Raw genomic sequence first — 117,378 nt, 5'->3', positions numbered from 1 at the left:
AAGGAACAAACAAAACAGGAGAACAATAAAACACCGCTCCACACTGCTCCTGTCTGTCACCAGAGGGCGCCATAGTCTCACAATGAAGTGCACTTATGACAAGAGTTTTTAACATTTACAGTAATAGCTAGACTGGATATGTATTGCAGATATCTATAATGTAATTCTTCCTAGTCAAAAAGCACTTTTCATATATCAACAACATCATTCTATGTATGATAGTATTTCATCTGGTTGTGTGGTTATTGTTTTAGCCAGAGGTGGATTAATGCACAGGCTGGCCTCGGCTGCAGCCTTGGGGCCCCTGCTGTGCCAGACTGTTTGATTTTTTTTATTTACTACACTGGGGGGAAAAAAACTTGCCTCCTATTGGGGCCCTTAGAAATATTTAAAAGATGAAAAATTAGATAGAAATGGGACAAATTTACCCAATCAGCTGCCATCATGTGGCCGTGTTCATAAGGTCAGTTTTGTTGTCAACTGGTGCTTCACTCACTGTAACTACACAGTACAGCGGCAAAATGTCAGGAAGTAAATGTGATTGTGGAGCAGGAAAATGAAAAGCATAACAACTGAAAGAGCAGCAGAACCGAGATCTACGAAAGAATTGACAGGATTTTTCAAGGTTGCGGACTCTTCTTCTGTTCTAGTGTTTCTTTTCTGATAAAGCATGATTAATAATGTGCGGGCCCAGACAAACAGGAGCCTAGGGGCCCATGACCACCTTAATCTGCCACTGGTTGTAGCTGTAATGTCTAACCCATGGTGGTGGGTAAGAATGTTTGCTTGGCTATATGTATGTCTTAAGGAGTCTGTCAATTGATGACATGCTCTACTGTTCTTATCTGTTCTTGTGTGTATTTTTTAGTATCTTTTTATTCTGTTAGTCTTTTGTGGTCATTTTAACATCTTGCCAAAGGATTGCAGTTGAAAATTAGCCTTCTGGCTAACACTGGCACATTCACAGAAATGTTGATCAATGTGCAATGTCCTTTAAATAAATAAATGAAATGAAAATTAAATTACATTCTTACTGGTAGAAATTATGTCACTTTTGCCATTAATGTGTATTGGGCTTCAAATTATATAGGATATACCCTCAATTACATTTAAGATATGTCCAGGGTGTACCCCGCCTCACGCCCGATGTCAGCTGGGATCGGCTCCAGCACTCCCCGGGATAAGCGGTTGAAGATGAATGTATGAATATCTAGAATGGACACTTGGATATTTGTTATGTAATTTATACTAGGAAAAACTCCCATTTCAGATATCTACAATCCAACTGTTACTAGTCATAATTTTAATTTCAGATATTCCAAATGAAAAACCATTCCAAATATCCATAATGTAATTTTGACTTTCCAAAAAACATTCTGACTAGTAAAAATATCATTACGGAAATGTACAACTGCAATTTTACTAGTGAGAATTACATTACAGATATCCAGAACGTTAGAAAGCTAAAGTGTAATTGTGTATATCTATATTCAAAAGCCTAATACACATGAATGGCAAAGTGACGTAATTTGTACTTGTAAGAGTGATGTTGTGGATATCTGAAATTATCATTATCACCAGTAAGAATTCAATTTTGATTATTAGAAATGGTATTGCGGATATTTAAAATGTAAAGTGTGAATCTATTAAATGTTAAAACACCTTGCCATATGCACTTTAAAGATCAAGTGGCACTTTCACTCGTTATAAAAAGCGTTGTACGTTGTCGTTACAAATGCCATTATTATAAAAACCTAATTATCTCCATTAGGTACAAAACAAAAATGCTTTAAAAACTTTCCACGTTATGGACCTCTCTACATATCTTTCCATAATATAGACATACCCCTGGCAATGCTATTGTTATCTGTGGTTTTTGTATAATGATATATTTTTATATGACAATTAAAATGTTTCTGTACACTTTGTGCTTTTTCTTTTGCAATAAAGATTATTTTCTTAAAACAATGAATGCCATTGTTAATGATTAATGGTGAGCAATCATTACTAATCATTTTTGGGTCAATTTAAAGTAATAATTAACATTAACATATACTTATACTTATACTTACACTTGCAATTAAAGATATAATGATTCAAACCCTTGATGACTTGTGAACATTTATAACTGCAGTTTGGTTGTCTTATTAGAAAGTGTGCACATTTATTAATAGATTACCAACATTTGTATCTGCTTTAATAATACATTGGATGAGTAAATATCTGCCAAAGTTATTTTAACAAGCTGCTGACCCAAAATTAGTTCTTAAAAATGTCTGACAACTGATAGAGCATTACTAAATTCTTTATTAACCATAATAAACACATTATGGTTATAACTTATTAACTATTTATAAATGATGCCTTAATAGAAAGTGGTAAAAGCAGTATAATGGATGATTCATAATCATTTTTATGTCTGACGTGTGTAAATCTCTGATATTGCTGTATAGTTTATACATTTGCATACTAATTGTCCGATCTTTTAGGAAAATGAGTCACATGACTGCATCAACTACTACAGGACATCTGTGTGTGCCGTCAGCGCCGTCCTGTGTCTTGAGTGAGAAATGCAGCTGCAGCTGTAATGAGAGGGGATTTCTATTGGACCAGAGATGTGTCTTGATATAAAGGACATTACAAACAAATATACATGCTGTAGAGAAAAAACAAACATGAAAAGACAGATACGTTAAATTGTGTTCTGAACCAGGTCCATACAGGAATGGCAGCATTATCAGATGTTTATCAAAGTCCGGAGTCATGAGGGCTCAAACTTCTCATATAAAGACAAAGCTATCCTATTTATTACATTTTGATTCTAGTAGATTAAAAGTGCGTGTCATATTGCTTGTGACAGATGTGTGATGCACTGTAGTACTTTTGTTTCTTAAGCAGCGCGTAAGATGATTTGTTGACCCCCCCAAAAGATAAAATATACAGAATATATATAAAAAATAAATAAAATAAAAATCGAAATAAATCGAGAGGTTGTCATACTGTGTCATGCCTGCATACATGCATACACTCTCAATCACACAGCTGTAACACCTTAAACTTAAAAACAATCAGCTGTCAGGTTTTGTAATTTAATCATTACCCCAATTCATGGTCATTTGATCTTGTAAAAGTTAAAAAAAATCCAGCATTGGTTTAAGGAACTAACCAAACAACACAGTTCAAATTAAATGAACGTCAACGTCCCTGCACCAGCTCAGGCTGCTGCTTTAATGAAAGTTTCGTCTCCAGCGTTGAGGATGAGGCAGAGCTGTGGTCTATGTCCTCCCCACATTCCTGAGGGCAGAGAGCCTCCTCCCCGCTTCACGCTCCAGCCCACCGCATGAAAGAGCCGTCCTCCACACACACAGCTGTGCACAGGACCAGGAGGAGTGGAGCACGACCAAACACCTGCATGTCTTATAGTGTGGGAAATATGATTATCTATAGCAATAAACACCAGTGCTGTAAGTTGAGTTTCATCCTGAACTCAAACTGAAGTTAAACTTTAATAAACTGATTCATTCCAACACACCTTTTTCTGTAAGGTCCAAACACAGTTGAGTGTCTGTTTTTGTTGGTTGATTAGAAGTTTGGGTGACTGACTTACTTTATATGTCAACTTTATGTCAACTGAAGCTGCAGTTAATCGGCATGGATTCAATTCAATTCAATTCAATTCAATTGTATTTATAGTGCCAAATCATAACAAAAGTAATCTCAGGACAGTTTACAAACTAGGTAAAGACCTCTGACTTATTTATGATTTACATAGACCCAACAATTCCCCCGTAGAGTACGGTGGCAACGAAAACCTTCCCTATTACAGGCAGGAACGTCAGACAGACCCAGCTCTGTGGAGGACGGCCATCTGTCTTGACCGGTTGGGGAGGAAGAAAAGGAGAGAGAAAGAGAGAAAAGACGGACTGATGGACGGAGAGAGACAAAGACAGACACAAAGACAGTGACAGACACAATTCCAGTAACTATAATAATATCTAACATATCATATCATAGATGAATCGGGAAGCAAGAAAAGTTATGCATGATTGAAATGAATTGTCATAATAAGTTTTGACTGGTCAGGAGGTTGACTTTCTAAAGTCAAGCTAAAGTCTTTCACAAATCAAAATTATTAGATACTACTGTATCACTGCTGTATCTCATCATTTTGACCTAGGTATTAGATCCAAATAGTGACTTACTTCATTTAAAGCAGGGAGAGGCTATACGTCATTAATCCAAGGGGAAATAACCTTTTTCCTTCTGTTATTATATATTCACACACTCACAAGCCCAAATACACACTTTCACAAACAGAACCTCTAAACATGCATTATGTATGGAGAGATGTCAGAGCGAGGGGGAAGCCCATTGACAGGTTCTGAGCCTTGCTCAAGGGCATCTCTCCAGCACCTCTCCAGCTACCAGTCCACAATGTTTACTTGGGAACCTATGGCCGTCCATACCAATCAAGCCGCACATAACTGTTGAATTGTTGATTGTCTGATTTGATTTCACTGTGGTTCCAAAATGTTTTTTATACTAACACTGATTTTTTTAGGTGCCTAAAATACATTTAGCTGCTGTCCCTGTCCACAGCACTACATTTCTTAGCTTCCATTCATGTCCTCCTGCCTGCTTCTCCATAACTAAGGCGTGCTGACTGCCATCTACTGTAGGAAATACACTGACTATGGAGAAATACATCATACAACCCCACTACCAAAGATCCAAACTATTTCTTTAAGTTGCTGTGTCTCCAGAAAGTCTCTGAGAGTTTACTGATGGGATGAACGTCATTCTTCCAAAATATATTCTGTGATTTGGTGTTTTGCTGGTGAAGGATTGGAGTGTTTTTTGAAAGAGATGTTCCAAAAACGTATTTTATGTTGTGGTGACTGTGAAGGCCTTCTCATATTATTCGAACATGTCAATCCTCATCAAACCATTCGGTGACCCCTTGTGTTTATCTTTATTTTGTCTTTGAATATGGATTTGATCACCAAAAATCCTTTTTAAGACTACATGTTAATTTTAGATTCTTGTATGTAACTGTGATGAGCTGAGTTGAGGTTTCTGCTGATTCAGTGTCACTCTAAAGAGACTCACTCTTGACTCCTTTCTGCACTGAATTGTTGTTTATGCAGCTTGTCCAGTATATACTTAAAAACTGTCCTCAGGGTGTATCCTGGCCTAGTCTCCAGTTGAATAATACTGAGTCAGCACATGAATTGCCAAAGTGCACAAGACAGTGATTGGTCTCCTGGCTGAAGAGAGCACTAATGACTAGATCTCTCTTTGTATTATTCTGCGACCTGTCATTCACTCCCTGTTTCTTTACCACCTACCCCCTCCACCCTTCACTGTCCCTCCCCCTCTCTCTCTGTCCCTCTTTCTCTATCTCTATCTCACTCTCCGATGGCCCCACTGTGCACTACTTAAACAAATTACTCTCTATCTCTGCAAGCGCACTCTGCATAGTGAAGTTGTGTCGGTGCGTAGAAGCCTTTGGGACGTACTGCTTCGACATGAGAAAGGAGAGCAGGTTAATCTGGTGGATCGGGCGGATTGTGGTTGTGACAGCTTTGTTGTTGCTGGGCTTCATCATAGGTGAGAGAATATTAACACTACACTAACTCATACTGTAATAATCTAATCTATTATGCTATACATAGGTTTTTTTTAACAATGGACATGAGATAGTTGACCCTGACACGTGTAGAAATGGAAGTTAAGGGAATATGAATATATTGAAACTTTGTTTGTTTTTTAATTAATTTCTTAAAAATCTTCTCACAAACTATCAAATCTACTCAGTGCACTTTAAATTGAATCATGAAGGTGTGTTAATACGTGTGTGTGTGTGTGTGTGTGTGTGTGTGTGTGTGTGTGTGTGTGTGTGTGTGTGTGTGTGTGTGTGTGTGTGTGTGTGTGTGTGTGTGTGTGTGTGTGTGTGTGTGTGTGTGTGTGTGTGTGTGTGTGTGTGTGAGCTTTAGTTTGTCACTACTCTGACACATTTCACGTTGGCCTGCTCACTGCGGGTTAACACATGCTGCCCATAACAACAGCTTACGGTAGTGACAGTCTTCTTAAGAAAAGATACACCGTTGTTGAACCGTGTGTGTGTGTGTGTGTGTGTGTGTGTGTGTTGTGTGTGTGTGTGTGTGTGTGTGTGTGTGTGTGTGTGTGTGTGTGTGTGTGTGTGTGTGTGTGTGTGTGTGTGTGTGTGTGTGTGTGTGTGTGTGTGTGTGTGTGTGTGTGTGTGTGTGTGTGTGTGTGTGTGTGTTGTAGGCTGGTTTACAAAGCCCTCACATCCAAATACTGCAGACAAAAGTGCGTCCAACAAGTATCTAAGGGAGTTTCTGAATGAAATGCAGCCAGACCAGATCAAAGAGCATCTCAGGTAACACACTCAACCCTTCCTGTGCGTCAGTAATCCAAGCAATCCAATTGACAGTATAGAATGGTCTTCTTTCAAAGACGTTACAGCAAGGAAAAACTATTTCAGAATCAGAAATACAGAAATACTTTAATAATTGTTTTTGTTTCAAACTCCAGCTATACAAACAACATATTTAACAACAACAGAAATATAAAACAGTATATGCCGTATATACAACTATATATATATAAAATATAAAAATTACAATGGTAATGTATATACAGATCAAAAGTACTGTAATAACGTAAAAAAGTATTGTACAAATTTCCAAAGAACAGATTGTTCATGATTGAGTCCATATTACAGAGAGGGGGTGACAGACTCTCCAAGCGATGCGTTGTATAGTTTAATGACCAGAGGCAGGAAAGATTTCCTGTGGCACTCTTTGGTGCATCTGGGTGCGAGGAGTCTTCTGCTGAAGGTGCTCCTCTGCTGGGCCAGTGTGTCGAAGAGAGGGTGGGAGACATTGTTCAGGACAGATCGGAGCCTGGACAGCATCTTCCTCTCTGCCACGGTCTTCAGGATGTCCAGTTCCTCCCCCACGACATCACCGGCCCTCCTGATCACTTTGTTCAGTCTGTTGGTGTCTGCGACCTTCATCCCACTGCCTCAGCATGTGACAGCGAAGAAGATCTCACTGGCCACAACAGACTCATAAAATATCATAACATCGTCCAGCAGATGTTAAAGAACCTCAGCCTCCTCAGGAACAAGAGTCGACTTTTGCCCTTTTCGTAGACAGCCTTGGCGTTTCTAGTCCAGTTCAACCTATTATGGAAGTACACACTACGTACTTATACTCCTCTACAGTGTCCACAGGGATCCCCTGGATGGAGACAGGGGTCACAGGTGTTTTCACTCTCTTCAGATCCACTACGAGCTCCTTTGTTTTAGTCACGTTGAGAAGCAGATGATTCAGCTCACTTCAAGTGACAACGTTGCCCACAACAGTTCTGTATTCAATTTCATCCCCCTTTCCAATGCAGCCAACTATTGCTGAGTCATCAGAAAACTTCTGAAGGTGTCAGTGAAATAGTTGAAGACTGAGGTGAAGAGGGTGAAGAGAAAGGGAGAGAGGACAGTCCCCTGTGGGGCCCCAAGTGTTGCTGACCACCCTGTCAGACACACAGTTCTGTAGGCCTCCATCTGCCCATCAGGTAACCAACAATCCAGGACACGATGGGGGCCTCCACCTGCATCGCAGCCATCTTCTCACCCAGTAGAGCCGGACAAATGGTGTTGAATGCACTGGAGAAGTCAAAGAGCATGACTTTCACAGTGCTCGCAGGCTTGTCCAGATGAATGTAGACTCTGTTCAGCAGTTAGGTGATGCAGTCCTCAACTCCCAGGAGGGGCTGGTAGGCGAACTGTAGCAGATCAGTTCATCCATTTTGTTGTACAGAGACCGTACATTTCAAATAACAACAGAGGGGAGACACGGCTTAAATCTTCTCCTCTCCATAAGCCCATCCCGTCTCGACCCTCCTCTATTGCCCCAACGTTGTTTCCCACCTCTGCATCCCCGATGTGTTTTTCTCCAGAGTTCGGGTGGAATATCAGCTGGTCTGGCCGCTATGCAAGCCGGCATTAGCGCGATCAGCTGTTCTCCGGAGTAAACAAAGGCAGCATTGAAGTTTAAAGGCTTATCATAGTGTCAACAGCATGGAAGCGGCATTGATAAAAACTGCACAAAAACTAGCGAAAGTAATTGTTGAGGGCAGAACTTCACAGAAGTTATGGTGAAGAAACAGAACGAACAAAAGAGGATAGAAGTTAAGAAAGGCTGGAGTAGAAACAGGCAGCATGCAACTTTTAGCGCACTTTCAAATCTCATGGGGGAGTTCCTTGGAAAAGAAGAAAATTCAAGGAGCAAACAATCTGAATGTTCACCTCTTTGGTTCTATCGGACTAATATAACTACTCCAACAAGGATAGATTCTAAAGATCCTCAAATTTTTCAGGTGTCAACTTCACCAACCAGCCAAACGTCACAAGTTCACTGAGGCTGTCGGACTGAACATGCGTGCTGGCTCACTGCCACGACTCACTGGGACGCACAGAGCCATTGAACACCAGTTACTACTACAAGTCAAAATGTTTGTTGTGAAAAGGCTTTTTTACTTTTAGGATTGGGCTGTGTTCAAGTGCACTTAAAATTACAAAAACAACTAAACAAAACAACTTTGCGTGCATATAAACGTCTTCGTTGACATTTAATTAAAAACCAAAAGTGGAGACACACGCTTTCCCAGGACATTCTGCACATTCAAACTGATTGCTCTCTGCCCAAAAAACAACATGTTCATTTTTGAAGCGACCGCTTGTCCTGTGACTGACTGTTTACATCCTCTCCACAGGAAATTTACAAGACTCCCCCACCTGGCCGGTACAGAGCAGAATCTGAGATATGCAGAGCAGATCAGGAAAGAGTGGCTGGAGTTTGGACTGGACTCAGTGGAGATGGTGCCCTATGATGTCCTGTTGTCCTACCCTAACAAATCGCAGCCGAATTACATCTCCATAGTCGATAGGCTTGGCAGTGAGGTAGAGTACATGGATACATCCAGTCAAATGCACTCACATTAAACTTTTATTTTTTTACCAGAAAACACAAAAATGCTGTCCACTCTATAAAATACATGTTTTGCAAAAACCTGGTTTCTGGTGCATTATTATTTTTGGCTCCTGTATAGGGGATGGCAGTCAGAGCCAGTTTGTTGCACAATACTCTCTTATTTAAATGACCATTTCCAAGCCTTGTGTCCATTTTAATGTATGCTTTTGTTTAATGCCAAACTTTTTGTGATGCAAACTCATTTTACCATCTCAAGCGCTCTGTTTAAATACACCATTCTCCACACTCACTGGTGATTACAATTTCAAAGGGATTGTGACTTTCTCACATACATTAACAACAACAGTAGCTCAGTACAAGCCCCCTGACTCCATTTCAGTCTGTTTGGGGAGATAACAAAGTTGCAGCATGCATATGGTGATCATTAAGATACATTGAACATAAACAGCCACATAGCTCCGGGTGTCCTCTCTATCTCGGTATAACACTACAAGACAGCTTATTCGAGTCCAAGGTCCTTTTATGGCCTTGTGGCAAGATAAACCTCTAAATGAGTCTTATGAGAAGAGTTAATGATACAACAAAGATACTAACAAGAGAAAACAGACCAGGGTTTACTCGCGGCCATCTTGCAGCATGTTGCAAAGATGCATTCAGGAACTTAAATGTTTGATAACCATTCACTGAACAGCACACAGATCCAGAGGTGATCAGTTCAGTGTACTGAAAGTCCATCTTCCAGCTGCCAGCAGATAAGGATCAACTGTTTTTTTGTTTTTTTCAAATAACGTAATCCCCACTATTCATTTTGTTGAAAAGTATAAATAATGTGAAATGTAACCATTTACAACCTGATCTGATATCTTATTTTTGTGGTGGAAGGAAACCAGAACACTCAACCCATGAAAACACAAACTTGTACAGAAATGCCCACATGACACCCTCACATTGCTTGTGTTGTCCAACTATTGGACAAAATTAATGAATTAATTGATTAAAATTAATTATTCATTCATCTTGAACCGCTTGTCCCTGTCAGGGTCGCAGGGCTGGAGCCCATCCCAGTGGATAAATAAATAAATATGTATATATATATATATATATATATATATATATATGTATATATATATATATACATATCATTTCAATTACATTTTTTAACCAATTGATTTTATTTTTGGTATTATTGCATGCATATTACTTTTAAATGATCAAGATATGAATCATAAAATGTAGTGGAATAGAAGTATACAGTAATATGAGAATATGATGCTGAAGTTAAGTACAAAAACCTTAAACTTGTCCTTAGGAGTTCGATGTGAACACATTAATTCCAAAGCTTTTACTACAGAGAATAAAGGACGATCTCATCAATATTTCATCTATTTTAGACTGCGCTCATCTTTGTTTCACAGGTCTTTAACACTTCCTTGGCTGAGCCAGTACCAGAGGGTTATGAAGACGTTTCAAATATTGTGCCTCCATATAGTGCCTTCTCTGCCAAAGGACAACCTGAGGTACACACACGCACACACTAATCATACTGAGAAGATAGTGATGTTTAGATACTTTTTTATTGCAGTTTTAAAAGTTAAGTTAGCATGGATTAAACATTACATATCCTCATTCTGTCTCTCTCTGCAGGGCGACTTGGTGTATGTGAACTATGGTCGAACAGAAGACTTTTCCCAGTTACAGAGGGAGATGAACATCAGTGTTACTGGGAAGATTGTCATCGTCAGATATGGGAAAATATTCAGAGGCAATAAGGTAGGGAAGGTCTTGTTCATAACTCATGAAACCTCCCTGAAAGGATTTTCTGTGAGTATCGTTATTAAAAGGTTTTTTGCACATGTTTTAATATTCAGTGCAATTCATCCATGTCAAACCAATCTCCATTATGCTATCCACATGGACAAAATTTCACATTTTGTATATACCACCAGAATGACTCACTTCTCTCTGTTTTGAACCACCAGGTGAAAAACGCCATGTTAGCCGGAGCAAAAGGGATCATTATGTTCTCAGACCCAGCAGATTACTGGGCTGCTGGAGTCCAGGTAGAGTAATCTGCTTCATTTTTAACCCCAGTGTGTGTACTGTTAATGCATTAGAGTTTAAATATGTTTTGAACAATATTCACACTATGATAAGCCTTTAAACAAGCCTTGAGTGGCAGAGTCTACAAATAGCAACTATAAATCCATGATCAGGATCAGGATTGGAAACAGTAAAAGACTCTACGAAAGAGCCCTCATTAATGATTATAATCTCTGTAAATATTGGTATCCAGGACACAAATACAATCTGTATACAGATTTAAAAACACATATTAAATGTGTATGTGTATTTGCAGCCCTACCCTGACGGCTGGAATTTACCCGGTGGAGGAGCTCAGAGAGGAAACGTTCTCAATCTGAATGGCGCAGGAGACCCACTCACACCAGGGTACCCCGCTAAAGGTATGTGTGCTTATACATGTGTTAGAGCCTGCATGAGTGAATACATGTGTGTGAGTTTATCTCTGCTCTTTTACAGAATATACCTACAGATTCAGCCTTGAGGAAGGAGTGGGTCTTCCTAAGATTCCTGTGCATCCAATTGGCTTCCATGATGCAATTCACCTGCTCAAGTAAAAATATTTTACTTTCTTTCCCACCATTCAAATGATTCAAATCAGTAATATTTGAAAACGTCTACAGCCACACAAGCAGCTCTGTAAATGAAGATCACGTCAACTTCCTAACATGCACACAATGACAGCTGAAGCTGATGGGAATGTCAAAAGGGTTTGCAGGTATATGGTCATATGTGAATTTATGGTGGATGGATGGATCAAACTCACACAGGAATTTCACCCAGGAGGACACTGTTCATGTCCCGTGAGAAACCAAATGTCAATGTTGAGTTTTTTACGTTGACTACTTAACTTAGGTACATAATTTACATAAACCTATTTTAACCCAAACCATGATCTTTTCTAAAACTCTTAAATGCATTGACATGACATGTAATATGTCCATAAAGGTGTTGTGCAATTTATACGCCTTCCCATGAGAGCATGTTGTAATTTGAACTTAGAGCAACAAACTAAGTGTTTTATTAGGATCTTTAAATAAGTTGAGCAGCTGATTTGTATTACTGCCTGAATATGTGAATATTTACCATTCAACAGGAACATGGGAGGACAGATTCCACCCAACAACTGGAAAGGATCCTTGAATGTCTCTTACAGGATTGGTCCAGGCTTTACAGATGATTTCAAGAGCCAGTAAGTGCTTACATTTAATTCAACTTTTATGGCCAGAGTCAGCAATCACTTTACCCTGTGATAATGTGATTCTCCCTTCCAGTAACTTGTTTCACAATAAAACTCTTCCCTCACCGGTTGATGGTCTCTGCTGCTTCAGTGCTGCCCTCACTCTTTAGAGGTTTTAGTGTTTGAATCGTCTCTACCCTTTTGTTGCTCTTTTTCTCTTGCTCAGTTTTAATGACTCGGTGGCAAGTAGCCAACTGATGTACAATGGGGACCCTTGTGCCCCCTGTGTGTGTGTGTGTGACAGAGACATACATCTACACACAAACAAGCTGCACAAATAAAGCATGTACAACAGTAACTGGGTCTTTTTGTGCTTTTGAACTGTGGAAAACATTTTGTGGGTTTCTGGAGCAACAAATTGATCAACTATGTGTTATTCTCTTACTTTGTCTTCATTAGGTTTCTGTAAAACTGAGTTTTGAGGAGCAAAACACTGCATAAAAGACTTATATGCTGCTCTTTGAGGGAATCGTATCTATATTCCCTGTCTTCCTCTGTATTTTGGGATAAACGCAATGGACAGGCAAGCGAGGCTGCTGTGCATTGTTTCTTTTGTTTAACTCTGTTTATCATTACCCCACCCTTAATCTGTCTGTCTCAGGAAGGTGCGTATGAACATCCACACTAACAACCAGGTAACAAGAATCTACAATGTCATTGGCAGGATTAGAGGAGCTCTGGAGCCAGGTACAGTACGACTACCCAACCCGCACTAATCCTTCATTAACGCTTTCAGCAACAGTGTACACACAACCAACACATGCAAGTCAAATGCCAATGTGAAACATATTACAAATATAATCATAATAACAGGTTAGAATAAGGAGGATGGACCAATTTAAATGCATATCGGTCAGAACAATGTTGTTAATTATTTTTTCAAGAAACATTCAGAAAGGCAAAAGTCAGTGGCTTCACTCTACTTTAAACACTTTTTTTTGAGTCTCAAGAGTAAACGCATTTGTTCATTAGTTAGAGCACATTGTGTATACAATACAAGCACAAAAACTGTGAAATTAGGATATAGATAATAATAATTATGAATCTGCCTGTGTGTGTAGACAGGTATGTGATTCTGGGAGGTCATCGGGATGCCTGGGTGTTTGGAGGAATTGATCCCATGTCTGGTGCTGCAGTGGTCCACGAAACTGTCAGGAGCGCTGGCAGGCTGCTCAGTAAAGGTACATCTCTGCAAGTGTGTGAATAAGAGAATAACGGTATCAGTATTCACTGTGTTTGTGCTGTGTGTGTGTATGTGTATGTGTATATATATAGGCTGGAGGCCGAGGAGGACATTAATATTTGCCAGCTGGGATGCAGAGGAGTTTGGATTGCAGGGATCTACAGAATGGGCAGAGGTACACATGCACCGACCAGTACGCCCTAACGCACTCAAACTTTCACAAGCAAACACACACACATTGATTATATTACAACCTTCTCAACAGGATAACGCCAAGCTCCTGCAGGAGAGAGCTGTGGCTTACATCAACGCCGACTCTGCCATAGAGGGTGAGTGTGTTTTTGTGCACAACTCAATATTCTCATGAACTATAAACAAAGTTGAGACTGAATTAGTTTTGATGTGGCTCATGTGTGTATGGATGTATCTATTTGAATTCCAGGCATGTACACACTGAGGGTTGACTGCACTCCATCTCTACACACTTTGGTGTACGACCTCACTAAGCAGGTGAGCAGATGTATGCACGCGCACACACACACACACACACACGAGGAATGGCACATCTGAAATTGATCTGAGTAAATGCTCACTCTTGTGCTGTATTCCTGTCTTTCTCTCTGGCTCGTCTCTTTCTCTCTCTCTGTATGTACAGATAGCCAGTCCAGAAGAAGGAGAGGAGGGAGTTTCTCTGTACGAGAGTTGGCACAAGAGGGACAACTGGACAAATGACCGCGATGGACCCAGGTACAGTATAATGCTCCACAAACTCACTAAAATACACAAACAAAACAAAACTTCAGCAGCAACGACAGTAACGCTTCAACCACAAGCAACTGTTAGACAAATGTTGCGGTTTGGATGCTCTATGCAAAGATGTAAACAATCGTAAAGCCTTAATGCTACTATCTCATGTCTCTATGTGGCCATGTGTTGGGTTTTAAACAAGTTGCATATTTAGAATGTGTTAACAAATCAATAAAACAATCAAGAAATGTGTGAAACAAATCAGTCTGTCCTCCACTCTGATGTACTGTAGGATCAGTAAACTCGGGTCAGGCAGTGATTTCGAGGCCTATTTTATTCGTCTGGGAATCGCGGCAGGCAGAGCCAGATACACCAAGAACAAGGTGAGACATGCTGCACTTACAGATGTATCTAGACATTACTCACTGTTATAAATATTAAGGTACTGAATATCGCTCTGTGTTTGTATTGTGAGCATACTGTCCATGTAGTGCATATCCATTCCACCTTAAAGTGCAAGTCTGGCAAAAATTTACCCCACGGTCTCTCTCAAATAAGCCGTTGAGATAGTTTTTTTTAGTTGATCAACCATGTATAGAGAATCCCCAGAGAGACATTAGCCCAAAGGGCTAACACTGATTAGCTCGGGGCGGTGCGCTGAATGCATCCAAAGCGGCATTTTTTAACCACTAATATTGCTCAAAATAGCACCAAATCTCTGCAGTAGCACGATTAGTGCCCCTATATAAAATGAAGCACCAATTACTAAGTTACGGAACCCAGAGTTTAATAAAAAAGACTGTTTTAAAAGACTAACCAACTGCCCAACTACCAGCTATGTTTATACTAAAGGGAGCTTCAGTGGTGTCAGTGTAACTAAAATGTCCTCTGTGCTTTTCAGAAAACAGAGCGGTACAGCAGCTATCCGGTCTATCACAGTGTGTATGAAACCTTCGAGGTAGTGGAGAAGTTTTACGACCCCTCCTTCAAGAGGCTTCGGGCGGTCGCCCAGGTAAGAGGAGGGCTCCTCTTCCAATTGGCCGATTCCCAGGTCCTCCCTCTTGATGCCGACCAGTACGCCGACTCACTGAGGAAGTACGCACAGAGCATCGCACAGCTGGCACAGAGGCACCCAGAGGAGATGAAGATATATGAGGTTTCGTTTGGTGAGTTAATTTTAGTCACTGTGTATTCAGACTGATATTAAGATATTAGATATTAAGGTTTAAGTGTAGTTAAACTATTTAAATGAGTCAGACAACCCGTTGACCTTTCCGAGACTTTCTCTGCATTTGAAAAATCTTTTCAGACTCTTTGTTTTCTGCTGTGGAGAACTTCACTGTTGCAGCCAGGGACTTCCATGTGCGCCTGCAGACTCTTAACAAAGCAGAGTAAGATTGCGTTCAACAGTTTCAGGGGCCCAAACACTGGAATGTGTTTAGTTTGTACAGGCTTTGAAATGCTTAACTACATATGTACACCTACACAATCTATTACAATCAAAGCTAATAATAGTTCTGCCAATTCATTTTACCATTAGGAGTTTTATCATATCTAGTTTTTGTGCTGTTGTCCTGAATTACACTATAGACAGAGGTGCTTCAAATGTGTTGTCCTTTGCTGTGTAATACATGAGGGGAGCAGAATATTAGAAACACCTCTGACCACAGTGCAGTCAGTTTTTTTTTTATTTCATTCATGTATTGGTTCATTTAACAGAGATAAACATTGCTGTAAATATGCCAGAGTTACCCTAGAAAAATGTTACGTCCTAAAAATTATAATTAAGAATAAAATGGCGAAGAACAACACATAAAAATAGACTTTATGGCAGAACAGCTGTTCTGGATTTTTTGTGTATGTGTAATAACATAAAAAGTGGCCACAAAGTTAAGTCTAGTCAAATCATGTGTATGTGTGCATCAGTCCTCTGCAGGTCCGAATCATGAATGATCAGCTCATGTATCTGGAGAGAGCCTTCATAGACCCCCTGGGATTACCTGGCAGACCCTTCTACAGGTTACGCTCTCTTACACACACACACACACACACATTTTACATGCTTTTACACAATCAACCCGTCATGCACTTGAGCACAATGACCACAAAATAGCACTGGGCTGTGTATGTGACTTTGAATGGTGTTTACATATACAGCTCTGCAATATTCTCACAGTTAATGTTGATTCACACACAGACATACTTATCTCTTACTTTACCTGATAACCAGTCTGTTTCTCATGACTTGTTCTTTGCACACTACTGCATTTTGATTGTCACTAGAAGTTATTAATCCTCAGCACCTCATGTCTTTTTCTTTATTTTATTGTATTTGAATGCAGCCGTTGTTCTTGCATGTATTATATTGGGCAGCTATCTATCTATCTTTCTATATATCTACATATCTATCTGTCTGTTTATTTTATAAGCGGATGCACTGCAATTATATCTTAAGTAGCGATGATTATTACTCTGAATATTATTATGCTAAACTGCAGCTGCAAATCAAAGTTGAATTTGAAGGTTTTGATCCAGACAGCTTTGAGTCCAGAAGAACCATCTTGCATAACTGATACTGCATTGTTTGTTGGTGCTGCCTACATGACTGTTTGCAGGTTTTATTCAAAAACATACAACAATAGGGAACAATTGTTTAAAAAAGAATCCAGTACATTCCTTGCTGTAACAGCCCTCTCGTCTCTGTTTCAGGCATGTGATTTTTGCTCCCAGCAGCCATAATAAATATGCAGGGGAGTCTTTCCCTGGGATCTATGATGCCTTGTTTGATATCAAGAACTCTGCTGACCCGGAGAAGGCCTGGGAAGAAGTCAAGCGTCAAATCAGCATTGCAGCATTCACGGTTCATGCCGCTGCCATGACACTAACACCACCTGCTTGAAGCAGGCACAAACTGTCTAAAGCCATGTGACTGAGCTATCTGTTGAAGTATGCACTGCTTGCGACACACACACACACACAAATGGACAATCCCTGTTTTCTCTAAGATCCATTACCAGAATATAACTTTCCGATATATTGTTTTGTTGTTTTTGTAATAATAGTCTCTCTCTGCAAAGGAGCCAAATAAAATCAGTTTATCCTTTGCATGTGTACAAAAAACACATCATATCCTGTCCATGTTGGTCTGTGAAGAAAATGTTACATCCATGTTTAAATTTTTCAATAAATGACTTTCCTTAAAGGAACACGGTACTTTTTTGCACCTCAGAAATACTAAAGGCAACTCAATTTAATGATAAACCTACAGGAAACCAGATTTCCGTTCTTCACCTGCCAACTGTTAGACCACAACTTGACCATCACCAGGAAAATAAGCTCAATTGGATCTTGTTATTGCACTGTGTAATCTTGTAATCCCACTCTTTTTTTCTTTTTCCTGTAGTGTGTGAGCGTATTGTATATGTGTCGTGTGTTTGGTGCAACCATTCTGAATTGTTGTGCTGCCGTCTTGGCCAGGTCTCTCTTGGAAAATAGGTTTTAAATCTCAATGAGTTTTTTACCTGGTTAAATAAAGAATATTGATTGCATACAGGCTGAAACATATGTCTCCTTCACTCCCTCCTCCTCCATCTCCATACACCAAACAACTCTGCAGCAGTTCTGTTCGTCGACTTCAGCTCAGCATTCACCACAATCCAGCGGCACTAGTTCATCAAGAAGCTCCAACACCTGGACATTACTCCGCTCCACATTCACTGGATACACAATTTCCTCAGCAACAGACAGTGAAAGTAGGCACAGCAACATCATCACCCCTCATCACCGACACTGGAGCCTCTCAAGGCTGCGTTCTGAGTCCATTTCTGTGCACCACATACTACAAATATGCAGACGACACAGCCATAGTAGGTCTACTTAGTGACAACAATTCCATCATGGCATAGCAGCAGTCAATAACACAGTTTTCACAGTGGTGTGTAAACAACTATTTCTAGTTAAACATTGACAAAACAAAGGAAATGGTCATACACAAAACCAAAACAGCCCCCGCACTCAATCACATAGTCACCAGGAGGACAACCCAGTTGAAAAGGTCAATAGTTTCAAATACATAGGGCTCACTATAGACAACAAACTCGTCACCGAACATGTCATTACCGCAAGCAAAATGTGCACATCATTTCATGATTTCACTCTACTCCTATCTGGCTGCTGATATAGAGAGTTAGACTGGAGGAAAAGCCAATTTTAAAAGTTTTGTCCCCTCAGCCATCACTGCACTAAAAGAAAATCTGTAGATCATATATTTCAACTCTGTACAATGTCGGTTTCATGTCTATTCCTGTCCACAGGTCTTTCTGTATCTGTTATGTGGGGGGTTATGGATGGATGAAACAGATTTCTGTTTTGCCTCCAGAATCCAACGTGTCCAACGTACCGCTGCTGCCCTCTAATGACTGCTGAGTGTTCTGTGCTTACACCGTCTCCATATGCACTAATGTCCACATTTCCATGGATAGTGCCCACACCTGTAACAGGCCCTTAATGGGACTGGACTTCGACATGATAACCCTGAGATACAACAAACAACAGGTGGAACATGAGTCTGAAGCTACTTTGAACACATTTCAACTCTATAACAACAGGCTGGTGGGTTGTTTAATTGAACTTGAACAAGTTTTAGGTGGGAACTGTTTAAGCTGCAATTTATTATGATGTAAAGCAACAAAGGCTATTGTTATAGAGGAACACTAATATACTTTTGAAGCCATACTTCCCCTTCATATATATAAGTCCAACTTAAATCTGCTTAATTCTCAGTCTCAGCATTAAAGCAGCTAAATAATTCAGACATGCCTTATTTGGTTTTGTAGCTACTTTGGTAGCTGAACGAACTGACAAATTAAATATCACAAACTATTCTAGTTTCACAATCAACTATCACGTATTTGCAATAATAATAATATTGTAGTAACATGTAACATATAAGTATGCTTTTATATGTATTTTCTGCAATAAGGTGCAGACAGTTGCCCTTCTCTGTCTGCACCTTGCAGATATCAAACTTTCCGTATTAGATCAACCGGGAAATTGCTGTGTGTGTTTTTTTAACAAAGCACCAACAACCAAAAAACTGTCTTGATGTCTTATGTGATGTATGGAAGTGCCGAAAAAGACCATGGGATGAATTTGCGCTTTAAAGACTTACTTACACTTTAAACTGAACAATTGCACAATGTCAACAGTCAAACTCTTGACATGAAAAATTATCATTTAAATCCACAACAACATATTTCTAAATCAGGGCATATAACGACTGGGGCCAGCAAATAATTAAATCATCTGCATTGAGATCCCATTCATTTTTTTACGATCTCATAGGTCCCACTGAGGTCTGACGGAAGGGGCGGGACTCCACTCTGCAAACAGAACCACCAAACCAACAACAGTTTGTTTCCATCCAGAGGAGTAGAAGGGAAACAACTCATCTCCTGTTTTGTGGAGATTATTGTGATTCTACCATGGATAAGTAAAATGCTGTGAGCACGGTGTATTTTATTTTGTTTTATTTTTTAATTAATCCCATGGTTTATTTTGCTTTTGTGCTCAACTTCCTGTCCCGCAGAATCTTTTTTTTTTTATGGTTTATTTGTCATATGATCTTTCAACAATGCAGTACTGTAAATGAAATAGAATACTGGGCATGAAATAATTAATAATCAATGAAAATATATAATAATAATTATTATAATAATAATAATAATAATAATAATAATAATAATAACTGTAAATGAAATAGAATACTGGGCATGAAATAATTAATAATAAATAAGAAAATATATAATAATAATTATTATAATAATAATAATAATAATAATAATAACTGTAAATGAAATAGAATACTGGGCATGAAATAATTAATAATAAATAAGAAAATATAATAATAATAATAATAATAATAATAATAATAATAACTCTGAAATTAAATAGAATACTGGGCATGAAATGATAAGAATAACTTAAAAATATAATAATCATAGCAACTGTATATGAAATAGAATACTGGACATGAAATATACAAATGTGAAATAAGAATATGTGTGTATGCAAATGAGTTATGAAGTCATGCACATTATAATAATGAATGCACAAAGTGAACACAAACACACACACACACACACACACACACACACACACACTGTGTTGAAGTTAAAGTATATATTTTATCAGGATTAGTTCCTACTGCAAAAGTCTAATTTTATATTACCCTCACATACAGTTGGTCCTCTGTTATTGGAATAATTGTGTGTGTTTAAAAACATGTTTTCACTGTGAACCTACATGGCTTTGTTTTATTTTCTGTGATAAAGACATTTTTTTAATTTGTTGCTAAGTTTTCTATCACTTCACCATGACCAGATCAACATGTTAGAGGGCCTCCCTCATACCTCCCTGTCTTTCTGTGCTGGATTCTGGGATTATGTGGGAAGAATTGGGTTTTTTTTTTGTTATTTGTGGGGAGAGGGTGTGTTATCTGTGTTATCTGTATAGGATGTCCATGTGTTGTGCTTTTTTAAATGTATGCTGCCATGAAATTAACTGAACAGTGTGAAAACCATTATTGCCATGGGGACATTAAAGAACCTAATTAACATCATCCCCCTCTTCTTCAGAGGAAGAGGGTAATGACGTGAGACATATACATGTTATGCATCCTATGACCTCAGCAGTTTTCCTGTACAAGTAGCACCCTCAACAAAAGATCCATTTTCTCATGTAAGCTGCTTGTACTGTATAACCCAACACATTTGCATGCTCTCCATAAGAATTGATAAGCATCATACAGAGGGAAGATATTTGCATTGTGTATGAATTAACAAACCCATCTCACTGTTGTGCTTCTGACCTTGGATTTGCATGAGTTTCACTGGAAATAAGCAGTTGCTGTCCACGGGGTTGATCCTGTAGCGGACATGAAATGCAGAGGGAGAAAAGTGTTTCCAAAGACAGAAACAACTTAGAGACAAACCAAAAGAATAACATGGGTGGCTATAATGTTGATTTGAGTGCATCCAAGGCTTCAATAAATATTGTACCTTTTCTCAAATTTTAAGCTGATTTTTCTTCACGCAGCAGATAAACAGGAAGAAACACTAACCATTGTCAACGTCCAGCACGGCACTACATTTAGTTTAATAGGGGGGGAAATGTGAGACAGAAAAACGTATTCTGTACGCTAAAACATATGTGTGCAGGATTTATTAGCCATATGTAGGTTAACACAGTGTGTAATGTATTTAACGAGGGAACAGGTCGGATCAGAAATAAAAGCACTTACTCGTATAAAAAGCAAAATAAGATAAAATGGCAATAACGGGTAAAAGCAAGAAATGATTGATGAACCTGAAAAGTTGTCCAGGAGGAAATTGAATTAAGTATAAATATAGAACTGCTCTATGAAATCAGGCATGGTGCCTGAGAAGTTTAAGGCCTACAATAAGATGTAAGTTAATATGGGATGACAGACAGTAAAATGTAGCACTATCTGCATATATGAAAGTGAGGATTGTGTGTAAAAGAAAATGACACTTGATGCATGAATATATTGAGAAAAAGGAGTGATATAAATAGAATAAAGATCCATGTTGCACTGTGAACAAACGTGAAAAAGAGGAAGAGTGTGTGGCTTTTGTCAACAGTGTTTGGGTTTGCATGTTTTTGGAAAAACAGCTGTTTTACATTGATTCAGGATGGGCTGTCGGTTTCCTTTGGTGTATCTGATGTAAGTATATATTTACCATCCTATTACATTTGATGTTACCTTCTTAATAATCAATTGACAGACAAGCATACTGAATTTTAAGTTGCACTGTATACACATGGGCCTTCAGGTGTAATATAAAAACAAATGAGCTAACCAATGTGGGTGTGTTTCTTTGGTCAAAGGCAGGTAAACAGCTCTATAAAGTGATGCACTAAGAAGACTCCTGTTCACTTTTCCATACCGTTCTTTTGACACACTTTGGAAAGCAACAAGTCCTCATTTATTGGGTGAGTTTTAAAGAATTCAGACCGCAATAACACAAGATGGTGCATTTTGGTATTTAAATAATGCAGAACTACTTAATACAAGTAAATGTATTTAAATACTTTGTTGATTTGATTTTAAAAGTTGTTCATGAACAGAATAGTTTAATAAGTGTGTTATATACAGTTTTTTTCACATCAGGTGTAAAATGAAAGGTGTCACATTCAAACTTGAATCATTTTACTTCAACATGTTGTATATTACGTCATCAACTACTGTATTGCTGCATGTGTAAATATGACAATTGAAAATCCTTATGTATAGGTGAAATTAGTTATCTGCATCTAAGGTGTGTTGTGTACTTTTCTCCTCAATTTGTAAACTTTTAGAGGCCATGGCACACTTCATCCATCTATCACTGCTGCTGTGTATTTACATCCATATGGGTAATTATTTGTCTTTATGTTACATCACTGTTAATATTGCTCATTGTTTTATTGTTGTTATGAATAAATACATGTATTAATGTATACATTGCAGCTGGGTTTAAAATATGCTGTGCCTAACACTAAACTTTTTTAATAGAAAATAGCAAAAAAATCTAATTTAAAAAATAGTAGTGAGTCATTGACAATGTAAATAATTAAGATTTCTGCCAAAACTAGACACTCATAAAGCATCTACTTACCCAAGGTTGATTTCATTATATTGATCCAAATTCTATATTTGGCTCTTCGGGTCTACTACTTTACTACTCTACTTTCGAGCTGTTGTAGGGTGTGTGGAAGACTAAAAGGAACTGAGAAACAGAAGTTGTGGGGATGTGCAGTGCATTTTGTTAAGAATATTCTGCCAGTCGGTATAATAATATCACTCCGGTGCTTTGATTTCACTTAAATGCATTCCATAGATCAACATTATCCACTTAAAATATTCTTAGTCATTACATTTTGTTTAATAAGCTGAATTGCAATCAATAACCAGTTCTGCCTTCATCATGCATGTGCAACTACAGCGCAACAATCATCAGACTCCCAAAGTTCTAGCCAGGAAACTGTAGAAGGTGAGTAGTATAACTGGTTTTACTTATTGTGGGTTTCTTTTGTTAAGTCTTTGGGTTTGCATGTTTTTGGAAAAACTGCTGTTTTACAATAAAGCTGTTTTACTGCAATCAATAACCAGTTCTGCCTTCATCATGCATGTGCAACTACAGCGCAACAATCATCAGACTCCCAAAGTTCTAGCCAGGAAACTGTAGAAGGTGAGTAGTATACCTGGTTTTACTTATTGTGGGTTTCTTTTGTTAAGTCTTTGGGTTTGCATGTTTTTGGAAAAACGGCTGTTTTACAATAAAGCTGTTTTACTGTAATCAATAACCAGTTCTGCCTTCATCATGTATGTGAAACTACAGCACAACAATCATCAGACTCCCAAAGTTCTAGCCAACAAACTGAAGAAGGTGAGTAGTATACCTGTTTTTACTGATTGTGGGTTTCTTTTGTTAACAGTCTTTGGGTTTGCATGTTTTTGGAAAAACTGCTGTTTTACAATAAAGCTGTTTTACTGCAATCAATAACCAGTTCTGCCTTCATCATGTATGTGAAACTACAGCACAACAATCATCAGACTCCCAAAGTTCTAGCCAACAAACTGAAGAAGGTGAGTAGTATACCTGGTTTTACTGATTGTGGGTTTCTTTTGTTAAGTCTTTGGGTTTGCATGTTTTTGGAAAAACGGCTGTTTTACAATAAAGCTGTTTTACTGCAATCAATAACCAGTTCTGCCTTCATCATGTATGTGAAACTACAGCACAACAATCATCAGACTCCCAAAGTTCTAGCCAACAAACTGTAGAAGGTGAGTAGTATACCTGGTTTTACTGATTGTGGGTTTCTTTTGTTAAGTCTTTGGGTTTGCATGTTTTCTGAAAAACGGCTGTTTTACAATAAAGCTGTTTTACTGTTATCAATAACCAGTTCTGCCTTCATCATGTATGTGAAACTACAGCGCAACAATCATCAGACTCCCAAAGTTCTAGCCAACAAACTGAAGAAGGTGAGTAGTATACCTGGTTTTACTGATTGTGGGTTTCTTTTGTTAAGTCTTTGGGTTTGCATGTTTTTGGAAAAACGGCTGTTTTACAATAAAGCTGTTTTACTGTTATCAATAACCAGTTCTGCCTTCATCATGTATGTGAAACTACAGCGCAACAATCATCAGACTCCCAAAGTTCTAGCCAACAAACTGAAGAAGGTGAGTAGTATACCTGGTTTTACTTATTGTGGGTTTCTTTTGTTAAGTCTTTGGGTTTGCATGTTTTTGGAAAAACGGCTGTTTTACAATAAAGCTGTTTTACTGTTATCAATAACCAGTTCTGCCTTCATCATGTATATGCAACTACAGCACAACAATCATCAGACTCCCCAAGTTCTAGCCAGGAAACTGTAGAAGGTGAGTAGTATACCTGGTTTTACTGATTGTGGGTTGCTTTTGTTAACAGTCTTTGGGTTTGCATGTTTTTGGAAAAACGGCTGTTTTACAATAAAGCTGTTTTACTGTAATCAATAACCAGTTCTGCCTTCATCATGCAGGTGCAACTACAGTACAACAATCATCAGACTCCCCAAGTTCTAGCCAACAAACTGAAGAAGGTGAGCAGTATACCTGGTTTTACTGATTGTGGGTTGCTTTTGTTAACAGTCTTTGGGTTTGCATGTTTTTGGAAAAACAGCTGTTTTACAATAAAGCTGTTTTACTGTTATCAATAACCAGTTCTGCCGTCATCATGCAGGTGCAACTACAGCGCAAAAATCATTAGACTCCAAATGTTCTAGCCAAAACCCAGCCGAAGAAGGTAAGCAGACGCACGCACACACATACACATGTGTGTGTGTATATATATATATATATATATATATATATATATATATATATAATATATGTACATACATACATATACATTTATAAAAAGTATACCATGTACACAATTATAGTATGAGTATACATAAGTACAAGGTCTGCTCAGTGTTCTAAGTCAGTCATTGTATGCTACAGACAACAGTCTACTCCATCACAGGAGATTTTAGTGTTAGCTGTATGCTGGGTACTACAAAGATATTTATTTGGGGTCCTCTAATGGGTTTTGCAGGTGTGGTTTGTTACAGTGCAGCCCACATGAGTGATCTATGGGGGCCCTAGATTATATTCCTCCTTGGGGTCCAAAATCTCTGACGGCAGCCCTGGTTTTGACATGCACAAACTCTCGCATCTCATTTTTGCATGAAGATGCAGGACTCCAGTTCCACAAGGAAAAGAAAAGTTGGATTGATGCCCTGCAGTACTGCCGCAAAAAAAAATACGACTTGGTTGAAATCACCAACGACACAGTGCAGGATGCAGTGACCTCTCTACTGCAAAATAAGACCGGCTTGCAGGATGGAGTGTGGATCGGCCTGGAACGGTCCATCTTTGGCATAAACGTCCCCTGGCTGTGGGTTTCGGGGAAAGAAGTTGGAAGCGAAACTCGGTGGAACAGCACTTTTGTCGACCCCTTAAACCACCACTGTGGAAAGATCATCCCGGTTAGAAAAGAATTCAAGTGGCTGGACGCCGACTGCCATGATGAGCTACCTTTCATCTGCAGAGGTTAACCTGATGTTTTGTTCAATGTCCATTCATGTCGCATGAGATTTACATAAAAAAATGTATTTCCTAGTTTGAATGAAAGGCCTTGCCATAATTGTGTCACTACTGCAGACACAGGTGTATCACCTGAAAACTGTTTGAAATCAACTTTCAGTTTGAAATGAACTGTCTCTTTTATGACCTGCAGATTCAAAGAGGCAGCTATGTTAGACGACCAAGTCAACAACAACCGTATGAGAATGGGGGTCCCCATGTCGGCCGCGAGACCGCATGCATCCGCTTAGTTCGAGTCAGCTCCAGATGCAAGACTACATGGGGTCCTAGAAACTACAGGAGTCATTCCTCTATTCCTCTTGATATTAATTTGCATTGAATATTGGTTTTGGGGTACTGATTTTTTTGCATTCACTTTTTATTACACATGTATCCTCTTTCTAATAAATGACTGATTTACTTTCCTTCCCTGTAAATCCAATATTTTGAGTAATGTAATGCAGGTTCTTGTTCATTAATAGTTATCCAATAAAAACATGTATTCTCTCACCCATTTCACTTCGTATTTTGGTTTATACATGTTTAATAATCATGGTAGCAACAACTTCAACACCCAATAAAAATCCAGTGTCGAGGATGACTGATGATTAGAAAACATCTTGTTTCACCTTCACAGTGTATTGTATCTACCTGGAATTATAAAGCCTTCAGATAAATCAGTTCAGTGTCTCAGTGAAAATCCAAGTTGCTCGAGTTTACCTTTTCCACAGTCCCTCAGTATAAGGTGGTGACAGGAAAACCTAATTGATAAACAAATGTACACATAAATGCTAAAAGATCCAGCATCAGAAAATCTATTTTGTATTGATAAAATGTCGCAGAGGTAAACAAAAGAACCCATTACTCACTCGCGTACTCACACTGTCCTTCCGTACCGCGACCCGGGCTTTAGGGTACTTGTTCCCCCTCCCTCTCCCCCCGCGCCCCAGCCCGCAGTTATGCGCGGAACGGGTGCACTCACACTGCTTAAAGGTACTAGGCTTTAGCTGAAAAAACGGTTTTGGCCCCGGCCAGAAGGACAGTGTGAGTAATTAATTAAAAGCACATGGTCATGAAAGCTGGGTCATGACAGAAAGAACGAGGTTGCGGGTACAAACGGCCGAAATGGGTTTTCTCAGGAGGGTGGCTGGAGTCTCCTATAGAGATAGGGTGAGAAGTTCAGCCATCCGTGAGGAACTCTGAGTAGAGCCGCTGCTCCTTAGCGTTGAAAGGAGCCAGTTGAGGTGGTTCGGGCATCTAGTAAGGATGCCCCCTGGGCGCCTCCCTAGGGAGGTGTTCCAGGCACGTCCAGCTGGGAGGAGGCCTCGGGGAAGACCCAGGACTAGGGGGAGAGATTATATATCCACACTGGCCTGGGAACGCCTCGGGATCCCCCAGTTAGAGCTGGTTAATGTGGCCCCTGAAAGGGAAGTTTGGGGTCCCCTGCTAGAGCTGCTGCCCCCGCGACCCGACCCCGGATAAGCGGATGAAGATGAGATGAGATGAGATAAAAGCACATATGCGGCCAAAGACATTGTCTCCTACAATCTAGTAGAACGGTGTGTTTTGTTTTTACCTGGATATATACGCACAGGACATGCCAGACATTATGTAGTATTGCATAAACTCCACTGCACTGGAATGCATTGAACATTTTCATTTGTCATTAGTGACACAAACTCTTTGATTTTGCTAATCAAACCCACAACTATTGTAAGAAATACACAAAGCTAAACTGACCCAGACTTGTCACTTTAAGTTCTGGTGTGTTTTCAGTGTATTGAAAACACACTTCAATCACTCTTGAATTTTATGACGAAATTTAACTTATCAAATATTCATCGTCCATCATGTCCATATAAAGCGATGCAATCTAACCCCAACTCACTCGTCCTTCTGGGTCATTTCTCTAAGGCACTCCTTTAAGTTTTCCACCCGATCGATGTTGTTTTCTTCAGCAGCCTGTATCGCCTGCTCCAGCCGCCGCTGCGCCTCATCCAGCCCACCCACCTTCGGTGTGTTATGGCTGAAGAGAAACCCGCGCAGCTGATTGTCGTGGCAGTCCGGGGAAAGCAGGCCACACAGAAAGCGAAGGAACAAGTCGTAGTGGCCTAGCGGGAAGTCGAGGGTTTGTGCGACGGCGCACTGGACCAGGCCTGCTGCTGATTTGGTCGGATCCTTGGATGAGAAGATCTTGCGCTTCTGCGGCAACGCAGACTCCAGAACGTTCTTGGTTTCTGTGTGAAACATCGTGAAGACGTACAAAGCAGCCATGAACTCCTGGAGGAGAGAAGACGTGGGGTGATTTTTATGGTGAATCCTTCAGATACCCTGGTGGCCAGGAAGCCTAAGGGCATGTCTCTGCTTGTTGGATTTCAAACTGTCAGTTCTTTAAAATTGAGGCTGAAGGCTTTTCTGTTTGATGCTGCCTTTTATTAAAGTGGAAACGGACAGAATTTCTTACACTGGACTTTTACTAACATATTTTATATCTGTCTTAATGTATTTTAGCTTGTTTTTATTTTTCTATTCTCTTTAAATGAGCTGTACTCAACATTCAGATCATTAATATAGCGGCAAACTAATTTTTTTTTTCTGTTGTTTCTTTTATAGTCGCTCCGTCTGGTATTTCACATTTTGGTGAACAGTCTGTGAGAGCTGTGTGGAGGCAATCCTAGTCCCCTTTTTTCAGTATGTTGAGTGAAGCTTCTTTGATGACTGTTACACATTGTTGGTAATTTCTCTTTAATGTTTTATGCAAAGCACTTTGAATTGCCCACTTGCTAAAATGTGCTACTATATGTAAATGAACTTGCCTTGGTATTTCAAAATTTAGCTCTTTTATTTTATTGATCGGAAGTTGAAATATGTTTTATATTACTCATCTTGGTGTATACATACATTAATCTAATCAATTATAATTTGGGACAACTTTTAAACATTATATAAAACCTCCCTTGACGTTAGCGTGTGAGTTGACTGCCTTGAAAAACACAAAGTAAAATGATAACTGAAACGTAAATGGTTTTCAGCATATTATAATTACAGTACAGCAGTGTGAAAAAATGTTTCCCGGAATATTGAGAGGCAAGAACTGTGAGATAGAAAGAGTTTTACCTGCAAGCTGAAGTGTACAAAGCAGAACGTCCTCTTCCCATCGGAGGCTGCAGAGGGGAGCTCAGTGCAGAGGCCGGAAAACACCACCACCTCCTTCAACTTCAGACCGTACTCCTTCACGTCCTCTTCGAGGAACAGGCTGGTATTCTTCTCCAGCATCTTAAAGGCCATCTTCCCCATCTTTGTCAGCAGGGTCTTTTCATCACTGGACCATTTCTGAGTGGACAGGGGACATCAGAGTGACAAATTATGATGCTGAAGCTGTTTATTAGCTTTTCTTGAAAAATGTCTCTCTTGTCTTTTTGAACAATTAGATCAGTTAAGCTCCATTTTTGGGGTTTTGTAAAATGTTGCAATGTAAAGGGGGACACAATATCACATGCAGTTTCACAAATATAGAAAACTATTAATATCAGATCAGTTTTATCAGATGGTGTTCATGATATTGTATCTCCCAAATTAATATTAAACTATACATTAGGAAATATCTGCTTGGGAAAAATGCATTTAAGTACTAAATAAAATAATAAATTATAGTTAAGGAAAGGTTGTTGCAAAAAATGTGTGGCTCCACAGCCTTTTAGTGTACTTACTAGTGTAAAGAAACTTGCGTGGCGATCAAGAATTAAGTTGCTGGGAAATATGACATACTTAAACAATACAAGACGCAGACAAACAAACGCACCAGGTCATTGTCCTGCTTTCCATAGTAGAACTGCAGCCTGCGGTTGGTCTGGACAATCATGATGTTGATGTAGAACGGCGTCAGCCTGGGGGGGTGCACCCCGTAGCCCTGATAACGGTAGCAGCGCTCAAACACTGTGGCCGCCATCCAGCTAACAAAAGGTTGCCGAGCAAGAATACGGAGTGACGGTAGGCGCTTTGAATGTGCCAGGATCTTCGCTGCTTGCTCTGCATTGCTATAGCGTATGGTCATGAATTGATCTTTCATCCCATCACTGGAAAAAAAAAGGAGGGGGGCTTAAAATGAATATAACTTATTCAATTCTGCTGGTATGACTACATAAGCGTATTTACAGGATGACATTTACACTTAGTAGACACACAATGCTAAAACGGCAGAAAATACAGTAAAACAATTCACTGATGCACGCAAAACAGACACACAGTACATTTAAACACACCTAAAGCCTTGTATTTCTGTGACAACATCTATGAATTCAGAGGGTATCTGTGAGACTGCCGCCCGTCTCCCCAGGATCCAGACGCGGGCACCACGAAGCACAGTACCTCGGATGATATTTACAATCAGTACGTCAGGATGTGCTTGGGTGTAATTGTCATTTATTACTGGAGCATTCTGAAGAGATAAAAAAAAAAAAAATAGATGAATAAACAAATATATCCATTTTTGGCCATTTGTAGGTTCAAAACTGACAATTCCTGTAGAGATTTTTTTTTTAATTGTTGCTGTCTGCCATAAGGTATACCTCCCAGTCCAGTGGTGCTTGGTAACAATCAAATGAGTCCATTATGATGAGAAATTTACAGTCCTCTTCCTCCAGGTATGTCATGCCTTTGCAGTCATGATGATAATATTCGATGATTTCCATGATGGACATTGTTTTTGAAAGAGGGTCTTTTTTGGTTCGTAGGTACCAGAAAGTTCGGAATGAAAGGGTGAAGATAAACTGCAGATCCTGAGCAAACATGGACAGGAAAATGGTGTCAGTCACGAAAAACAAGTCAAAAATCAAAAACTTTTCAAAGTTTTTATTTGTTGGTTTACCTTATTTGCTTTGAGTTCTGCCCAATCCAGAGAAAACTTCCCCACAGAGACAGACATGCCGATTCCCGGAATTCCAGTGGTCAACACCGTCCTCACCAGTTCGCCATTATCCTTCCGTTGTCGGAACAGATTGTTCACGCCAACGAAGGTGTCAGCACCGGGGACCTGGAGAGGTGACGGTGGGTGGGCTCGGAACTCATGCGTGGGGTCAATTCCTCCGTAACCGCAGGTGGAAATCTGGGGCTCAACGTAGACATGCTCTAGAAGATTCTGCTTTCCGGCTCGAACGACCCCCTCACGGATGACTTGGTATTTTCTGATCATGTCAAGCTGCAGATGAAAACGCATCAATGCTGGTGGTGGAGAAAAATAAAGAGGAAAGTAAGAAAACAACATGAGGTTTGCGATTATTAAAGCAAGAAACAATTGGTAAGCGTTAAACGTTGTCAAAGAGGAACTGTGTACAATCAAATAAAAAAAAAGGTAAAGTATTATATGAATTTAAAACAGCAGTCTACAGTATGTTCGGTTAACCCCTTTTTTTTAAGAGAGTTGGGGTTGGGGGACAGGTGAAGTTCAGGGGATAGGGGAGATAGATTAACAGTAGATGCCACATAGAAGTGGTGTACATCATCTGAAAGCTGGGACCCTGAAGATTAATTTGAGATGCAGCTTGCACAGCATGTCAAGGTTTTCTCGCCATAAGTCATAGATAAAAAATAATTAATGACTCAAGTAACCTGTAAAAGTGCCTCAAAAGGCGTAGAATATTAAAATAGGGATGTACAGTATGATGGCCATTCACTTGCTCACTCATGTCTAATAAGTTGTTGCAGTAATTCTTCGGTTTATACCATTTGTCACACAAATTTGATGCACAGTTTAAGCATTTGTTAACACTCGAAAATGTATTTTAAAATGGTGAAAAATCCCTCCAAAATACTACATTAAAGGCACCAGACATTGAGGAACAGCCATAGAAAATTCAGGCTGTGATTTATATTTTAAAAAACTCTCGATATTTGGGGATTTCTGCAAGAACAACATTTTTTGGGGAAAACATTTACCTTGCCCAGCAGCCAATTACTCGTGATAACACGAGATCACAGGAAAATGACGTTCAAATGTCACACAAAAATCCATCTTGTCAGGCTCTAAGTGGCCAATTAGCGTGTGAGGAGCTGCTAACAGTTGAGGGAGGAGTGGGGGGACGACAAGAGGTTAGCATAGATGCCGCAATAGCATCAATTTCAGTAGAACTGGGGAGTTTTTCTTTATTGAGAGATGAGAAAGGCACAGAAGGCTTTTCTCGACAGATGTTTTCTCTCTTCTGCTGATTGAATTCAGTGAGTTTGAGAGACAGATGGTTCATCCAATCACCTGCTAGATAGGTTTTGAAAGTGTCCTTTTTCCTGATCAGTTTGTAATGACGGCTTCTCAGATGGTTCTGTGTAACAAGCCATCTGACGAGTGATTTATGCAATTCTTAGACTGTTTAGGGACTCACGGGCCCCCATAGCACCCATTTTCATTAAGAGGTCGGAGGTCAAGGGACCCCTTTGAAAATGGCCATGCCTGTTTTCCCTTCGCCAAAATTAAGCCTAACTTTTGGAGCATTTTAGCCCCTTTCCTAGCAAGCTAAACCACAACATCTGTCACAACATTCAGATTCACTTAAAATATCTCGGAACAAACAAATTTCACCCGTATTTTTACTTGCCTCTCTTGCACTTATTCCGTAGTTCATCTGCCTCTGCTTTCTTGTTGACATTTTCAAGGGTACTTATTGTATGCAGTAGGGCACGCTTCTGTCCTGCAAAAAAAAGGAAGCAATCACTTACAGTATGTCGGTCACTATGTACTCACATGGCTGTATCATTACTAAATTCCAGCTGCTAGATTTCAAATCGGGGCACCCGGTGGCTCAGAGGTTGTAGCAGGCGCCCCATATACAGAGGCTAAAAGTCCTCGCCGCAGCGGCAAGTTGCCCCCTCTCTCTCTCTTTCTCTCTCTCGCTCACTTCCTATCAAATCTCCAGCTACATTCTCTTCAAAAAGCTGCCATCAAAACAGTCAACATGTGTTTCACTTTGAGGTATAATTGTACCATTCACAATGCATTTACTCTAGCTGTGTTTTCTTACCAAGTATCTCCAGGATCCTATCCACAAAATCAAGAAGGTCTCCCTCCATCACCTGTTGCAGGGTTATGCTTGATTCCCACTGGTTAAACCAAGTCTTATATTTTAATAGCTCTTCCCACGTGAAATCTGTAAGAGCACTCTGGATACTCTGCAGAAAAAGAGAAAGGTATAAAAAACAAAAGTTAACGTTGTCCCGCAGGAATGAGGTGGAAACCCTTGGGCCATTTTAAAGGGAATGGGGATTAACTTCCTTTTTAACGAATACAGCCAGACATCAATAGAGAAATGTACCTTATTGGTATGTATCACAATCAAACAAACATCATAAGGTCAAACAAAGTCCTGAGACAAAAACAACAACTTTTGTTAAGAAAGCAAAATATCTTATCTAATATAATAGTTATATAAATATTTATAATAGGCACTGTAGACCCACTGTGATACACCAACCTTGAATATATGGGGCAGGTCCTGCTCTGGGTGTAGTCTCCCCTCATCAGTCTGCATTGCATCCTCTGGTTCAATAGGCTCAGGTGGCTCTGGGGAATCAGCGACCAAAACTTCATCTGCATCTTCTACATCTTCTTCTGAAAAATCCCCCAGATCAGAAGACCTGGGAGACAACAGGAAGAAAGGTAAGAAAAAGCACTGCAAATATCATCCAAGGGTCACCATGATGTGTTGTTGCACTGTGACTTGCTTCACATTGTCAAGTTTTATAGTTTAATTATATGTATGCATGTATGTGTGTGTGTGTGTGTGTGTGTGTGTGTGTGTGTGTGTGTGTGTGTGTGTGTGTGTGTGTGTGTGTGTGTGTGTGTGTGTGTGTGTGTGTGTGTGTGTGTGTGTTTGTGTGTGTGTGTGTCCACCTGGTTTCAATGACGAGCCCTCCCGGTGGTCTGGTCTGCTGCGTGGTCATGGTGTAGAGGGTCGATGGAGACTCTGACTGCATCATCTGCAATCTGGCAGAAAATTAGGGACAACATCCACCAGGTGAGACCAGGTTGACTATAGATAATTTCTTAGTCACTGAAAGCAATCTCTCCCATCAAAATATGACCCGGTGGAGCACAAATAAAAGGACCAAACCTCTGTTTCCCCAAGAAGCATCTGGGGCTGGAAAAAGAAGCCAACGCAGAAGTGCTAAGTCTTTATAGTTAGTTTTGCTATGTTTATATTAAGGTTTAAAGGAGCTGGACTTGATATTGAGAACAAAAATATAGCAGCAAACAAATAATTGCTATGTAAAGAGATAGTGGAGTTATTGGAGCATTGAGCAGGGAAAGATATGTAAAATTAAGGGGTGGCCGCTTTTGGATTGGCCAGGAGTTAAGCAGTGTCAGGTAGGGTAAGATGGTGACGGACAGAGCCTCTGGGAGCTTCCCACTTCATTTTGGCTTTTCATAAACCTATGGGTGCTGTCAAAATGACTATTTTAATAATGTATACAGTCTATGGCTTTTACAAAAAAATAGTCATCGTACAATATTGGCATCAGTTTGTGATGCTGCCTGATTTGACACTGTATTTCACAGTAGTGAAACCTGAAAAACCCTGATATACTGAATATGAACTGTCTTCACATTTTCATTAGCAGACAACGGGGGTCTGGGCACAACGAAAAGACCCTGGCAGCTAAGCAACTCTACTAGATCAGTGCATACGGGTAATGTTGGGTGCTAATATTTCACTGTTCAGTAAAAGTAGCTGATAATAGTATATCTTTGATTAAGTAAAGAAACCCCCAGTACCATGTTTCAGCTGTTGAGTAAAACTTTTCCAGGGTACAGATGACAGCAAAAGTAAAGTAGGCAGTTATGTGAAGTCAGCTGTGGCCAAAACACGGAAACATTGGCATAATGCCTGCATATAAAACCAAGACACAGTACCCTGTCTCCACATTAGCCTTTGATTCAGGTAGTACCACAGGGAACGGAGGAGGGAAGGCTTCTGCACCATCTACTTCATTTCCCTCCTCCTCCATCACATCACTGTCACTCTTCATGGAACCATAGCTGGAGGGTGGCCTCTTCCACTTCTTCTTCTCCTCCTCACTGTCACTGTCATTCTCCTGCCTAAAGACTCTGAGGAAATGAAAGGAGGGTGTAAGTATACAAGTGGATATGATGCTGTTTAAAATTAGTCCAATATGTTATTAATGGGATGTAATATTGTAATAGGATACAATACGATAAGTCAGTGAGATAATAAATTACATAGACATTTTGCCCATGAATGAGTTGACTAACTATGCATAGGCAAGAGGTCTTCACCACTTTTTAGGCAAAAGACCCCTTAGCTGCAAGAGAGACGAAGCAGGGACCCCCTACTACAAATATTGTAATAAATCCAGTTGCATATTAAACAGGGCCTAACCGCTAGTGTGTCCTAAAGCCTCTATACACAGCTTTCTATGGTGCAGACTATACTAACATATTACAATGATCGTCATTAACATATTCATATATTTAATCATATATTTATGTTAAACGTAACGTCATCATCATTCAACTCAATTGTATGTGCATGACTACCTTAGTGACTATATGCCAATCAGCCTATGACCAAGGTTGTGTAAATGTATGTATTTTATTTTCACAAAATTATCTTTGCTAATAATACGTTGTATTCATCTTAATGAATATTTTCAGACGTATTTTTTGAAGGAAAAAAAAACGATGAGAAGGTTATCAAACAATTTGGTGGACCCCCTGCAGGAACCGAGCCCCCCCTGTTGAAGGTCTCTGGTGTAGGCTACATGGATGTGATAAAGGAGCAGTTACACAGTTACACATACTTAAACATACCTACACCCGTGGTTAGTTAATATGGCTCCTGAAGCAAATTTTAATAAATACATTATGTAAATTAATAAACAATTTGGGGAAAAAAATATGAATCATTTAGCAGAGGGTTTAAAAAGTACAGTTACGTGTGTAAAATGTGTAAAAGTGACTAAAGGATTAAAGATGGCAGGTGAACTCATTTCAGTTACCGAAAAGCTACAGCGACAACACCCACCTTTCAACTTCAGTGTCCGGGTCCATGTTTCTAACACCGGCCTCACACTTCAGCTGTGGAGTGAATGTAACTAACGTCAGCTTGTGTACACGAAGTCCTCCTTATGACGATAACTTTTACATTACCGTGCAGGAATATGTAAACACCTTTTAAGCGTTTCTGTAGATGACGTTAATGAGCCTCAGCCGTTAGTGTCACGCTACAACATTAACGTAAAACTGAAGGTAACATGGTTTGTTTATTAATGCGTGAACGCGTTAGTAAACAACGTCTCGTAGCGATTAAAATAAACTATAAACCATTAGGTCGTATCATCCATTTAAACTTGTTTCCTCTTCGTTCTAACTTTCGTTTTCGCCGGATGTTGATTCGTCATCAGCAGACGAACGACTTCCGGAACACTTCGAAATAAAAGCCTAATCTTTAAATAATTGTCAAACATTCACAACTGATAAACATCTATAAGCAGTCGGAACAAGAATGCACGAATGATACATCGAAATACTCCTGACACCAGCAGTGGAGATGAAGTACTGTCACACTGCAGAAATAGTCTGTTACAAGTCAAAGTGCAAAAGTACTAGCATCAAAATGTAAAGTACAAAAAGTAAAAGTATTCATTATGCAGAATATTATATTATCAGATTATAATTACTAGTAGAGGCATGTACATATCACTTTAATGTTGCAGCTGGTAAAGGTGGGGATAATTTAATTGATATACTGCTGTTCAGCTTATATTTAATTATGTATCCTATTTGCTGTGTATCTTAATCTGAATCTGTGAAGAAATGAATGTAGTGGAGTAAAAAGTACTATATTTCCTGTGACATCTGGATAATACTTTTAGGCCTACTCTGAGTCTCTTTTTTTTCTTATATAGCTATAGATTAAATAAAAGTATGCAGAAAGAGTTTAGATCAGGGTATGCAGACAGTTTGTTAATTTGGATTGGATGCACCAATTTATCACCTTAACATTGGTTCCGACTGATATTAGCCTTGTTTATTGGAAATTACACATTACTCGATTGCAGTGGTTGATCTTCATGTGCTGTTCCAGTTGAACTGTTTTGAAAAAAGTTGAAATGGTTTTGAAGCAGTTGCTTATTTATTTGTAAGAGGGTGATGTTAAAGGTTGTTTGTATGATTGTGCTACTTCAAAGATAGTTTGAGTAATGAAGGGCGGGATGATTTTAAAACAGCTCCGATATTTTTTTAATGAATATTGCTTTGTTTCCTTAGCACAAAGGGGGAAATAACACAAACAAAATAAACAACAAAACACTCAGACGTTAGCATTCAGCATATTGTCATGTTTAACAGTGACAATATCACCCCAGAATATTACAATCAGTGCATCCCTATAATGTACACGATTAAAACTTACACACAGAAATTCAAATCTAAATGATTCATACGGGTCGGTGTTCCGTGTTTTCATTTACCATGTATAATGATGAAATAGGCGTAAAAACAAAAGATTGAAATATTTGGATAGTCTGAAGGGTTTGAAGTGTAGTAATTAGTTTGAGTCACGGCAAATGGAAGAAGGCTGGGACACAAACAAAAAATGTCTGAGCTTTTGGGTAAAACACATGCGCAGTGGAGCTGGAGCTTCGCCTTTGACTGCGCAAGAAATAGTGATGTTTTGGGTTTTTTAACTGCTGAAAAACAACACTATTCTACAAACTGCATGTTCACAGTTACAAGAACTCAAAGTGTGAAATATTGATTCATTTGGACCGACACATTCTTGGAAACACACTGGGCTTCTTCAATCAACCGCCTTCCCACACAGTCATTTCAATCTTTTTATTGACAAACATAAAAATATAATACAAAAGAGATAAAAGGTAAATTAAGATAGGATTTTTTTTAAAATTTGAAGGAAAACCTTAAAAGTGATTTTAAAAAAGAAAAGAAAAAGTATGATCAAGTAGAACTGTCGACCATTGAAACTCCAATATGGGAACCAGTCCTCACACCTTCATCCTGCTCATCATCTGTGGGATCAAAAGAACAAATCTATTAAACCAAAGCTCACAGAGAAACTTATTTCAATACTACATTTAAAAAAAGCTTAAGTCACATGCTGTTAGGGTTAAATGTTGTGTGACAGATGCATGTGGAGACCCCTTTGGTCGGAATATGACAAACACACCGTGAGTCCTGACAAAACCTCAAAACTAACAACCCAAACCAATCAGTGTAAAGAAAAAGAAACCCATAACCTAAAATAAAATCACTTATTGACCTTTTATGACTTCCAGCAAGAATTTCTTCGTTTACAGATGCACGGTTCTGAAAACAGTTACAGGCATGTGAAGACTGGACACAATTCAAGCAAGTTTTCTTTCATAATCGTGTAGCTTTACTTCATTAATGAGATCTCTAATGAGGGACACATACAGCATCTCCAGTAGGCCTATGTCCACAGAACTGTCAGTGTTGGAGTACGGTCTGGCTGCACAAGTCAACATTATTGTATGGGGGGAGAAAACACTGGTTTAGAAATACAAACAAACCAGTCATAATCGTCTTGGGCTGCGTTAAGCCTGACCGAGGAAATAGCAAAAGGGGAGGAATATGCCTCACATGCCAGTGGTCAGGCTTTATATCCGCACTGTACATCCGGTAGCTAACTAACCACTATGCAAAGTTACTAGTAAATGAGGCCCACTTGTATGACTGCAAACAGCAGAGGTAGAGATGGCTCAATTGATATGGATATTTTTGAAGCAGATAGCGATACCGATTTTACAGAGTAAAAATTCACTAATAGACAATATTATGTCGTATATAGAGGCTCTGACCTTTTCCATGGTCAAATTCAAGGGCTTTACAAACACCCCTTTAAAGTCCATTTCAAGCTTTTCCAACACCTTACAGCTTTGGTAAAATAACATATTTCTACAAATACATACATACATACTGAAAATTATTATTTCACGTTTTTCATTTCAGGCTCTGACTTATTGTGTATCTACTCGATAGTCGTATGTTGTGAAAGAAATGTAGATATTTCAAGCACTTCATCCAAAACCACTTTTCAAACCTTGAAAACACAACATTAAAATTCCAGCATTTTCAAGGATTTCAAGCACCCGTACAAACACTGTATATAGTAATTTTTTTAGCAGGAATGATAATAGACCTTTTCTTTATGAATTGTGCACTAATATGACTGCAAAACATAAAAGCCGCTAACGGTAGATATGTCCACAGTATTTCAATATTGCTGCTGCTGCTTTTTGAATATCAGCTGAATCAAGTCATACCTGCCTCCTCATATGCTGTGTGAAGTCCATTAAAGCAAACGTATTGCTTGCCACTACACACGAGTGGTATGCTAACAGTGTGATAAACCACTGAGTACCTTAAAAAAAGAATTAGTGTATCTTGTTAAACCCGGAATGGATTTTTCTGAGTGTGTTTACCTTGCGAGCACTAGCCGTCAGTCCAGGAGACTTTGCAGACCTGCTGGTGGTCCTCTGTCCTTTAGTTGCTACCTGGGGTGACTTAGAGCTGCCAATTCTCCCGGCTCGTACCACTCCAGACCGGGGGTTTCCTAAAGGCATGTTTTCCTGGCACTTGCGCACAGATGACTGTGCGGGCGACTTTTTTGAACTTTTGGCTGGGGATTTCCGCGTGGAGCTGCGCAGTTTGTTCAGCCCTTTCTTTAGGTAGTTGCTATTTTTAGGGGTGTTTTCAATAGAGAACATCATAGATTGTCTCCGATCAGCCTGAGAGGATAAGACAAGTCAAACTGTTAGAGAAGCCTGCAAAAATAAATGTAGGATTATGTTCTATGAAACCAAGAATAAAACAAGTTAGAACAATTTTTATTATTTTACATGTATACTCACTGGACTGAGGGCAGGACGAATCTGAGAGCTGGAGGGTCCACTGATCACGTTCTTGCTTTTGGGAGTGAGTGGACGGGGAAAGCAGCTGGCCTTTACCTTTTTCTGTGAGATGGAGAAATGGACAGACAAGTTACACTCGATTATCAAAGATGGTGATAAGTATCGGAAAAATAGTCCATTTTAAAACTTCACAAGTAATTCATTAGAAATAAATTAATGTATAAATTAAAGAAATCTCAGGGGGAAAAAAAAGATGTAAAACTGTAGCCAGTAAAACATTTTACAACTGCACTTACGTTGTGGCTCAAACATTAAGTAACAAAAGATGTGTGAAAATATTTCGGTGCATACTGATCTGACCAACCTCAGGGGAAGTTTGATGTACAGACAACGTAGATGCAGACCGCTTTGCTCCTTTCGGACTTCTTAGTTGGGAGGAGCTAACAGTTTTTGACGACAGCTGGCCTGGCATCAAAGAATGACGATGAGAAAGAGTGCCAGCAGCGGCAAATGAGAGACGATGCGAGGCCAGAGATTCTTGCAGCTGGCCAGGCATCATGGACACCCGACGCATTGTGTCAGATGGGTCACCCGTACGGAGTTCTTCGTCGGTGAAAGGGAATGTAGTACCACGTCCAGTCTACGAGAACAAAGAGATGGAATTCATCAAATTAGTTAATAAACAACTTTTTAAAGCTGTTCTGATAAAAGCGTGGGCAATAGAGGACCAGTCGTGTATAATATGGTTTTCAGCCAGTCCAGTATAATCCCATTTGAATTATATGTCCATATTTATCATGGTGTTGACTACTAATTTGGTGTATCTTTAATGTGTATGTGCCACTGCATGCCTGTGGTGTTCAGTGTGCATACTACTGCTGACCTCAGACTCCACAGGGTAGCTGCTCTTTAGATGAGGAAGGCAGGCCTTGTTCCTGGCCTGGAGCTCAGCAATCCTCATCCAATCATCAGGTGCACCATCTGGCTCATTCTCTGCCCCCCCACAGAATGTACTAGCAGCTGAAGACAACACATGTACAAGTTACCTACACACTCTTGAAAAATCTGTTGTTGATCACTGCAACTAAAACACCAATATGTGATCAATCACCATTAATCAGTAGCTAATCAGTGCTGGCCCCTACATGTTGATGTTTGCAATCATTAGTCAAGAAGGGTCAAATCTCATTTTTCTGAATGTCGTATTTTAGCTGCATCATTTTACAGCATGGTAGACTGATAACATTTACTTGTCTTGTCTCTAAGGATTAAAACACAAGATAGTTGGCAGATTAATAAATAATGGAAAAAATTGCTAGTTAAAAGTTACTCACAGGAAGTCGAAAAAGATTTTAAAAAATCTTTGTTTTCGCTTGCGGGTACAAGCTCTGCATGCCGTTTCATTTTTAAAGCCTGATGTCTCACAATTTGTCACCCCTCAGTTAAACCTCCTGCGAGTAAGTCAAGCATCTACTCACTCTGTGAGTGGACTGTGCTCCGTCTGTATCCTGGAAGACCGATGAGCTGGTCGCTGGCAGAGCCGGTCAATTTGCCTGGTGTGGGAAACACCTCAATAGACACGGGTCGTGCAGAGTGGGCACTGGAGAGGTTTGGTTGGGAGCGAGCTGAGGCCAGACTGTAGAAAGTCTCATCGTGTTCACCACCCCCTGGGGTTTTCTACGGATAAGAGTTCAACAATCACTTTATGGCTACAATAATGCTGCAGTGGGAGTGTGGGGATGTTTGGTTTAAAAAAAATGATGATGGTTAAAAACTAATACGACAATATTAAAGATAAGTATTATTGAACAAATAAAAGTCCCAGCTGAATCCTATGTTTTTTTATCACAATGCTACATTTGGGAAACCGTGAAACAGACACCGTTAATTGTACAGTGATTATTCAAATGTAGCTTTTTCAACAGCTTATGTTATTGTGATCATGCATAACATGCAATAAGTGTGTAAGTGAGTTTCCTCCACCTTGGTCATGGTGATATTAATAACCTGTGTGGTCCTGCGTCGTTTGACAGATGAAGTTGGATTTTTCAGGACTGAATCCAGTTCTGTTGTATGTTCTGCACTGGTCCTAGGTAATTGAAAAAGAAAACAAGGATCTCAATAGAAAAGCATGGAGAAAGAAACCGTGATGTTGGTTACACTAAAATCAGGAAATTGTCTGATTAGAGAAGGGAGATTACCAATGTTTTTTTATAGAAATATAACATTAAAAGCAGATAAGTTACAGGATTTTTAAATACCAACAAATAATGAGCTTTAGATGTGCTGCATCTTTAGTAACTCAGTATTAGTTGCTGCATATTAATCCTGGAGTCAGGATATTTACTGCATTACTCACATTTTATTTGGATGAGCTATATTAAAAAAAACAACAACTTTACAACACCCATCTCTCTCACATACTTAGAATTAACAGAAACAGCTCCTAAAGGCTGCTTTTGTGTGAAATATTAAGCTTGTCACAACTGTGCGACATACCTGTTGATCTGTCTGTTGCTTATGGGTGTAAAGTACAGGGTTTCCAGGGACACGGCCTGCAGACCTCTGCGTTTGGCTGCCAAGCGCTCCGAACTGCGAACAAGTGGTGTGCTTGATTCGTCAGGAGCTGAAAATTTCCTGTAAATATAATCAACAGAGTATTGAAAAAAAATGTATTTAAAACTTATAACAAACTGCGTAACATATCTTGCAGTAACATAAATACTGGATGCTGTTGCTGTTACAGGTCCTGTGTGCAGCATTTTTTTTAGTTGACATACCCAAAGAACAAACAAATGATCAGATAATAATCCACATATAATGTGATATCTTAAAGCTTGAAAGATATCATTCGTTGTTTCTGACTTTACCTTGTGGTGTTGAGCGAGTCTTCCAGAGAGCTCTTGTCTAGGCTGTCGGAGCTCACGGTTCTCTTCACCTGTGCTCTGGTGTGAACGCGCGAGTATGCACTGGGAATATCCAAGTATCCCGACTCTGTTGCACTTCCTTCATTAACATGAATCTTATTCTGTTCCCGCAGGTTACGGTCTGCAAAAGCAAGCTAAAAAGTAAAAAGATGTAGTGTTAATGAGCAGCAAAAATGTGCAATCAAAGACCTTTAACTCAAGAGGTCTCCTTGTTTTCTTTTGTTGTTTTTATAACAGTAAATTAAGAGATAGTGTTTTAGTTCCCATGCCTCGAAATACAATACCAACCTGTGCCTCCAAACTGGCCACCCTGTTCAAAAGTGCCTTCTCATTGGTTTGGGCCTTATCCAAATCCAGTTGGAGAAGCTTGTTTTCCATGGTAGTAGCCTTTACTTCACGCTCTTTAATTTCCAAGGAATGCTTGAGTTCAACCACGACCTCTTGGCTTTCCTGGAGAAGCTGTTTCTTGCCATTGTAATGACTCATTGCCTTCTCCATCTGTGGCATTGAGATAATAAAACAAATCTCTTACCATGAATTTCAGACCACCTCTCTGCCCCAATTAAATAAACAATAAAAATATGCAAATTAAACTGCAGTAAAATCAAGTAACCTTTTTGACTCTACACAAGTTTGATGTACAGAGACAAGTAGTGAAACTGAATGGCATTGTGTTCTTTGAACTTTGAATTGAGATGTTCCAACTTTGTATTGTGATGTTTTAACTTCCCCAAAAACAACCTTTGACCTAACCCTATGTATGAAACATGCTTCATAAATAAAACTGCCTTGCTTATGTTCTATAGCTGAAATGTTTGCGATTAAACCAACCTGTGCCTTGTAGTGTTCTGCAACCTCTGATTTAGCGGAGAGCTGTTCCTGCAGGTCTCTCTTTAGCACCTCCATTTCCTCAGCTTTTTCTTTCTCTTTCAAGAGTTTTGCTTTCTCCAGTTTCAATATTTCCAACTCCTGCTGGAGCAGAGATTCCAGTTTATGAGAGGCCACATTCTCTCTCTCTATAGCCTGCATGGCTTGAGAAAGTCTCTCCTTGTCACACACCATGGTTTCAAGTTGCTTCTCCAGAGCTTTCTGGTTATTTTCTGCCTGTAGTATCCTGGCCACGAGTACCTCCCTTTCCTGAACAAGAGCCTCCTTTTCCCTAAAATTGGCAACCTGTGCAGCCTCTTTCAGTTTGAGGTCTGCAGCTTGTGTTGCTTTGCATTGGTTCATCTCTACATTTACTGAGACAAGCTGCTGCTTGAGGAGGTCTATCTGCTCAGCAGACTCCCGCTGAGTTTCAAGTAACACCTGCTCTTTATTCAAAAGATTCTGAGAAATAGTCTCTACTTTTGCTTTCAGATCATGGATCTCATGTTGAAGAGTATCTGTGTGGTTGGAGCTCACCTCCTTCACCTCAGCCAGTATTTTCTCACTGGCTTCAGCTTCCTCTTTTGCTTTTTGAACCAAGTTAGCTTGGGCAGCGGCCTCCTCTCTGAGTGTGTTCAGATTTTGGTCTTTATCAGTTATGAGTGTGTTGACTGCAAACAACTCTGTCTGGAGGATCTGAAGCTTCTCCTCAGCCTTAAGAAGGAGAGTTTCTTTCTCACTCTGAGATTCTTTTAGCCTTTGAATCTCTTCTTCATGTGAAGAAATCTGTTTATGCAGAATCTCCACTTGTTTGGATTTCTCCTGTAGGCTTTGGATTGCCTCCCTCTGTTGAGTATTTTCTTGAACTTGTTGAGCCAACAGAGCTCCCTTGGTTTGCATATCCTCCTCAGCCTTTCTCAATGAGGAGCCAAGAGTCTCCGACTGCGTCTTTAAATTTTGGATCTCTTGATGCAGCAAATCTGTCTGCGCTGAGCTGTCAGAATTCAGCAATATCATCTGTTCTTCTTTAGTTTGGATCTCTTCTTTCATCTTCCTCACTTCTTCCTCAGAAGCTGACAGTTGCTGCTGCAGAAGCTCCTTCTGATGAGCACTTTCCTGTTCCTGTTTGGTGAGCATGATGACTTGCGTCTGAATATTCTCCTCAGCCTTTGTGAGAGAGTCACTTATATCACCAAGTTGGTTCTTTAAACATTTGATCTCTTGTTGTAGCATAGCAGAATATTTGCCACCTTCTTTTTCTAGTGTGACCAGTTGTTCCTCTTTAGCCTGGATCTGCTCCTTAAGCCCTTTTATCTCCTCTTCAGAGGTTGTCATCATGTTTTGAAATGCATCTTTTTCCTGAGAAATCTCCATTTCCTTCTGACTCAGAAGATTTTCTTTAGCCTGAACCTGCTCTGTTGTAGTCTTCAGGGATTCGTTCAAACTTTGGACTTGGTGCCTAAGATTTTGGATCTCATTCTGTTGCACCTCTGCCTCCTTGCAGCTCTCAACCTTTAACATTTGTACCTCACCCTCTTTAGATTGGATTTCCTCCTTCAACCGATTAATCTCCTCTTGTAGGACATCACTTTGCTTTCCAAGTGCCTCAATGTGAAAATTGCTCTCCTGTTCCCGTTTGGCCATTAAATCTTCTTTGGCCTGGACCTGGTCCTTGGCAATCTCAAGAGAATTCATCACAGTTTTTATTTGTTTGTTCAGACTTTCAATCTCTTCCTGTAGCAGTTTAGAATCTGTAGAGGTCTCAGTCGTCAGCAAAATTAATTGCTCCTCTTTAGCATGAATCTCGGAATTTAGCCTTTTCACCTCATTTTGAGATGCAACCTGGAGTGCATCCATATCCTGAGTGCTTTGTAGTTGTTGCTCAGCAAACATATTTTCCTTGGTTTGCAAATGTTCCTCTGCATTCTTCAGCGAGGAACTAAGACACTCAACTTGTTTCTTTAAACTGTGGATCTCTTTATGTTGCAAATCTGACTGCATTGAGCTTTCATTCTTCAGTAGCAGCATCTGGTCTTCTTTAGCTTGGATCTCCTCTTTCATCTTCCTCACCTCTTCCCCAGAGGCTGACATTTGCTGCTGGAGAAGCTGCTGTTGATGAGCACTTTCCTGTTCCTGTTTGGTGAGCATGACTACCTGAGTCTGAACCTTCTCCTCAGCCTTTGAGAGAGAGTCACCCATGTTAGCAAGTTGTTTTTTTAGACATTCAATCTCTTGCTGTAGCATGGCAGCATGTATGCCACCTTCTTTTTCTAGTGTGACCAGTTGTTCCTCTTTAGCCTGGATCTGCTCCCTAAGCCCTTGTATCTCCTCTTGAGAGGTTGTCATCATGTTTTGAAATGTATTTTTTTCTTGAGAAATCTCCATTTCCTTCTGAGTCAGTAGGTCTTCTTTAGCCTGAACCTGCTCTATTGTAGTCTTCAGGGATTCGTTCAAACTTTGGACTTGGTCCCTAAGGGTTTGGATCTCATTCTGTAGCACTTCTGACTCCTTGCAGCCCTCAGCCTTTAAGAGGTCTAACTCCCCCTCTTTAATTCGGATTTCCTCCTTCAAACGATTTACCTCCTCCTCAATAGCTGCACTATGTTTTCCAAGTGCCTCAATCTTCAAAGTGCTCTCCTGTTCCTGCTTGGACATCAAATCTTCTTTGGCCTGGACCTGGTCCATGGCAATCTCAAGAGAATTGCTCATAGTATTTACTTGTTTATTTAGACTTCCAATCTCTTGCTGTAGCAATTCCGAATTTGTTGAGGTCTCAGTCTTTAGTCGAATGAATCGTTCCTCTTTAGCATGGATCTCTGCAGTTAGCCTCATCACCTCATCTTGAGATACTGCCATTTGCACCTGGAGTGCCTCCATATCCCGAGTGCTCTGAAGTTGCTGCTCAGCAAACAGATTTTCCTTGGATTGTATATTTTCTTCTGCGGTATTCAGCGAGGAACTAAGACTCTCAACATGCTTCTTTAAAACTTGGATCTCTTGATGCAGTAGTCCTGACTCCTCTGAAGTTTGATTTCTCAACATGTTCATCTGTTCCTCTTTAGTGTGGATCTCCTCCTTCATGCTCCTTACCCTATCTTCAGAAGCAGACAGTTGTTGCTGCAGGACCTCTGTCTGATGAGCATTTTGCTGCTCCTGCTTTGTAAGCAGAACCTCTTGAGCCTGAACTTGTTTCTCCGCCTTTCTGAGTGAGTCATTCAGACTTTCTAGTTGGTCTTTCAGATCTGTAATATCTTGCTCCAGCGATTTAGACAGATGAGAGCTGTCATTCTTTAGAATAAGAAGCTGCTCATTTTTTAACTGTATCTCTTTGTTTAACTTCTGAACCTCCTCTTCACATGTCATAATCTGCTGATTGAGAACATCCCTTTGTTGGACATTCTCTTGTTGGACCGTAGTCAGTAGTTCTTGGTGTACTTTACTTTCCTTCTCAGTCTGTTTGAGAGATAAGCTAAGGTCTTCCACTTGGACTGTTAAGGTCTTGATTTTATTATGAAAAATGTCTTGCTCATTAGACTTCTCCAGAAGAAATTTGGCAAGCATTTCCTCTTTGGCTTGAATTTTATTTTTGTCGCTTTTGGTTTCATCTGTGAGAATGTCAACTTCTTCTCTGAGACTGTTAATTTGTTGGTCTTTGTCAGCCAAGAGAGACGTGGCAGCAGATAACTTTGCTTCAAGATCTTTCAAATTTTTTTCAGTTTGATGCAGAAGGCATTCTTTCTCTTTCATAATTTCCTTTAGTTTCTCAATTTCTTGTTGACAAGCAGCAATATGTTGTTGCAGTCCAGAAATCTGCACAGCTTTCTGCTGCTCTACTTGCTTAAGTTGAATCTTGAGATCCTCGATCTCTTGTTGAAGGACAGCTCTCTCCTCAGTGATCCCCTTTTGCAATTTGTCTAAAAGTTCATTCTTGGCTTGAATGATCTCTTCGGTTTGGGACTCCTGTTGCTTCATGAGCTCCTTCTGTTGATTAATTTCTTGTTGATACTCTGCCAGCTGCTGTGTTTTGGCATGAATTTCCACCTCAGCCTTTTTCAGGGAGCAAAGTGTGCTCTCCAGCTCATTCTTCAAATCATTGATTTCAGTGTCCAACATTTCTCTCTAGAAATAAGAAGAGTGAACCATTAGTAACCAGCAAATCCACGATAGATTATAAAAGGAGTGAGAAAATGTACACTTTATTTGATAATAAAACATTTCTAAACTCAGCAAAAAAAATTAATGTACCTCCATTACAGGCCCCATATTCTCTCCTACTTCTTCCTTAGTGGCCCTGCTTATTTCATCTTCCAAACAGGAAATTTTCCCCTGAAGGATGTTGATTTGTTCAGCCAGGGACTCCTGAGAATCAAAGAGGAGCAAAGTACACTAAAAACCCATTTGGATACAACCCAGAATGTATTTAATCAGAGTGATCAACAGTAGAATAATTGACTCCAGTAAACAAAAAAACTTGTATAAACGTTTTAACAATTTTAGCTATACTGGGTGCAACCTGAAACATTTAAAAGACACCACACCAGCTGGGACACCAAATCGGGCCGGGGCATAAGGTGTGGTGATGTTTCACGACTGCAAATTGCATGGTTGTGACGCTAACACAGTTACAAAATCAACGCAATTTCTACCTTTTGTGTGGTAGCTTGGTTAAGTTCAGACTGTAGGTGCTTGATTTTGCTTCTACCCTCCTCCTGAGCAGATGCTTTGGTTTCCATCAGCCTGCCAACCTCTGACTCAAAGATGGCCAACTGTGAACACACAGTCCTAAGCTGCAAAAATATTAAAAGAAAGAGAATGACATGAAGAAGGTGTGGGAATGTATGAAGCCAATGAGTGGATGTGTAGACAAAAGGAAGCCGGAGAGACACCAACTAAATGGCTCCATAGAATACACAAATGATTTAAATAGCTTTTAAAATTGATCTAATAAAATTGACTTTTCAAATGAAAGAGCTAGTCTTTGAGAACAGTTACTCAGCACCTTAGATGAGATTATTATACCCTACAAACTAATGAACGTTAGGTACAGTATATAATGTGTTTAGAAAGCTGAAGGCCACAAAAGCTGCAGGTCCCGATGGGCTTACACTTAAGGTGCTGCAAAGCTGTGCTTTTTAGTTAGCCAGCAACATCACAGCTATGTTTAATTATTGTTATTCTTTTAATGGTTCGCCAGATTCGTGGAAGGACTCATGGACCATACCAGTACCTAAAAAGCAGGCAGTGGAGTGTATGAAGGACCTGAGACCGGTGGCCATCACCTCAGTCATCATAAAAGTTCTAAATAACTTAAAGCCACAGGCGAAGAAATACTTGGATCCCTGCCAGTTTGCACACCAGAATGAAGGGGGGCCGAAGATGCTATTGTTTTTAAACTAGACCGTATTTATACACATCTGGACACCAGTGGGCGTTGAGTCAAAATTTTACATATTTTTTTTATTTTTAATACTATTAAATCACTTATTATAGTTAAAAAGTTCATAAACATGAATGTACCAGGGGTGTTCAGTAATATATTATATGTTGTTTATTTTAAATTTCTCAGAGAACAGAATCCAATTTGTTAAATTAAATTCAAGCACAACATCAGAAGTAATCACCACAAATACTGGTTCCCCCAAGGCACAATCTTATCACCATTCTTATTTACAATTTACACCACGTACATTTTACCGCACTGCTAGGTCTAATTGAACAGGATGATGATAGCCACTACAGAAAAGAGATACAATCCTTTGTTGAGTATTGTGACAGTCATTTTCTGGAGCTTAACGTCAAGAAACAAAAGAACTAGTGATTGACTTTTGCAACCTTTTAATGTAAATTCTGAGGTAATGAAAATGTTTGCTATGTCTGTGATATGTAGTGTGTGGAGCTACTGGGTTGTGGGATAGGGAGGGAATGCGGCAGTCACTGAGAAGAATAGGATTGATAAATTGAACAAAGGGGCAGGAAAATGGCTGGGCTGACAATTACGCTCGATACTTTGACCGTTTGGAGAAAATGACAAGTAAGATTATACTCGACTCTGGTCACCGTCTCCATACTTGTCTGGGAAACAAGGTTATGGTATGCAGTGGTCGGCTAAGACCACCGCTGACACACACTGAGCAGTATGCTCTCTCTATTATACCACAAGCTGTTAAGGCAGCACAATGAGCACTTTAAACGTACTTTTGTAGAACTTATCTAGGTGTATAGGTGTGTGTTTCGTTTAAATTTTAACTTATTGTCCTGTAATGTTGATCTATGTTAAGTTATATCAGTGCCTGTAACTATAGGCGCAGATGCATACGTTTTATTTTATCTACCTCCAATTGAGGTTCTTATAATGTGGGCATGACGGTGGGCAAACTTCACTTTGAATGCCTTTACGATCTCCATAAAGTGAAAGTTTTGGTTTTAACATTGACATATGTGACACCATGTAAAGTCAAAGGGTTACTTATCGTCCTGACCCTACTGAGACTTGCATATTCACCATATGCACAAGCACGGTTCATGAGAAGTCTATTCATGTTGAATCATCCATGGACGTACAAATTACACATGACTGTTTATGATTAACAATCCCCTCATAAGTGAGACAAAGACATTCCATTTAACAGAGAGAAATTTTGCATGCGTCATTACCTGGGATGAAAGAACACCATTTTCATCTGACAGCTCATCCACTTTGCGCTCCATAAGTGAGGAGTTACTCTTGAGGTCTTTATTTTGCTTAAACATCTCATTAAGACGCACTTGTAACCTAAGACAGAAACAAAAGTTAGCTCAGCAGTTTCACCAATCACACAAAAATGAAATAAACCCAAAATCAACATTTTCGACAGGTTTAACTATGAAATATTATCAACGCCAGCTTTTTGTTTATTCACAGAGGTAATAACAGAGCCAAATCCACATCCGTCTGTTTTGCTTCCTGAACGCTGACGTGCCAACTTAAAATCACACATTGGGGCAGAATAATGTTTGGTTCTGTTCAGAAAAGCAAAGCTGGCGTAATAGCAGATGTTCTTTACAGCAGTATTTCAGTGTAAAATGGGCTTATGGCTATAATCTTGCTGTAGACTGAACAGAATAACATTTTGTAACATACAGGCTACTATCTTAGTCTTTTCTGGTTACATTTTAAAAGGATATGGGTGGTCTGTGATCAAAAATAAGCAGGGGAAGTGTCACAGCCAGTAGAAGTGAACACGAATCTTGATGTAAAAGGTTTTATTAGCTATGACGCGTTAATAAATAGGCGATGCCTACAGTGAAAAACCTCTGTCGTTGGGTACTTACGTGTCATTCTTGGTTTCAAGCTCATTGATTTGTTCCTTGATATCATTCTCTTGATCATTTTGGCCTTCCTTTAGCTTATCCAGGTGGTACTGCAACTGGTTAATATGGGACTCTAAAAAAACAACACAAAAGTATGATCAGAACAGAATTTCAACATAGAGAAACAACATAAATTCATAGAAAAACAAAATTGTTATGCTCACTTTCAGTGGCATTTTGACAGAACATTCAAGTTTGTTTTAAAAAAAAGATCACTTGTAAAAGAAAGGGCAAAACAAAAGCACAAAAGTGGACTCTTATCAACTTCGCTGATGATGTTATTATCCAAACAAAAACACTTAAATGTGGTACCTCTCTGTGCAATGAGTGCAAGTTTGCTGGCCAGCTCTCTCTCCAGTGAGTCTCTGTAGTCTCTCTCCTTGATCATCTGTCTTTGCATCTTCCTCATCTGAAATTTAGGTGTGTTCATGATATCCTGCAGAGGAGACTTGCTGTGGGAATAAAAGCAGATCAGGCAAGCTAAAAAATTAGACACATCATGATAACGTCCCATGGACTTGCATACATAGTTAGAAATGTGTATAGTGTGAAAACAAGTGTATAAAAGCATGGAAGATTTGACTGCTTCTATGGTCATAAAACCCAACAAAAGAATACAAGCAAAGCTGATTTCACTTATTCTTCTGTCAGGTTGAAGGTTTTTCAGTGGAGCTGAGCAACTGAAATATCCTAGTAAAGGAGTTCAATATTGTAATACCCAAACAAAAGTTTAAATTAAAGTTGCCTGTAAATTTGCCTAATTCACATTTGAAGAATATGATAAGCACTGTGCCATATTAATTCATATCCATACTGGTACCTGACTGAGGAGGAAGCCACCGTATGCATTTCCACAAATGTTATTTTCTGTTTGCGGTTGAAAACAGGGGACTCGTCATCAGAGAACGAGGAGACAGTCGAAACACTGGAGGTAGAAGGGGTTGATGATCCCTCAAATATTTCACGGCTGACAGGCAAATCTAAAAATTAATGGAGAAATATATTTGACAAATTGTACAACATGCATGTTAAATCCAAAGCAGAAAGCTAGTGTTATGCAGCAACAAATTGTATGTGGCACTAATGTTTCTTAGTATGGCATATGAAGAAATGATGATTTAACATATTTGTGACTTACGTCTCCTTGCCAAATAGGCATCAAGTCCTTTGCTCAGATAAACACAGCCGTCACTCTCCATCACAAAGGAACTAGTAAGGTTTGCTATCTCTTGCTAACAGACAAAAGTGGGGATATATTTATAAATTGGCACATTATTAAAATGGTAGAGCAGCACAGCACAACACATGATGAATGACATGTGATGTATCTACGTGGCGGACACATGACAGAAATCGAAAAGAAAAAAAAACTTACCTCCACGTCACATTCCAACATGTTCAGAGTGCCGCGGTCATTCATTATGTCATGATATACAAGCAACAAAAGCACCTGGTGGCAACAAAAATAATAGATAAGAATGGACCTTTATTGAGTCCGTCTTTATTTATTTATTATTATTTGTCTTATACCTTGGCAATTTCAATTGGTAGGTTGATGCCATGTCTTATGTTGCCCCAAGATAATGAAGTGCCTTTGGCTGCACTGAATCTGCAATCTCCTAATAAAAGAAACAGACACAAATGGGTTGATTCTCAAAGGAAAATATTCAATATACATTAAAGAGCAACTTAATAAATGAAAAATATAGCACTCAGTGTGAGTTCTTTACACCCTGAAATCCCTGTCTGGCATGTCTCCAGGTGCAACAGGCCACACCCTACAATGATGGCAGGTGTGGTCAAAGGTGGAAAAGATTTGAAAAATTTAACCGCAAGGTGTCAGAGAAAACTTAGGGTGACATAGGAACTAATTTACTGAGCTACTACAGACATTTTCAGAAAATTCTGTATGCTTTTTACTGTCTTAAGAACCGTCAGATGACATAGTCAACATCACTTTTATATAAGGGTCCAGCACCACGCGGAGAGAGTGTGATGTTTTCAGTTAACATATAACCTAAATTAAAAATCACACTTAAGCAATATCTTAAGATATTTTTAAAAGGGTTAATTTTAGAGAAACTCACTTTCCACAAAGTCTGCAATGAGCTTGAATCGGTCCTTGGTGGAATTACTGTAAGTGGTGATTGGTTCCTTTTTCCTGAGATGACACAAAAAAAAGGTGAAACTATAATGAAATTAAGGTTTATTCCATCTGTTATTTTCAAGAACCCACGTACAGGACAAATATGTTCGAAATGCAGTTCAACAGTCACTGGCTGTGCGTTGTTTACACAGGCCACACATTTCAACACATTGCTCCTACTTACAGGAGATGAACTATTTTCAGTAAGACAATCCCATCTTGTAAATCGTCAATAGATATTTCTTGGTCGGACAGTTTTACAGCGTTGACCTGCAAAAAGATAGTTTGACAAGTTGGTTAATAAAACTGCATCTATCTAATTACCCTGGAATCCACATATTTTCACTATCAACTTACCCAGCAAAGCAGGGCCTTGACGCCCAAGTTAATCGTCATCTTAGCTGACACTTTATCTTAAAGGGGATTTCAACCTGCAAGCAAAAAATAGTCAATTGGCAAAAACTATTAGGTTATTTAGGCTTCATTCCTTTGTTTGCCTTTACTGTCTTTGTTCATTTAACTGTATGTTATTATTATGTATACATTTTAGAAATACATTTTTAGAATTCTGGAACATGTAAGTAAAGTCATGTTTATATTAAATCTGTCCAATAAATAAAACAAAACAAAAACATGCCTGTCAACTAACTTGTTGTTGTCAAGCTGACGTTAACACATTGACTATTAGCTGTAGAATTAACGTAGCTGCGTTTGTTAACATATTTCCATTCACATCCCAAACTCTAGTTAACAATATGCCTTCTAAGTTACCTGTTAATTTGCCTACAAAATGCTGACTTGTTTTAGCAATATTAGCATTAACGTAAAGCTAGTGTTCAATTAGCCACAACAATATTCGCTCGTTACTGTAACGCTAACTGTAACATAGCGAGTGTTGACGTTAGTACATTTTTAAAGTCATAAATGTTGTCTAAGCAGTGACTCACCTTAAAAAGCGTTGTTCAGTTGTTTAGTATCGTATTTATTCGTTCTCTGTAAAGAGACGCATCCACTCTTTTCTTGCAACATTAACCAACTACTGCTGCTACGAAATAAACAGTCCGGTGAGAAACCAAATAAAATTCAAAAAGAGCTGTTGGTTGAACCGGCCAATCAGCGTTCACATCTGGTTTCATCTGAAAATAGGCGCCGCTGATTGGTTGAAAAGCCGGAAGACGACTAAACGTTGCGCTCGTTATTGACGTCAGGGTGGTCGGTTTTTTTTAGGTGGGCGGGGACTAAAGAGGTTAAAAATGCACTTGGTCGGTGTCCTTAATCACACAAATATAATAATATTCATTTCCTTTTTTGTTTAGTTTTATGTTGTTTTTTTGCGTCAGCATCAGTCAGGTGGTAGCGGGCCATAAACAACTTTAAAAGCAATAATAACTGCCGACTCCGCCGACCCTGATGACTTTCGGTGTACGCCGGAATACAATTCAAACATGTTTCCGGCAAACGAGATAATCAACCCCTAGTATCAACAATAGACTGTTTATAATGAATATATCAGAATCAGAAATACTTTAATAATCCCCGGGGGGGAATTATTTATGTTACACAACTCCAGATCTACAAAGAACAAATAGTATACAGACTAAACATATATTAGAAAAGACTCAAATTTGAATGTACAGAAATGAATATTTACAGTAGTGAAGTATATACATAATAAAAGATTGTCTGTGGTTGAGTCTGAATTTGATGACCACAGGCAAGAAATATTTCCTAATTAATAATAAGGAATTATATAATTCATTTATACAGTCTGTGTTTTCAACAAGTTTCTTGATGAACATTATATTGGGTTTATTGAAATATATACTGATACCAACAAGACATAAAACATAAAGTAGGAATTGCATTCATTATCCCTGATTTTAATATAATGTAAAATAAAATAAAAAAATAACAACATTTCAGTATTTACATGGGAAAGCATATTGTAAACCAAGCAAATTGTTAATAGGATCACATTCAAGTAGTGCATTAACCAGAAGTAGACAGAAAACAATACTGGGGATAGCTCAGACTGTTTACAGAATAAACAAGGCAGGAGGAATAGTAAAGTTCACCTGGATTCCAGCTTGTAGATGGAAATGAAATAGCATGATAAATATGCAAAAAGTGCAACAAAAAGTAGAAATTAATATGGTATTAAACTATAGTAAGGCTGAAGATAAAAGCGTAGGCAAAGCAGAAATGAAAAAGAAGTGTCAGGATGGAACAATGAAACAAGGAAACTAAAGGAAGATGGTTCTACAATATCCAAAAGGAGTTAGGAGTAATGAGAGAAATAGAAAGAAAAGGAAGCGGACATCATCATCAATGAGATTTGGGCCTACTGGATTGAATAGTACTCTTAAAATAACACGACACTGGGTTTTGTGTTAGAGGCCTCTTCAGACAGACAGTGCTTGCTTTGGCCTCTTCTTCGGTGGTATTGTAGTTGTTGGTCCTCCAGAGTTACAAGTGTACGGTGTGTCGGTTGATGCTAAAAGATAAGAATAAAAATCTCTGCCTCCCTGTGATCATTACAATATTAAAGAAATACTATAAATAAATCAGGACCTTTTGGGGTATAGGGCAATATTTATCTACTTGGAAAAGACCGAAATTATTAGAAGAATAGAGGGTATTTATCTTTTCTTTTTAAAATTGTGTTTTATTGCGTTTTTGCAGGTAAGAACGGTGGGTATACATCCACATACAACTGGAACAGAGCTTATATTATCTTTTCCTCCCACCCTCTTCCTCAGCCCAGGCCACGAAACATCACAACAACATCATAACATTAACAGAGGGAATAAAAAGAAGAATTAAACAAAAAACAAACTATATACCGTACACATAAATAGACAGAGTTGAGAGAAAAAATAGAATAACATCAATATACTAATTCAATGAATACATAGAAAATAAGACTGCACAATAAATTGTTCTTTTTATGTTGTGGTGAGAGAGAGAAAAAGAGAGGAGAGAGAGAGAGAGAGAGAGAGAGAGAGAGAGAGAGAGAGAGAGAGAGAGAGAGAGAGAGAATCTGTAAACTACACACATTTTTTTAGATTAAGCAATAACGTTGAATATTTAGCTTGTGTTTGTCACAGCGAATCATTTTACTCACTGAATGTCCATTTTGTCCTGGAAGTTTGTCTACAAGTGCAATTTAATTGTAGCCTTATCTTGATAACTTACAAACCCCAAACCAACTACAAACCCCAGGATGCACCTGTTCGTTTCCACGGAAACGCGCTGTTGTCTCACACATAACCTACCCGTGATATGTGTAGGTGTTGCTGTTGTACTTCGCAGTTGTTGGTAAGTGTACTATGATATTTGTGATAGGTCAATGATTAGTTAAGGTAGGTCAAGGCCAATTGTGAATTTAAAATCGGGCCGAAATGGACCAATTGTGTAACTTTAGACTTATAGCGTTACATAAACCATAAATGTATGGTTTATAGCTGCAGAACATACTGGCAGTATGGCTATAAAGCGTGTTGGCAATGTATAATGTAAATACATTATAATTAAAGGTTGAATATGTAGAATCTTTATTAAAAGCTATGAATAATCCACCCACGCGGCCTTTTGAGGGGTACAGAATGAAAGTATTGCCTTTCCATAAAAACATATATTTAGTCTGAATTAATCATTTAAAATGTTTTGAAGGGTTTGACAATGACTTTCTGTCATGTTCTGTTTACTTGTACCAGCCAATAGCGGCTGGCATTGCGGGTTGCCAGGGTTGTCTGTTGTTGCTACAGAAACAAGGAATCATTTTTAAGTTGAGAGTTAATCAATTACTCACCACTCAGAGAAAGACTTCCAGTTAAATACTGTTGTAAAATTAATTAATTCTTTTAAATTAGTTGTTACCCTGTGTGACCCTGACTGATCGCTCGACACACTCGGCAACGAACCTGGCAACCCGACTGCTGGAATTATTTTTTGTTGTTGCGACTACGATCTTGAGACACTAGATGTCGGTGTTCTGCTCATTCTCCATATTCAACCTTTAAGTTTTCGATGTTTGTAAAATACAGTTTGATTGGTTCAGTCGACACACAGTCATTCAGCATGATGTCACTGTCCTCCCACAGGTGAGTGACTATTACAGGTGTGAATATGTATGGAGCTCCGGTGGATTTATCTTTTAAACACATCAGCAGTTTAGCAGGTAGTATCCTACACTTCATATTCCTGTAAGGTTTTTCCTCTCTCAAACTACACACATATACCTGTATATACAGACTGTGTTCTTCCCTTAAAATGAAATTTTAGTAGATATAACCAAACAGTTCAAGGTAATTCCATGTTAAGTTGGATGACTGCTTCTCCCCCATCCTTTTTTAGCTAATCAGTACTAATAGTAGTAATTTAGATGCCTTTGGAACAATGCCCACCATATAAAATGTTTCACAAAATCAACAAGCCAGTACGTAGTTGTCATTGTTTTTATTTTATTTGCCACTTCAGACGCATGGACAGAAGAACCCAGCATCGGTCTGCGGCCTTTAAAAAGGAATTCAGAGATGAAGTACCTAAGTGGCTCCCTGCGTCTCAATAACAACAACATCACTGACATTCATGACCTTCAGAAGACGGTTAGCCACTTCCTGGCGGAGCCCTCGCAGCTTACCTGGTTGGACCTTTCCTTCAACCACATCTCACACATAGACAAAGTAAAGCGTCCTCCCTCCATGGCTTGTTCACGTTTGCATGCACAGTGGCTTCAGTGTCTTCTCTCTCTCTCAGAGTTCTTCATCTGCAATGTGTTTGCTTGTGTTCCAGGTTTTGTGCGAGCTGCATGAACTGCGTGTGTTGTATCTGCACGGCAACAGCATTTATATTCTTTCAGAGGTGGACAAGCTGGGAGGACTACCACAACTACACACCATCACTCTGCATGGAAATGTGATAGAAAACAACAAGGCTTACAGGTGGAGACTTTCTTTCAGATGTACACAATGACACACACACACATCTGGTTTAGCTGTACAATGTTTGGATATGAGATATTTTTACTTCTCAGACATTGTTGTGTGGTTCTTGTGACCATAAGCACCTGGTGGTAATCCACAAATTCTGGTACAGTTTTCTGGGTACAGAACAGAACCAAAAATAGTCAGCACTTAATACTGTCATACCCTTCAGAGGAGCTGAGTGAAGGTTGTGTGAGTTTGTGTTTATGTGAGACACGAATGCTTGGCAAGCATGTAGGTGCATAACATTGCAACAGGTGCTTAAAACCAGATCAGGCTCATATTACAGTACATCCTAGTCTGCGTAGCAACACCAGTTACACACACACTATCAACATTCAGTTTTCACATACAAAATGTATCCAAACAACAATAATTAGTTAATAATTATAAATAATGCCAATTGCAGTCATAATGTGCAAGACTTTTATTTTTCCACTGTGCCTTAGTGTAAATTTGAAAATATTTTAAAATCTGTATATATTGTTTCTGTTATTCTTATTTTGTATATTTCCCTGTGTTTATATTGTTCATATTTCTTTCCAAAATTTATTGTTTCTTGTTGATGCTTCCTCTGTGGCTCGTTGCTGCTGTGAATAAGACATTTCCCCTCTGTGGGACTAATAAAGGAATGTCTTATCTTATGTAGGAATCGTGTGATTTCTGCTCTGCCTCGGTTAAAGACAATGGACTTCAGTGCCGTGACACGCCAGGAGCGAGTCATGGCAAAGATTTGGCATCACAGCTACAACCGCAGGAGAAGCAGCAAGGAGACTTTCAAGTGACTACTTCCTCATCACAATGTGTTGAAATCATAGATTCACTCAAATGTTCTCTGCTCCACGTTCACTGCTGGAAAACCTCTAAAATATTGCACGTTACTCAGAGGTCAACCGATATGAGTTGTTCTATGACTGATGGCGATCTTTAGAAATATCAGCTTAATAATAACAACAGATACAACAAATGAATAAGGTCCATCTTCGAAACTATTTTAAAAAGTTATCATTTATTTATTTCTATAACTCCACTACAATCTAAGATATTTTGAACAAAACCTGTTTGTGTTGGCCGATGCAGATTATTTAAAAATACCAAAAATCAGCCTATTAATCTGTCTACTTCTAATGTTTCTCTGTATATCTACATGTTTTGTCCCATTTTTATCTGACGAAATCAACAATTTAATGATGAGGAGGCAAATGCCACTGAATGTGTTTGATATTGTTGTGTGGGTTGTGGAATATTTGACAATTTTATGCACTATTCTTTTACAACAAAGTAGTGTATTAATGTTAATGACTATATCCGTAGTATGAATGAACCAACCAATTCCCAGATATTAGCATGTGGATGTTAACATTTATTTAATAAAACACGATTGCTTATGTTGAAAATCTTTAATGAATTAATCAAACCAAAAAAAAAAAAAACAAACAAACAAAACCCCAAAACAAAATCTTGAAACTTTTTGGTACTAGCCTAAGATATTACAAACATATTTCAGGTAGTATAACACATTTGAGTAACAAACAGAAAAAATAAAAATGCCAAGAACTAATTGCAAAAAGCTCAAATCGATTGCGTGGTTGAATTAATCACAGACTTGCAGACCATCCCTTTAGAGACTCCAGAGCAGCTCACCATGCTCTCTGCACACACATACAGTCATGTGCTCTCCTCTGAAGAGCAAATACACATTACAAAACACAAATAAATAATCTGAAAAAAAAAGGTCTCGGATCATTTTATCTGCTGTGGTACATGGATTGTTAGCGCTCTCCCACACTGCTACAACGGTTAGTTTCTGATTAATATGAACCACTCATATTCAGTCTGCAGCGAAAAGCTTTGTTTAAAAGCTAACAAATGCAGGCCTTAAAAGTGTTCTTGTGTTTCATAAAAACATTTGTTATCACCGCAAGACCTTAGCCAATCCTGACCAATTAGCTTGCTACGAAAAAAGGGAACTTCATACAATCCATCATGTTTTTATATTCGATCGGAAAATTCTGTACAAAGGCGGCATGAATACATGATATCTCTCCCTGCATCCTCCGCGGACCCACCCCCTTCATCTCTGTATGCCTCTGCTGCTATTTAATATGTGAAGTTCTGGGAGTTGATTTAAAGAGTGTGCCAGCTCCATTTATAGTGCTAGAAAACTGCAGAGTACACATTGATATCTGTAAACTCGATAACTTGTCCCAAGAAAGGTCCATCTTCCCCCTCCCCTGTGACATCAGTCGGCCTGCCCAGCACCTCTCTGCCTACGTTTGCATCCGCGCCCACCAGAGAACACCAGCCATGGACAGGTCACTCATGATTTAGCCTCGACTGGAATAACAGATTAATAAAAAATCACTGTCGGATTTAAACATTATTACTCAAGTCAGGTTGGCTTACTAGTTCATGTTTATGTTGTAGTGAGACATGGATCTTGGTGCAGTGTGACACAATAAGGGGTGTTTGATTCCCATCTCACATTTCAACATTATGAATTATGATGATATCTGAAAACAAATAATTCTTCTGGCTCCAATTTTTTTTTTTTTACATTTTCTCCCCCAGGACAACGGAGTTAAAGACATATGCAGTGCAAACTTTAAGCCATGTTGCAAGTTTTTATCCAGGTTAATGGCTAAGATAATCAACCACTGCACCTATGGTACTGTGATAATTTCAAGAGATTCCCTAATTTCTCCTGTTTCATCGGAGACTGTATCAAGTCCAAACACCAATAGCCAACGCCTTGTGCCAAAAAACCTACAGCATATTCCTGGTGAATACACTGTACATTCTTCCATGCCTTTAGATTACAGTCTGGGGTTCAGAGCTACCCAAGCTTGCCTCAGACAGACTAAGGAAACTGACTAAATAAAGATACTGAGACAAGCCTGAAACCGTAAAAAAAAAAAGGGAAAAGATTAGAGCCATCACCAACAAGGATGAATGTTGATTTTTCCACAGCTGGTTCTGACAAAGTCTGCGATCCACGCATTAAGTACCGAGGACGCCTTGTTGTTGTAAATATGAGAGTACACTCCATTGGCCCATCTACAGTAGACCATCCTCCATTGCCCATGCCGACAATTTGTCACAGACTCATAATTACTACATTGTCTCTGTCTTTATAGCAGTTAAAGGCATAGCTAAGAAGCACGAGGACCAAGATGCTTTAATAAATGGTGGGCTGGGGTGTGAGGATGCAGAATTGACAGAGAGAGAGAGAGAGGGATGAGAGGAGCAATATGCAGACCAGGGTCAGGGAATCAGGGAATGGCAAACTGGACTACCAGGTCTTCTTTAGCATCCACTTTAATTTGAGAGATTGCACTGTAGGCGTAGGCTGCTATCTTGGACACCTGCAAATAAAGAGGAAGACAGAGACACAGAAGACGATTTATACTGAGTAGTCTGCTGTGTATGACCAACGGAGTGCCTTTTTATAAAAGCTGGACAAAAACAGTAACAACAGAAAAGCATTAGCTATCTATAGATCTATTTCCAGACCCACATTAGTCACAGCCCCAAACACTGAAATACCACACAGCTGCATACTCTTTCCAAGAATCTCTCATGTTACATGTAGCCAACGGGAAGCAATGCGGTTGCTGGGAACACATGCAAACGTATCTTCCATGTGTGTGGTAGTGTATGATTACCTGCTGGATGTCCGAGTATGGCACCAGGTCACTCGCAAGCACTTGGTGGGGTTGGCTGGTGAGGGAGGGTAGAGCAAGGGCTTTCTTCTGGGGCAGACTGTTGCTCAACACCGCCAGCTTTGTACTGAAACAAAACACAAGCTTACTGGGCTGTTACCTTATCATTACCTAAACTCCAGTTTAGAGTTTAAGTTTAAAACACAGTTTGTCACCTTGACTCTCAAACCTGATTGCTTTGTCCTGAGAACCTGCAGTTTAATCAGCACCTGTATTTTAGACTAAACATAGCTGCTGTGTTAGGTAGGAATCTAGCCACTAGGTGTCAATGTATCTGAGGTTTAAGGTCAAGCTTGAGAGAGTAGGTCTATGCTGTTGCAATTTTTTTTTTTTGTTGAGTCACTTCCCCCATTGGTGTATGAATTTCTTAACATTGTTTACAGTTTCCTTCTTACCACATTCATCTAAGCCAATGTCCACCAAGGGTGTCCCCGCCAATCAGTACAGTCCATTGTATAGACAGCGGGCTCACTTTGAAAGTATTTAAGTAATCGCTGCATCTCATTAAATTAATGAGACACAGTACAACCAGACAACACAACACTGTAACGCTCCATGTAGTATATGCAGCACAAAGGTAAGCTCAACATTATATAAACTAAGAATATTATCATTAATGGGCTAAAACAACTTTGATACACATGCTATCTTTCACGTGTTTAGACCAACTACAGATATGATTCAGCAGGTTAATGATATCTATGTTCAGATGAGTGCAATACAGACCAACATTCTTCCCACATACAGAAAACAAAACAGAAAACAGCAGAAGAGCTACAGGCTTCCATAACAAAAATGACTTAGCTGCTCACCCACATACCTGTATTGCCGGGCTTTGTCCATGTATTCATGCTGCTCCATCATGACAGAGTCAGCTGCTGAGACATCAATGATGTTCCTGACAGAGAGGAAATAACAGCAGGTTTATTAAACGAGCGCCTGAATCGCTGCACTTCATCAGTGAACGCATGCTGAATCTGGCTCTTCTATGGCTGCATGAAGGGATAACTTACTGTGCCGTCTTGGTGAGGATGGATGTAAGGAGGGCCTGTTCATCTGTCCGCGCTGAGGGGACACTGGTAGTGATCCAGTCGGTCCCATTCGGGGGTTTGCTGACAGGGTTTGGGGTGATCAACGGCTTACGTTCTTCAGGGTCCTGGAATTGGTCAAGCAGTATAGAAGTTCTCAGCTCAGAACATTTCATTAACAAAATGTAACAAATTATGTTGCAGTTGTGTAGAAATCCATTACAGTAGAAATAAGTGCCACAAATGTGCCTTACAAACTATCTGTATTATTCAGCATGATATTAAACATGGCAAAAAAAATGATAATTGTGCCTTTGAGTAAGTAAGTAAAGTAAGTACTGTGACCCACTAAAAGTGAATTCTCCATTAGATACACAACAAGCATGTGACAGTATAACAATCCAGTGTGATTACAAAAGGCTGATGTATCCGCTCGACCACCATAGTGATGCATTTCTAAACAGCACAACGCTTATGGTAATATATTATTGCATTCCTTACGAACCCTGTTCTAAGCTCAGTTTGGCCATTATTTAACTCACAGGAAAACATTGAAATGGGAGAATTTGATTGGGGTTATCTAATGGTTATCTTATAAAAAAGAGACAAGTTACATTTCCATACTAACACACATTATCAGAGGCACCGCTTGCCAGCAGGCAAGGCAGGCAACTGCTTGGGGCCCCAGGCCAGTAGGGGGGCCCTCCGAGGACTGACAAACGTTAAACTACAGCAGTTTGCAATGACAGTAGGAAACCTGACTGCCCCACCTGACTCCATCCACTCCCATTGCAAGTTTTTTTTTTTTTTTTTTTTTTTTTTACCCCTGTTGCAAGTCACTGCATGATTCAGTTTAAACAAACCGACAATGGTGATGAATGCTGGTTCGAGGAGCCCCTTGTTAATTTTTGCAAAGGGCCCCAACAGACTCTAGAATCGCCTCTGCACATTATTATAGTATAACACAGGCAGAGAGGTTAGATGCATCTCTACTTAATATATAACCCAAGATCTGTACGATACATAAGTTTAACTGCATATGACAAAGGATATCCTGCATGAAGAGTTGTTTCCTTAAACTAAAAATAGCTGGGGTCATATGACATAAAACACATCAAGATGGTATCTAAGATCTGTCAGTTCTGTTGTTTGTGCCCCTGTTTATGTTACAGTTGAGTATGTAGTCATTTACAAGTAATTGTGTTATTTACAGTTTACTTTAAAACAATTTGGTTTCAGGAAATAACGTTATAATGCACCCAGCTAAGCCATTATATCCATGATCGTTTTTTCGTTAGAGCCAACTTCTTCTCAGCCTGCCTTGGGTCAGGCCTTTTCTTAACTTAGCAAGCTAAAGCTGATTTTAAGTGTTAACACATGTAGCTAACTATTTTTTTTAAAGCTATCACATGCTAACCTCGTCACATATTCCTCAATGTAACGTAATTTGCTCCTTAGTAACTACAAAAAGTCACATTTATGGAGACAGTGGTAGCCGGTTAGCAGCTAACTTTACCTGCTCTGTGGTCTCGCTCTCGCTGCTGTAGCAACAACCCATGTCAGCGTCCGAGGGGCCAAACTACACAACCTCCTTCTGTTCTCCGTCAGAAACGAGCCGTGTTTATCTTCTCCAACAAACAGAAAACTTTAAACTTTTGCTTTATTATTATTTTTACTTTCGCTTCATCTAAAGGTACGAAGCTACTGTCAACAGCAGCAGCTTCTCGGACGAGCTATCACATGACAGCAGCTCTGGTGCAACAACACCAACAGCAATCTATCCGGGATATGAGAGGCGGCCGTGGCCTCCGTCACGTGACGGGGGAATTTTTCAAACGTGAGCTGTGGAGAAAAACGTGAGCGTCAATACCTTCCTATGGCAAGCGGTTGCTGCTAACTCTGTCTACTCTCTTAGCCTTAAAGATGTCTTTGATACTTTGTTAACCCAGACGATAATGTTCTTGAGCACCTGATGAACTTTGTTTTCCTGTACGCAAAATTCTTTATTCACAAACAAAAATTTGCAAAGAAAAAAAAAAAATATATATATATTTTTTTGCCTTTCTGTTAGTTCTGTTTCCGTTGTACCAGCCAATAGCGGCCGGCATTGCGGGTTGCCAGGGTTGTCTGTTGTTGGGTGCAGCTACTGTAGGCTGCCACTGGGTGAAATGGAGTTTGCCGATCCTGCAGCTGCTTATTTGTCCCAGCAGCTGAGTGACCGGAGACAGAAACCAGAGTCAGTATAGGCCAAGCATTCACTCGATGGACTAAGATAAAGGAGTTCAACGGCATTAAAACGCACGTCGAAATGGCTACGTTTCTCCTTGATCGGTAAACTAACTTTCATGTTTACTTAGCTGTAGCGGCTAACGTAACAGCTAACGCTAACTGTCAGTCAAACTGCTCTGCAAAACTTTTTATGGTGAGATTTGCCGAGGGGACGGGTTCAAACAGAATCTGGTCTCCTGTAGACTACTGGACCAGGTCTGACGAACCTGGTAAACGGAGTGGTGGATTTATTTTTTGTGGTTGCGACTACGATTTTGAGACACTAGATGGCGATGTTCTGCTCATTCTCCATAGTCAACCTTTAAATCTCTGATTTTTTTTAATTTATAACAATTCTGTTTGGTATTATTTATTTTATTTTAGTTAGTATTATTTATTTATTCATTTGTTTTTTGTACTCTATCTTTGATTGATTTATGTGCTGTTTATTGTATACCTTGTATTTTTGTACATTTAAATTGTTCAATAAAAAATAAAAATACTATGGTAAGCAGTTTTAGGTTTTAATAGCTGGACTGAATATGCGTTGTAGATATCTGTAATTCAATTCTTCCTGGTCAAAAAGAACATTTCAGATATCCACAACATCATTCTTACTGGTGCAAATAACATCACTTTTTTTAATAAATGTTCCTTATTTTTAAATTCAGACTGGTAACATTTGTTATCATCATTGTGTATTTTTTATGATGTAAATTGCGGGAGCGAAAGTAGTATCAGCTCCAGATATCGACTCTAGAAAATCGGCAGTCCGCAAAAAATTGGTATCAGACCTAAAAGATCCATATAAACAATTTCCCCCTGGGATTATTAAAGTATTTCTGATTCTGATATCGGTCAATCTCTAATATCTAGTATCAAAAGCCCAATATACATGAATGACAAAATGACATAATATGAACTAGGAAGAATAATAATGTGGATATCTTAAATTATCATTCGGACTAGTAAGACTTCAATTTTGACTAGGAGAAATGGTATGATGGATATCTAAAATGTAATTAAAGATAGAAGTGTGATTCTATTAATGTTAAAACCACTTTCCATAGCCTACATCATACATTACATTTTTAAAACATATTAAAAGGTCCTAGGTTTCATGTCAGTGGCTTTGGTTTATTTGATAGAGGGGAGCTACGCCCATTTTCAAAAATGTATACATGTTGTTATGGTCTAAGATAGTCCAAAAATATTAGTAAACCTGAAGCACTTCCACCCAAATTCAAAATCTAGAGCACTAAAACTCAGATTTGTGAGTCCTCTCGTACTTTTCATACAGACGGGCATGATAAAGGTGCAACCGACTGTGTGAAAGAGGCTCCCCATTCATTAGGAGCAGCTCCAGATTTTATACTTGACTCCACAAGTTTGGCTTCTTTACAGTTTCTATTGTGTATATGGAGTATTATTGATGCATTATATTGCAAATATTTTGATGCCATACAAAATCAGTTGCTGTTTAACCTCCAAATTTATTTCATGAGCATCTACATGTTTGATTTGTAGTATTAATGCACTGCAGAATAAAAAAAATAGTGTTTTTCTCTGTATTTTCTATAAAAGAGAGTAGCAAATTTAGTACAATACTACCACTGACACGGTGCTGTGGATAGGCCTATAGGTCAGGCTATGTGAGAGTAGTGAAATACAAACATCGCAAATATTTAATCAAATTTGAGTCTTAATTCATAATAGGCTACTACTGAGTGGGATCAAATAGACGACAGCAGGCAAGGGGAACAGGGTGAGGCATGTTGGTGCACATGTGGCAGTCTCCCTGGAAAAAGATGAAAGGGTTTCTTGCCCTCTGGCTGAGCATGATGACAGAGCAGGCTTCTCAAGCAACACACAACAGTTACGTTTTATTTCCAGTAACTCCTTTCACAATACTGACAATGATGTTTTCGAAGCTCTTCGTACACCAAAACAGCTATTTCCACTCCTTTATATAAAACACAAGCAGCAGGGAACATTATAAACAAAGCCTGTAACCTACTTTTACTGCAGGATTTCTTTTAAATGGCTTTAAATGGTGTGTGAAATTAAATAAATTAGATCCCAAAAAGCAAAAGGAATGGCTATATAACCTACAAGCAAAAACAAATAGCTATATACAATAAATAATAGAGCACAAACACGAGATCACTGTGACCTTGGTCTGATCTTATTTACCTTCAACTTCATTTTATAGCCACATGAAAACCAAAATATGCATCTTCTGATTCAAAATGTTGCCTAATCCTCATGAAAACAGTTTATCGTGTTAATTTGATATCAATATTATATAAACAGCATTAATAACAAATGTGTCATGTATGTGTGGGTATAGTTTCTGAAATCATGTGCCACAAAACATTAATTTTAAAGTCTAGTGTCACTTTACACTGTAAATCCTACAAGACACAACGACAGAGGCCTGTTTGGCTGCTTCTGTTAGTTTCTCTGTTGAGTGTCTGACACAAAGTTTGCAGTTTACAACTTGAATGCCAAAGTAAAGAAACAAACAGGAGGCCTCTGTAGTGTGACACTAGTCTGATGTGGTGGGATGATGACTGGGAGGCGCCTGCCCTCTCATTAACCCCCAGTTTCCTTCCACACCTCTTTGTTTACACCTACATGCCGGTCAAGTCCGGGCAGAGGAGCAGCAGCAGTGTTTCAGACTCCACTCTGTTCTTGTAGGATCAGAAACAACAATGTGTGTGTCCGTGCTCATCTTTGTGTGGCTGTTTGGAGTTTCTCAGGCTTCTGACACCGCGGCTCCCGCCCAGCTCGGGCCGCCGTCGCTCGGATTCAGTTCCTCGGTCCGCTCGGTGTGCAAACCCATCCCGAGCACCCTGTCTCTGTGCCACGGGATCGGCTACAGGCACATGCGGATCCCCAACTTGCTCGGCCACGATACGCTGAGGGAGGCCCAGCAGCAGTCGGCCGCCTGGCTGCCCCTCATCTCCAAGCTGTGCCACCGGGACACCAAGAAGTTCCTGTGCTCGCTGTTCGCTCCGGTGTGTCTGCCGGAGCTCAGCGGGCCCGTCAGCCCCTGCAGGAGCCTGTGCGAAGCCGTGCGGGACGGCTGCGTGCCCGTGATGAGCGCGTTCGGGTTCCCCTGGCCGGAGATGTTCAACTGCACCCGGTTCCCGCGCGGGACCGAGCTCTGTATCCCGGCAACCGGAGAGCAAGAGGGGCGGACGGCGGAAGAGGTCAGGCACGAGGAGGTGCTGAAAGGTCAGTGTTTAATCTTTAAAACAGCTGTGGATTCATCCTCACACTATCTGAGGAAAGTAGGTCTAACGCTCTACTGTCAGCCACGTTTCATTGAACAACACCTTGAAATCATTTGTATGTTGTCCACGTGTCTAAACATATATGAGCTATTAACTATTAGGCTGTGTGTAACATGCAGTAGCCTGTATATAGCCTACTATCCCTGATAAATACCCTGTAAACTCGCACAGTATGGAGGACTAAACATGGCTTAGGTCTTAATCAAAAAGAAATGCAATTAACACATTTATACAGAAATACAGAAATTAATAAATGTATGAATGAATGATGATTAAAAAATAAATGCTTTACGTTATTTTTTACATTTTTGTTCACCTACATTTCTTTCTTTCTGTATATATGTGTCCATATGTTAATGAGTTAGGAGGTCCTATTTATTCATGCACTTATTTATGTATTTATTTCAGCATTTATTTGTCATTCCTGTATTCATTTATGCATTTATTTATTCATTAATTTACTGACACTTGAGTCGTGTTTAGTCCTCCACACTTGCGTGCACAAGGGGGGCGGACGTGTGCTAAAGTGCTCTCTAGGGAGACAAAACGTGTGCTAAAGTGCCCTCTAGGGAGCAAAAAAGTGTTTTAAAGTGTCCTCTAGGGAGCCAAAACATGTGCTACAGTGTCCTCTGGGGAGCCAAACATGTGCTTAAGTGCCCGCTAGGAGCCAAATTGGGCGTTGAAGTGTCTTCTAGGAGCCAAAACGTGTGCTAAAGTGCCCTCTAGGAGCCAAAACGCATGCTAAAGTGTTCTCTTCAGTGGCGAGGACGCGCTATATGTGCCCTTTTTTTCCTTTTCACCCCTGCCCTTCAAAAAAGTCTGTGAACACCACTGGTCCTCCATACTCCAAGTGCACATCTCCACACCTATAAGTCCACCCGATACCTGTACCGATATCCGCGTACCGATATCCGCATGCCGATGTTATTGGCCAACATGGTGCTGCGAGAATGAGTCCTAAAACCCAGAGCTGGCTTTACGATTTTTTTGCACTTACAGTTCCCTCATCTCAAAGTCAGGGGCTAGGGGTCCATGTGGCTGGGGCCGTGCTCTAGGCTCAGGCCTGAGGCCCTTTGATGCAGCTCTCTCTCTCTCTCTCTCTCTCTCTCTCTCTCTCTCTCTCTCTCTCTCTCTCTCTCTCTCTCTCTCTCTCTCTCACCCCATTTCCTATCTGTCCTATATAATAAAGGGTTTGAAAACTGCCCAAAAACAGCAAAAAAAAGGTTTCTTGTCAACATAGGTTTAACAAATTTTAACATTTTGTTCTACAACATAGAATATGTCAGTGAATAGCCCACTTGTGAATTTACAGCTTGTATGAGTCTTTAAAAAGGCAATTTCTAACAGGTGGCATAAAAAGTCTACAAACATCTAGTTGTACAGGTGAAAGCAGTTGTAAGCTTGTGGGTGGCGTAGTTCGTTTATAGCATAACGTTAGCTTTTTACATCCAGCGATTGTATTTACGCTTCAAAAATCATAACATTGGTGTTCATTTGTGAAGATTATCATGCTGAACAAAAACACTGAGGTCTAAGTATCGCAAACTTTTGTCCGCCACAGATCATATTTTCTGCAAAATCCAATTGAAAAATCCCAATGACCTTTAAATAAGTGACAATAAATGTGCATGTTTAAGAAATGTTTGAGTTAACTTGGAAAGTGCCTCCATCATAGATTGTCCAGTTTTTACAACCATAAAATGTCCCGCTCAGTAGACTACATATCTTGGTCACATTTTTTATATAACCAATTAAAATTTTTGGGATCTTTATCAAAAAGGTTTGTTGATGTTAAAAGAAAAATAACTGCCAGTTTGTAAATATGCCATTTTTGTAACTCTCTGTTAATGACTTCGGTTTCAGCCTCACAATCAGTCAGATTGTAGTTCAAGTTGTGTGTATTTGCAAGTCCTTTCTTTATTTTATTTATTTAATTCAAAACAGTTCACCAAGCCAACAAATATATCTTACAGATACTACTAGCAACAGCAGTTAAATGCATCACAATAAGATGGTAGAAGCCTGAGCCTCCAACACAGAATATGCGGTCTGAAAAAATAAAGGAAATATAACAAATGGTGTGAATAACATATTTCCTGAGACTTAAAAAACATATATTCACTAAAAGGTGGAGCTCTGCTGATCTAATTCTATTTCTTTTATTTCATCTTGCCTTATTTTATTTTATTTGATATTTTTCTTTGTCATCATAGGCTCTGTCTCTTTTGTTGCCATTACTGTTACCTTGAGTATGAAACAGCAGATATGATGAATATGAATCTGTGCATGATTTGAATGAAACTTAAATTAAAAAAAACAATTCACCTGTTTCCTTCCTCTTTGGCCTGTTTCGTATGCTGCTGTAACAACTGAAATGTCCCTTCGAAAGATCACTGAAGTTTTATTTTATTCGATCTTATCTTTAAGTTGTTTTGCATGCCTTGATCCTGGAGTGTCTGCTCAGAGACAGCAGACGACAGTCACACCACCTTTATCATTTTTTTTTTACATCCCCACTGCAGACGCTGGCAGTCATCTAATCCCCTCTCTTTTCCACCCCCCAGGGAGTGTTATCTGTGATGCCTGTAGTCTGGCTGCTGAAGGAGAAATGGACATCCAGGAAAACTTCTGCCACAGTCCATATGGTGAGAACAAAGGGATTTAGATAATGTACTACACAAATACACCCCTTTCTTCTTTTCAATATGGAACAGAACACAGCATAACCCTCTGTATATGATGTAGATTAAAAAAACAACAACCCTTAATTCAAACAAACAGAACAGATTATCTAATCTTATAAAGATAGAGAGGTTGTTTTACTATGTGTCTGAAATGGCACGTGTTAAATAGCATTCTCCCTGTCTCTGTTTCAGCATTTAAGATGCGTCTGGGCAGTGTGTCGATGGTGGGAGGAGACCGTCAGCTCGTGCCTACGGCTCGCAGCCGCATCCTGAGGTGGGCGGGGGGAGGTGCAGAGAGGGCAGAAGGGATCGGCGGCGCAATGGCCCACAGCGCTTTGTGGCTCCAAGAAGGAGGCACCTGTACTTGTCCTGGCTTAGATTCTGCAGAGACAAACGAAGACAGTGGGTTAGATGAGGAACAGGTGGATAAGAGACAAGCAAAAGAAGGAGGAAAGGAGGGGAAAGGGGCCCAGAGCAGATGGTATCTGGCCCTGGCTCAGGCGGAAGAAGGACGACTGGTGCTGACTCGACTGGTGAGGTGGACCAGAGGGGACAAAGAGCTAAAGAAGTTCATCAGAGCGCTGCTTAAACAGTCCTGTCGAGAGCTGTAAACAGGGAGGTATCAACCGTTGCAGTCCTGCCCCATGGACGCTGCCTTGTGGTCGTATGCAGTCTGTAACTGCAACATCATTAAATCATGAACAGCTAACAATTGGTTCCCCAAATGGAGCTGAATAAATCACTTGAGTACAGATTGTTAGATTCAATGTAAATGAATGAGATTAGTTCATAGATATCTGTAATTCTGCATACTGGCCACTTTCTTGATGAATTGTTCCTGATTAACTCTGGAAAAGGTGCTAAAGACACACGCTCAATCAAATCTTCATTACTAAGTACATATTATTTTGTGTCCCATCAAGTAAAGCAGTGCATCATATTGACTTGTTACTAAATGCATCATTATATCACATTTACTTAACCGTTATTCACCATTCTCGTCAAATAGAGAACTGTTGATCATGAGTTTTTTGTTACAGTGAATTATTATTAGAGCTGGTGTTTGTTTCTGGATATCTCACACTGGGGCAACATTTGTGTATTTTTGTGTACATTTGTGTATATAGGAGAGACAAAATATAACCCTTCAGTTAAAGTCGAAGTGTTAAGCAATGTTTGCAGGGGTTTAGGCTGATCTCATTTTATATTTTCTATTGATACATATTTAGGTTGAAGCAGTGTAATTGTTGTTATTTCTGTAATGGTAAAAAACTATCTATCCTTTCACACAGTGTCGTTTTATACACATTAATCAGACAGCAGGGAAATAAAAGACCTGCAAGTGTTTTTATTGCCTCATGTTTAACCATTTTGTTTCACAGTAGTAGTTTTATGAGTGAAATCACATGTTAGGAAATCATGTCAGAAGAAAAGCACTGAAAATAAAGAAAGAAAATGTGATGTGAACAATAAATCATTTATCTTTGGTCTCTTTTTTTGCATTTTATTACATTTATTTGTGCCACATTTTTTCACATTGTTTTATTGTTATTTAAAAAAAACTTTATATACACAAATCCAATTCATCTATTGTGTTACAATAGATGATATCCCATGAATTAGCCATTTTGGTGTGTTTGTGTTTTCTTTGACCTTTCCATTATGACTCCGTAAAGAAAGAAATTTGATTCCACACAGACACACACCTGTTGCTGTTAACTTGATATATCAAATGTCTCACACTGACTCTCTCTGTCTCTGCTCCCGTCCACAATAGCGCTCCTCTTCTAAATATCTGGACAAATAGCTATCAGTGTGTTCAAATTCACAAAAACTGGTCTTAAAGGGCTATAGTTAGTTACGTTAGTCAACAGTCTGTCTGTTAAATGGAAATAATTACAGCACATGTACTGTCATGCACGTGATACATAAATTATTCACACTCCCACGTCCCTTACACACACACACACATCTCCGTCTTTCGGTGGCTCTCATCTTTATCATCTGTGCTGCTGCTTTGCTTTCGTGACACTTTTTAGAAAACAGGTAAGTCGTAGTCTGTTATTCATGGAACTGTAAGAGAAACTTTATTTTGATCCAAATACTTTGTCATCGCATCTGTTTTGTCGGTTCAAGTCTACGGTTGGTTACCTGAGGCGGTAGAAACATCTAGAGAGGCACAGCATTGACTTGCACATCTACCTATAACTAAAGCATGGACGATTGTGTGTAGCTCTCATCCTCCATAACAATAAACCAATGTGTTTAATGTATTTGGGAATTTCATCATTTCAGGATAAGATTATTTAATTGATAAAATATCACTAAGGTTTCAGTCTCCTAATGGTCTTAACATACATTTTCTTCTCTCTTTGCATTAATTAGAGATCATTTGTTAGTTGTGAGTGATCTTTCAGTAGTTTTGTCGTAATTAATTCATGGTTTTGATCATTTAACACATGGAACATTACAAAAGCACCAGACAAGCTGCAGAGCCTTGATACCACAAGAAAGAAAGAGTTGTAGAGTCACAATTTCCCATATTCGTGAATTACTGCATGATAAACTGTGAAATAATGACGTTTAGCTGAAATGCCAAAGGATCTTACTGTAGTGGACAACATCAGTGCACACTTTATATGCACCTTCAATACAGAACGATACTACCAGTATTTGCCGCTTAAAATTACAAAAATTACTCACTCAAGCATCAGGAGGAATTGACTGAATGATTTCGCCGCACAAATGGAAAGTTGCAGCAGGTTTGGGGCTAAATATGGACACTAAATACTCAGGATCTGACTGCACTTGAACATCAGTATCAAAAGGCAAAATAGCAAAGAGGTAATGATAATGAGCATGATGATTTGTTGACTGATAAAGTGACTTTTTACCTATACAGCCTTCTTGTTTAATATGCAAAGCAGCCCAGTTATATTTAAAGTACAGTAATCCAATGCCACTGTAGTCCATGAATGTGAAAAGAGTAGGGAGACACAAAGGTGCTTCAGTGAATTGCAGCTACAACATTCATGTAAAGGTTAATTTACATGAAGACAAGGCAGCCAACATCTCATAAGCTGACATAAACAACACTAACTCCATTTTCTGAGCATAAGTGAGTATTAAGTCTGTAATAAATCTATTTGTGTTTGTTTTTCTTTATATGAGCTAGGATGGTGTCTGCTGCTATCGCTCTGGCCTTCATTCCCCTGCTGCTGACAATTATTATCAGGTGCCGCTTCTACTTTGTGCTGTTCTATCGGGCAGTCCTGGTCAGGATATGGAAGGACTGTGTTACTGGCCTGAGCCGCGAGGAGCGTGCCTACCAGTATGTTCTCACTCATGCCACCCCTGGAGACCCCGACAGCATCCTAGATGCCTTTGACAACTGGTGCAGCAAAGTGGAATTCATCAGCAACATTGGGCCTAAAAAAGGTGAGATAATTTACCTTTTCCTACAACTTATTGACGTCTGTTTTACAAGCATCGTTTTACATGATGTGTTTGGTTGAGTAGGGAAGATCCTGGACCGGCTGCTGATAGAGCAGAGCCCTCTGACGGTGCTGGAGCTGGGTGCCCACTGCGGGTACAGCACCGTGAGGATCGCCCGCTCTCTGCCCCTGGGTGCCAGGCTCTACAGCGTGGAGATGGACCAGAGGAACGCTGCCATCGCTGAGAAAATCATCCGCCTTGCAGGATTTGACGATGACACGGTGAGAGAGCAGAAACATGGAAACACTGTATACCCATTGCACTCTTCTGATAAAAGCCCTACTGTCAACAGGTCATCACTATTATTTGTTTTTACATAAATCTAATCTAATAATTTCATGTATTAAATATGAAGAGTATTATACCTTTGAGACATTCATGCGGCGTGTTCCCCAGGTGGAGCTCATTGTGAATCCATCTGATGAGGTGATCCCTCGGCTGCGGTCTGACTTTGGTTTGGAAAGGCTGGATTTTGTCTTCATGGACCACTGGAAGAAATGCTACCTCCCTGATCTACAGGTGACTAGAAGAAATCATTAGAAAAAAAAGCTTTAAATCTGAGCTACAAAGATGAAAATTGACTTTGAGTTTGCAGAAGCCTGTTTCTTTACATCTGAAATTACTTACTTGCTTGGTCAACTCCCTCAGCCACGTGATACAGCCTCTCTGTGTGCGTTTCAGATGTTGGAGGGCTCTGGTCTGCTGGGAAAAGGGTCTATCATCTTGGCAGACAACGTGCTGTTCCCTGGGGCGCCAAAGTTTCTCAGATACGTTCGCAAGAGCGGCCTGTATGAGTGGAAGGTGCACCGGGCCACACTTGAATACAGCAAAGGCATCAGGGATGGGATGGCTGAGCTGGTGCATCAGGGAAACAAGTAGATCATGCAGACTAGGATATCACAAATATATACATTTTTGGAGCAGCAAGGAATTGATTGATGATGGTTTATCCTGTGTTAAACCTTTTTTTCAATATTCAAAGAAAATTGTGATGGAGAGATGTCTAGTTTTTCAGAGTTGCATAATTCTAGCACTGCCAGCACCCTCTCCTGGTTTATAAAAATGTAATTTAGTAGTTTAGTAACCTCAGGTGTACAACACTTGTCTTATTATATAGAAATAGTATCCATATTTTTATTCCTGCTGGGGATCTTTGTCACTTGTCACCAACCCCGTCATTCTCCTGTCAGCTATCTAATAAAAAATGAAATATTAGAAAAACTTCAAAAATAGCTTGTTTATTTAAACATAACAGCCGAAATAAAAAAATACCATGAGCAAATTCATTAAATATGCAAATGAACCTGAATGAGATGTCACTTTTGGTGGGTTTATAATAGATATCCTTTATGTACAAATGTATTACTGAAGAAAATATTGCTCGTCAGGTGGAAAATGTAACCATCAACTTTTCATCAGGTCTCCGGTCACTCAGCTGCTGGGACAAATAAGCACATGCAGGATCGGCAAACTCCATTTCATCCAGTGCCAGCCTACAGTAGCTGCACCAAACAACAGACAACCCTGGCAACTCGCAATGCCGGCCGCTATTGGCTGGTACAATGTAAACAGAACGTAACAGAAAGTCATTGTCAAACCCGTCAAAACATTTTTTAAATATTAATTCAGACTGAATATATTTTTTATGGAAAAGCAATACTTTAGTTTTGTATCCCCCAAAATGCCCCGTGGGTGTATTTTTTTCTTTTAAATATAGCCTTTAATGAAGATTCTACATATTCAACCTTTAATACAAAAAAATCAAGGCTTCTGTTCATTTTTGTACAAATAATCAAAGTCGTTGTAAGCAATCCTTTAAGATAAATATTTAGATGGGCACTGTGTGTATTCATATTTCAATTGACATTCTCCAAAAGCAACGTATTTAAATAATAACTGATGCAATGACTGAACAGAATACGATCTGTTACAAAAGATTAGCAGCATACACAAAACTATGAAACAGAATAGTACTGTATGGTGAAATATCAGTCATTCTCCTTCATAGGTAACAAATTATTTTGCTGACTGAACTGTTGTTCGTTCTCAGTCAGCTGTTTGGAGGCTCTCTGAGAAGTAACACATGACTTAAGATATGACAAGGTCAAAGTTTAAATGAGACATCACTGGGCTGATGCTTACTGCTGCTACTGAGTGTATGTGGGTGTGTGTGTCAGGTAGCAACACTCACAACAGTGTCCTAAGACGTCCAGGGCCTTCGAAGGCCGACTGCGGCCTGACATGAGACACTCTGTGCTCGGTTTACCCAGCCTCCCTCTACACAACATCATAATACAAGCTTTGATTCAACTGTATTCTTCTCCTGTTTACACAAATACAAAAACGTATTTGTGTCACAGTTTTAAGAGACAGCAGTCGTGTTTTCAGTGGGGAGTAAAAATCCAGTTCCAGACGGGTTGATAGAGACTAAAATTGTCTTTTGTCTTAGATCATCCATTGGTCTTGGTCTTGATCTGGTCCCTCCATGTCCACCTGATATAAATAAAACAGAGGAAAGGATATTTTTTATTTCACTGTTTGGGGATAGAAAAGGCAGCTAATAGGAAACAACACATACCATTGCAAAAAATACTATATTGTTCGCTGCAGGGAGCACTATGGTCGGGACAGGCTGTGAGTGTATTGAGAGGGGACCCCTGTTAACTGCATACCCTTCTAATTAACAGTTCTAACTTTTAACACAACTAATAACCCACAACTAACTCTCTTTCACAGGACAAAACAACATAGCATGACAATGTGTGACATCAATTTTAACACAGCATGTTTTTATAATCTACTGACAGTACTATAAGCCACTATGAACCTATAATAAGGCTGTCATGCAAAAAGAAAAGTGACACACGGTGAATCCACCAGAATTTAAGAAATAACTGTCATGCTAGTTTTGGGTTTTGAGTGATTTCAGTGTATATCTTTATATTTACGCAGTAGTAGGTTAGTTTATTTAGAATATTTATTGTATTTGTTTTCTTTCTCTTCTAGTGTTGATGTGTATATTTATATATATATATATATATATACACTTATATAGCATATCTAAGAAAGTTAGTAACTAGGTTCAATTAGTAAATGTAATTTCAACAAAATCTAAGTAAAAAGGAAGTCCTTCTACTGAACAGCATCATATGAAACTGTTCAACTCTCGCTGTATTAAATGCAGGGACGAGACTTTCTACAAATCATAAATTAAAGCACCTCATTGATCTCGCCGTCATCAGGTGATTCATTATAGTCATTCATCTCATCCATGTCCTGCATGTCTTCTTCATCCTCCGAGTCTTCCTCACTGTCCTCTTCATCCTCATCGTCCTCCTCTTCTTCATCCTCATATCCCGCCTGCGCCACAGTAAAGCCAGATGACTTAAATGGAGGGAACCATGTTACCAGTGTATGTTTCATACTGTCACATGGTGAAACTCAAGGGCAGCATTTTCATTTAAGATGCATGTGTTGATATTATTGTATCTGAAAGACAACACATTACCTCATAAATAGGTTTCCCAATGGGCATCAAGTTGTTGTCTTTTTCAGCAATGCTCTGCAGCTGAGGTAGAGAAAGAAGTGCACATGTTAAAATGCAGATTAATTGAGTAGTTGTCAAGTATTAAATTAATCGCCAACTATTTCGATAATCGATTAGTTGGATTGAGAATTTGTTTTAAGAACAAAAAAGTAAAAACTCTCTGTCTATAAGTCTATAAAACTGCGAAAAATGAGCAGTAGTGAAGCTCTAGCAGAGGTGTGTACCCAGGTCTGGTGCTGCTGCTCCTGCTGGTGCAGCTCGGTCTCGTCCACACAGGGTCGGTCAAGATTGAACCACAGGGACTCCGTGATCCGGGGGAAGAGAGAGGGGAACAGCGTGGACATGTCTGCCACACGGGGACAACAACACGCAAACAAACACGGTGTCAATCAACAGCAAGCCTGAGAGTAGCCTGGGTTGTGTAATATGACCCGTTTTTACACTAAAACGAAGCTAAAGTCTAACTGTTGCGTGAAATACGAACTCTATCATACATCACCCCCACGAATCTTCTAGGTATCATATAAAGTTATGTAATGTGCTATGTTACTCGTTATTCATAGCTAAATTATAAATAGACCAGTGTAATTACCTGCCAGTCTCTCGCTCCAGCTTTCAAATTTTTCAAAACATATTTAACCGGAAACGCCTGGTGTTGACCTATCAATACTTCCGGTGTCCACTAGTCTCGTGTCACTTCACAATGGTTCCGCCTGGGTGGTGGTGGCATCAGCAGGAGAGCCAGGAAAGTGGAGCAAAAACAAGAATGTACTTTGGTTAGTACGTTTATATCCATTTTAATAATCACCTTAGCTGTTCTACTATATTAACTGCCATAACATATAAGTCATTCACATTACCATAGGTATTATTATAGCTCCTGTTGCTTTTGTGGTGTGTCTCTCTGTCTGTGTGTCTGTCTTTGTCTCTCTCTGTACATCTTTCTATCTTTTCTCTCTTTCTCTCTCCTTTTCTTCTTCCCCAACCGGTCCTTTGACAGATGTTTGTCCTTCATAGAGCTGGGTCTGTTCGTTCCTGCCTGTTAAAGGGAAGGTTGCCGCAGTGTACTCAACGGGGGATTGTTGGGTCTATGTAAATCATAAATAAGTCAAAGAGTGTGGTCTATACCTAGTCTGTAAAGTGTCCTGAGCTAGGATTTGTTATGAATTGACACTGTAAATGAAATTGGATTTTAATTGAATTGAATTTAATAATATGTGTATATAGTAATACAGATATTTCCTGGGGTATGGTTGTATAAATACTGATACATATTTCTATCAACACCTGTTGAGAACCATAGTAAATGGTATGTCCCCCCTGTCGTCTGGGAAACAATACAGAAGAATCCCATCCAAAACCAACAGATTGAATAACAGTTTCATTCCTCAGGCAGTAAAATGCACAAACCCTGATCCCCTCCATCCCACCCCTCTCTAAGAACTGAACTGAATGTGCAATAACCCCCCTTCACTCTCCACTTACTTTGCACCTTTGTATAATAACACGGCATTGTGTATATATATATATATATATATATATTTATCCTGATTCTATTGTATTTTTTTGCTATTTACTGTATATTGCCATTTCTTGAAAGCTGCTAAACTGTGTTTTGTTGTCCTAAGAATAATGACGATAAAGAAATTCTAATTCGATTTTCATTTAATTTTAATGTCCGCTCTTTTCACACACATTATAGGGAATGCTGTTACAAAAGCAGGTCATCAGAGCCGCAGACCTTTATTATTATATGGAATTCCACTGCCAAGCAACAGCTTGGCCCCTTATTCACTTCCTGTCAGCTGAGGTCATTCTCAGTTTTTTAGATTTTTTTTAACGTTATTTAACCTTTATCTCACCAGGAAAAGGACCCATTGAGATTAAAAATGTATTTTACAAGAGTGTCCTGATCAAGACAGGCAGCAGCATAGTCTTACATACACAAACACAAGGTGACATAAACCGTAAAACACAAAGCATCCAAAACAGCAAACATTTCAAGGTCAGTTACAATAATACAAGCTTCAGGCAAAACATCTCGAGCCAGGTGTTTCTGCCCGAAGGTCATTCAATTTCCCCTTAAAAGTCTTCAATGAGACCAACTCATTTTGTTTTAAAGTTTCCTGTAAACTGTTCCAGGCTGAGGAAGCAGCAAACCTAAATGCTTTCTTTGCCAGTTCAGTTCTGACTTTTGGGACAAACAGCAAGAACAGATCCAGAGACCGAAGATTGTAAGTCCCAATATTGTTTCGGTTAATGCAAACACTGCAACAGGAAATAAACAGGGACAAATTTTGAATATTTATGTTTACGGGGACACTTTACATTTGTACAGATTAACCATCTAGTTCAAAATCTTGTAATGAAGGTCCTCTGGCTCATGCCCTTTCTGTTTTGTTTCTTAATTTAAGTTAAAATGGTTGTCAAGAACTTTTAGCTGAGCTTCTTTCCATTCAGTAATTTTACAACATGACTATGTTGCTACAGAGTTAGCATGCCCTTATGGTGTTTGTGGTGAGCTGATGCGCTGCCCCCGGTACCAAGCACGTGATCTAAAGGTTGAAGTTTGAGTCAAATCAGAAATCACCTACACAGATGCAGCAGAAACTTATCTTAACTGCCACCTTTTTAGTCATCTTATTGCCTTCCCAGGTCACACTGCCATTTCACACAGAGAAAGAAAGAGAGAGAGAAAGAGAGAGAGAGCAGGGTAGACCTTGAGATAAGACAAACCTCCCTAAAGGTAAGATGTAATAAAACTGAGATTACTTCATACGTACTACCTCTCTCTCGTTCCTTCTTTCTATCTTAAACTCCCTCACACACACACACACACACACACACACACACACACACACACACACACACACACACACACACACACACACAAGGCACTGACACACTGGCACAGACTTTGGACTTCTGAGACGTAAACTTCACACACATGCGAGCACAGATGTGTGTTTTCTAAGTCTTGTTTGGTCTTGAGAAGTGTGTAAGAGGTGACTGGAGACACTCATTTGTAGGATCATCAGGAAGGAAATATCACATAATCTAACAAGGTAACGTGAATCTTTTCATCATTGCATGTAGAAATCTTCTCAATGGTCTCTAAACATACAGTAGATCGTATAGTAGAATATAGTTTATCATAAACTAGTTACAAATAGAAATACAGGTTGTACGCTAGATGGTTGTAGGGTGAGTTTCAATTTGTTGAATGGTTTTTCAACCTCTTCTGTTACATTTCCTATGTAGTTGCTTTTCATTGTTGGATTCGGTTGAGCACTGGTAGATGTATATATGTGTATGTATGTATGTTGTTAGTGGGCTCAATGGGGCAATATCCATGAGATATTGCATCATTGTGAGTAAACCACATTGCCTTTTACCACCTATCATAGTTTGAGTTGGCACTTGCTTTATATACTGTAGGTTTTGTTTGAAACTGTTTTACTTCATATATGGTTGTGAAATTAGGCCTAATTTAAAATAAAAATACATATTACAAAATTGTAAAAAATAATCAGAATTTCCTTTTAATACGAATGGCATTTCTGTATAGTTTATCCCATAGAGGATTTGTGTATAGACAAGGCCATCGGTTAGAGTTGTTTATAGTAGTATAGAGAGCAACAGAAAGCCTGAGTCAAATTCCTTGTAAGTCTTCACACTTAGTATGTTATTAAAACGGATTCTGATAGTTGTTAACCTCATCCTACTGCCAGTTTTGGATTGCTGTACTTCAGAATCAGATTGTAATTTTCATAAAGAAAATGCGTTTTACATTTCTACTCTTACATATACAGTACTTTTTTCCCCCTCAACAATACACTTTCTACAATTCTCTGCAAATAGATTTGATAAAAAAATGTCTATCAAGGTTTTGGTTGTTCTTTTGTTGACATCCCGTGTTTTTCCCACCCATCGTATGTTAATGCCTCCCTGCAGAGCCATGTGGGCTGTCCTGGCCTTACTCCTAGCCCTCTCCGGCGGTGCTCTATCTCTGGACAAACTCAACATGTGTATGGACGCCAAACACCACAAAGGAAACCCTGGCCCTGAGGGAAAACTTTACTTTCAGGTGATGGACATAATGGTCATAAACAGTGTTTCCGGTTCAACAGCACACAGCACCCCTTTTTTTAACCTAGTTAAATAAAGGATATTGATTGATCACTCTTCCTCTTTCCAGTGTGCTCCCTGGCGTGACAATGCATGTTGTACAGCCAATACCACCGAAGAAGCCCACAACGATAACTCCTACCTGTACAACTTCAACTGGAATCACTGTGGCGTCATGAGCCCCCAGTGCAAGAAACATTTCACCCAGGACACTTGCTTCTATGAGTGCTCGCCACACTTGGGACCCTGGATACAGCCAGTGTGTATTGTGCTCTCAGTCGCTCTTGTATGTGTGTACTAAGAACAGTAGATGGCAGCATAAGATCTTGAAAGGGCTTGTCAGGGCAGTTAAATCCACATACGATATTTTGCCATTGTTGCATTTTATATATATAAAGGTAACCCGGCTAATAAAACTCTATAAAGAGAGACTTTGTATTGAGCTCCCAGCTTAATTTGTGGACACCTTTTAAAACCCACGTGACTGACCACAGCATTATTACTGCACATGCAAAAAGCTTAATTCTAGAAACATATCACTTGTGTTCTGAAATTATGGATCATAAACACTACTTATGTCTGTGAAGGTGGATCAGAGCTGGCGTAAGGAGCGTATCATAGATGTGCCTCTGTGTAAGGAGGACTGCCAGGAATGGTGGGAAGACTGCAAGAACGAATACACCTGCATGACTAACTGGCATAAAGGATGGGACTGGAGCTCAGGTAGGTACACACACACACATACACACACACACACACGCACACACATGCACACACAGACACACACACACACACACACACCCACACACACCCACACACAGACACACACACACACACACACACACACACACACACACACACACACACACACACACACACACAGTGGGTAAAGCCCAGACTTGCACACACTTTTGTATGTAACCACAGAAAACAAATTCACAACTTTGCATACACATTTACACGTCTTACACAAAGAAGTAACACATATGACTATGTGTACACAGTGCAATGCATTCACTAACTCATCAACACATAAGGAGATCTTCCATTAAACTTTACAGGTACAATTGTCATCAAATTCCTCAAGTCACCCCCCCCTCTCTCCCCCTCCAGGTGTTAACAAATGCCCTACAGACAGTAGATGCAGACAGTGGACCGAAGTTTACCCAACACCCAAGTCCATGTGTGAACAAATCTGGTCCAATTCCTATCTTTATACCACCCACTCTAAAACCTCAGGGCGCTGCATGCAGCTCTGGTTCAATGGGACGAACCCCAACAGGAAGGTAGCTGAGTACTACCTTAACAACGCACAGCAACGCCAAAGCTTTGCCTTGACAACTCTACTTCTACTGGCTTTTACATCTTTCTCTGTAATGATGTACTAAAATCATATCTGTGGCCTATCCTGTATCACCTTGGAGTCACCAGTAAAAATGCTTCCAAACGTTTTTATGTGTTGCTTTTTTGTCTCATTTTTCAGTCAATGACCCTCCTGATTGATGGTAATATGACTCCTCTGGTTTGAATCCTAGTGAAAAGACGCCCCCACCTTTAGTTAGTGCACTGTTTTTAAAAATGCAGTACATTAACATAAAAAATAAGATTTTTGTTTCATTTTTGAATCAATCTGGGGCGGATGTAGCTCAGGAGGTAGAGCGGGTTGTCCACTGATTGCAGGTTTGGTGGTTCGAACGCCAGTATTTCCTTTCCACATGTTGAAGTGTCCTTGAGCAAGACGCTGAATTTCAAATTGGTTGCCCAGCACCTTGCATGGTTGCTGCCGTGTCGGTGAGTGTGTGTGAATCAGAGGCAAACATTTTAAACCACTGTGTATAAAAATGTGGTCCATTTACCATCAAGGCAGCACAGCAGTTTTGTGTATAAAAGTAGAGTATAGTAGAAAAGAATATATGAAATTCCATGTGAATAAAGAAAATAACACAAAAATATACGTGTTCGACTGGACAAGGCATAAAGGGGCATGTCACATATTGTATTACTGCACAGCTATGGGATGATATTTCTGTGAGTGCAAACTATGGATCAGTTTAATAACCTCTTCATAGCCTCAACCACCAGTGAGGAAGCTGTAAAACTGACCCTAGATCTGCATGGAAGGAAAATGGTACTGTGCACTGGGCCCCAGTAATCACACCGTCACATGACCAGTCGGAGCCAGCTAGTGGTTAGTGGGCTCCAATGTTTGGTAATTATGGAGTCCCTTGTGTGTGTGTGTGTGTGTGTGTGTGTGTGTGTGTGTGTGTGTGTGTGTGTGTGTGTGTGTGTGTGTGTGTGTGTGTGTGTGTGTGTGTGTGACAGAGAGAGGGAGTAAGGGTGTGTTAATGTCTCTCTTCCTCCCTCTATGTTTAGCCGTGTTTTTGTGTTGCACAGTCTATATATGTGTGTGTGTGTGTGTGTGTGTGTGTGTGTGTGTCAGTTACATATTCATGCATCAGTGCCACGTCTGAATGTCTTCTATAACGTCTTTGTACAAGTTTTGCGATTAATTATATGGTGTTTGTGAATGTGGCCTAGCAACATTTGTGCACTCCGTACTTTCTATACTATACTATAACCAAGTGCAGTCAACATTTATTTTTATTTTTATATTTTAAAAAAGTGTGTCCTTACTTTCTGACAGAGATCAGACGTGTCAAAGTGCTACTCCTTTTCCGAGGCTGATAATCACATCCTTCCTGATGATACCACTGTATAATTTAGCATCGCAAGGAGGTCAGCTGTGAATCTCGGGCCAGTCTTTCCTGTTTCTTTTCACTGTGTAAACTGTATGCTTAAAGCTCATACAAAAACATGGCTCATTGCAGAAGTTTGTTCAATACTGGAGCCATTGTGATTGAACAGTTTTATTCAAACATTTTTTTGGGTTTGAATAACAGAAGATGTTTCAACACACACCATGGATTTGTAATAATTCCCTCAATTTACACAATGCGAGGGTTGTAGAATTTTGTCATGGAAGTGAAGAAATATTGCACATTTTCTTAATATTACACAGGTTTATAGCTTAACTGGTGTGAGGTATCCATGATACTTAGATTTAGAACATATATAATATTGTAATATGTCAGATGTCATAGAACAATGGCATTATCAGATATTAGGCTACTATTTGGATGTTGCTATGAACAATATTTAGCTTCTTAAAAGTTATGCTAACATCCTGACTCCTGATGTAAAGCTAAGCCTGAAATACTGAATCTGATTGTGGCTCGATAAAGTGACCTTAAGCGCCCCTCTCACCAAAAAAAATGGCCACTGTATTGGGGAAGAGGATATAGTTATCAACATGACCTGTTTTCTGGCCCTCATGAGGCACAACTTTACAAAAGTTGCCTGTCCATCCTACAATTTGGTTTTTGGGTTTGTAATGAGCACTACAGCCTCACAGTGCCCTCAGCATGGCTAGACTTCAAGAGTTACCAGACAATTATGGTAAGAGGCAAAAAATGTGAAAAAATTATTTTTTTTAAGATGAATTGCTGACAAAGTGGTTTTATTACAATGTGACATCTTTCTACATGCTTTTACGATCCCTGCATGCGGACATATTGTTAAGCCACATACTTTTACAGTCTTTTACAGTCAACTCACACACACACGTTTACACAGTATGATGCCATAGTCCGAAATAGAATTGGGATGGCTGCTGTCCCTGTGGTTATTAATACTCAGCTTTTCTGAAGTTGATGGCAACACACACACACACACACACACACACACACACACACACACACACACACACACACACACACACACACACACACACATACATACATACATACATACACACACACACACACACACACACACACACACACACACACACACACAGCCAAACTCTCATTCTCTGTCCTCACTTTAACTCTGCTTTGCTTTGTGTGTGTGTGTGTGTGTGTGTGTGTGTGTGTGTGTGTGTGTGTGTGTGTGTGTGTGTGTGTGTGTGTGTGTGTGTGTGTGTGTGTGTGTGTGTGTGTGTGTGTGTGTGTGTGTGTGTGTGTGTGTGTGTGTGTGCGTGCGTGTGTGTGTGTGTTTCCACACCACATTTTAGGAGTAAGACTTTCTGTGGGCAACTAGAGAGAAAAATACATAATGTGCAACAATCTCTAAATGTTGGGTTGGCTGTTTCCTGTGTTTTGCCCATCTGGCTCCTAGTTTAACAGTTACACCTGAAGGGGAGTGTGCGATCTGGGAGAGAGAAAACTTTTGCATAACTGGATTGGAGATTGAGAAATTACAGCATCCAGGCCTCGTCAGTGGCTGCAGTTCACGCTGATATTCAAAGAGGAAAGCCCCCTTGAAGGCTTTGACCATGTAATGGTTAACTTGGAGCCATGATACAAGAGAGAAAATTAAACAAGGTCATTTTCAAGGAATTGTAAACTTTAAAGAAAAGGTGATGTGTTATCAGTATTGCTGCAATATTATTTAGTTCACATTAATAGTACCCATATGGGTTAAAAGTGGATATTATCTGCTGAAAAATCTTTAGTTTATTCTAAATGGTGTAAGTCTATTTAAAGAAATAAAAACACAGAAACTTGAGCCCATGCTATGAACCCAAAGGATAGATATAGGATTGGTTGGTAATCCAAGGAAAGGGAGAACTTTTTCATCCTGGAGAAGGAAGAAGTTCTTGCATCATTTACTTAAGTAAAACTAGTAACACATCTTCGTAAATCACTTTAGTATTTATGAAGCATTTATGAAGTAGGCCTACCTAAGTGTTATGGAAAAATGCACTTAAAATATAACGGCCATTTTCAAAGTGGATTGTTGATTCATTAATGTGTATGAAGCATTTTCATGTTGTACGGTCAGGGTGCAGCAATCTTTTATACACTTTTGAGTACTGTTCAATCTATAACAATGAAATATATATTATTATAGTGGAGTCAAATGTATATAATATATGTATTTGAATGTAATGGAGTGTGAAAGTATAAAACAGTTTAGAAGCAGAGGTGGCGCTTGCCAGCAGACAAGGCTGGCGTCTGATTGGGGCCCCAGGTAACTACAGAGTGATTTGTGTCCAAAACACCACAAAAGTCTCCAACAACACCAGAAACAAGTCACTAGATTTCTCTCTAGGGTGGATGAGGATTTCGGAAGTCAGAGAAACTCGCCATCGGTGTGTATCATAGCCTACGTAGCCCACCCATCTCTTCTTCTCCGTTGTTGGTGTATTTCTGTGGCAGTTACAGCGCCACATCCAGGCCTGGCAAGTGTATTACAGCGTTTTTAGAAGGTTCACCGGTTTCGTGTGGTCGCAGATATTTCTTGAGTCGAGTCTGTGTGGACGGAGAAAAAAAAAGTTGTTTTTGTGGCCGTACCCTAACTTTAAAATACAGCAGTGCCAATGCGCAAATTTTTCAATGATAGTAGGAGACCTTACCTGGCTAAGGGGGCCCCACCTGACTCAATCCAAGTTTTTATTGTTCTGGTTATATTGTTTTGGTTTTTCTGTTGTTTCTTTTTATTGCTCTTCATATTTATATGTTTGAATGACAAGCTTTTAAAAAATGTTTACATTCATATTTTGATAATAACTAACTTTGAAAATAACTAAAATGTGTACTTTTTTAAAAAAAATGTATCAGATTATTTGTAACATAATGGTGATGGATAGTGGTTTGAGGGTCCCCCTGTGGATTTTTGCCTAAGGCCCCAACAGACTCTAGAATCGCCTCTGCCTTTGCTTCTTCCTTCCATCCAAACTTTCCTCCCCTCTCTTTATTTATCCATCCCAGCGCCTCTTTATCCCTCCATCCCTCCTTTCTAGAGAGCTCTGTCAAAATAGTTAGACAGGCATAAAAACAGGAAACAACTTGATGGACTTTGCCTCTAAATTAAAGTGTTTCCATGTAAATTCGTCAACATCCCCTCTTATTTTGAAAGTTTGAACAGGAAGTGAATTCATATTGACAGAATGACGGTTTACGGGTTTTGACGCGGGTCGTCCCCGCCGCTGTCGCTCTCCCTCGGTCTCCAGTGTGGATTTACATACCCTGATTTCCGTGGGACTGGGAAGCGAAAGAGGAGGGCGGCGAGCCTTTCAGGAACGGAGGAAACAGCCGCAAAAGCGTAATTGAACAAATGTACAACTTGTAGCGCTGCCGTCGGTTCTCTTGCGCCTCCTCCGTCGGAATAACGTTAACGTAACAACGTAACGTAACTTTTCTGCGTTCTAAACGGTTCTCAACGGTTCCCTCATTGGAGTGTTTTTCTAGCCTGGAGGAAAGCTGGGAGGGTTTTCGGGAGAAGTCTGGCTCGAGTTGAACCCGGTTTTGAAGGGCTGTGGCCATGGCCGGGGGTGGTGGTGGGGTTTCTGCGTTGGGGCCCGCGCCGCCGATGTGGTATCACCGGGACCTGAGTCGAGCTGCGGCCGAGGAGCTGCTGGCCCGGGCCGGGAGAGACGGCAGCTTCCTGGTGCGGGACAGCGAGAGCGTCAACGGGGCTTACGCTTTGTGTGTACTGTAAGTAACTTTATCTTGTGTTTGCGGCCTCGTTTTGGCTTCTTTGTTTACCAGGAACAAGTTTGTAGCTTTGCCAACGTTTTTTACTTTAATTGGTACTTTAAGTTAGTATTTAAACTAGCACATGTATGCCTTCAGGGAATCTAAGGTGCTGTGGTCAAGGGAACCAAGCCTACACGCTTTAATAAAGTTGTACATAAACCTCCCCGTATCGTTTGCTTAAAATGTAAGTGTTAAACAAGGTTTCAGCCATTTGCTACTTTTCTCCTGGAAGTCATTGAGTGGTAGAGAGGGACTGTCTGCCCAGCATTGAAACTTCAGCATGGCACACACAACTTTAGGGCTGTCCCCGTCTGTCTGTCTTCTGTCTGATGTGGTCGCCTGCAGCGCCGTTTTTTTACAGGGCACTGAAAACTGAATGGTGGGGGTGGAGGTAAATATAAGCATCTATAGGGGCTGGTGAAGCCTGGCTGATGTTTTCAATTTTAGGCTCGTATAAGATCAGTGCAGTTGTGGAGCAGCTGGCTTAACTATCTAGCTAACTACACACACACATCTTCTCACACAGTATATATCATAAAATGACAATAACCTGAATGTCAGGCCTTCTCTGTTTAGAGGGAGTTGGAGGGCCTGGCACTGCCGTTGCGAAACAAAGTGATGAAATGCTCACCCTCATTTACACAATGTCGATTTTGTCAGCAACCAACTCCATGTTCAGCAAGCCACATAAAGAACCTCACCACCACCGGCTGACTTAGAGAAACAGTTTCCATACATTAGATGATCAAGCAGGCAGACAACACCACCAGGACCATGCACTTGACAATGACTCAGGCGAGTCAAATGCACTGTGGAAACGGGATGTTAAACTTACAAATTACCAAAATGACTCACCCCCAGTGCCCACACAGAGATAGAATACTGACTGTGCAGATGCAGGAAATAAAAGGCCTATGCCATGTGACATGGTACTCTGACATTGACTTGACCTACATCCCCTATCTGGCAGTTTACCCTTTGTTGAGTTCACTGTGTGTGTGTCTGTGTGTATATACATGCACAGTCACACACCAGCACCACAACACTTGTAATTGATGACACTATTACAGAATGCTTTATTTTTCAGTCTGACCTCAACATATAATACTCTGCCAGTTAGACAGGCTCACTCTGATGCAAACAAATGACTCCTATTGTTTTATAAAAATATGCCTGCATCCCATTTTGGCTGCTGGCTTATTAAAATAAATACTGGGGACCATTTTTCATCCTTCGCTAGATGCACTAATTCAGTAGGTTACTCTTTGACCAAACATTCCTCACATCCATGCATCATCCGTTTCCGGATTTATTCCCGCCTCCACCTCTCCCTTCCTCTCCCTTTTCCCCTTTCACCTTTCGAATCATGGACTTTGTTTCATCTCAGAAAGGTCCCTCCATGATACCTAAAGCTTGATCTGGACAGGCTTGATTCAGACTTTACTTTACTAACAATGTTACTGCATTTTACCAAGAATTTTGAATTCAACGAATAGTGATTTGGCAAAAGTATTGCCCCATTTTAACACCCTGTCACAGGTCATGTGGACCAGTATTCAATATGACTGAAACAAGTCGTCATTAATAATATATTAGAGAAGAGGGATGACCCAGTATTTCGCAACAACCCCTGATGCTGCAGAGGAAAATACGTTCTGCTGGTGGTCAAGCATTCAACTCTCATTCTTGTCAACTTGTGCTTACATTGAGTGAAATAAAAAAAGCATTTCCAGGAAGTAAAATCTGAATCGACGGATGAGTGAAAAGCTTCCAGACTGCTGAATAGCACACCGTTTTTTAGTCATGGCCCTTATTGTAGTGTATTGGAGATTTAGGGCTGCTGTCTATACCAGGTCCTGTTGATGTTGAACATCTTCTGCTTTTTCTCATATGCTTTAACTTTTTAAGCAAACAAAGTCAAACTAGTAGCTGGCTACAATCTTGTCCTGTAGGAGTGTATTGTTAAACGAATATGTTTCATTTGTTGAGAGATGCAATACCTTATTCCAAATGAAATAATCATTGTATTTTATTTTTTTTTTGTATGGCTTAAGACACATTTCTATAATCGTTTGAAACTAGCCCCTTAGGTCCCTGCACACACAACATGCATGTCAAAATGTTTCTTTACCTGTACATGGATACTAGACATGGCCTTTGTTGAGCTTGTTCTTGTGACATACACACAGACATGTGTACTTCCCTTTTGAGGGAGACCAGTGTGTTTAGGAAGTGTCCCCGCTCTCCTGTTGTCTGAGAATAGACTTGGTGGGAATGGTGTTTGTGCTGGGGACATTACAGAAGCTGTATCAGCAGTCGGGCTGACTCCTAGGCCAGGTTGTCTTTCAGCCTTTGTGTTTCACTTCCTCTTATAGTGTACATTTCATTCTGCAGAATTTGGATTTTGTTTGTCAGCCTTTTGTAGGAATTGACCATGTTATATATGTTTCCAGCTGCAGTTCCCACATTTTTTATACTCCAACAAGAGAGATCCGACCATCGGGTGAGGCAACATGTTTATGTGTGTATATGGTTCAGTTTGATTACATACAACTACATATTGAACTGTTTACTATTTTTCCTGTCAGGAGGATGTTCTTTAGTATCAGTGCAGCACGTCTAAACATGTCAGGGGTTCAGGCATGGCCCTCTGTGTATGTTTGAAACCTAGATGTTTCTGAGAAAACATTCCTCACCAGGAAGGCGTGTGAGTGGGTGTATATATTATTGCTTTGTGGTGTGAGTGGGTTGGGATTTTTTCTTTAAATAGCCAGTTTCCAGGTATGTGTGTACAGTATATATGACAGTTTTTTTATACAGTCCATCCTTAAGGTCTTTCCTTGTATTTTTTAAATATCACAGATGTGAAGCCCCTTTTACACAATCCTTATACAGTATTAACCGTCATAAAGCTAAATATCCTTCTGAAACTCATCCCTGCCTCTCTTTACCTATATCTTCTTCTTTGTGATTATTGGATGTAAATCAGGGAAATCCACAGGGAATAGTGTTTTTTTACCTCAACTCACCAGTGCACTTCTTGAAAACAGTTTAATTTCCCTCATATTTTTTTGCTTGTAGAATATTATAGGCTGCAGTTTGTGCTTTATCTTGTCTCGCGGAAGTATAAGATGACTGGAAAGAGCAGTGAGGCACACGTTTTATTTTTGCTAATTATTTCAGCCAAAATGGAGTAATGCACATATAGTTTAATTAAACCTGCCGCTCTTGAGGTTGAGGTTGGATGACAAGGAAGAGGAGGAGGTGGCACTCTAAGCCTGCAGTACAGAGGAAGTCAGTGGAGCAGTCATAACCCTCAAGACAGACTATTGTCACATAACACACAAACATTGTATGCTTTGGGTCTATGTCTATCCCATAATAGCCCCCCCTCCCCCATTATAACTTTGCTGCCAATGAAACAATAGTTTTAGCTGCAGAGAATCTCATCGGCTGCCAACAGGAAGACGCACAAACACACACACACACACACACACACACACACAACTTTACACTGCAGTGACATCTGTGTATGGATTCTGTGCCACTAGACCTACATTGCATTGTGTTTATAATATGACAGGATTAAATGTGGATATATGGTTTCAGAGGCCAGGCAGACAAAAGGAACAGTTTATCTCACTGACTGTGTTTACTGCTGGACCTTGAGAGGCAGGAGCAAATATTTATCAAGTTTATACTGTTAGTATGAGTAACTGCTGGAGGCATGACATATAGAACTATTATGGGCAACAATCTGATAAGTGTGATGTATATAAATCAGTTCAACCTGGGCACTTCTGCTCTCAGTGTCCTGGTGGTCCCATATCGTTTAACTCTGATGCTGGGTTCATATCTGTGCTATAACCTTTGTTGCACGTCTTCGCCCCTCGCCTCTTTGTGCTGTCAGATAAAGGCAAGAATACCAAAAAGAGAAACACACAAAAAATGGACATCTTTTTAATATCTGAGCCACTACAGCAGGAATTGGAGATAAGCAGCCTGTAAAAACACAATTGCCCTTAGTAAGGAAATAGTCCAAAGGTTAAAACACGCATCATCATTTATTTCAAGATGCACTGGTTTAAATTGCCAGCCAGAAATATGTCAAACTCTCTGTCAAATCCCAAAAATATTGATTTGATTTTCTAATGCCCCCACACTGTGGCACCGGTGTTATTCAGACCTCAGCTATTCCCAGTCAGACCCACGTTGAGCCCTGGTCAGAATCAAGGTTCTGAAACCAGGTTTGATGATCTGTGTTGACCCATTCAGACCGAAACAAATGCAGGTTTATTCCATGAGAAGGTTATGACTAACATAATTTAAAAAGTTCGACTGAATGTAGCCACTTTTTCTCAAGTCTTAACAAAAACAGGCTTAGCTTCTGATAAAGTTACTTGAAGTTTATTCTAATCCAGTCCATGTTTTTGTTTAGTGTTTAGCTGGGGGACACTGACCTGGAAAGACCGGAAAAACAGCTGAGGGGTCAGGGCAGGATGAATTCTCGACATGGATGTATCCCTCCCTCCCTCAGTTAGAACAGTGAACACACACAAGCATACTGTAAATAAGCACAGTATAAGCAGCTGTAAAATCATTACTTTAGTCTTTTGCATAGGCTGCCATGCTGACACCCACACATCTAAACAGATGCACATGCATTGCAGACAGTATACACACACATAAACCACAACATTTGCTTGGCAAATTGGACACTACGTATCCGGTCCACTGAGCATACATGAAGTGTGGACCTGAAAATCATTAAACTCCAGCTTGTGGCTGCAGGCGTGTAGTCGCGGCTATGCAATCAAAATGTCAGAGCATTGATCTGCGATTGGTTGGGGGGGGGGGGGGGGGGGGGCTTTTGGTTCAATCAAAATTGTCACAGACTTTGAAGTTTGATAAATAGTTTTTGACTGAAAGAAACTGCAAATCCTGTGTGTGATTCAAGAAAGGACTGGATCATTTTCAACTCTTTCTTTCTGCTCTACTGTATCATGCTACTGTAAGGATAACGCCCGCTCACCACTGTGACAGACAGCAACAGGTTGAAGCTCTCTACAGCGGCTAAACCCCCCTCACTCATACACGCACACACACACACACCCCTATCCACTGAGGTCAAGTACAAGACAGAATGTGCGCATGTCAGACTTGAAACATTTTGTTGTTGTTGAATTAAACAATAGCCCACTCCAACTTCCTGACTATCCACTCTTCCTCTTTGGTGTTTCTTTCTCTGTAGGTTTCAGAAGCATGTCCACACATACAGAATCCTCCCAGACGAAGAAGGATTTCTGGCTGTACAGGTACAGAGAAGACACACACACACACACACACACACACACACACACACACACACACACACACACACACACACACACACACACACACACACACACACACACACACACACACACACACACACACACACTCACACTCCCCATTAGGGTCAAGTGTGTGTATGCGTGCAGCAAAAACTGTATTTGCTTCAGTAGCAGCTGGCAGGCAGAGATGCTTTTGTTGGCTCAGGGCTCTCTCTCCCTCTCTCTCTTTTTCACTCTCACACACACCAACAGCAGCCTCTTTGTGCGTTGTGCCCAACAGCTGTGAAGTCCCCACCACCAGCCCCACACAAGCTCACACACACACACACACGACAACATGGTGCTTCCGACTAACCGTGCGGCCACATCGCAGACATCTGTGTCTCTGCTATATGATTTTTGGGGCTGTGACTTTGAAAAGAGTCCAATGCCGTGTTTCTACACACACACAGGCTGGCTTGGCATGACTCTGCTCATCAGCCCAGCACAGCAGGGATTCACGTTTTATTGCAACAGGGCTACCCACTTGAAGGTGTGTCTTCAGTGGCGTGGCCTTTTGGGGCTAAAGTCCTATGGTAGCTGTGTGTTTTGTCCGTTGTATTTTTAAACATTTGTATTTTGAAAGTATTTCTCATGGCACAGAAACCACTGAGAGTCAATCTTGTGTTTTGGATTATCATACTGTCGGTGATGTGTCTGTGTTTTTATTCCGCTGTTGCCTGGTAAAAGGCAGCCGTGATGTTGACGGCATGGAGGCCCACAAAAGTGTTTTACTGCATCGACATGAGCTGAGTGTCGACCGAGGCAGTACTATACAGTCAAGTCGAGCTGTACCATGTGGTGGATGACCCCATAAAAGTCTAATTTTGCTTCTGGAATTGAATATATTTTGAGAGCAATGTTTAGCAAAACAGTTCTTTTGGTTGAATTATGTTTATACCACTGTGTCATATTTGCTTACACAACATTAAATGTGGAACAATAGGGGTCACCAGAGATTTCAATAACATGACTACTCGTAGAGTAGTAGAGTTTGGATATTATTTTTGTGTTCATTCCATGTAGAAAAAAACTTTCTTTCTCTTCCTCTGTCACTTGGTGTATCGCTTCTTGAATATCCTCCTCCCGCTTCCTCGCAGACATCTCAGGGCGTGCAGCCTAAACGGTTTAAAACGCTACCAGAGTTGGTGTCGTTGTACTTGCAGCCAAGTCAGGGTCTGGTCACCACCCTGCTTTACCCCGTGGACAGGGAGGAAACAGCTGTCAGTGATGACAGAGACTATTCAGGTACGCCCAGAGCCCATCCAAGTACACTTGCATACTCTGTGATTGTCTCCCTATTGTCACATGTTAACTGTCTTGTTCTGTAATTGGTAGATGGGGAGGATGAGAAGCCACCCCTCCCCCCTCGCTCTGCCTCCACCTCCACTCCCCCTGGACCAGACACACCCACAGACAGGTACAAAGTCTTTAGGAGGACTTTTTTTATTGTGTCCAATAATAATAATATGTCGGCACTGAGAATCTAATCACAGACTTCCCACGGGGCTTCCTAACCAACATATTAACCATGTAGTTCGAACACTCAGTCATGTTTTGAAAACACACGCAGAGGAAGTCACGTCAGCCACACTCTCAAAAATACTAAGCAGAGGTATCAGTGATTCAATGAACAAACACATGAACGCGCGCACACACACACACACACACACACACACACACACACACACACACACACACACACACACACACACACACACTGTTCCTCATTCACTGTTACTGTTTCTGTAGCGTGACATGCACACATCATGCATTGTTACATATTAATTACATATCAATATAAAACATCAAAAACTCTCACATGTTCATTGGTAGACATATACGCACATTAATAACCTCCGCTCTGCCTGTGTGCCCCCCTCTGTTTGCATAAAAAGGGAAAGCCACATCCTGTTGAAAACCACGCTGGTCACAGATGATGCTTTGATCAAGTGTGTGTGCTCACGCATGCACTTGTGTGTGTGTGTGTGTGTTGCTCAGATCTGTGTATATTGCTGAACAAAGATTAGCGTCTTCACTATAGTGAAGTCAGTTAGGTGGCTATTTTCATTATTCTGATACATCTGTTGTGGTTAGTAATGTTTCTACAAGATTTTATTAACTAACTATTTGGAGGTTGGTTATCTCTGTCACAGCTTCAACTGTAGGTGAATTCAATGAAGCGACATCATCGTTTCCGTCACAGTGGTCCTCATTTGTCATGGAAAGAAGCTTAATATCTGCCATTAAAATCAGCCATGATACTTTCCACATATGATTAATTAAATTCTCCCAAATGAGTTCAAAAGATATCATAGATGGGAGACAGTGAAGGAACAAGACATCGCCTTTTCATTTTCGCTCAACACTTCACAATCTGGTGGTTTGCAGACTTTGCATGTTAGAAATAAGGCTTGTTATAGGAACATTCACCTTGCTTACTCTGATGCTGCAGTGCAGACCATATTAAAGGATCAGAATCATTACAAGGTTTTAGTTTTAGAGGTTACACCAAAAGTAGTGTTTTATTTGGCCATAATAAAAGTGGCGTATGGGCTGTCAGAAAAATAAAAAATCTGCAAGCAATCGCGGTATTTCGCAGGAGAGTGCGCTGCAGGAAGTATTGTACAGTGTTAAACTGCTTTTTTTTCTTGACTTAGCCATTTTAGTGTTTAAGTCAGAAAGAACTGGCATTACAAAGCTGTGACAGTCTGGAAATGCAAACTCTTAGGCTTGTTGTAGAAGTATCGTAGGTTTGCCAGTGTCTAGCAGGCTGGGGGCATTTTTGCTGGCTCAATTTGTTAAGTTAGTGTGTGTTTGCGTGTCTATGTCAGTGGGTGGCGGGTTAGACATAAGTCAGCACTCTGTGTTGAAGGATGTGTGTGATTCTAAAATTCCTGACTGCACAGATGCTGCGCTCACAGACTCACACATGTGCCTTGCAGATATGACCACTATGAAGTCCATTAAAGTTGCATTATCTGATACAAGATATATATATATATATACACACACACACACACACACACACACACATGTATATCTTTATATAGATATATTATTAGGATATATCACGATATAGCATCCTTTCTTGTAATACAATAAATAAATAGTCTACATGATTTTTTTAACTAGCAAACATAATTTTGTGTCACGATATCTCCATACATGATTTCATCATGTACGATACGATTCCACTAAAAGACAATAAATTGTCTTATTACATTTACGCCAAGCCCTAATAAGATGGAAGTTTAAAGAGCTATGTGTGACTTATGGCAGTGATTTCATCAAAGTAATATGATTCAGCAGGTAAATAATGTGCATATGGTGAAGATTCATTGGACTTTATTTGCATTTGCTTTAGTGCTCCAGCAGCTAATGGACTGAGCACCATCTCCCACGAGTACCTGAAGGGCAGCTATGCTCTGGACCTAGAAGCAGTCAAACAGGGAGCCTGCTCCCTGCCTCACCTCAACAAGACACTAGTGGCCTCCTGCAAACGCCTTAATGGGTAAGAAGGCCACACCAGTACATCTGTCAACACACATTTACCACAGACATACTTGTCCATGCATATTCTATATTCTATTCTATACATACTTCAACTCATTTCTTGTTTTTGTCTCAAGTTGTTGTAATTGTAGTTGTTGATCTCTCTTTCTCCAAATAGGGAGGTGGATAAGGTTCTGTCTGGTCTGGAGATCCTGTCTAAAGTATTTGATCAGCAGAGTGCTTTCATGGTCTCCAAGATGATCCAACAGGCATGCATTTTTCCTTCTTTGGATGTGTGTGTGTGCATTATTTCAGTGGGAAACTTACTATCTCATAATCATAATCTTCCTCCTTAAAATCCACATTTTTGCATCCCTATCCTTATGAACCTAAACTGTGACACTTTCACACATGCGTATCTTTTCTTTTCTTTTCAAACCGAACAGCTTAAATGGGTTCTGACTTTTTTCCCCTCCATCAGTCGGTGAATCAGGGTGGTGACCAGGAGCTAGAGAACCTTGTGACCAAGCTGGCGATTCTCAAAGACCTCCTGTCCTCCATAGAGAAGAAGGTACACAACACAGATATATTCAGTCATGTATAGGCATGCACCCTCACACATGATCACTTGTTCTACCCCTCAGACACACACACACACACACACACACACACACAAACACACACACCGACACGAGACACACACACACACACACACACACACACACTGATAGTTGGAGATGGTTAGTTTAGATAACCCTCCCCGTATGATAGATCATCTGTCCAGAAGCTCTGCTGGCTGCATGTGTAGCCCAGCATGACGGCTCCAGGCTGGTGGTGAAGCAGTCATTTCTCTATTTTTTGTCATAGCCCTTCAAAAAGTATTTGCATCATGTTAATACTAATAACACCAAATGGGAGGTTGTGGCATGTAGGTCATAACAGCAACACAATTAAAGTTGAGTTATTTTGTTTTTTTGTCATGCCTAACAGTTTTTTCTAGCACAGTAACCTCGTCAATTAGACTTTTTGCTTTTATCCCTAATTTGGAAGTCAAGTTTGACCAGTTCAGCCATGTTTATATATGAAACCATTTCTACTGTGGCTTCATTTGTAAGGAGGAGCCCTAGCTGCCTGGGAAGGAAATGGCCTCTGTGTAATCAGGCTGCATGTTCTCGACTCGTGATGTCACTGGCTCCACCTTCTCTGCTCCTGTCACATCCAAGAGATGACAAACTGTTTCCTTATTGACCTCAACACTGAAACTGAAAACAAAAGAGTGTATCTGCTTGTGTCTGTATGCCTTTTCTCTTATCTTTGTGTGTATTTGTGTTGCCTTGTTTCTCTTTCCTGTTTTTTTTCTCTTGTTCTTTCTTTTAATTGTTGCTCCCCCCTTCTCTGCCTTTGTCCCTGCAGGCTCTGAAAGCTCTTCAAGACATGAGTCTGTCCTCTCCATGCTCCCTTCCTCCTCTCTCCATGCGTCACAGCAAAGCCATCCCTGTGCAGGCTTTCGAGGTACATCTGCACAAACATCCCCTACAAACTACAACACACACTTTTGAAATCTCCTCCAGATTTGAATTATTAAATGCTACTACCGAGGACCTGCGGTCTCATTCCACTGTGTGTGAAATCATACATTTGTCAACACACTGCAGGAGGTTTGTTAGCAGAGTTGATGTGAGACCACAGGAATGTTTGTAATGCACTTCCTGTGGCATCGTTCGTGGCTTTGTCATAGCATATGGTATTTGTCACTTTTGGTATCACAGACCCACGCACAATGAGTAACTGAAATCTCGTTTATTGGTCACAAGATTTCATTTTTTTAAGTTTTATTTTGAAAGTTTGGCGGCAAGAAAACTTCCAGTCATATGATTAAAAACAAAAGGAAAATTCAGAATAACAATAAATATTCAAAGTAGGGGTGAAGAGGTAAGGAGGAAAAAGGTATAATCACCAGTAGGTACATGTAGGGAAAAGGGGGAGACAGAGAAGGAAGAAGAGGTGAATGATTTGAATTATTAGCTGTAAGCCAAGTCTGCATCCTCTATGGTGACCTCCTTTCAGCAGCTTCCTGTTGCACAGGAACACAAGTGTTGTTATAGGTTTAAGATGTGGCACCTGATTCGCCCACTGACACACACACAGACCCCATCAAGGTTTCATATGATATGACTCAAAGTCAGAATATATTTCTGGCTATATAGACAGTATGCAAGTAATATTTGATGTATGTCATGAGCACAGATTTGTGAACTTATTTCTCAAACTACAGTGGAGAAAATCAGGACATTGTGTGCATTGATCAAAATCCCTGCTTTTAGTTTTCAGATATCTAATCTTGCTGGCTCCATAAAACTGACTTAGGTCAACGCTCCATAGAAGCAGCATGCTTGTTTCGTATACCGTGTATGATAACAGTAGTAGTTTTGTATATGATACCAGTAAATAACATAACAGTAGAACAAGTCCACCACTGACCCCTGGTGGTGTGAAGATTTTAAATGATTTGAAAGTTTAGAGCTCAGAGGACGCAAACTTTTCTAAATGCACTACAAGCACTTTCAGTTATTGTGAGTTTGCGTGTGATTAATCCTGCTTCTCTGATCCACTTTAGGTAAAGCTGGACGTTTACCTGGCAGAGCTGACAAAGATAGGAAAGAGTCAGAAGTACACTCTGTCTGTGGATGTGGAGGGAGGACGGCTGGTAGTGATGAAGAAGGTGAAGGACAGCCAAGAGGACTGGACCACCTTCACACATGACAAAAGTGAGAATTGCACAAGCGTTCCATATACAATGACCCCAGTATTTTCTGAATTGTGAGATGCTGTAGACAGCCTAAACAATCGCCACATTTATTGCCTCTGCCAAGGAGTTTGTTTTCGGCTTGGTTTATCCTTGATCGTTTATTTGTCTGTTAGGAAAATTAGGGCATTTTTGCTGCTATCATGTTGTGATGGAATGGCCCCCAATCCTTTTCCACGGCTCGTTTTCCTTTCTCTTAGCAAAAAATGCAACACATAGTGTCTATTTTGTTTCCACATTATGACTTAAAGCTCATGAACACAGCAAAGTTGAAAGAATGACTTCCTAACTTAGGAAGTGGCACCATCCAAGGAGCATGTGTGTGCACCAATGGTCTTGACAGAGGTCTGCGCCCTACAGATGTGGGGCGTTTTCTGTGTTAAATAGAATCTCTAGTCTTTCCCCTGATAGTTAATGTTTTATAAATATATTACATTTTTATGTTTTATTATTGGAGGTGGTATGCATTTTGAGCAAGGTGACCTGCCTCTGCTACAAAACACTGTGGGGAACCCTGAGTAATGTGTCAGCTTTAGTTGTATCCCTCCATGAAAAATGTCTTAATGTCTCTGGACTCCATGGCAAGAGATGAACTGTATTTATGGATCCAAGCTAGTCATAACATAATATTCTTAAAGGGATCTTTTAGAGCTGCGGTAAAGATATCCAAAAAACAAGAAGCCCTCTTTGCCTTTGCTATGTTCTCGTTCCTTAACTAAAACCTGCACAATCTACCCCCCCCCCTCCCGTCTGTCTGTCTGTCTGTCTGTCTGTCTGTCTGTCTGTCTGTCTGTCTGTCTGTCTGTCTGTCTGTCTGTCTCTCTCTCTCTCTCTCTCTCTCTCTCTCTCTCTCTCTCTCTCTCTCTCTCTCTCTCTCTCTCTCTCTCTCTCTCTCTCTCTCTCTCTCTCTCTCTCTCTCTCTCTCTCTCTCTCTTTTATCTCTCTTATCTCTGACCTTCTGTCTCAATGTCTGTCTGTCTATTTGTCTGTCTCAGTCCGTCAGCTGATCAAGTCTCAGAGGGTGCAGAATAAACTCGGCATTGTTTTTGAGAAGGAGAAGGACAAGAGCCAGAGGAAAGACTTCATCTTTGCTAGTGCCAAGGTCTATACACACACACACACACACACACACACACACACACACACACACACACACACATTTAACTGACAAGGAAATATTCTTACATATCTCTTTTATCTGTATATTCATAAATAAATGAAGGACACTAACCAAGCCAAGATCGCATCTATGAATTCAGTTTCTTTTCCCACAGACGCTTTTCCTGTGACGTGATTCTCAACTCTGCTTTGTTATTTCTGCTTAGATATTTATTTTTTAATGTAGAAAATATGATGGAAAAACAAAGAGCTTTTTCTGCCCACAGTGCTGTAATTGAAAAAGCTGTAAATATACTCACACTGCTTGTTAGACAACTTTTAAGTGCTGATACTTAAACACAAAGTGCCCTTTTGTGGCAACCTCACTGTGTTTTTGTTTTTGTTTGTTTGTTTGTTTGATTGTTTGTTTCAGAAGCGGGAGGCATTTTGCCAACTGCTGCAGCTGATGAAGAACAAACATTCCAACCAAGATGAGCCAGACATGATTTCCATCTTTATAGGCACCTGGAATATGGGTTAGAGACACGCACACTATTTAAAATTTCTTTAGATTACATTTTCTTTTCAACATAACCTACGTTAATAGCAACACACTCATATCATATATTTTCATGTATTCATGTATTTTCAGAGCATGACATTGAAGAGAATGTAACGTTTTGGCCTTTGTCTATAGGCTCAGTGCCTGCGCCGAAGTCTCAGGCCTCATGGGTGTTATGTCGCGGTCTCGGCAAAACTCTAGATGAGATGACGGTGGCCATCCCTCATGACCTTTATGTGTTTGGAAGCCAAGAAAACTCTGTGTGCGATCGGGAGTGGGTGGAGTCGCTACGTGCCATGTTAAAAGAACAGACAGAACTGGATTATAAACCGGTGAGGAAACCAAAAGTATTTTTATCTTCTTTGTTTGAAGTAATGTTATTTATGCTTTGCTCACACCTACCAAAAGTATTTAAGTTGTGAGGAACGTGTGAAGAAAAAGTGGAGGTGATATGTTTGAGGCAAAACTAAAGTTAAAATGATGACTAGTTTTCTCACTGTCTGTTTGTTGTTATTGGTTGTAGATCGCAGTGCAAACTCTGTGGAACATAAAAATTGCTGTGTTGGTGAAACCGGAACATGAAAACAGAATCAGCCATGTGGGAATGTCCAGTGTCAAGACCGGCATCGCAAACACACTGGGTAACTGCAGTACTCCGTATCAGTCTTTATTCTTCCTTCACATGCTATACTTCCTCGACAGAGGAAAATTTGAGCAATGAAATAACAGCACAATCGCAAGCAGTGACATTTTCTGTTAACAAAGGGGCAATTAAAGGGGTTATTATGGATTTTTATTGCTGCAACTCTTGTGGCCACACAATTTTTTTTTAACTTGAATTAAGCATAAAACATCTGGTATCTGTATGATCAAAGTGTCATGACATTAAATTATACCCTGTAAACTTTAAAAGTAAGAGAATGAAACTAGATCTCATAGCAGTGTGGGTTGGCATTTTAGCATGGCTCATAAAACAGGATAAAGTGATTCTATGTTTTTGTTTTGTTTTTTTAAACAAAGTAACGCTTCTCAGTCAAGTGATGTCAATTACTCAAATAAATTTTGTTTGTTTGTTTGTTTGATTGATTGATTTATTCAGGTAACAAAGGAGCTGTGGGCGTATCATTTATGTTTAATGGAACATCTTTTGGCTTTGTGAATTGTCACTTGACATCAGGGAATGAGAAGATTGCCAGGTACCTACCACAGTCCTGCACACACACGTGATTGATGGCTATTTTGTTTCTGGATCTTGTACCTTCTAACTCTTAGATTGCAATTTAACTTTGTGGTGGATATACTTTTACAGTGCGTCAGAGAACATCACAATACTGACACATTATTGTTTTATCTCTCATTACCTGTGGCACGTATGATCTGTGACTCCTACAGGAGGAACCAGAACTACCTAGATATCCTCCGTCTGCTCTCACTAGGAGACAAACAGCTGAGCTCCTTCGACATCTCGCTGCGCTTCACACACCTCTTCTGGCTGGGAGACCTCAACTACAGGCTCGATATGGACATACAGGTGAAGCAGACACACATGCACAGAATGAGCAAAGCAGCAGATTTGGATGGCACCTCATTTTGTGGCGCTGTCTCTTTTGTGTCTGCTTGCAGGAAATTTTAAACTATATTAACAGGAAGGAGTTTGAGCCCCTGCTGAAGGTGGACCAGCTAAACCTGGAGAGGGAGAAGAACAAGGTCTTCCTACGCTTTGGTAAGTATGCCTGAGTTTTAATACTGTTTACATCCTCTCCCTGAGTATAATGGAATAGATACTGTAAGTATTGGAAATCAAAATCAGCCTTTCAGTCTCTTAGCCTTTTGCCATTGCGACACTCTGAGAGCTTTCTCTTGAACTCACATCATATGAGATTTACTTTAAATACAACCCACACACTGGGAAAAATGCTCTCATCAGCCACTGTGTATCATAAATATAGTAAATGTGTCAACACAAGCAGCCTGTGAATATGAATGTTCATGCTAAGTGTGCGAAGGAGAGGTACCGCAGGTCCTTCCTTCCTGCTGCTGTCAGACTTTACAATCAGCACTGCTCCCAATAGAGTATTGACCTCATCCTGTACCCTGCACTGTGCAATATGCCTGTACTATGGACACCTCTGCTTTTTGCACTATTTGGACTTATTTAATCATATTTATTCACTCCATATCACATTTTTACAAAAAAACAGAACAAGAACAACTGCACTACATCATGTGAATATGTACATACGTCTATTTCTATTTCTTCCCTTTTTAAATTTAACTTTATTGCTCATTTTTGCTATTTTTTATCTATTTTTGCTATTTTTTATCTTATTTTGTCATATTCTGTTGCTGCTGTGACAAAAGAATTTCCCCGTCTGCGGGACATTAAAGGTTTTCTGATTCTGATTCTGATGTTATGAGACAACCAGTGAGTCAGCTCTGCTTACAAAAAATGTGGTGCAGTAAATCACACCTGATGTCATGTCCCGAAATGCAAAATGTCAAAGGAAGAAACAGGCTGTCTTCTGTCTCTGTAATTGTCTGTTTGTTTCTCACATGAATATGTTAATTAGATGTACTGATATTATAAAATGCTTCACTTTGTGTCTTTCATGTAAACGTGTGTAATTGCTTGCAGCGGAGGAAGAGATCTCATTCCCACCCACCTACCGTTATGAACGTGGCTCAAGGGACACATATGTCTGGCAGAAGCAGAAGGCCACAGGGGTACATTTACTAACTCAAACAACATCACAGATAGACTTCTTTCCCAGCCATTTCTGTCAACTGATAACTCTGCTGTGTCGTCTACTTTTCCGTCTGTACCAGATGAGGACTAATGTTCCCTCCTGGTGTGACAGGATCCTGTGGAAATCATACCCGGAAACACACATTGTCTGCAACTCCTATGGTGAGACCACCAGTATAAAGTCACACATTTGCTTCAATTTAGTGTTTTAAACTAAAATTGATATGATTGATCAACAAATATGCTCTTTTGCTTGTCAGGCTGTACAGATGATATAGTGACCAGTGATCATTCCCCTGTGTTTGGTACCTTCGAGGTGGGGGTGACCTCCCAGTTTGTCTCCAAGAAAGGTACAATTGGATAAAGTTCTTCAGAAAATATTTATTCAATTGTCTTTGTTTATTTCCTTTTTCCTGTCAAACACTCTCTTCCTTCAGTCTCTCTTCCTTCTGTTGTTGCTCTTTTTAAGGCTGTGGATTGACAACAGGATTTGGGCATAACAGCTGATTTTCAAAATGGCGTAATCTCAGTGCACATTTTAGATAATTGATCATTTGTTTGTTTTCCACTTTAGATCTGGAGACTTTTGAGTACAAACTCCTGTAGTTTGGTCAGTGGCTCATGACCGAACATAATTCAGAAACCACACCAAAAAAATACAGCACGTTATTATTTTTCATGTTCATTAACACTTTTTTCTCAGTTTGGCAGAAGTAGTAGAATCACAGCTTCTGTTATAAACTCAAAGGTCGCATATTGTAAAAAAGCTTTTAAGCAGGTCTAGGTGCTATATAAATACTCTGAATGTATCAAAACACTCAATTCCCAGATAAATGCACACAGCCTGGATTCAGAAACTGTGTCTTTAAAAGGAGCCGTGAGGACTTTTGTACAGTTGTGATGTCACAACTGTACTGTATATCGGTAGAAAGTGTTGCTTCAGTGCTGTTACAGTCATTCCCTGGGAACAATGAGATGCAGACACACTGAGAGTGCAGATGTGGAAGACGCTGACCAATCAGAGCAGGGCTTTTTCATTAGGGGGCTTAAATGGACAGCCGCTCAAACAGCGTTTCAGACAGAGGGAGATACAGGTATATTGAGATAGACCGAGAAAATAATGTGTTTTTTGAACATTAAATTATATAGACATGTTCTAGTAGAAACCGAAAATAACAGTATTAACCTTAAAATGAGCCTAATAGGGAACTTTCAATGTAATATACAGTAACTGAATGCCATGCACAGTGTTTCATGCCTTCAGAGTCATGGTTTTTGATATGTTTCTTAGACATGTCACATCTACAAATAAGTCCTTCTGATCTTGTCCTTTGTATATGCTATTTTGCGCCACCTACTCAGATCTTTCTCGTCTTTTTCTCCCTTCCCCAATCCCTCCTGGCCACATGTCTCTGTGTAGGTCTGCCAAAGTCTTCAGAGCAGGCCTACATCGAGTTTGAGAGCATTGAGGCCATCGTGAAGACGGCGAGCAGAACCAAATTCTTCATCGAATTCTACTCCACTTGTCTGGAAGGTGACGAGAACATGCCTGCGAGTTTGCAGCCACCCATTCATTCGTTAAAGCATAGACAGGGTTCATGTAATAAAAACTGTATCTGTTTCTTCCTTTCGTATCTTCCTCCCTCCTTCCCTATCTCAGGCAGTCAGTATACCTTTAAGCTTGAATCCATTTTTGACCCGTGCTGCATCCCAACCTCTTGTCCACGTTGTAATTGTGAATGAAATGCAACAGAAACATCTTGTTCTCCTTCCCACCTCGTTCCCTTTGTCCTCTCTCCCATCCACTCTGCCCTGCATTTCTCTCCATCTCTCGTGTGTAGAGTTTAAGAAGAGTTATGAGAACGACAGTCAGAGCAGTGACAACGTCAACTTCCTGCGTGTTGGCTGGTCCAACAAGCAGCTGACGACGCTCAAACCTCTTCTCTCAGAGATCGAATACTTGCAGGACCAACATCTGCTGCTGACAGTAAAATCACTGGATGGATATGAGTCCTACGGTATAAAGACAGTGTTTATGTTTGTGGTCTGGCTTTTGCAATCTTTGAAGTTCACTTCTAGTCTGACAAACAAGCATATGTGTGTCTTTCCCTGCTAGGAGAGTGTGTGTTGGCTCTAAAGTCTATGATTGGAAGCACAGCACAGCAGTTCCACACATACCTGTCCCACCGTGGCGAGGAAACAGGAAATATCAGGGGGTCCATGAGGGTCAGAGTCCCCTCCGAAAGGATGGGAACCAGGGAAAGACTCTATGGTAATGCTCTGTATATGTAACTGTGCGCTGATTGTCTGGTGTACTTATAAATCAGTATTTCTAACCTGACAAAATGTAAATTAAGCCGTTGAAACAAATTCAAGGACTTAAACGACAAGTATTTGCTGGCAGGAATTGTCCACATGATGCAATTTGACTTGTGTAATTTAACTGCTGTTTTTATTATTGTTGTGTTTCAGAGTGGATCAGTGTGGATAAGGATGAGACGGGTGGACCTAAAGGGAAATCCACTTTGGTATCGAGAGTGGGACATGAATACGTCAAGTCAGTACACTCTAGTCCTTTTATTTGACACTTTATGTAGTTTATGGTAAAATATGAAAAAGCTGAATGTTTTATTAAAAGGTACACACATCCTTCAGAGGAGAAGGATTATTCTACACACCACCCACTGCTCAGTGGGCACATGTACCATACAGAAGCAGGGTTTTGGATTTGCTCGAGTTAACATATTTATTTTTTTTGAGTCGTTCAAAAAGAACTATTCTTTTGCAAATTTAACATCACATCACACCTTTTTTTACCCACCTGCTCATATGTTATGATGTGTTGATGCAGGCCATCTGTAGTTCGTAAACAGCTTGGAGAGCTGGGGAAAGTCAGTGAGGAGGGAGAAAGGAGCAGCAAGGAGGAAACTGCTGCAAGGTACTGACAAAGCAAATACACATGTTCAAGCTGATCACACAAAAGATACAACCACTTTTTTGTTCTGGCAAGATCATCAGCACATTTTTGCAAAACAAAGAGTGAAAACCATGAAACAAATAGGTAAGCCATCATCTAATCATCTATTCTGTTCTTGTGGGTATTGTGAAGGCCTAAACAGGATGTGGCTGACGGTGATCCATCCATCTGCAAGAACAGCTACAATAATCCTGCCTACTACATCCTGGAGGGTGTTCCTAACCAGTCGGCAGCTGCCCTTTCACCCGAGCTTCTTCCATCTCCTACCTCTGCAAACCCCCAGGTAGCTAAAGCCCCCCCTCCCTCTGCTGGAGCTCGAACCAAACCCCCTTATGTGGCCTCAGGGCCCTCTCACACACGCAGACCCATGACGGGGCACCCTGTTCGCGCTATTAGCGAGGAGGGGTCTTCGGAGGACGATGGAGGAACTTGTGTAGCAGGAGCGCAAGGAGGTGGTGTTGGAACAACAGTTGGAAGTACACTAAATCGACCTCCTCCTGACTTCCCCCCTCCTCCTCTACCTAAGGGAGCCCTGGAGATGGTCGCGGAGACCCCTTTCCCCAAATCTCGCCCTCTTTACCCAGACCTAGCTGAGGTCAGGATCCCTGCAGCCACTCCTGCTGCCCCGCTGCCCCTGGGGGAGGGTTTTAGACGAGGAGGAGGAGGAGGAACAGGGGCGTTGGATGACCAGTCTTCTTCCGTGCTCCAGATGGCAAAGACACTGAGTGAGAGTGAGTTTCCTGGGCAGCCTCCGCGCGCTCCGTCTGCGCCGCCACCTCTTAGAGGGCAGCCGATGGGTTTAGGTCTGGATGCCTGCCGCACGTTCCCACCAAGAAATGCCATCACAGAGAGTATTGCAGAGGACATGCCTGAGGAGGTGAGCAGCTCATTTAAATTCACATTCAGTCCAGTGCTCATTCACTCATATTTATTACATGTAATGCAATTATTAATGCTTTGGCAACTGCAGGGGATGAAGCTGTGACTGTACGATTTTACCACAATCTGGCTCCCTTGTCTTTTACTGTATATGTTAAACATGTTTTCGCGTTTCCTTCTTGGTTTAAGAAATATATAGGCCATCTCAAGCTAACTTATTTTATCTTTTACTGCTCTGTGGCAGCTTTGACAAGTTGCAATGTTCCTACAGCAGTTTTTAATTGACCCTGTGTTTAATTTCCCCTGTGCAGGCACTTTGGGGCAGCAGTAGCTCGTCTTTGTCTGTTGGGGAATCCTCAGTGGGGGAGTGGCTGCAGAGACTGGGACTAGAGAGGTATGAGCAGGGTCTTCTACACAACGGCTGGGACGACCTGGAGTTCCTCAGGTACAGTACATACACTCACACACTCAGACATGTTGACATTCATGCTCTGGTGCATGCATTAGTCGGTAGGGCTGCGAGGATAATACCTCACTCGCGAGAAACAAACTCCTGTCATTGATGATGTCACCAACTCATTTTGGTTGCATATTTTATGTGATAAGAAATATAATAAACACAATAACCATTGTTAAGATACTACCATTAACTGTCTTCCATCCTAAGTTCAAGGGATTCTGGAGGGGAAGAAATTGACAGTTCATTAAACATAAAGGGGATTTCTTTTTTGTGCGTCTGATTATTTCTAGGCTTGAGTACTTACTACTGATATCTACAGATAACGTTTACTTCAATATATAAAACACAGTGGGGAAGGGAAGACATTTTGCCATAGTGCTGCTTATGACCATTATGCCCTGGCACTTACACGACATACATCAGCCTAGCGGCTAGCAGAGTTTCCATCTGCTTATAGCTTAATCCCATCAGAACACCACGATTGAATTTGTTGGTATCAAGCGAAAAGAGCGAGGGGCGGTTAATCGCAATACTGCTGTGATATTTTGCTTTTTCACCACAGCGAGAAGAAGAGAGTAAATAAAAGCTGTTGCTCTAGACCGAAGATAGCAAAATGGCAAAATCTTCAATTTAAATGCAGAAAGTTGATTTGAATTGAATTGAATCATTACTGTTAAATAATTCAAATTCATTTTTCCAGTGACATCACAGAGGAGGACCTGGAGGAGGCGGGAGTACTCGACCCCGTCCACAAGCGAATCCTGCTGGAGAGCCTCAGGCAGCAGCAACAGCAGCAACAACAGAAATAAACTGTTTCATACTGGTTTATGACCGGTCCAAACTGGCTTCACCGGGTCCCTAGAGGCCAAATCTCAGCTGAACTGAACTGAGCTGGAACGTGCCAATTGATGCCAGACTGTGCCTTCTGAGAGAAATTGCACTCCATTTGTACTTTCAAAGAACACTTGTAGAACCACCATTGTTTTTCACATGTACTGTATGTGTGTTGTTGTCGTCGTAGAGGTGGCCTTATTTAATGAGAATCATTTCAGTCCTTCAAGCGTCACTACATAACCCTCGGCTCGAAACCTAGCGAGAAGATGCAGGATGAGATAATGTTATTTTTCTGGACAAACAATTTGAAATATGACTCATGGTAGAGCAGCTGATGCTTTGATGTTTTACCATCACTTTTGACCTGCAGCTTCAAGCTAAGTTAGAGCCTTTTTTCCCTTCTGTAACTGTGACTGAGTTTAAGACTCCTCAGATATGGGGAATGGAAACTTTCAACTTTTAAATCAAAATGAAAAAGAGCGTTTTGTTGGAAACCAGAGCCTTGAAAACACACTGCCTGTGTTTTGCAGTTCAGTCTCATGTTTTTTCCCCCAACTCACATTTTGGGAAACTGTGGGAATTGTCAGAGAGCACTCAAGGGTAACGTCAGCCCACAGTTTGGGCAGAGGAGCAGCTGGTGACAGGAGAGGAGCTAGCCCTGACTCATGTCAGACTAAAACAAGCTGAACTTGCATTTCTCAAATTTTGTACGTTGTGATGATGTTTGGGCCACTGTTGTTTAAACGTGGCATTTATTGTCTCACTGTCTCTGCATGTATTTATGGTTTTATGTTGTTTTTTTTTTTTAAATGATAAAGGGAATATGGAGCAAACTAACCAAACTGGTCCATGTGGAGCTAAAAGTGCATATTTCACCTGACTGGTTTAGCCACCACCCCCCCCCCTGGTGTGGGATCTGTTCACACTCGGCACTAAAAAAAAAAAATCCAGAAATTGATATTTAAAGTCAACACCCAAACCAATACACCCCTCTCCCCAGTGCTCCTTCAGAACGTTAGCATATCCCAGATTTACCGTCCCTCTTGCTCCCACTTCCCTTCTCTTTATATATCCATGGCCTTTCCCCTGTCCTGTGCACAAGCACGAAGGGAATAGTGTTGTGTTTTGCTGTGCGCACAGAGCGGACAGCAAGCGGTCTGTAAGGTGATATTCGCTGAATTTGAAGTGTATTGACTTAGAATTGCAAATTCCACCTTTAAACACTGACAAATGGTAGTCAGCATACATATTCTTGACACAATCAGTATTTGATTGGTTGAGAAAACCAAGTAGGTCTGAGGTAATAAATGTTTTTCCAAAGTGAAATATCACTCTGAAGGTTTTACCAAACACATTTCTCAAGTTCACACTTTAATTGTATGTTAGGACAAATTTCAATTTACAGATGGATGCTAATCTTATTTTAGCATCATATGCCCCAGGTTTGATGCGCTGTATGTCACATCTTTCACTCATTTCATTTTAAGTTGTGTAAATGATGCAGTGTTCAGGGAATTGGTTAACAAAGCTGAATAGATTACCTAATGATTTTTTACTGAAGATTTACTAAGCCATCATACTGTCTTGTGTAAATTTCAAAACCATTTGTCACCAAAACATTTTTCCGTTATACAGTCCAGTCCTGATTGTATTTGGTTCTTTTGTTACATTACTAAAGACATGGCCTAGTTTTACACCTATTTTGTACTTGTGGGAGAAGACGTTACGTCTCATGATAGATTAAAAAAAGTAAAGTCGGGTGTGAGGGCAGTTGTTGTTCCCCGATGTAACCAGCAGGTGGTGCTGCTATTCCATAAACCTCATCAGTAGATGCTGACTTTGGAAATGTGGAGGCAAAAGAGACACAACCAAGTCATGTTCAGTGAAGGGAGTTGGTTTGTTTATATATTGTTCTTAAGCAGTTAAAAATCAGAGCGTTAACTGTTAGTGTTCCTTTATTTGTTCTTAATTTAAATCCTGCCTCCTCTTTTGCCTCTGAGACTATAGCCTACAAGTCAGTTTATAGTTGTTGTAAGAGACGCTGATGTGGCCTCAAAAGTAGAACTCGAAACTCTCAATGAATGTGTTGTTGCATAATTGGGACTAAATATGTGATCGTAGCAGTTTCTCCTAATTTACCCCTGTGACCCGAAAACATCCTTGGATTATGTTGCTCACAAACAACGTTAGACTCAGCCACTTCCTGTGTTATGTGTTTTACAATCTGTCTAATTTTCTAGCGTGTGTGTGTGTGTGTGCGTGTGTGTGTGTGTGTGTGTGTGTGTGTGTGTGTGTGTGTGTGTGTGTGTGTGTGTGTGTGTGTGTGTGTGTGTGTGTGTGTGTGTGTGTGTGTGTGTGTGTGTGTGTGTGTGTGTGTGTGTGTGTGTGTGTGTGTGTGTGTGTGTGTGTGTGTGTGTGTGTGTGTGTGTGTGTGTGTGTGTGTGTGTGTGTGTGTGTGTGTGTGTGTGTGTGTGTGTGTGTGTGTGTGTGTGTGTGTGTGTGTGTGTGTGTGTGTGTGTGTGTGTGTGTGTGTGTGTGTGTGTGTGTGTGTGTGTGTGTGTGTGTGTGCGTGCGTGCGTGCGTGCGTGCGTGCGCGTGTGCGTGTTGGTCTTGTTCCTTTATGTAGTTGCCTCCTTTGCTTATGTTAAGTTAATGTAAGTTCGTCCATGTAATTTTTTCAATTAAAATCTAATATCTTTACTTATTTTCTACATTTGCTCATTTTTTTTCCTTCTGTTGTCATCTGCAGGGAAAGCTGAGAGGCTGAAACAGTTATGGTTCACGAGCTGTAGACCTGCCTCATTAAAGGAAAAGGGGGAAAAAGTGTACGGTAAAATAAAATTAGGGACATTTGTTAAAGTTTCTAAGTCAACCATGATTTCAGGACCTTGTGCCTGCAGTGTTCATGAAAACTGCTTTGTTACCTTCCGAGCGCTGCACATAACACCACACTCCCATCACTCTGATACACACAAGAAACCAGATCATTAAACGCGTCACATAGTGCTTCCATAATGTAGATTTATTAGAATATTCAGAGTAGTGCTATAACTTCTCATTCACTAGAGCTTCTGTCGATCTGTTCATAGCTTTCATGGACATGTTGGTCTGTGAGACAGATGCTCCGCAATAAAATAAATCTGTAAAGTAACATGAGAGAAATAAACAAAAGGCTACCTAATATTTATATTACTAATTACGGAATTTACAGTCACAAAATTTCATGGAGCAGTTCAAAGAAATGCGAGTTTCCTCACAGACATAATAAAGAATATTAATAAATACATGTCCCTCCCCCCCTTAGTAACTTTCTGGAGTAAACCCTCTTTAGAAAGTCAGCTCTGAAATCAGTCTTGTTTCAGTGATTTGCTACAAAATGAAATAGAGATGATACACAAGCAACTTCGCATGGTTAGAGAACGTACAAACGGCTGCTTTGTTTTTGCAAAGTGAAGGAGTTCGACAGGAACAAATTCAGGGTATTAATGGACATACAGTAGAAAACTCCAGTAACTGTCTGCATCTCCCTATAATGTCAACATTTGTCCAGCTTTTGTTGCATCTCTGAAAAAGATCGTCCCGTGTTTGTCGGCTGTAAGAGAGTTAATGACAAAAACCTGGGTGGTCAAAAGTGGGGTGATGAGTTGTTAGTCCGCTGGAGTCCACACCGCACATTTGTCCCCATCAGCAGCGGGAGAATCATCAAAAAAAAAACTCAGTTGTAGTACCATGACACCAACGATACAAGTCAGTTATAATTAGATTGACAGATTTGTAGGTTACGCTGTTCTGTGTATAATCTTTTCACCTCTCTCCACCCAAAGAACAGGGCAGGAAACTGCAGGAGCCTTAAGTTCTCTCTCTAATTTCCCATTGCTGAATTTTAACAAAGTACCCAGTGTTTGATAGAGAAAGGCATGATGGGACCGTAAAGCCTGAGGGGAATAGAGGGGAGGGGGGAGTCCCTTGGAGGATGAGAGTTGGGGAGTCAGGAGTTGATACAGCGAAGAAGGGGTGAACTGGGGCGGTGTCTGGTCCAGACCCGGCTGCTCTAATTGGATTTTGGGGTGCTCTGCTCTGCTCGGCAAAGAGATTTAAGGGAGGGAGGGGGGGGGGGTCTGTGTGTAAGGGGAAGCTTAGAGGAAGTTGTGCTTGAGGGTAAAAAGTTTGTTGGTTTTGTTTCCCCAGCAGAGACCGGAGCGTGATGTTTAGATTTCTGCTTTAAACTTGTACCTGACCGCCATGCTCATCAGAGCTGCTGCTGTGGCTGTCCGAGGGTCTGTCTGTTGAAATGCAGCGACTGTGGGAATGTGAGTTTGAGAGTGACTGAAAAGACAAAAGAGACTTTTACGTGTATATGCATATGTTCATCGGTCAAAGCAGTTCTGATTCGGCTACCCACAAACATCCTTTGGACACTGACGTTTTAAGGGCCTGTACAAGTAGAGTGTTGCATCGTTAAATAGAAAGGAAGAGTGATTTGTGGTCAGATTGGAGGGTGAACGTGAAGAGTTTTTAAGTCATCGCGGGAAGGAAACTGACCATGTCCAGAGTTTTGCAGGTGCAGTTGCATAACATTTTTGTTGTGGGAGAGATGGAGTCCAGACCCTTGACTTTATTATCTGAGCTTTGAATCAGTTTGTTGGAGAAGAACCGAGGGCCACACTGACAGCAGACTACACCAGTGGATTCAGCGTTATAATGGGTAAGTCCTGACTCTCTCCACAAAAAGCTAGAAGCTCCTCACTGATGTTCCCGTAGACAGGATAATGTTTGTCTCTCATTTTCTCTTCCTCTGTGCTTCAGAACAGGTTCGTCTTGATGGCGGGGTTGGGTTTTCTGTGGAAGGAGGACAGAACTCCAGCAAAGGGCCCGGTCATACTGTCCGCCGGCTGCCAGGCCTTCAGAATTTCCTGAGTCTGGGCGGCGGGCTGGGCCACGGCCGGGTTGGACGGCCCCAGGTTGGACCAGCTGGGCGGCTTCAGCCCCTGAAGAACCGGAGAGCTGGAGGTGTTGATGTAGCCGCTGTTGACAGGAGCAGGGCTGGGGCTCAGGCTGGCGGGGCTGCCCAAGTTTCCGTTGGCAGAGCCCGGCAGGGAGGCGGTGCTGTCAGGCGTGGGGCTGCAGGTGGATTCTTTGGACTCATCATCATCAGATGAAGACCTCAGCTCTCCGCCCTTCTTCCCCCCAGAGCTGCTGCTGGAGCTGCTGCCCGTGGTGCCACCGGAGCTGTTGGCTTTGGCGTTGGCTGCACGCTCCTGCTTACGAAACTTGGCACGCCTGTTCTGAAACCACACCTGTTAAACACAAAGAGAGGTCCAATTAACACCAGAGTCTAGATAGATGGATATATGGATGGATAGATGGATAGATAGATGTCATTCTAGGTTTTCCTTAAAGTTGTGTTGAGTGTGTTCTACCTGCCCCTTTCTTCAGTTATGAGAAAGCTCAGCAGAAGAAGAACAAAAGCCTGCTCCTCTCACCTGTACCCGCGCCTCAGTCAGGTCTATCTTCAGCGCCAGCTCCTCGCGGGTGTAGATGTCCGGATAGTGCGTCTCGGCAAAGACCCGCTCCAGCTCCTTCAGCTGGGAGCTGGTGAAAGTGGTCCTGATGCGCCGCTGCTTCCGCTTCTCGTTCAGGCCGGAGGGGTCCGAGAAGAACTTGTAAGGGACTGTAAGGGGGAAAATGATATCCGGTTTAGTGAAGCAACATTTAAAAGGGTGTGACGTTTGAACAACAGCGGAGGCCATGGACAGTGACGCGGAGAGGCCCTGCGTAAATGGAGCAGGAACCGTCTTGACTCGTCGGATTATTTTTAAATAAATAAAACGTCTATTAAGGACCGACTGTATTTGCACAGTAGTTAGTGGAAGACGGATTCATTTATTGATGCATTTATTCCGTTTTGTTCAGATGGTATAACAGGCTGAAGGCCTATAAAAGGCCACATTTATAACAAACTCAATACGCTTCACAAAAAAGCTTAATTCATACCTTATTTTTTATTCAGCCTAAAAACGTGTTTCTTTTTCATTATGTTGACTGATTTTTTGTGCCTTGTGATACAATGAAGAAAAAGTCATTTCGCTAAATAGTTATAGGATTAAAACCAATCCGGCCTATTAGTTTATTTAGATATATCGAATTAAAAAATATATATTAACGATAAAAGCTACAATTTTAATCCAGTAAGTGTAGCTTAATCAGTATAGCCAGAATGCAACTGACATGTATTTCGGTTATTGTCAGGGATTATAGAAATGTCATAATACACAAAGTATTAGAGTATTTCGGTGTAAGTCTGTCAAAATCCACAGAAAACAACAAAACTTTTAAGAAAAGAAATCGAACAAAATGTATATTAAATTTAAAATCTGAAATGTATTTTAAAATGTAAGAATTGGACACACCCATAATATTTGACTGTTATGTATGTGTGTAATTCGTGAATTATTATTATTATTATTATTATAATTATTATTATTATTAGCCTTTATAAAGTTTTCTGACTTATTGTAGATTGACGCGCACATATAGGCTAATGTCTAAATGAGTAGGCCCATAGAAATATGTTATATATATATATATATATATATATATATATATATATATATATATATATATATATATATATATATATATATATATATATATATATATATATATATATATATATATATATGTTAGCTTTTCCCAGTCATCCTTAAAAAATATAAACCAGCATTACCTGTAAACTATTGCATTTATGGAGCATGCAAATGCTTCGCTCCATTCAATATTATTTGCAGTGATTTAATTCTAAATCAGGATGTTTATTAAGATGAAACCAATGTGAAACTATTTAGGCCTTAAACTGTGTAGAGGGTTGGGTCATTAATTACGAATTGACAGTTAGATATTTTCTTTTCCCTCTGTTTATTTTAGTCATAGACGCAGAGACGAACAAATCCTGTAGCGTGCAAAATATTTTCTCTCCTCGCTCTTTAATAAAACAATTCGTCAACCTTATATGACTGTCCCTTTATGCCCCCTCAGAATAATAACCCCGAGGCTCCTGTACCTGAGGAGTAAGGCGTGGGCTGGTGCTCTCGCAGGGCTCCCAGGGTGCAGCTGGCCGTGCTGAGGGGAGTGCAGCCCGGGTTGGAGAAGGGTCCGCTGCGGATCGGGTTGTACTGGAAGGAGCTGGCCTGGCTGCAAGAGCTGAAGTCCGCGTAGGCCGACGCTTCCATGGCCGCCATGCAGGAGTCATAGGAGTTCAGGTAGGAGTAATCCATCTTATACATGGAGAAGAGCCGGTGCAAACACCGGTCTGCAGGCAACAAAAACCACGG

At 40.1% G+C, this 117,378-nt stretch overlaps 12 protein-coding genes and 1 long non-coding RNA gene across 15 annotated transcripts; 8 read left to right on the top strand and 5 right to left on the bottom strand.

The window, feature by feature from the left end:
* The first annotated feature begins 5,409 nt into the window (after positions 1–5,409).
* On the top strand, positions 5,410–17,774 carry naalad2 (N-acetylated alpha-linked acidic dipeptidase 2). Its single transcript, XM_083914362.1, has 20 exons — positions 5,410–5,610; positions 6,292–6,403; positions 8,800–8,986; positions 10,433–10,534; positions 10,662–10,787; positions 10,997–11,077; positions 11,374–11,479; positions 11,556–11,649; positions 12,193–12,288; positions 12,938–13,023; positions 13,398–13,517; positions 13,612–13,694; positions 13,785–13,848; positions 13,962–14,029; positions 14,175–14,266; positions 14,559–14,649; positions 15,168–15,432; positions 15,576–15,657; positions 16,193–16,285; positions 16,976–17,774. Exons 1-20 carry the CDS (start codon positions 5,529–5,531, stop codon positions 17,163–17,165), a joined length of 2,220 nt encoding a protein of 739 aa, XP_083770488.1. The 5' UTR covers positions 5,410–5,528; the 3' UTR covers positions 17,166–17,774.
* A 4,473-nt stretch (positions 17,775–22,247) lies between these two features.
* Positions 22,248–23,476, top strand: LOC310947031. Its single transcript, XR_014593198.1, has 3 exons — positions 22,248–22,279; positions 22,646–22,702; positions 23,272–23,476. It is a non-coding gene; the product is annotated as an uncharacterized lncRNA (long non-coding RNA).
* A 173-nt stretch (positions 23,477–23,649) lies between these two features.
* LOC310947405 (uncharacterized protein) lies at positions 23,650–26,783 on the top strand (the record flags this gene model as incomplete). The annotated part of the gene is made up of 7 exons (XM_083914195.1): positions 23,650–23,715; positions 23,837–23,915; positions 24,660–24,707; positions 24,848–24,907; positions 25,048–25,110; positions 25,542–25,901; positions 26,089–26,783. The coding sequence occupies 7 exons, from the start codon at positions 23,650–23,652 to the stop codon at positions 26,109–26,111; spliced, it is 699 nt and encodes a 232-aa protein (XP_083770321.1). The 3' UTR covers positions 26,112–26,783.
* A 150-nt stretch (positions 26,784–26,933) lies between these two features.
* Positions 26,934–36,268, bottom strand: nlrc3l (NLR family, CARD domain containing 3-like). Of its 2 annotated transcripts, none has more exons than XM_083913437.1 (12): positions 35,966–36,268; positions 34,834–35,028; positions 33,814–33,906; positions 33,395–33,557; positions 32,945–33,092; positions 32,522–32,614; positions 30,802–31,154; positions 30,503–30,712; positions 30,197–30,372; positions 29,737–30,010; positions 29,052–29,267; positions 26,934–28,214 (listed from the first exon to the last, which is right to left on the bottom strand). In XM_083913437.1, the coding sequence occupies exons 1-12, from the start codon at positions 35,989–35,991 to the stop codon at positions 27,819–27,821; spliced, it is 2,343 nt and encodes a 780-aa protein (XP_083769563.1). In that variant the 5' UTR covers positions 35,992–36,268; the 3' UTR covers positions 26,934–27,818. The 2 variants fall into 2 exon arrangements, with proteins under 2 accessions (XP_083769563.1, XP_083769564.1); XM_083913438.1 differs by having other exon boundaries at positions 27,897–28,171.
* A 1,567-nt stretch (positions 36,269–37,835) lies between these two features.
* Positions 37,836–53,519, bottom strand: numa1 (nuclear mitotic apparatus protein 1; the record flags this gene model as incomplete). Its single annotated transcript, XM_083914194.1, has 23 exons — positions 37,836–37,970; positions 39,405–39,710; positions 39,834–39,935; positions 40,198–40,473; positions 40,717–40,853; positions 41,312–41,510; positions 41,817–41,922; positions 42,333–42,470; positions 42,704–42,894; positions 43,049–43,258; positions 43,592–47,746; positions 47,873–47,986; positions 48,274–48,414; positions 50,282–50,399; positions 50,939–51,050; positions 51,290–51,429; positions 51,798–51,957; positions 52,116–52,209; positions 52,353–52,427; positions 52,508–52,596; positions 53,065–53,138; positions 53,308–53,393; positions 53,481–53,519. The coding sequence occupies 23 exons, from the start codon at positions 53,517–53,519 to the stop codon at positions 37,947–37,949; spliced, it is 7,086 nt and encodes a 2,361-aa protein (XP_083770320.1). The 3' UTR covers positions 37,836–37,946.
* A 3,732-nt stretch (positions 53,520–57,251) lies between these two features.
* Positions 57,252–58,893, top strand: lrrc51 (leucine rich repeat containing 51; the record flags this gene model as incomplete). The annotated part of the gene is made up of 4 exons (XM_083914193.1): positions 57,252–57,303; positions 57,603–57,808; positions 57,918–58,066; positions 58,758–58,893. The coding sequence occupies 4 exons, from the start codon at positions 57,252–57,254 to the stop codon at positions 58,891–58,893; spliced, it is 543 nt and encodes a 180-aa protein (XP_083770319.1).
* A 600-nt stretch (positions 58,894–59,493) lies between these two features.
* lamtor1 (late endosomal/lysosomal adaptor, MAPK and MTOR activator 1) lies at positions 59,494–64,607 on the bottom strand. The gene is made up of 5 exons (XM_083913424.1): positions 64,375–64,607; positions 62,844–62,986; positions 62,651–62,728; positions 61,774–61,897; positions 59,494–61,473 (listed from the first exon to the last, which is right to left on the bottom strand). Exons 1-5 carry the CDS (start codon positions 64,414–64,416, stop codon positions 61,381–61,383), a joined length of 480 nt encoding a protein of 159 aa, XP_083769550.1. The 5' UTR covers positions 64,417–64,607; the 3' UTR covers positions 59,494–61,380.
* A 2,476-nt stretch (positions 64,608–67,083) lies between these two features.
* sfrp2l (secreted frizzled-related protein 2 like) lies at positions 67,084–72,455 on the top strand. The gene is made up of 3 exons (XM_083913769.1): positions 67,084–68,366; positions 70,990–71,070; positions 71,302–72,455. The coding sequence occupies exons 1-3, from the start codon at positions 67,841–67,843 to the stop codon at positions 71,718–71,720; spliced, it is 1,026 nt and encodes a 341-aa protein (XP_083769895.1). The 5' UTR covers positions 67,084–67,840; the 3' UTR covers positions 71,721–72,455.
* A 1,830-nt stretch (positions 72,456–74,285) lies between these two features.
* tomt (transmembrane O-methyltransferase) lies at positions 74,286–75,483 on the top strand (the record flags this gene model as incomplete). Its single annotated transcript, XM_083914672.1, has 4 exons — positions 74,286–74,547; positions 74,629–74,825; positions 75,001–75,123; positions 75,286–75,483. The coding sequence occupies 4 exons, from the start codon at positions 74,286–74,288 to the stop codon at positions 75,481–75,483; spliced, it is 780 nt and encodes a 259-aa protein (XP_083770798.1).
* Positions 75,484–75,864: 381 nt separating this feature from the next.
* anapc15 (anaphase promoting complex subunit 15) lies at positions 75,865–78,804 on the bottom strand. Of its 2 annotated transcripts, none has more exons than XM_083913760.1 (5): positions 78,744–78,804; positions 78,376–78,497; positions 78,113–78,172; positions 77,824–77,988; positions 75,865–77,097 (listed from the first exon to the last, which is right to left on the bottom strand). In XM_083913760.1, exons 2-5 carry the CDS (start codon positions 78,493–78,495, stop codon positions 77,050–77,052), a joined length of 393 nt encoding a protein of 130 aa, XP_083769886.1. In that variant the 5' UTR covers positions 78,496–78,497; positions 78,744–78,804; the 3' UTR covers positions 75,865–77,049. The 2 variants fall into 2 exon arrangements, with proteins under 2 accessions (XP_083769886.1, XP_083769887.1); XM_083913761.1 differs by having other exon boundaries at positions 77,824–77,964.
* Positions 78,805–78,882: 78 nt separating this feature from the next.
* folr (folate receptor) lies at positions 78,883–83,667 on the top strand (the record flags this gene model as incomplete). Its single annotated transcript, XM_083913925.1, has 5 exons — positions 78,883–78,927; positions 82,106–82,238; positions 82,350–82,538; positions 82,867–83,002; positions 83,393–83,667. The coding sequence occupies exons 2-5, from the start codon at positions 82,110–82,112 to the stop codon at positions 83,665–83,667; spliced, it is 729 nt and encodes a 242-aa protein (XP_083770051.1). The 5' UTR covers positions 78,883–78,927; positions 82,106–82,109.
* A 4,600-nt stretch (positions 83,668–88,267) lies between these two features.
* inppl1a (inositol polyphosphate phosphatase-like 1a) lies at positions 88,268–112,340 on the top strand. Its single transcript, XM_083914051.1, has 27 exons — positions 88,268–88,776; positions 94,070–94,133; positions 95,291–95,438; positions 95,529–95,610; positions 97,558–97,704; positions 97,864–97,954; positions 98,167–98,256; positions 99,099–99,197; positions 100,303–100,453; positions 101,487–101,593; positions 102,023–102,125; positions 102,287–102,483; positions 102,675–102,792; positions 103,251–103,347; positions 103,544–103,682; positions 103,775–103,874; positions 104,787–104,875; positions 104,978–105,059; positions 105,158–105,247; positions 106,318–106,431; positions 106,739–106,915; positions 107,014–107,169; positions 107,370–107,454; positions 107,749–107,835; positions 108,007–108,751; positions 109,065–109,198; positions 109,914–112,340. Exons 1-27 carry the CDS (start codon positions 88,604–88,606, stop codon positions 110,020–110,022), a joined length of 3,774 nt encoding a protein of 1,257 aa, XP_083770177.1. The 5' UTR covers positions 88,268–88,603; the 3' UTR covers positions 110,023–112,340.
* Positions 112,341–114,849: 2,509 nt separating this feature from the next.
* phox2a (paired like homeobox 2A) lies at positions 114,850–117,330 on the bottom strand (the record flags this gene model as incomplete). The annotated part of the gene is made up of 3 exons (XM_083913462.1): positions 114,850–115,344; positions 115,531–115,718; positions 117,108–117,330. The coding sequence occupies 3 exons, from the start codon at positions 117,328–117,330 to the stop codon at positions 114,850–114,852; spliced, it is 906 nt and encodes a 301-aa protein (XP_083769588.1).
* Between the last annotated feature and the right edge of the window lie 48 nt (positions 117,331–117,378).

This window comes from Echiichthys vipera (genome assembly GCF_963691815.1).
Source record: "Echiichthys vipera genome assembly, chromosome: 5".
NCBI classification, from domain to species: domain Eukaryota; kingdom Metazoa; phylum Chordata; class Actinopteri; order Perciformes; family Trachinidae; genus Echiichthys; species Echiichthys vipera.
Note: the sequence above shows the minus strand (reverse complement) of the source record. Positions and strands in the feature narration are given on the sequence as shown.

Coding starts and splice junctions, on each gene's coding strand:
- nlrc3l (XM_083913437.1), bottom strand. CDS start 35,991: ATGGACCCGGACACTGAAGTTGAAAG. Junction 30,373..30,502: donor AAGCACCACTGGACTGGGAG/GTATACCTTATG, acceptor TTATCTCTTCAG/AATGCTCCAGTAATAAATGA. Junction 28,215..29,051: donor TTGTACACTTCAGCTTGCAG/GTAAAACTCTTT, acceptor TCTCTCCTCCAG/GAGTTCATGGCTGCTTTGTA.
- naalad2 (XM_083914362.1), top strand. CDS start 5,529: ATGAGAAAGGAGAGCAGGTTAATCTGGTGGATCGGGCGGATTGTGGTT. Junction 12,289..12,937: donor ACAGATGATTTCAAGAGCCA/GTAAGTGCTTAC, acceptor TGTCTGTCTCAG/GAAGGTGCGTATGAACATCC. Junction 14,650..15,167: donor CCAGATACACCAAGAACAAG/GTGAGACATGCT, acceptor TGTGCTTTTCAG/AAAACAGAGCGGTACAGCAG.
- inppl1a (XM_083914051.1), top strand. CDS start 88,604: ATGGCCGGGGGTGGTGGTGGGGTTTCTGCGTTGGGGCCCGCGCCGCCG. Junction 102,484..102,674: donor CAGAACTGGATTATAAACCG/GTGAGGAAACCA, acceptor TATTGGTTGTAG/ATCGCAGTGCAAACTCTGTG. Junction 105,060..105,157: donor CATTGTCTGCAACTCCTATG/GTGAGACCACCA, acceptor TTTGCTTGTCAG/GCTGTACAGATGATATAGTG.
- anapc15 (XM_083913760.1), bottom strand. CDS start 78,495: ATGTCCACGCTGTTCCCCTCTCTCTTCCCCCGGATCACGGAGTCCCTG. Junction 77,989..78,112: donor TTGGGAAACCTATTTATGAG/GTAATGTGTTGT, acceptor CCTCCATTTAAG/TCATCTGGCTTTACTGTGGC. Junction 77,098..77,823: donor ATGACGGCGAGATCAATGAG/GTGCTTTAATTT, acceptor TATTTATATCAG/GTGGACATGGAGGGACCAGA.
- lamtor1 (XM_083913424.1), bottom strand. CDS start 64,416: ATGGGTTGTTGCTACAGCAGCGAGAGCGAGACCACAGAGCAG. Junction 61,898..62,650: donor GACAAAGCCCGGCAATACAG/GTATGTGGGTGA, acceptor GTTTTGTTTCAG/TACAAAGCTGGCGGTGTTGA. Junction 61,474..61,773: donor CATACTCGGACATCCAGCAG/GTAATCATACAC, acceptor CTTTATTTGCAG/GTGTCCAAGATAGCAGCCTA.
- sfrp2l (XM_083913769.1), top strand. CDS start 67,841: ATGTGTGTGTCCGTGCTCATCTTTGTGTGGCTGTTTGGAGTTTCTCAG. Junction 68,367..70,989: donor GCACGAGGAGGTGCTGAAAG/GTCAGTGTTTAA, acceptor TCCACCCCCCAG/GGAGTGTTATCTGTGATGCC. Junction 71,071..71,301: donor CTTCTGCCACAGTCCATATG/GTGAGAACAAAG, acceptor TCTCTGTTTCAG/CATTTAAGATGCGTCTGGGC.